Source organism: Paramormyrops kingsleyae, chromosome 15, assembly GCF_048594095.1.
Source record: "Paramormyrops kingsleyae isolate MSU_618 chromosome 15, PKINGS_0.4, whole genome shotgun sequence".
NCBI classification, from domain to species: domain Eukaryota; kingdom Metazoa; phylum Chordata; class Actinopteri; order Osteoglossiformes; family Mormyridae; genus Paramormyrops; species Paramormyrops kingsleyae.
The window spans coordinates 29821383-29965561 of record NC_132811.1 but is presented as its reverse complement, the minus strand read 5'-3'; the positions used below and the strand labels follow the sequence as shown (position 1 = coordinate 29965561).

Here is a 144179-nt window from a genome sequence, read left to right as displayed (position 1 = left end):
TGATGAATAAAGTGCTTGGTGACATCCCTCACTGCGAGGCTTATCTAGATGATGTTGTTATTTATTCGGACTCGTGGGAGCCGCATGTGAGATCACTTGAGCAAGTGTTTGTTCGGCTACAGAATGCTTCGCTAGTGCTAAACTTAGAAAAATGTGAATTTGGTAAGGGTACAGTTAGTTACAACAACAACAACAAACAAATTTATTTTTGTATAGCGCATTATCACAACATTACATTGTCCCAAAGCGCTTTACAGCATCCCCACCCAAAGCCCCCAGTGAGTAAGCCATAGGCGACAGTGGCAAGGAAAAACTCCCTAGAAGGAAGAAACCTTGGGAGGGACCAGACTCAAAGGGGGAGCCCATCCTCCAGGGGCCGGCAGGGAGAGTCAAATACAGTGTAGTCTGAAACACAAACGCAGAGTAGGGGGGAGATGACAAGCCGGTGCCAACACTTCCTCCAATCGCCAGGCAGCCAGAAGGCAGGGAGCGGGTCGTACAAGGAAGATGACACTGGCAGAACGGCGAGCTGGATGCACGGTCGTCATTGGCAGTGGCGACGTCACATGTTGCAGGGTGTGCTGGACATCTTGATAGATTGAAGGCTCCAGGTAGCACCACCCAGGAGAAGGTGGTGGAAATAAATGCAATTAGTCAAAGTAAGGGAGACTATAGGCAGTGCTAAAAGTTAGATGAGTGCAATATGAAGTGCAATGCTCCGGCAGATATGGCTATGGCAGCATAAGTAGGAGGGAGAGGCAGGTGGGAATGCAGGCATGGGGAGTCCCTGAAATGTCAGCACTCCAATCCCACAAGCAATTGTGAAGCTAGAGTGACAGCACTGTCAATTCAGTTTATCCAAAGCCAATGGCACCGATCCCCACCCAGCTCTACACCTCACACTATAGGTTTAACTGGGAGTGAGAAGCTAGCTAGAACTAGTGTCCCTATAAGCTAAACTAAAAAGGTGTGTTTTTAGTCTAGACTTGAACATTGAAAGTGAGCCTGAAACCCGCACATCCGGTGGAAGACCGTTCCACAGCTGAGGAGCTCTATAGGAGAAAGCTCTGCAGCCTGCCGTAGATCTTTCTACCCTAGGTACTAACAGATATCCCGCACCTTGAGATCGAAGCAAGCGTGGGGGATTGTATGTGGTCAGCAGATTATTAAGGTAGTCTGGTGCAAGGCCATTCAGTGCTTTATAGGTTAACAGCAGTATTTTATAGTCAATCCGAGACTTAACTGGTAACCAATGAAGGGAGGATAAGACTGGTGTGATGTGATCAAATTTTTTAGTGTTTGTGAGAACCCTGGCTGCTGCATTTTGTACCAGCTGAAGTTTATTTAAGGAACCAGACGGGCAACCAGAAAGGAGGGCATTACAGTAGTCTAGTCTGGTAGTTACGAAGGCATGTATTAATTTTTCTGCATCACGAAGTGAGAGCATCTTACGAAGCTTGGCTATGTTTCGTAGATGATAAAACGCAGTTCTAGTTATACTTCTTATGTGAGCATCAAAACATAGATCTGAATCTACTAGAAGACCAAGATTTCTAACCACTGTGTTAGGTTGTGTAGGAAGGCCACTAATGCTGAGGTGGTGAAACTTATTTCTTGCAGCCTTGGGACCAATCACCAGTACTTCTGTTTTTTCTGTGTTTAACATTAGAAAATTTTTTGCCATCCAGCACCGAATATCTAACAGACAATCTTCTAACCGAGATAGGAGTGATGTATCATCAGGGTTAACAGATATATATAACTGTGTATCATCTGCATAACAATGAAACCCAACACCATGTTTTCTAATAATGTTACCAAGCGGTAGCATGTATAGTGTAAACAGTAGTGGGCCCAGTACTGATCCCTGTGGGACACCGTATGTGACTTTGGTGGCCTTGGATGATTCGTTGTTCACATGTGCATACTGATAGCGATCAGTTAAATATGAGCGGAACCAAGAGAGTGCTGTCCCTGTAATGCCAACTACACCTTCTAACCGGTCCAAGAGGATATTATGGTCCACAGTATCAAATGCTGCAGTTAAATCTAGTAATACCAACAGCGATATCAAGCCACGGTCAGAAGCCATAAGTAAATCATTCATTACTTTGACTAGAGCAGTTTCTGTGCTATGGTTTGGTCTAAAGCCAGACTGATATAATTCATTAGTATTATTTTTTTTGTAGGAAAGTATACAACTGACGAACTACAACCTTTTCCATGATCTTTGAAATGAAAGGAAGATTTGAGATTGGTCTATAGTTTCCTAAAACACTAGGGTCAAGATTTGGTTTCTTTAGAACGGGTCTAATAACAGCCAATTTAAAAGGTTTAGGAACATATCCAAGCTTAAGAGAAGAGTTTAACACATTTAACAGGGTATTGCTAATCTGTGGTGCGATTTCCTTGAAAAATTTTGTAGGAATTGGGTCTATGAGGCTTGTAGAGGATTTACAGGAGGAAATTAAGCTCAGGAGTTCTGGGTGTTTTATAGGAATGAAAGATTCAAAAGTCTCATTATTGATAGGCATAAGACTAGCAGGAGTCTGGCAGTCATAGGTAGCTAAGGATGTGCACTGGATGGTCTGTCTAATCTTAGTTATTTTACCATTAAAGAATGTAATAAAGTCATTACTCTTAAGAGATTGTGGGACTTGCGAGTTTAATGGAGAATTCTGTGTTAACCTAGCCACGGATTCAAATAGGAATTTTGAATTGTTTTTGTTCCCGTCTATTAATCTGGAGAGATACACAGACCTAGCAGTCACTAGTGCTTGTCTGTATTTAGACAGGCTCTCTTTCCATGCAGATTTGAAAACTTCTAGTTTAGTTGAGCGCCATTTGCGCTCTAGCTTGCGTGATGCCTGTTTGAGTTCACGTGTATGATCAGAGTACCAGGGGGCAGGTTTCTTATCTCTATGGTTTATTTTCTTAAGTGGAGCTACAAGATCTAGTGTGCTACGAAGGGATTTATCCATGTTTGCAGTCGCCTGTTCAAGTTCATTTATACACGATACTTCAGATGTAAGGCTGAAGGACTGTGGAAGTTGTTTCATAAATGTTGTTGTAGTTAGTGAGGCAATGGAACGTCTGATTCTGTACTTTGGAGCTGCGGTCAACGGGAGGCTATACTGGATTTCAAACGTTAACAAGTAATGATCAGAGAGAAGGGGACTCTGAGGCATAATAGATACATGTTCCACCAAGATGCCATGACTAATAATCAAATCAAGGGTATGGTTACAGGCATGAGTAGGCCCGACTACATTCTGACATACACCTAGAGAGTCAAGAATAGCTGTAAACGCTATTTTTAAAGGATCACTATCTTGACTACGGCTTTCGCTTTTTCCCCTTCTCGGTACTGTCGCTTTGGTTTATTGATTTACTGGTTTTGATCTCTCGCCCGGCTCTCGACTATTCTCCTTTGCTCGCCCCCTCGGATACCGTGATTTCTTGTCCTTGTGTATTGGCTGTTTGTTTGTCTCATTTTGATTGCCTTTTGGTTTTGCGGATCGTGGTTATTGTGTGTTTTTGGTTAGGGAGTCAGGCGTAGTATTTGTCATTTGTTTACTTGTTTTCACTTAGGTATTAGCTTAGTTGGGACGTGTTCGTTTAGCTGTTTTTGTTTGTTGTTTTGGCATAGATCACTCCCGAAGTTCGTTGCACCTCGTGTTTGTGAACGTGTTTGTGAAAAATAAAAAAAAACATAAAAAAAGAACCTCTTGTGTCCCTTGTTCCCGTTCCCTTATTCCCTGGTTGTCTTGTCTTCCCCTTTCCCTATCCCTTACCTTTCTGGCGGTCCCTGACCCTAGACCGGGGATCGTAACAGTTGTACTCTTTAGATTTAAAGATGGTCTTTCAGCCCTTCAGTTTTTGACTGCCCTGCAGCAGCATTCTACTTTGCTGGCCCCTGTCCTGTGCCACTCTGAAAAGAAGCTCACTGCTGTTGAACTTGAGAGACTTTTGACTCGTTGAAGAGTTTATGCCTCTGCGGCCTGCAAGACAACTACCTCCACCTCCGGCAACTACCCTCCAACCTGCCTGCCCTTGGCTCAACACGATGCCTCGCCATCCATCCTGCGGCTGTGTGTCTATTAATCCTGCCATCGTGCATCAAGCACCACGTGCCTGCACCGGTCGGCCGCTGCATTGAGACATATATTTCAACCCCTGTATTAGCTTAGTCATTTCATCTTGTCTGTATTAGCTTAGTCATATCATCTTGTTTGTTTGACTCATCTGCCGGCCCCTGGAGGATGGGCTCCCCCTTTGGGTCTGGTTCCTCCCAAGGTTTCTTCCTCTTAGGGAGTTTTTCCTTGCCACCGTTGCCTTTGGCTTACTCAATGGGGGGTCCTTACGAGGCAGAAATGTAAAGCGCATTGAGACAATGTAATGTTGTGATAATGCGCTATATAAATAAAATTGAATTGAATTGAAAAAAACTTTTCAAACCTGACCTTAGTCCATCCGGGAGCAGCAGGAGACTTCGAGAAGGACAAACATTAAGCTATTGGGCAGACTATTTACTTGATTGTGAAGGTTTGTAGCAGAGATTGCATAATAAATTCCATTTAATAACTTGTTGGAAAAAAAGCAAGAAAATGCCAAGCTGTGCGTGAACAATTCTGTTTCCTTACAGAAGGCCAGGCTGCTGTGTGTGTGGAGGATGTTTTTATGTTTGCAACTGGGCTAACTTCACTTCCCCCAGCTGGATTGGAACCGCAGCCAAGGATTGAATTCCTGGACGATTCACCTTTCCCAATGGCAAACACATGTTCGAACACATTGAAATTACCATTCATAGATTCATACGATGTATTTCAATCACGTATGGATTTTGGAATTCAAAATTCACCAGGTTTTGGCTGTTTGTAAACCACGTATCACTGGGTCCATTATGGGTACCATTATGCCATGCATATACACACACTTATGCACCTTTATACACTCATTTTTGTAATAATGGCCAGACCCAAGCATAGATTTGAGATAACTACATGTTTAGTTTCTGTTGTTGATTTATTGTATGGAGATGTAACACACATTTGGACAGTTTCATTAAATTCTGAGATCTGAAAAAGGCATTTCATGAAAATAAAAACAATTCCAAAAGAGCACTTGAAATATAGCTTGTTTATTTTCCATACTTACATAGTGTTATTTTACACTACGCATTATTTTTACTCCATTTCACACTTCACCATCTCTGACAATTTAGGTCAGATATAGGAGTTTTTGCACAAACGCAAATTGTGAATTGCATTGTGAATATTCATTCTCGAGACAGTATTTCATTAAGGTAATGTGTACAATTTTAGATTTTTCAGTAATTGGAATAATTATAGCTGAGCAATTTCTTTAAGACGTATATAGAGTTCTGAGGCAGACTCACAGTTCTCTGGCTTCTGTAGTTGACTGTGCTCCATAACAAAGTCCAAGTACTCCTGGATGTTTGGGTCACCACATGGATTCATTGACTGGTTTAACTCAGGGAATGTGTCCAGTTCTGTGCATTCGATGGTAAATCCACAGTCTCTAGAGCCAAATCTAGATTAAAGAATTGATTTGTGTAATAGCATTTATTTACATTTAAATTATAAATAAAATTAAAATGGCTACAAGGAAGTAATTATATCACCCATCTATTACCTGTGTGGTAAGTAGTACAGTTCATTAGGCACTCCTCCAGGACATGATGCAGTTCTAGAAGTGCGAATCCTGTGACTGTTCCACAGCATGATACATTCATCCAGATCCTTCTGTATGACATCAGTGAAGCAAAATCTTAGCAAACACTGATGTTCATGACTTCCATTAAAGAGTCCTGCATCTCTGAGGTCAGCAAATAACTCCATCCAGAACTGAGACCTATAACAATAATTAGGTTAAAATGTTTATTTTAATGGTCTACAATGAGTTTAAACATACTTTACAACACTTAAGTGGTGTTTTCAAGTACTTAGCCAATGAATTTAGGAACTTAATGGTAATGTTCAAGCAGTCAATCTGTGATTAAAACTTTAACACTACAACGAGGTAAAACTACAGGGCAACATTAAGAAAACCAAAATAGTTCATTAAAGCCACTTACCTTCCCCTTCTGAATATAGACCACCACGACTCAATTCGTTGATTGTTTGTGGATGAGCCATACATGTGGCTAGACATTCCCGAGTAGTAGTCAGTATGATGGTGGCGTAGGGTACACTGAATTGCAGCCATAATGCCGTTCTCCGTGCCGCAATCGGTCCGCAGTCTCATGGGGACAACGCCAAGGTTTCTCAGGCAAGAGAGGAAATTGTGAGCAATCACTGATGGATTGTTATTTGTTGGTCCACATATGAGCCATAGTACTTTCCGTGAAAATCCATCTATGCATCCCGAAAGTGCCAAGCCAAATGGCTTTAGTTTGTCATAACCATCAGCATGCCACATATAATTCGGCCCCATTGAGTGGTAGGTTCTTCTTACAAATCTTCTGCGTGCTCTCCTCTCGCATCCTTGAGAATTGAGCTCCCGGAGAAACACCATAACATCATCTCTCTTTACTCGTAGATTGTACTTTTGTTTCAGTACTTGCCACATCGTTCGGTAGCCAAAGAGTTGTCCCTGTCCACGAAGCTCCAACCTGATAGCACTCCTGACAGTGTTTGTAGAGGAATAATCCTTTCTACGATACAGTCCGGCTTCTTTAAGTTTAGTTTTAACCCCCTGGGCCCTGAGGCCTTTTTTCCACTTTCGAGGTAGTCTGACATGCCTTGACATTTTAAAATATTTCACCTATCTAAAAAACATTTATCCCAAAGTGATACATTTGCTTTTATTCAGCACAAACTCAGCACCAATAATCTGAGACCTCTTAGAATGTTATTATTCTATTTTTTGTTAAAATCAACTTTAAACATATACTTTTCAAAAACCTATTTTCAGACATGCTGAGAAATTGTAAAAAATCACATTATAGACATTTCTAGGTAAGACTTTTGAGCTCTGAAGCTTATAGACACAGGGGTTGGCTACACATAGGTGAAAGTGACATTCAGAAATTTTATATGGTTTGATTACTAAAGTGTTAGAACTTTGGAGTGACACTCTTTTTCTCAAAGTCAGTGGTCTTCACAATGAATATTGATGAGATAGGTGTCCTCACACCTGTAGTAGTTTGCATACTGTCAATAGCCCATCAGTCTGGAATGTCACTGCACCCCACACCCATCACTTTGGAAAGGCAGTTTGAAACGCAAGAAAAGTAGCAACAATAAAATCCCTTTCACAGTTTATTGATAGATGGAATGAAAAATGAAAAACTGTGACTATATAAATATAGAAAGCGATAAATATGATGCAGTGACTATTATTGACGCTCTGGGGACGAGGGCATCATCGACCGCGTATCTTTCTCGTGTATTTCAGTTTATATCTCGCTGAAATCATTATGTAGAATCATGAAAAAAACACTGACTAAATCCGTTATCTGTCTTCTTTTCAAAACTTCCATTGTCAGAAGTATTAAAGTTTTTAAAATTAGGTTAAATAGGCAAAAAAGCAAATCGTGTCACCTTTCTTGGTTTTACTTGCGTCGGGAGCGTTTAGGACCGCTCTCAGCGGAAGATCGCTATTCACGTTCTAAATACGCTGCGTTTGAATCGGCGACCACGTGATTGCAGGCACACAGGCTTAGCCCACTGAGCTATGAACACAGGTATGAGCTTCGCTGCTGAAAGTGGCAACACTGGCGCAAAGCTTCAGCGGCAGAGAGGTATCCGTGTGCTATATTGTAGCCGATCAGTGTAAACACTACCCAGACATGTGCTCTTGTTTATTTCGGTCACAATGGGCGTATTCACATATTTCTTTACCCAATACTAACTGTCGGATTATCATGTTATTATCATGCGAATAGCGCGATTTGCAAGTGGGTGGGCGATCAGAGCCGCTTCGAGACGCAGACGCTTAAGTCAGTCACTCTTGTTCTTTCAATTCGTATCACGAAGCTGTAAAAATATATTTAGTTTCTACCTATATATATTTGAAAAGTAGACCGTCCAAGGTTTCTGAGAGTATTTTTAAAATGTGTATATGACAAAAACTCGCGGAGTTATTTAAACGGTTTTGCGAAATTTCTGTCAGATCCCGCCGGCGGGATCGCCGGTTCCAAGGGGTTAAGACACCGCAAACTAATGTTTACACCATGTAAAGAGTACATCATGTCAACGATTACGTCGTAAGAGTGGCCTGCATTGAAATACCCTATACAACAATGTAGCACATCTGGTTCATCTGTCTGATCCGTTTCACTTAAAAAGTCTAAACACTTCCCACAAGAACAACAAAAGCGAGCCAACTGGCTCGAATAATTTCCACAAAATGCACAAAACATTATCGTTTGATTTACAGCCGCAAACTTCGTCAACTTTCCCCTCGCGAAACCGCTTGATTGACACAAAAGGCAAGCAATAATTAGGCACTTCCTGTGCAGCGCGTACCTACCCTTTCCGTATGATTCTCCACTTGTAAATTTGTTTTGAGGACTGGTAAAAGTGTTTCTCATCTCGTAAATTTGTTTCGTCGCATGTATATTTATTTTGGAACTTGTAAATTTGTTTCCGCGCTTGTAAATTTGTTTGGGCACTTGTAAGTGTGTTCGTTTTTGCTTGGCTTTGTTAATTTGTCTTGACTTTTGTAATTTTGTTTTCTGAAAAGTTAATTTGATTTGCCCTTATCGGCCACCGTACTTGTTGGCTCAGGTTAGTGTATGCTACAACAAAAGAATTAACAACCATTCTGCTAATCACAGCTTTACAACATGGTACAATACAAATGGAAAAAACACAAAGAAAAATCAAACATATAATAACCATTATTGCAAGAAATTTGAGTAGTCCGAGCCAGCCCCCTTGAAATAGCCAATCAAACCAGGATGTGCTAGGGTGAAAGTCCGCGGCTAGGACTCTCCGCAGATCCCTGAGATAGTTCATGGCTTCAGTCATATTAGGGGAATGGACATTGTCTGGAATGTATGTACAACAAGTATTGTTCAATAAAACACAAACACCTCCTTGGGCCGCTGTTAACATATCGAGCACCATACGGTTTTGAACCACCATTTGCCTCGTGACATCCAATTGTGCATTTTGTTGTTCATTAATTACAATAGAATTATTAATAAAGAGCCCTAAGCGATACTCTATGGTTTCCAGTCGTAAAGTGTTCTTTGCTACTCCAACCCAGGGGAACAGTGCTAATAAAACCTTCTGGTCTGTGGACCAATGTTTGAACTCTGGGGGCACATCAGTTCCCCATACGCTGTCATGTGGCTGTAGTGCTGGTGCGGTAGAACGTTGTCTGCGAGTGGAACCTGAAACAGAACTGGTTGATACAATAAAGGTATGATCTGAAATGAAGATGGGCGCGCAAACCCCATACCAATTGGGTGGCAGCACAAAGTAGGCACGACTACCACATAACCAGGCTACACCTTGCACCCAATAGGACCCATTGCTGGGGCCTGACATGTTGACTGGTGCACCTTCACCTGAAACAGCAATTTGGTCACAGTTCGTGGTGTTACCTAAAGGACGTGTACCATACATCTGGTCATAACACATTGTATGGTTAAATGTTCCTGGGTCCTTGTTCATGAAAACAGAGAATGGAAATGAGGAAGTGGATTTAGTGACATTGAAGTCGATCCAGAACAGGAGATTGCAAGTACCATTAATAAGCCCTGGGGCATAGGGATTCGTATCATTAATGGTGATACCAAAATGCTGATATCCAACCCCTCCAAACGAAGAAGTACATTTAGCCTGGGATTCATTCATGGGCTTAGCAAATATTGCGGGACCTTCCGCATGTATGGGCATATGTGAGCATATGTAACAGTTAGAAACATTGGACTTCATAACTGTGTCGTGTACGTAGCGATACCAGTAATTTTGCATATAGGGATGTGAGTGGTCAGTTGTAAGAGGTCTCAGGTGGGAGCCATCGTGCGTCCACCTGGGGACGCGGCGAGTGTTATCCGATGCGGACCTCGTCCACAAAAGCAACCCGCCGACTACAGTCAGGAGGATCAGAAGCCATTGTATAAGAAACCGCTTACAGTCAGCCATTCTAAAAGTGAGTGCAGATCAGTTGGTTTCTTCACCGGGTTGAGACGTCGGCACCCTATTGGTTACCGCGCCTTTGTAGCGGACTTCCACTGCTACTCCGTCGGTTGTACTGGCTCCTGTAAGGGTTTAATGAGCTTGCAGTGACTCCTGTGAATCCACGATGGTCGCTCCGCTATCTTCACGGCTGTCGGGGTCGTGAGGAGCACTTGATATGGGCCGTCCCACCTGGGAGAGCTCCAGGTTTGAGGTTGTCCTGTAATACAGAAGCAGAATTTACTGGCAGACTACTGGGCCTTTGTACTTCTTGAGTGCGCAGCAGTTTGCTCATCCAGTCTGCGAGCGTTGTTTCCCTGTGCGCCTTTGTTATATCACTCATTTCTGTAGCTAGGGGAAAAGGCCTACCATGCACTATTTCAAACGGCGTAAGACCTGCTGGGGTTGGCGTAATTCTCATCCACAGTTTTACCAGAGATAAGCATTCCGGCCATGGTCTCCCTGTCTCTTCCACTGTTTTTCTTAGTCTAGTTTTTATGGTACCGTTGGTTCTTTCCACTAGTCCTGCACTCTGAGGATGGTATGCACAGTGATTCTTTAGTTTAAACCAGGGGTGCCCAAACATTTTCCCTTAGTGGGCCAAAATGAAAATCTATCGGAGGACCGCGGGCCAAATGTAATATTTTACACAAAATACAAACACTAATAGTAAAGTAAAGTAGGCTACTTTTATTTATCAAACAGTTATCTAACCTTCCTTTCTGTGTAAATAACATTAAACAAAATATGACAAATAAGTCATATACAGGCATTTAGAGCACGTCTAAACTTTTGTAATCACATGTAGTGCAAAATGTCAAAGAGTCCAACAGCAACACAACAACAGTAGCAACAATATAAGCAAAGACTCATGGGACTTTTTGTAAATTGTTAAAATATGACTATTTATGAAGTATGGAAATGTACATATGTGCACAGATATACTCTACATTACCCTTATAGTTGCTTGTATTTCAATTTTAGTCTTAGATATTTTAAATGTAATCAAAGCACCATGAGTGAGGACTGTATAATATACAGTCGAACCCACTTATCTCGACCTCAGCTAACCCGCCAACCCTATTAAGTCGACGTTTTTGAAGTGGAACCGCCAAATTCCCTTATTGCAATAGCATTTCTCATCGGTTATGTCGATTCTTTTATGTCGCCGAACCCTAATATCTCGAGCACGAAAGAGGGCCAAAATCGCCACTTAGTATCGGTTATCTCGATCCCCGTAACTAATCGCCGGCTTTTTAAAATGTATCACAAGTGCTAAACAGCGCGTATTCAAATCGCATTCGCATGGTAATTCGCTGAACAACGCAGGTGAAACGCGATCTAGGTAAATCCCCATCAAAATCAAAGCCAAGCATATCTGCATGCGGCAATGACAACGAAGATGAAGAAGATGCGGACGAAGATTTGGAACCAATTCCCTCTGCCGGTGAGGTGATAGAAATGCTACAAAAAATTTGACAGTATGGTTCTTTTGTAGGGGATGGACTGTTTTAGACAGCATAAATAATATCGAAGCATTTGTTTTCAAGCAGACTGTTAAAGGCAAAAAGCAACTAAGCATTTTAGACTTTGTAAAGAAACCATATTAACTGCGTGTACGATACATTTCAGAGCTGTCAGAGCGAAATGACTTGTGAATGTAATTTTGACACTGCAGATTTGCTTTTTGTAACAACGAATTACACCCCGCAGGTTTTTTTGTGATTTTGTGAGCGATCTTTGTGTTTGCAGTGTTGGATAATATAATTAAAGGTTTGTATCGAGAATCGACGGTGGTTTTTATTGTATACTGGTAAATCTCCGCTTTTAGTTGGTGCACATATGCCTTTTGTTGTTAGCCGACATGTATGTGCATTTTTATAGCATGCCGATCGCGTCATCAAACAAATCACGGCAACGCCAAAAACCCGTGCATGTACATTCTAATTTATTAACGCACATAAATACATTTCAAGCATATCTTAATACAGTATATTGCCGTCATATTGGTTTTCGGTTATCTCGATCATCGGTTATCTCGACGCTTTTTGGCAACCCCCTAGTCCGGCGACATAACCGGGTTCGACTGTATATTAGTTAGGCCAACGTACACTAAAAAGTAAACGCACCGATAGCTACATTGGGATTCTTGCTTTAAGAATTTTTGAAACAAATTTTAGTACAGTATAATTTAAAATTTTAGATATTCATTGGCGGGCCAATCTAAATAGTACGGCGGGCCAACCTTGGCCCGCGGGCCCCACTTTGGGCACCCCTGTTCTAGGGGATAGCCAAATCTAGCAAATATCTTAGTCAGTTCTGCAACTACAGTGGCTGAGGAAATGTCCGAAATAACGACAGCTTCTGGAAAAGAAGTATAATAGTCTATCACAGTTAGTACATACTGGTTTTGGATAGGACCTACCAGATCAATATCTATCTTAGTCCATGGTCTTGGTGGTAATTCGAGTGGTTGGAGGGCTTGACCGTTATGTAATGGCAGGTTGAGCACACAGGCGGAGCAGTTTCTGATCAGTCTCTCTACATCTAGGTCCATGTTGGGCCAGTAGAACTTGCTCCTCAGATATTGTTTCGTACGGACCACCCCTTGGTGAGTCTCGTGTCCGATCCTCAGTGCTCTTGGTAGCACTATCTTGTGTCCTCTCAGCACAAGTCCATCATATGTGCACAACTCTCCAGCGCATCTGTTGTAAGGCTGCAATTCCTCTGGGACTGGGTTCGGCCATTTTCTTGTCTCCACAATTGTTTTCATCTTTGGTCATTTTCTGTTGTATGTCCTCAAGGTTCATGGCTTGTACATCATGCATTGTCACTGATAGCACTCTGTCCACATACATTTCCACATATTCATTATACTCTGTCTCAGGTAAAGGAAGTCGTGAAAGTGAATCCGCTACATTGGACTTTCCGACTATATGTTCTATCCTGTAGTCATATGGTTGTAATCTCAAGCTAAGTCTCTATATTCGTGGTGGTGACAGCGTTGCTTTCTCTGGGTTGAACATGTAAATGAGGGGTTTGTGGTCTGTTTGCAGAGTAAACTTCGCCCCCCACAAGTACCTTCTAAAATGTTCCACAGCCCATACACATCCTAAAGCTTCACGTTCTATCTGAGAGTAGCGACGTTCTGTTGGGGTCAATGAACGGCTTGCATAGGCTACCGGCTTGTTCTGTCCATCTGATTGGGTCTGTAGCAAAACTGCACCTAGTCCTACTGGACTTGCATTGCTAATAACTATTGTTGGTGCATCTAGTTTAAAGTAGGCCAAGCATGGCTCATTCACCAGTGCTTCTTTCATTGCTTGGAATGATCTCTCTGTTTCACTTGTCCATTCCCATGCCTGTCCTTTCCTAGTCAGCTTCCGTAGTGGTTCTGATAAATTTGCATTGTTAGGTATGAATTTCATCAGAAATCCACAGGTGCCTAGGAATGAGCGGAGTAGCTGGACGTTCTCAGGTCTGGGTGCTTTGCAGACGGCTTTGACCTTTCTTTGTTGTAATCCAAAGATGCACTTGTCTCTGTTGAGAGTTAAACCTCTGTTCTCAAATCTCTGAAAAACTTGTCTAAGTCTCTGTTCAAGTTGCTCTTCGTTTTCTCCGAAGACTACTACATCATCCATGTAGCAGACGGTGCCAGGCATTCCACATAACATAGAGTCCATAGCCTTCTGATACTCTTCCGGTGCACTCGATAATCCAAAGGGGACTTTTCTAAAACGGTAGCATACTCTATGCGTGATGAATGTCGTCAGGGGTCTGGATTCAGGGGTCACACTGCCAAAACCCTTTCCGTGCATCCAGCTTAACAAACAATTTTGCTCCTTGCACTGCCTGTAAGATGCTATCTACTGTTGGCACTGGGTGTCTTTCCCTGATCACTGCTCTATTCACTTCCCTGAGGTCTACGCATAGCCTCACTTCTTTTGTGTCTTTCTTGGGTACTATCAGAATATTAGAAACCCATTCTGATCCTTTGTTCACTTCCTCTATTATATCTTGTTCAAGCATCTTGTCTAACTCCTGGTTTACAGCTTCTAACATAGGATAAGGCACTCTCCTTAAACCCTGTGCTACAGGCGGGACTATTTCATTGACTGTAACCTTATGGCTATAACCTTTGATCTGACCTAGTCCTTTGAAAACTAATGGGTACTCTTTAACAAGCTCGTTAAATCTCTCTGTCTGCTGTACTGTGTTCACTTTTTCTCCCATGTTAAGTATCTTTAATTCAAAGCTTGTTTTTCTACCTAGCAGTGCTTCTACATTTCCTTCTATGACATATATGTTATCTTTGACTACGCTGTCTTTCCATCTCATTTCTGCTTCAAAGTAACCTACACGTTTAAGTGGAGTAGTTTGAGCATAGGCATAGAATCTCTTCTTGGTTGGTTTCAGTTGTGTTCTAGCGGACATTGTTCTTTTATACAGGTCCTCTCCTATAAAGCTTCTACCACTTCCTGTATCTATGACCATTTTCAGCCATTGTCCATTTACCTTGACTGTCTCCGTACCTTCAGGATTTACAGCATGGACAAACTCATCTGAATTTGAATCAGAAGTATTCTGTATTACTGCTCTCACTGGTTTACCTGACTTCGTCTTTTCTTTCTCCTTATTTCTGTCTTTACTTTTGTCACTGTTCTTTTCTGCTTATGCTTTCTTTTTCTTCCTGAAACACATGCGCGCATAATGTCCCATTTTCTGACAGAATAGGCACGTCGCTGTCTTGGCTCCGCATTCATCTGCTGTGTGAGTGTCCATTCCACATCTGTAACACTGGGTGTCGCTGTTGGCTTGCTCTTGGCTGCATCTCGCTCCCCGCGCTGTTCCAGCTTTCCATCCGCGATCCACGCGCGCACCCCTCCCGGTGAATTGAACCCAGTTGTCTCCGGCTTTGAACCTTTGACTTCTGGTAAGTTTGCAAAAATCCTCTGCGTAGGTGCTCCTATACAATGCAACAGCGTGGCACGCCTCACCAAATCCGGTGCATTAATAGTGCCACTGGCAACTTCGAAAAAGCTGTAAGCGTCCTTCCACAGGTTATACTCTGTGAATAAATCAGACGCTCCGAGGTTCAGCGGGACCGGCGGGAGCGGGAGCGTAGCCGGGTCCTGCTGCAGCTCGCGCAGCTCCGTCATCATCCGACATAGCTCCGGTACTAGTAAGTTTCGTCTTTGTTGTTTTTTTTTCGGCACGGATGTAGAATCCCAGTCGCCTTGCCTTGGGTTCTTCGCAAAAACTGTCTCCTCGTCGCCAAATGTGTTCTCCAATAAACAGTCCTTTAATTTCAGTTTTATGCTTGCTTTATTAACACACGTTCACTTTTAGTTCTGGCTGCCATGTTTGTCTAATTCTCGTTGTTCTCGCGATAACTCGGTAACATCCACTATACTACACATAGAAACACGCTATTTAGTGGAGGCTACACACAACAAATCTTATCTTATCATAATGAGTAGAAATATAAATACATAGTCCTACCACTTGATGTTTTTATATTTCATCTTGACTTGCTGCCACGTACGCTTTCCACTACAATAGTGTGGTGAGTGCTGTGGAGAGTATTTGCTGTGTGATTGTTAATGGGTTGCACCTGGAGGGGGGGAGGGTTGCCCTTTTAACCCCCTGGGCCCTGAGGCCTTTTTTCCACTTTCGAGGTAGTCTGACATGCCTTGACATTTTAAAATATTTCACCTATCTAAAAAACATTTATCCCAAAGTGATACATTTACTTTTATTCAGCACAAACTCAGCACCAATAATCTGAGACCTCTTAGAATGTTGTTATTCTATTTTTTGTTAAAATCAACTTTAAACATATAATTTTCAAAAACCTATTTTCAGACATGCTGAGAAATTGTAAAACATCACATTATAGACATTTCTAGGTAAGACTTTTGAGCTCTGAAGCTTATAGACACAGGGGTTGGCTACAAATAGGTGAAAGTGACATTCAGAAATTTTATATGGTTTGATTACTAAAGTGTTAGAACTTTGGAGTGACACTCTTTTTCTCAAAGTCAGTGGTCTTCACAATGAATATTGATGAGATAGGTGTCCTCACACCTGTAGTAGTTTGCATACTGTCAATGGCCCATCAGTCTGGAATGTCACTGCACCCCACACCCATCACTTTGGAAAGGCAGTTTGAAACGCAAGAAAAGTAGCAACAATAAAATCCCTTTCACAGTTTATTGATAGATGGAATGAAAAATGAAAAACTGTGACTATATAAATATAGAAAGCGATAAATATGATGCAGTGACTATTATTGACGCTCTGGGGACGAGGGCATCATCGACCGCGTATCTTTCTCGTGTATTTCAGTTTATATCTCGCTGAAATCATTATGCAGAATCATGAAAAAAACACTGACTAAATCCGTTATCTGTCTTCTTTTCAAAACTTCCATTGTCAGAAGTATTAAAGTTTTTAAAATTAGGTTAAATAGGCAAAAAAGCAAATCGTGTCACCTTTCTTGGTTTTACTTGCGTCGGGAGCGTTTAGGACCGCTCTCAGCGGAAGATCGCTATTCACGTTCTAAATACGCTGCGTTTGAATCGGCGACCACGTGATTGCAGGCACACAGGCTTAGCCCACTGAGCTATGAACACAGGTATGAGCTTCGCTGCTGAAAGTGGCAACCCTGGCGCAAAGCTTCAGCGGCAGAGACGTATCCGTGTGCTATATTGTAGCCGATCAGTGTAAACACTACCCAGACATGTGCTCTTGTTTATTTCGGTCACAATGGGCGTATTCACATATTTCTTTACCCAATACTAACTGTCTGATTATCATGTTATTATCATGCGAATAGCGCGATTTGCAAGTGGGTGGGCGATCAGAGCCGCTTGGAGACGCAGACGCTTAAGTCAGTCACTCTTGTTCTTTCAATTCGTATCACGAAGCTGTAAAAATATATTTAGTTTCTACCTATATATATTTGAAAAGTAGACCGTCCAAGGTTTCTGAGAGTATTTTTAAAATGTGTATATGACAAAAACTCGCGGAGTTATTTAAACGGTTTTGCGAAATTTCTGTCAGATCCCGCCGGCGGGATCGCCGGTTCCAAGGGGTTAAAGGGGGTTGGAATAGATTGAGGTTTGTTGTTTCTTTCTTGGGTTGGTTTGGTGGAGAAAGGACCGATGTGGTTCGGGAGGGGGGGAATCCCTTGGCTGTCCGCGGTTAATGTTGGGGGAAATGTGGTGGGTCCGTCGCTGATATTAGATTGGCCGCGGACGAAGATTAGCAGGCAAGAGTGAGGTGGGGGGGTGAGTGTGTAGGGAAGTTAGTTATGCGGGGGCGATAGGGAGCCGCGGAGCAAAGTGAGTTTTGGGAGTGGAGCCTCTTCCTTCTTTGGGGGGGGATGGGGGGCTGTATTGCCTCTCTCCTGAGAAGTAACCGTCCTTTTAAAGGTTTTTCTGTCTTTCGTATGAATGTGTACGGTTGTGTGTCGATGACCCTCTCTTAGCCGGGGTTCGTAGTAGGGTTCGTTGAGGGTGGGGAAGGAGACTGACGGGGGTGATTTGGGTGATATACAGAGTACAGTGCTTTTTCCCTCACTAGATGTGTGTATTTATAATTATGGATTTTTTTGGACGTGACCTGCTGTTGTGGAGTTAACACGTGTGATGTATTGCCCCCTACTGTCCGGTGTTGCCCTCTGGAAAGGATTGTGATCCCCGGCTATTAACTAAATTAAATAAAGTGATATTCTATTTATACCCTTGGCTTTGGTGTCTGGACCTCCCCAGATAAATTATAAAAAATGGTGGTGGCAGCGGTTACCAGTGAACCCGTTTAAGTTGTAGCGGACATAGGAGTTTTAGTTCGCTACACTTATGACAATAGCATTTGAAATCGGATCAGTTATTGTTAACATTAGGTTTGCATTATGAGTAACATTACAGTAATGGAACTTCATGGAGCATTACGTACATCACTAAGCAGCATATAATATGTAACTTCTGAATTGTGTCACATCTGTTAGCCTCTGTAATTATTAACAATATTTCAATTCTTTCCAGAAAACACTTCATTGTGTAATACTCGGTCGTGAGATATTTTAGACCACGTTTTATGACCGTGAAAATGTACGTATGCATTTTCTCCGTTGTCCATACGTTGCCAACAAGCCTGCCTGCTTTTGCTGGCTGCAGTGGTATTGGACTTTCTTTACAGCGTTGATTTAAACTCCTCATAACCCTGCATAATTAGCATGCAGTCTTCCTCTGTGAAACATATGGAGATCGCGCTATGAGTCAAACGGTGCCTTGCGCTGCCGAACATGCTCCATTTATGTGAACGCGCACAAACTCCAATGCAGTTAACACCGATTTAACAAATCAACTTCTTAACTGGCGTCGTAGTACTGATTCATACTGATGTAGTCAACCTGATTTTGACAACCTCGCGTTCGCAAATTACCTCGGGGTTAAGTCTGATTTGGTTAAACCTCCTTCGTAGTATAGGCCACCGTTTGTGCATATTACCGGCTACTCGCCTGCTTCCCCGCTCGCCTGCTTGCCTATACGTAACACTAGCAGTGTTTATGGTAAATATTTTTTTAAATATTCATCTCGCCGATATGAGGCGGAAAACAGTATTAATTTTATGTGAGTATGGAATATTATTTTGCACTTCATAATGCATAGAGAATATAAATATAACCAATAAAATTATGTCCATGTAATGACATTTTTTTCCTTTCTTAAACACCTACATTACTAGTGTGTTTTGGTAATGAAAATTGCCTATTACTGATTACATAAAACATTACATTTTTCTGGAGAGAAAAAACACTGAGTATTAAATATTAAGCAAATGTGTTTACATCCGCGATACACTCAAAATGGCGAATACTATGCATCTGGTCTGCTGCATGTCTATAGTGCTCTCTGTGCATTGTGGTAATAACTGGGAGCATCAGTTGGACTGGAGTTTAATATGGCGATCTGTATAAGCAGTGCTCGAAGTGGAGAAATAAAAGTGTCACTACTGTATTGACCATAAGAACGGTGGCGGGGGCGTTGGGAACAACAGAAACACCTCAACAATACTGACGGTACTGCGCGCGGCGCCCCGCCACTCTCGCATGACGCTTGTCTCTGAGTAGCAGAGTCTTGGCAACTTGTGAGAAGTGGTGGTACGATAAAGATTAAAATATAGCAGTGCCGGTACTGCTTAATTTTTATTACATATATGATGACTGCATATATGATCCCGCATTTGCGCTTGCGACACCCCAGCACATGCCTCCTCTTTACCCCGACCTGCAGAACTGTCGTAAACGTGGAAATGAGTTGCCTTGTGAATCTGCGGTCGATTACTTTTCCTCAAGGACCCGGATGTGATTCACAATCGATTGAAATTGAATTTGCGAACTGAAAACTTTCGAGGTAGGATAAATGCTGTTTCAAGTTATTGGAATTCAGATTCAGTTTTTAACTGCAGATTCAAATATACAAAATTCATGACGAGCCTGTCGGCCGGAATGGGCTCCAAGTGAGCCGGAAGACGCGCCGAGGACCCACAGACGCGCAGGCGATTTAGCAGAGGACGAGCCAGAGGGACGGATGAGCGGGGGAATCTGAGATGCAAGCAGCCCGGTGGGCTAAGAGGGTGCAGCCATCGGAGAAAAGGCGGCCGGTGGGCGCTTAACGATGGCGATCCGTGTTCTCCGAGGAGGTGTAGTGCAACTTGCGGGATTCCCAAGCACGAGAGATCGGAATCAACAAGGACAGCCACCTTCTCCACAAAACCCTGGAATCGCCGATCAGATCGGCGTCGCATGTCCCGGTCTGGAGACAGCCGAGAACGACGCGTCTCTCGCCGCAAGGGACGTGGAGCGCCAAAACCTTCACCGAAAGCGGGTGAAGGATAGACGAAATCCCCAAGAGGAGGCGGCGCACCTGAGACAGACACAAGCCGGACACGATGGAGCCTAGAGAGCGGGAAAGGAACGAGGCGGGAGGACGAATAGCTGTAACGGCAAAGAAGTGGGTTAGATTTAATCTTTATATAAAACCTGGACCGCTGTGATTGGACACGCTGGCGTTCATTAGGTCTCCTTGTTTGAACTTTGGTATTCACTTCCATTTGTGTTCTTTTGTGTTGCACAGGATGCATTTCTGCTACTGATAAATTACAAATAAATTATAAAATATCACTCCGATGTTGTTTAACAGGGTTGAAAAAGTTTGCTCATATAAATTAATTAAATTGTATTTATTTTTGCAGAAAAACCCCAAAAAAAACTGGTAGCGAACCTCAGCCATCAACTTCATCATGTCAGGATCTTGTAAGTTCATTTAACGAAGGAAATAAAAAGGATTACAGATCACAGATTGCATAGTGGGTATGATAGGCGAGTGTCCTAACCACTAGGCCAACATTACATGTACACATAAACATTAAGAAATGTGTTACGCCCAGCTCGGCCGATCCTCGTGTGTGCCACGCCCCCCTCGTTACCTCGTGTTAATTCCCGATTGTGATCACCTGTGTCCTGTTATTTTTGGCTAGTCTGGTGTATATGAGTCCGCGTCTTCCTCTGTTTCCCAGATCAGTCATTGTATTGTTTGATGTTCGTCACCTGTCTGCCCTAAATAAACCCCGTATTCCTGGCCCTCTCACCTACTTCCCTGTTCGCCCGCATGCCGAACTATAACAGAATGACTGATCTCCTGAACGACTCACCGCAGCAGGAAGAAGACCCATGGCTCGTCCTGCTGCACGAGGTGATGCACTGGCGTGATCAGCCGGAGGTCCGAGAGGACCCCGGCTTATCTGATTTAGCCGATTAGAATTGGACCCTCCTGCAAGACGTCACTCTGCTCACGGGAGTGCATGCAATAGCGGAGGTGCATGCAAACCTTCAGTGGCTCGTCGGACGAGTGACAGAGAAGTGGCTCCAGCTACTCGCTTTCTCAGAGGCAACCCCGCCTCCACCGACCTGCCCCGGCCGAAGAAAAAGAAAGAAGCGCAAGGAAAAAGGAGGAGAAGAAGCCCACGACGATCTTCTTGGGGGCTTGCTCTCTCTCTGAAGCCTCTCTCCATGCTGAATGTCGGGAGGAACCCCTCCTGATACAGCAGCCCCCGGGGATCATCCCAGCCGTGCAGCCACCTTTGGAGGCTTATAATTTTCGGGCAGCACGCCTGGGCCAAGGAGGAATACGCACGGTAAGGGACACTATTCCCCGGGTCTCCAAGGCTCTTAAAGGGGCAACGCCTATTCCTGAGCTGCCCGGGGTACCTGAGCTGCCCAGCGAGGCTCCGTCTGCGGCCCTGCCTGCTTCTGCCGCTCTTGCCCGCAGGCTTGCCTTCTTCCGCCGCTCTGCCCGCAGCCCTACCTGAGGCTGCCGCTCTGCCCGTGGCACTGCCTGACCTGCCTGTGCCTGACCCGCCTGTGTCGGCGGCACCCCCTGCTGGCCGCGTGTCGGCGGCGCCCTCTGCTGGCCACATGCCCGAGGTGCCCGCTGCACCCCCTGCTGGCCACGTGGCTCCTGCTCTGGCTTTGCCTGCGCCTGATACCTCGGCCCGGTATCTGCCAATCCAGGTCCCTACTCCAGTCCCCCAAGCCCTGGGCCCAGTCCCCAAGGAGGTCCCAGACAGTCCGACCACCGCTCCTTCCTCCTTGGAGGAGGAGGAGCTCGAGTGGGACCCCTCGGGGACCTCCCATATGACTTATCTGCCCTTACCCCAGCGAGGCTGCCTTTCTGTGTCCCAAAAGGGGAGGGGACACAAGCGCAGGGCCGGAGCCCCGACCGCCCTGCCCCCTGGCTTGCCCTCGCTTGCCTTGGCTGGGGCTCGGGGTGCGCCTGCGAGTCCTGCGGCTCCAGGTCAGCTGTCGCCTGCGGGTGCCCCTTCAACGCCTCGTCGCCTGGCCTCGGTCCCGCCTCCGACTCCTTGTCGGTCGCCTGCGGGTCCCCCTGCTCCGGCGCGTCGTCGGATGGCTCCCCGGCTCTGGGTGCCCCGTTGCCTGCTCCAGCTTCCCCCTCCTCCTTGCCTTCGCTGGTGTCCCCTCCGACTCTCTCCTTGTCCCCTTCGTTTGTCCCTCGGCCTGTCTCCTTGCCCCCTGCTTGTTCCCCTCCTGCTCCTGCCTCCCTGTCGCCTGCGGCCCTTCCGGCCGCCGCCCGCCTTGGCTCCCTCGGGCTCCTCTTTGTCCCTCGTCCGTTCCTGTCTGGCCTCCCTTGTCTGCCCCTCGTCCCTTTGTCCCTCTTGTCTCTGCTCCTCGTCCTTAAACATTAAATATTTAGAAACTACAAATATATACTCACTTTGTTTGGGAACCTTTGAATTTACTTAAGATGTCTAATATAATGTCACATTTCTTGGATTTTACAGGCAACACTAAACAAACACATTCCTGAATGTGTCAATAAACACAATCATGATTCTTTATCAGTATGTATTTTTCTCTCAGTATAAATTATTAATATCCATGTTGCTTTACTCTTTCAGAAAAACATATTGGCAGAACTCAAGTAGATGCTTCACTGGAAATGACCCTGAACACACTGGATAACGATGAAAAGGACCTTTGTCACCAAAATAGTAGGAAAGTGGCTATTAGATCATTTAAAGTTTCAGAAGTTTCTCAAGACAGTATTTCTTTAAGTTCAGTAGAGAAATCAAGAGAATTTGTTTGTACAACTGACTTTCCAAGTTCTCCACTTTTGTTTGAGGATGACTGTTCAGAAGAAGGTGACATGGATGTTTTACTAAAAGGGCTCTTGAATCCAGTGAATGATTTAGAATATAGCACAGAGTTGACTGACTTATATATAATATGAATACTCAGTGTAGCCACGATCATGGATCAGAGAACATTAATTTGATGACGGAGTCATCACAAATTACCAGTGCATCTGATGTAGTGGGAGACATTTTCGAGTATTTTAACAATCTTGATAACAGCCAGGAATCAGATTTTTTTCTGGAAGGGAGTGAAACATCTTCTATGTACTCAGAAGCAGACAGTGTGGTATTTGCCAGTAAGCTAAGTGTTTCACAGGACAACAGTGAAGAGTGTCCCCCTGTGAGCAAATCTGTCCTTTATCCATCATCACAGATTACAAAGGATGAAAGCATCTTGCTCATATTGTCATTTGCACTACGACACAAATTAACTGGTGCAGCACTGTCTGACCTGTTGGATTTCATAAGTATTCACTGTCCAGAGCAAACCCTGTCAACTTCTAAGCATCTTTTTCTTAAAGCATTAAAGCCAATGCAAGATAGCATACAGTTTCATCTATACTGCTCTCTGTGTGAGCACTACATAGGTGAGGAGGGTGGTGAGGGGCAATGCGAGGTGTGTAGTACTTCTTGGAATAGAAATAATTCTAAAATATGGCAACTTCTTTATATACTTACCAATTAAATCCCAGCTATGAAACCTTCTACAACGAGAAGATATTGTAGAATTTCTGTCAGCAAATAAAAGTGGCATTGATAATCCTAACTGTTACAAAGACATGATTAGTGGAAAAATGTACCACAAGTTCAGAAAACATGAATTTTCATGGATATTCATTGACTCTTAACTGTGATGGTGTACCAGTGTTTAAGTCATCTACATATAGTATTTGGCCTTTACAGGGAATGATTAATGAGCTTCCATATCCAGTTCGTAAAAATAATGTTCTATTATTCAGTTTGTGGTTTGGAAACAGAAAACCAAATGTGAATACATATTTGAGACTTTTTACTTTGGAGTGTCAGAGGCTGTCAAGACATGGATTTACAATCAGAAATATGGGCTCTCCTGAACACTTCAGGGTGATTGCAGCTGTGATAATGTGTGACTCAGTGGCAAGGCCCATATTGCAAAATATGACCCAATTTAACGGTCAGTATGGGTGTAGCTTCTGTCTACCCCCTAGTGAAAAAGTTGTAAAGGGCAATGGAAAAATGTGGTCTTATCCTTACAAAGTTGTTACAAAGAGGGACCATGATTCAACTGTTATTAATGCGAGAGAAGCTCTAAAAAATTCAAAGCCTGTTTTTGGTCCACATGCATAGTGTGCATCTTGGTGTTGTGAGACAGATGGCAGGTCTATGGTTTGATAGTCAAAACCATGACAAACCATCCTACATTGGAAGCAGAATGGCTGAAATTGATCAGCAGCTTCTGGCAATCAAGCCTCCATGTAATGTAACTAGGGTACCAAGGTCTCTTTTGGAAGGCCAGTGAATGGCAAAATTGGCTTTTGTTTTACAGTGTTTTTGTGCTGAAAGGTGTTTTACCATAAGTTTGATCAGCATTGGTTAATCCTGGTCACATTCATGTTTTTGTTATGCAAAGACATTATCACTGAAGAAGTTAAAAGATGTGGGAAAAACTTGTGGTAGACTTTGTCAAAACATTTGAAACTTTATATGGCATAGAAAATGTTACATTTAATGTCCATTTATGTCTTCACCTACCAGATTCAGTGCACAATTGGGGACCTCTTTGGGCTCATTCAGGATACATATTTGAGTCATTTAATGGTGAAATACTAAAAATGTTCCATGGAACCCAGTGTGTCCCTTTTCAGATAATGAAAGAATTCAGTCTGACAGGCATTGCCACTTCTGAGTAAAGATACTTTGAGAAGGGCAACAAAAGAATGCAAAGAGTTGTTTGACAGATTAACTACTCAAAAGAAATTGAGGAGATTTAGAGAAATAACAGCTAAGGTTGCCGCTGTTGGGATGCATTATTCAAGAAAACCTACAAGGCAGGAGGAGCTTGCACTTAGAGAACATGCATCAGTTACACCAGACACAGTCGTTCAGATATTTAATAGAGTTCTTGTGAATGGGCAACTGTACTAGCCAGGAAAAGAAACAGTTTCACTGTTCTGTTACAAAGTGGAGACATAAAATACCTGTTTATTGAGGAACAAGGAAGCAAGGAGTGTTGTCATAGCGTATATGACAGAGCGCACAGCACTCTGTGATTTGCCACATGTTATATGTCTCAAAGGAGAAATAAGGGGAGGAAAGTTGGCTTTCAATGAGAAAGTTTTCAAAAGCAAATGCGTGCTTATTAACATACCACAGCATGCAAGTCTTTATGTGTGCATTCCACCAAGATATTTCTTTGAAGATTAAACTGCTCATGTCCATGCAATATTCATATATGAGTTAATGTCCTAACAATGATAGTGTTATTATTGATGACTCCACATGCTGTAATCGCAATCTAGAGCTTTTTGTGTGTTGCTCAACCAGCTGTTGTACAAGTTTATTGCTCTTTATTGTCATGGTGGAAAGACAAAAATGATAAAATTGTATTAGTTAATTTTAACCTGCTTAAATGCATTTGCACAATTGAAATAGGATGACTTTAGTTTTGGTCTGATTATTATGAATAATTTTTGTTGTATTTTTGTGTAATAATTTATTTATGAATATTTTCAAATTGTAAATTCATGGCCCACATAATATGTGATGCATTAATAGAGCAGTAATTGAATTAGATATGAGTATTACCCACTTATTTGTACTTAATATATTGTTTTTTATATTACATTTATACGTAAGTCATACATTTGAAAAAACATCATATATCTCACAAGTCACTTAATATATTACAATATACTGTTTAATATATTGCAGTACATTTTTCATACATTACAATATATTTTTGTTTCGTAAGGGCTGATATTTAATTGACAACTGGAAATAGTATATCTAAAGCCCTGAAGGTACTACCCCTATTACCATTAGCACACAGCATTTGAGATGCATTTTCAAATAATAACATAAGTTGCAAAGATCTTTTTCGCTGACAGCGGTGGTACCATAAGGCCCTCGTCGCTATCCGTAGCGGCTTTTCCGGTGGAGGAGGAGGAGGAGGAGGGTGGAGGAAGTCATTCTGCTTGATATCTATCGGACTATTCCGTGTCTATGTTTACTACCTAGAGCTTTTAACGCACTTCAGCGTACTGAAAACGTTTATCTAGTACCAGTACGAAAGCGACAGAAAGCTCCACCACACATCCGCTTTGATAATCAGTTCAGAAATCTGCGTCTTAAAGGTTGGTCGACATGGAAGATATTGATCAGACTAAACTGCCTGGGGTAAAAGAAGGTAAGTTTCCAGTAAGCGCCTTTCATTATTTTTTAAAGCCAGACTTCTCATTTTTCCTCCACCCTTCGGACCCTGAATGCGCGTCTCCATACCGTGCTTTTTACGCTGTAAACGTAACCATGTACCCTTCCACTTCCCGGCGATCGCACGGACGCCACGCTGCGTTTTGCTGCTATGAAGCGGCTCCCAGGCTCCTCTCTCCGCATTTGCTGGGAGCCGGCCGTACAGTCTGATGTGTGTTTTCAGAGCTTACCGGGTCCTCAGGTCCGATCTGGGGGAAGCTGTACACAAGCAGCCTCCAGACGCCTTTAACACCGAGCGAGCGACCGGGCACGGCTTTCGAGTCTGTGGTTTTAACGGTTTGCGGACAGTCGCCCCGCCTCGGCGGATGGCTCTTTCCAGAATCTTCACGTTTATAACCGTGAAATGTGGCTGGCTCGTTCTCCTCTTTCACTAACAGGCTGTAGAGACCCACCATCACGTCTGTATTTACGACTAAAGCGAATCACTTCGCCCTACACGTTGTCTTAATGCTGTTCTGTATATAGGCAGTCTATTATGTGTATTGGTACGTCTATTTTCTTCTTCTTCCTTGGTGTTAGTAAGGCAGAGGATCTGCAGATTGCCATGCAGTACCTAATGTCCAAGCAACTGGTTGTGGTCTCGATGCTCATGGCACATATGGGCCAGACACCATCCAGGAAATTTCAGTCTCTGATTGCTCTCAAAATATAACACCCCCCCCCCCCCCCCCCCCCCCGCTTGTTTATTTTTATGATATGCAGAAGATCCACAACCCCTCCCCAAATCCTCTATGCAGAGGGGCCTTGTAAACATCACATTAACACCACGGCAGTGATATCATAGGAACTAATGGTAGTATTACAATAAATATTAACAGCTGGCATGAAATGTGTACATAATTGTAGAAATACATAGGCATGTTTACAGAAAAGCATATATGTAAAATAACAGATATGCTACATTGTGTTGGATTTTCTGTGTGTTATTTGACAGCCTAATTGCCTGTGCCAGCAGACTGTTCATGGCTTTACATTTCATAAGTAATACAGCAATTTAATAGAGTGGGGAGGAGCTGTTTTGCTTAAGTTTTATCTCAGTAATATAAATGTTGGGCTTGGATTGCTAATGGGAGCAGAGCTTTACTTTTTTAGTATTTTTATAATACAACATCCAGTGTCTGTATTAATATTAATATCTGCTTAACACTAATGCTAATCAATCTACTAAAAATGTTTAACATATGATTTGACATCTGTCTATCCATCAATCTTCCAACCATTTATTCACTACAGGGCAGTGGTTAAGCAGCAGCCTACCCCTGTATGGGATGCCAGATATTTAAAGTTTCAGCTTTGTTTTTGTACCAACAGTTCAGATGTTATTTTTTTGCTACAAAGTAAAAGTTTGAATTTTCTTCAAATTTAAAGGCTGCTATGAATAAAGGAACAGGAATTCATATTCTTTATGGCCACATCATATAACCCTGCTATGTAATGCCTTTTGACATTCGTTGATTAATATCATTTGGTTGTTTCACAGATTTGGTGGTATATTGTATTAATTATGTAATATAATCAAGTGTAGATTTGACAACGTGCTATGCTTTTTTTAAGCAATGATGCTGCTGGTAAGACTGTTAAGACTTAATAAGTTTGTTGTAAATGGTTTTTGTGAGAGTGAAGATAAGGCATCTTCATCATATATTTGAAGCACAGCCAAACATTATGCTTGGTGTAAACTTAAGGCATTAGACAGGATAGGTTGGGATTAGTAAAGTTTTTATTCCATATCAGAAACACACAGGACAACTGAGATTTGCACCAGTTCTGTGCATCACTGATTAATGAATAACTAACGTTTAACAGTACTTCCACACCACTGTCAGACCCTGTCTAATGTTCACGTTAAGATATTATTAAAATCAGACTGAATTACTTTAGTGGTACACAAGGCGTAGCAGACTTGGGCATATTTAGGTGCAGAGAATACTATTTTTATTCTTTCAGCAGTAGACAATTGCCTCCATCAGGAAGTTGTTTCAGAGGTTCCATTAAAATACCATTTTGATATGCAAATTAAAGCTGAACAACCGAGACAACAGCTCTTTGTGCCCTCTTTGACCCCATCTGGCTCCATAGCCTCATTAATAGCCTTCAAATAGTGTGTTTCTTGTTTAGGTTAATGAGTCTAAACTAAGTTTTGTAGCATGAAGACCATGGATGAGCATGGCATTCTTGACTGGGCGCTGAAGACTTTCTTGGTCATTTGAATGCAATCGTCAACTTTATTTTAATGATTGTTTAGTATCTAAACTCTCATTTACATCTCCTTTAATATTAATATTTTTCTTCTAGGGTTTTTGATTTTTTTTTTACTCATTAACAGACCAAGGAAATGCAAGAATAAGTCAGGAAGCATATCTAAAATCTTTGGAGGGGACATCATAGTATCCCTGATATACTCTTATTAAATATAGAAAGTGCCTTTCACATCCAAATTCTGCTATAAGTCTCTCCAAAAAGCCAGGGCACTTCTCCACTTTGATCCCTCTGTGCCCCTTTTGCTCGTTTTTCCTGTTCATCTAGTATTTGTATTCTGCATAATCACATTGTTTATCCCTGTTTGCTTGTTGCTGTTCCTGTGTTTTTCTTCCTTGCTGTGTCTGTGTTTCTGAATATCAGAATCTAATTTATTGGCCAAGTATGTTTACAAGGAATTTGTCTCTGGTTTTTATGTTGCTCTCAGTATACTTAAACAGGGAAGACATAGGGCCTACAGCAAAAAATGGGACTACAAAATGAAATACAGTATGTACAGAAGTGACTTAAGCCAGGGGGGGCCATACTGCATATTGTCAGTCCTTGTGTTTTGAAAAGTGATTTTAAAATTTTTGTGTATTATCATTAGTACTGTGCGGTATAAACTGTATACAATATAAATTTGGCCAATAGGAGTGATTTTGATTATACCGCCCTACCGCAGAAATTTCTGCTCCTTGCCCGCAAAAATGACGTAATCAAGTCGCGTCAAGTAATTTTTTTTTATAAAAATTATTTATGATTATTGCTGCACCTGGCAGCAGAGTCCTGCACGGATCTGATTTTGACAAACCGCACCTGGCCGTACCCGTCTTACTTAAACCCGTTTCCAAACCGTTATCCGACAGAAATAAAATAAAACTCCGCACCCGATCCGACACACTCTAAATAAATACCGGCACCTGAATGAAAATCAGTGACATAGCCAAAATTAAAGAAAAAAGTTTATTGCCACAACAAACGACATGTGCAACATCAGTTGAAAAGGCATAACCAAATGAAAACGTTGCTTAATACCAGCCTAATAATCAAAACAAACGGTAGTAGTCTACTCAAATAACGTTTGATATTGCCATGCCTACACATAGCCTTACAAGCTTACAATCAAATGTGTTAATAAAACTAAAATTATATAATAATATGCAGTAGAGGTCGACCGATATGGGTTTTTCAATAGCCGATGCCGATGACGATATTTAGGAGTCAGGGTCAGCCGATGGCCGATATATGCTGCCAATATTTTTTGGCCGAAAACTGGACGTTTTCCGCTCTATTTGCATGATAAAATATCACATTAATAATAACAAGCGATACACAAAATTTCTCAACTTAGCATTTATTGAATACTGACTTGTGTAAATTTAAATATAAACTTAAATAACAAAAACACAATACAACTTATAAACAACTTAAACTTATAAACAATAAAGATAGCAGCATCAGAATCACCTTAGCAGCAAACTCATTCTTCAGCTCCCAAGCTCACCAGTCTGCTGCAGATATTGCACCTGGCTTTTCCTGGTGTTGGCTTTGTGAAATGCTGCCATACAGGATTAGATTTTTGTTCAGCCATCAGACAGCAATTACTAAAACATAAGAATAAATGCAAGGTTAGACTTTTTATTATAGTACCTTCATCTTCAATTCATTCTACAATTCCAGTATTCCATGCACATTAAAACAATTACACTCTAATACATTTTGAAGAAAAAAAAAACACTAAGTGCATCATGGTATGATGAGTAGTGTACACTAACATGTTGTTTCTGTTGTTAGCAGACAGATAGCTTAAAGCCAAATTCACAATCAGAATCTAGTGATCCCGGAAAATAAAATAAAATAACTGTCGTATTGCACAGCCTTGTATGCAAGGACAACATAAGCCCCTAGTGATTGTGACGTTGTCTACGTATAAGCCCGTATAAAGGATAGACATGTTTAATGAGGAAACTAACTGCGCAAAGTCATGCACTTTTTATCTAGACGTCTGACAAATTGTTTGAATCTCCGGTCTCAAATGAAAAAAAGTTGCACAGAAGGACCATTGTCAGCATCAGCTCAAGTAAACGGTAACCACGCTTTCGAACAAACACTTTTCTCCGCCATGCATTGTTCTTAGCAGCTCTGTGTTTCCGAGGACGGCGCTGTCTGTGATCAGGGCAGAGTAACGCAACTCTCACACACGCTGCAGTATTTGAGAGCTGCCCGCTCCGCCCCACACACTCACAGAGTGAAACTCTCCGACACAAGAAAAAAAACATAACTGATAACATCGGGCTGATATGGTAATAATTAAAATGTTAACAATTAAAATGATTTTTAACGATTAAAAAACGTCTGTGAGCCCACCAATAAGCGCACAAAACGAACTCTATTAGAATCAATGATCCTTAATGTTACCTGTAAGCTACAGTTGGTTGAAGGCTCATTATCATTACCCCAGTTCCCAATAGCGTAATTCGCGTTTTCTTTTAAAGCAACATTTCATAGCAAACTACTTAAATAAACAGGTCATTGAAAGATCAGAATTTAAGCCTTACCGTTTTATCCCAGGACTCTTCCAAAACTTCTGGCTGTGGTCCTGCACAAGGCAGCATGGGTCACGTGTTCCACAGCAACAATAACACTGGGCTGCCCGCAGACGTGCCTGTCTGAAAATCGGCGTAGTGCACTCGGATATCGGCCGATGCCGATACATTAAAAAGTGATAAATATCGGCCCGATATATCGGCCGGCCGATATATCGGTCGACCTCTAATATGCAGGCTACCCTGCATATTATTAGGTTTTATAGGCTACCTATGTGCACTGTCCATTTTCCTTTGATTACTCGATTGGAATTCCTACTTGAAGGCATAGACTAGTGTTTGATGTGGTGCTTTATATTACTGTGTAAAAAGGGATATCGTCCACAGTTGATGGCCTCAGCTGACTCCTTCGCTCCTGGATGACACATCCGGCACATAAGAGATCTCGTTCACTTGCGGTGCTGGATGCCGGGATGGTGAGAATATTGGGAAACAAACGCCCATGCTCTCTCCACCAAGACAAGATGTCAAAAGGGTTGTTTTCGTTATCCGAGAACTTCTCCCACACTTCGGACTTGATTTTAGTGGAGGTATTGGCCACAACTTGGTATGAGACGGAAATTAGAAACTGTAAACTGGACAGAGTTAAATAGCAAAACAGTTGAAGAGGCATGGGAATTTTTCAAAAGCACAATGTTGCAAGTGCAAGAGGACTTCATACCTGTTTCCAGCAAAACTAAATCTAGGAAACGACAACCAAGGTGGTTTACTAAGGAAATTAAGAATAAAGTCAGGAGGAAAAGGGCTCTGTTCCACAATTGGAAAATAACTAATGATTTAAAAATTAAGCAGGAGTATCTAAGTCTACAGGCAGAGTTAAAAAATGACATTAGGCCAGGGGTGTCAAACATACGGCCCGCGGGCCGAATACGGCCCACTATGGTGTCCAATACGGCCCGCGGGATGATTTGAACAATAGTATTAAATATCAAATCTTTTTTATTATCATTATTATTAGTAGTAGTAGTATTAAAATAAAGTCTATGTCCGGGTATTTGCTGCAGTATTGTGTTTGGTTTTATTAATTTGTTTATTTTATCATTGATCATTTAACTGCTCTTCTACTGCGCTTCTGCCGGAACCTCTAGCCGCGCTGTTAGTGTGGCAACGGATGGCGCTCCATCCATGGTCGGGAAAAAGGCAGGCGTTGTGACAAAATTAAAAGAGAAAATTCAAAAAGAGAACCCAACCCAAAAATTCTGGAATTTTCATTGTATTTTACACCAGGAAGCGTTGTGTAGCAAAACCCTAAAGATGGACAATATTATGAGTGTGGTAATAAAAACTGTTAATTTCATCAGAGCAAAGGGGCTCAACCATCGGCAATTTGAGGCCTTTTTATCTAACAAAAATATTCCCCACAGTCTACCTTACCACACCGAAGTTCGCTGGTTGAGCAGGGGAGCCGTGCTCAAACGTTTCTTTGAACTGCGCTCAGAAATCAGTCAGTTCATGAAAGATAAGGGAAAACCGGTGACTGAGCTGGATGACCCCGAGTGGGTTCGTGACCTTACTTTTATGGTGGACGTAACTGAGCACTTAAATGTGCTCAATGCTAAGATGCAAGGCTGCAACAAAATCGTAACTGAATATTACGATTGCATTCGCGCATTTGAGATGAAACTAGATCTGTGGGCGACACAGCTTTCCCAAGGTAACCCAGCTCATTTTCCCTTTTTAAAATCTGTGTACACCACTCACGGCAAAGACAACATGGACAAATACAAAGAAAAAATTGTTGGTCTGCAGAAGGAGTTTCAGAATCGGTTCCAGATCTTTAATGAACTTGAGAAGGAATTTGCTGTCTTCCGTTCACCGTTTACTGCGAGCGCAACGGATGTACCAGAGGAACTCCAAATGGAACTAATCGAACTGCAGTGCAACACAGCTTTGAAGGACAAATTCGCACTGTGGATTTATTTTACCAAAACCTCGGACCGACGTTCCCCAAAATGACAGGTTTTGCATCCAAAATCCTCAGCATGTTCGGGACGACATATCTCTGCGAGCAGGCATTTTCTGTAATGAACATTAACAAGTCCAACCTGCGCTCTCGACTCACACACAGACATCTAAATGACATTATGAGAGTGGCAACGGCTCAAAAACTGGTTGCTGACGTTGATGCACTGGTCGAAGAAAAGTGAAGTCAGGTGTCAGGAAGCTTTGTTAAAAGCATTATGCGTACCTGTGTATACTTGCGTATGTCACCTCATCTAGATTTTTATTTGTTAAAGGAAAGTTCTCATTTGTAGTGTATAGTTAATGTTCATATCTAAAGTGAATGATATTTTTTTTCATTTGCATTAACAATAAAGAATTTATTTTTGTATATGATTTTTTCTAAACTATTGAGTTGTTAAAGGCAGTTTTTTTAAATTGTAAAGTGTTTTTCTAGTTTGTAAATTAAATTGTAGCCATTAGCTTCATATTTAATGTAACTGTCTGTACACAGAGTCTGCAGCATTTTTTATTTATTATTTTATCATTACTAAAAAGTATCTGACAGGTAATATTCATGTTCAAAGGAAAGGATTTTGCTTTTTCCCCAAAAAGGAATAAGAGTGTTAATGAACAGTTTCTGAGGACTTGTTAAATGCAGTTTTACAGAATATAGTGTATTTGTTGTAATTTGATGCACTATGATTAAAAAAATAATAATAATAAATTCGGCCCGCACATGGTCACATTTCTTCTCATCCGGCCCTCACCCTAAAATGAGTTTGACACCCCTGCATTAGGCTATCCAAGAGGGATGTAGAAAGAAAAATTGCATTGGAGGCTAAGCATGACAGTAAAGGTTTCTTCCAATATTTTAACTCCAAGAGAGCACTAAAAGCTGAAATCACTAATTTGCAGGATAGTGAGGGACTTATAATTGATAATGAAATTGATATAGTAAATGAATTTAATGATTATTTTTCAAGGGTGTTCACAATGGAGAACACAAGTAACTTACCACCAATTAATACGAATACAGCATCGTCTATGACCAATATATGTATAACTGAGGTTGATGTGATACTAAGCCTAGCTAAACTCAAAATAAATAAATCGCAGGGGCCTGATGGCATCTTACCTATAGTTTTAAAAGAGATGAGGGATATTATTAGCCAACCTTTAACTTTAATATTCCAGAAATCGTTATCTGTGGGTGTGGTACCATCAGATTGGAAGCATGCTAATATAACACCCATATTCAAAAAAGGGGATAGAAGTAATCCAGCAAACTATAGGCCAATCAGTTTAACTAGCATTACTGGAAAAAGAATGGAAGCTATAATTCAAGTGAAAATGGTAGATTACCTAGATGCAAATAACATTATAAAGGATAGCCTTTGAGGAAGCTACAAGTGAAATTGATCACAAAAAGGCCTATGATGTGATTTACTTGGATTTCCAGAAGGCCTTTGATGTTGTCCCCCACAAACAGCTCATGCTAAAGCATAAAGCTTCAGGGATTTTAGGAACTGTGGCAGCTTGGATCAAAAACTGGCTAACTGACAGGAAGCAGCGAGTAGTTATTAGAGGCACTATGTCACAGTGGGCCTCCGTTCATAGTGGGGTACCGCAGGGTTCAATTTTAGGACCGCTATTGTTCCTAATTTACATTAATGATATTGACACAAATACATACAGTAAACTGGTTAAATTTGCAGACGACACCAAGGTGGGCGGTGTAGCAGATACTGATCTAGCAGCAGAGAGGCTTCAATGGTATCTGGATTTAATTAGCGAATGGGCTGATACTTGGCAGATGAAATTTAACACAGATAAATGTAAAGTAATCCATGCAGGGAGCAGAAATATAAAGTACAGATATTTTATGGGTTCCACTGAAATAAAGGTAGCTGATTACGAGAAAGATCTCGGTATGTATGTTGATACTTCCATGTCCCACTCTCGCCAGTGTGGGGAAGCAATAAAAAAGGCGAACAGAATGTTGGGTTATATCTCTAGGTGTGTGGAGTTTAAGTCAAGGGAGGTGATGTTACACTTATATAATTCCTTGGTAAGACCCCACCTAGAATACTGTGTGCAGGTTTGGTCACCATACCTCAAGAAGGACATTGTTGCCTTAGAAAAGGTGCAACGAAGAGCTACGAGAATGATTCCTGGTCTTAGAGGAATGTCTTATGAGGAGAGGTTAGCGGAACTGAAACTGTTTAGCCTTGAGCAAAGGAGACTAAGGGGGGATATGATTCAGGTCTATAAGATTCTAACGGGTCTGGATGCTGTTCAGCCAAATGACTATTTCAATATTAGTCTAAATACTAGAACTCGTGGCCATAAGTGGAAATTAGCGGGAGAACATTTTAAAACAAATTTGAGGAAGCACTTCTTTACACAGCGTGTAGTTAGAGTATGGAATAGTCTTCCTGCTAGTGTAGTGGAAGCTAAAACCATGGGTTCCTTTAAATCAGAGCTAGATAAGATTTTAACAACTCTGAGCTATTAAAGTTCTCCCCAAACGAGCTTGATGGGCCGAATGGCCTCCTCTCATTTGTAAATTTCTTATGTTCTTATGTTCTTATGTAACTTTAAACTCTCCACTTGCTAATTTTCTTTTCAACTCCTCAGCATCCATTTCGAACAGCTGCAGGAGATCGCATGCGTTTTTTGAAAATGAAAGTGGGAGAGATTTCCGGGAATGTGCGTGCAGGCATAAACTGATATAGATTTTCCGTTTTATCATCTTCAATGCAGGGATTTTTTTGTGTCATTAAAATATAGCCCTAGGGTATTTTTTGTTGGCACATGATTTTTTGAAAGACGCAATTTAGACCTGCGCTGTCCTGTGTCCGATCCAAACCCGTATCCGGCACAGCAGAATATTTTTTACCCGTTTCATCAAATTTGTGGGTCACCCGCTCGGGGACCCAAACCCGTGCATGACTCTGCCTGGCAGGACCTTTAAGGGAGAGATGGTCATTTTAATATAGGTGGAGTTATGACACTAGTCTAATTGTATTAGTTTTGTAGCTTTTGGTTCTGTCTTGTTTTCTGCTTACCTACAGTTTACAAAACCAACCTGTGTTTTTAGTACAAGATAAAACCAGGGAAGTTACTTGAAATGTTTTCATATTTTTTAAATATGAATTAAATATTCTACGTTCACGACTACTTTGAAATGTCTTAGTTTGTTATACAACTTCCTGCTGCAATGCCTTTGCAATGGACATATGTTACCCTTTCAAAAACATTTATATTGAAATTTACAGATCAAATTATATAGGCCTACCGCAATATATACCGTCTACCATCTATGGTTCAAATTATACTGCAATATGAGTTTTATGCCATATCGCACAGCCCTAATTATCATTTTTTTTGTGATATGATAACGCTTTCCATAACGTGTGACGCGACCTTGCAAAACAGCGCTTGGATTTTACTTCTGTTGCATGAATGAGTTAGTGTATGGAGGGAAATCCCGGACATTATTCAAAAGGAATTATTAACAGAAGTAAAATCCAAGCGCTGTTTTGCAAGGTCGCAAATTCGTGAGATCGGGTTGGGCATAAACAAGCAAATAAGCAATCAAATAAAATTTTAATTGTTGGTACTCATAACTGAAAAGCGAATCATTGCCATGAATAAATCTGTAGAATACATTTTTTGCAAAATATTTCTTTATTTGTTCATTCCTTTATTTTTGATTTCCAGATTTATTTATTTTTGGACTCCATCTGTATATTGATGTGAAGGATAGCACTAACCTTTTTCTAAAGCACTATTAGTCATGTGGATTGTGCTGATCTGTGCTCTATTTCCTTGGCCTTGCTTGGATGATAAATGGTAGAAAGTAGAGCTGGGCGATAAATTGATTTAATCGATTAATTCGAATTTAGAGTTCAGGATGATGTGTCTTCATGAAAATCGATTTTATTACTTTTTTTTACAAATGAGCGCCTAAAGCGGAACTAATGCGACGCACCATTCTTCACAGGTAAATTAGCGCGGCGCACCCAAACACTGTAGCAGATTCACTAACAACATGGCAATGACAGGGGAAAAGCTGGCGCTTGTGCCCAAGAAAGGTGTTGCTACATCTGTAATATGGAATTGCGAGGTCGGACACAGACCAAACAAGTCCTCGTTGCAAAGACTTTAAAAACTCTTGCAACCAAAGGAAGCAGCGCGACTAATTTATTCCAGCATGTAAAGCAGAGGCACGCAGCGGAGTGGGAGAAGTGCCGCTCCCAGCTAAATGAAAATAGCCGCAGCACCAGCACAACAAACAGTTAAGCAAGCAACCGTCCCTGACACATTTTCGAACTATGTGCCATATGATAAGAATCGGGCACGATGGAAGGTGATAGCAAACGCTGTCGTGATGTATAGTGCAAAAGACATGGTGCCCATACATACTGTGGAAAAGCTGGGATTCATTAACATGCTAAAAGTTTTAGACCCGAAGTACGTGCCTCATTTTTCTTAACACTGGCAATTTTTCAAAAGCTTTCTTTTGCACTATGTCAAGCCCAATGGCATAAAGTATTTACTTAATACCAAGCTGACATGATAAAATTGTGTTTTTTCTATTATTATTACAATATTACTTATTACTTTTATTTATAAGTTTGAGGGCGTATTGTGTTGTTGCCAGTTTGAAAATAAGCTGTAGAGAAAGCTTTCTAAAAGTTTTTACAAGTTTCTAAAAGTGTTTACAATGGCGTGATCTGCCATCTCACTTACAAGCATCTTTTATGGCTTGTGAGATTGCACTTTAACCCTAAAGTAAAAAAAAAGCTCAATAAAGTTAAAACTTGTTTTGAACCATTTTTGTCATCTGTAGTTTGATTTTGAGTAGGGGAGGTGAAGATCGATTAAAATGCAATTAGTTGACAAAAAAAAAAAAGCATGCAAATCGATTGCCTTAAAGTTTTAGTAAATGTACTTATTCAGCTCAAGTAATGTGAACTAGGATTTGTTTGTTATAATGACCAATATTTCCCAAGTTTACTACACCTCCACATGAGTTTAAGTAACTCAAATAAGTTCCGACAGTTCACATAATTAGCTTTTAGTATGGGCAACTCTGAATTACTATTCCAAGTCACATTATTTTGAAGTAAAGCAAACGGCAAATGTTTCAAACCACATATTTCTTCAAGTTGGACTAACTAAGGTAGTATTAACTATTACTCAGTATTTCTAGTTCATTTTACTCAAGCTGGAAATCAGATTTACTAGGTAAAACCATGTGAACCGACTGATTTAAAAAGACCAAGAAAACTTTTCTGGTGTGATTTCAGTACTACACAAAACAGATTTCATATTCCTACAAAAAACATGAACATGTTTTACCCTTAACCAAAAATTAAAACAGTGAGGCAGTTGCCAATAACTCCATTTATTTTTCCCTTACTGTTTTACATCCAACCACACGGCATCCAATTTAATAGAAAAAAAATACAATTTTAAATAAAGATGAGCAATATAATTTCCACTTTTCCTGATATTATTTATTAAATTTCAGTTGTTGTCTTCAGTATATTCTAGTATGCATGCACCAAATTAATTTCATGGACTTGTCACTGCAGGTTTGCGGTGGCTATCCTGTTAAACTCTACATATACCTACAACAAGGAAGACATAAAACACCATAATTAAATTTAAAACTGACAGACAAAATAACAATGAACTGGTATATAAAAGTCACATGCTTGCTTGTTTTTTTGTAAAAAGAGCTGGCCATCGCTCCATCTCTGGATTTCTTATAATACCCAATACACTGTAAATGCTATGTAAATAATTGGTATACTGTATTGTTTAGAGAATAACTACAAGAAAAATAAGTCTGTACATGTTTGGTAGAAAAATACATATAATAATACAGGATATTTCAAATACATTACATTTTCTATATGTCCTTGTACCAGTCTCTTGCAAATAGTGCTCAGTGCACAATAAATTTCAGTCTGGCTTTTTGGAATTTACTGGAATTAATTTTTTCCTCGAGTATATTTAGAGCAGCTTACCCTGTAGTCATCTCCCGATGCAGCCATTACGTGATGCACAAGTGAGCTAACGGACATGTTGAAGGCGGGAAGTTGAATGTGGCATTAACAGGTAGTTAATACAGTAACTTGTTTGAATAAAACTGATGAAAGCTAGCTGACTTACCTTTCATTGGTTATGAAAATGGTAGCTAAATCCACTAACTACCAACATAACTATTATTCTAATACAAATACATCGAATGGGTTAAACGCGACTTTTGTGCTAGGTAATGTTTGCGCACTAATTTCTCAGCAAACAAACAATGAAGTCCCAGAAACACGCTCAGATAAGGGGGTGGTGAGAAACAGATATAAATTCAAAGCAAAAAGAGTTGTTGCTTACCTTGCTTTTTGTACTCCGACAAAATGTATCGCTCATCAAAAAACATACTTAGAGGTCTTTCCTGTGTTAAACTTCTGCCGTTTTTCTGGTGCCTACACCCCAATGCACATGCTTATACCCCGGTTTCTTGTGGAAGGTTGAAACTTATGTCACACTGCCAGCCACACCGAGCAAAGGCTGTTAACTGCCTTTAGTTTCCCTTTGGTGCACAATACTTCGTATAACCTTTTCGTGCTTTTCTGTCACATTGCTCAAGGTCGGGTGTTCTGTTGCACATACAAGGATAAAATACATTGATCAGTAACACATCCAATTATGTGCGTTCACACTTACATTAACACTACAGTGCAGAGCAACATTATTTCTTAACGTTACCATTACATAATGAAAATAACGATAGACAGTATATTAACAATAAATGATGAATAACAAGCATGATATTTATACTTACCCCTGAATACAAGGAAATATTTCGTCCACACTCTCTGAGTACTCCTTGCATTAAGGGACAATGCACCAAGACGGCAGCATGAGGCGATTCCGCAATGCTTTTGAATCCCTCCTATACACAGGGTTGCCATCTCTCACGCATCTGGCGTGACACTAACGCTTTTAGACTCTCATGCTCACACAAGAAATGTTACCGTAAATCTATATTATTCTTATTATAAACCTAAAATTAGCTACCTCAAAAGCATTGGGGTAGTTTACAAACCCTACAGACCATTTACAGTGGAAACTCAAACTTAATCTGTTCAGAACTCCAGATTGAATCCTAAAAAGTTCGAGTTGTGATCAAATTTTCCCCATAAGAAATAATGGAAAACCAATTAATTGGTTCCCGGCCCCAAAAAATTACACCTAAATAGGTTTTTTTTTTTTTTTTTTAAGCATTTAAACACAAAATGTACCGGATAAAACAAGACCACTTTATTGGTGTCCATAAGAGACTTCTCAGTCAACACAAAAATGCTAAGGTTTGGTGTATTTAGCTCAGATTCATCCATACGTAAAGTAAAAGAAAGCAAACAAACACAATGCTGTCAAGAAAAGTGATTGCTAACCATAGCCAAAGCATTTACTAGTTGCTCAGCTGTGAAATGGAGAGCCACCTGTCTGCGTTGCACTGGAGGGAAACTTTGAGGGGGAAAATGTCGGCGGTGTTGGCGGGAAACCTGGATGAAGTTATATAGGCTTTTGAAACATTATAAAACAATGTAGATACTAGGGGTGGAGCCGAACCCGAATACGGTATTCGGAAAGGCACAAATAATGTGTTTTTTACGAATACTTATTTCGAACAAATACTTAAAAAAATATTTGTATTCGGGAACAAGAAAAACTTTATATCAAAAAGCTGCGTTTCCTCTTGAGACCACAGTGCATGCCCGGATGAGTGAGTGAGTTCAGGAGTCGGGGGGGGGGTTGTAAAAGAGGTGACTGACACAGGCTGCTCCACACAGTAACAGAGAAGGCTCGGCTGAGCGAAAAAAGACTTAACTGTATCACTATTTTTGTTGAATAGATTTTTGTACCTTAACTGGGTTCCGGAGGCAGTTTATAACTTTCGGGAAGCAGAGTTTGATCGGGAGATTATTCCATTATGCTGCATTATTGACGTCTGCAATCAGGTGCTCTCATGTTCGCTCTGTTTACGTAGCTCTGTTAGCTCGCTAATTTAGACAATAGGCTGTTGACAGAGTAACGTTAACGTTTGGTTAAAAAGGTCAAAACAATACTTGTGTAGTTGTGTCAAATTGTATGCACTTGTAGGAGTTATATGGTACGTTTAAGTTACTCTGTCTACTGCATATCCATAATTATTATAATGGATATAATTAAAGAATACTTACACTATAGCGTAAATTAGAAGTGCAACGCAAAAAAACTGGATTTTTACGCCTATTTAGAATTTTACTCGAATACGAATACAAATACAAATACTTTTCCCCCCTCAACAAATACAAATACAGATACAAATACCGGCTGCTTTGCACACCCCTAGTAGATACACATATGTAAGATACCAATTTAACGCTCGGGAAAACGTTGTGAAGAAAAATTTACAAATGTTCGCTGTTGTCAGTGATATACTGGATGGAAAACTTCAAGCTATTGTGATTCGATAAGGTTTAACCACCAGATATATTCAAAATTATTAAGGTAATGCACCGAAAATACTTTTAAAGTGTACATACATGCGTTATATTTTATACTTGCAAAAACAGTTAATTTAATAGTAATACACGTTAATTTACACGGTACAAAAATTTAGCAAATTAGTTTTTTTACAGTAATTTACACAATAAAATACAGTAAGATAATTTAAGGTTTTTTACTATAGGCTTTTTACATTCATTTACTGTTAAATTTACGGGCATATATACAGTCCAGGCAACTGCTGTTAAACTGAACATGGAACATTAAAAGAGAGCATGTTTGACTTTTTGTAATTCGCCATATTTCTTCTCCATCATGTTGGTGAAGTATGTTCTTTTAGGGAGATCGTAGTCAGGTTGGAATTAGAGCCCGACCGATAAAGGATTTTGAAGGCCGATACCGATACAAATATTTGTTGGTTTTAAAACCGATATTCCGATATATCGGCCGATATATATATATATATATATATATATATATATATATATATATATATATATATATATATATATATATATATATATATATATATAATTTATTTTTTTATTTCAGAAACACGCAACAAAACATTAACAGATTTCCCTAACATTAGTGATTTGTAGTTATTTATGAGTTTTAACTAACATAATATGATAATGCATTTTAAAAAGAAACTTGTTTCATTTATTGTCACAACAGAACAGAGGAACATCAAAATATATTAAAGTTCTGATAAATAAAATGTATAAAAATACAAACTTAAGATATGAAACGTAAAGTCCTTTGAACAAAAACACAAAAACAACAACAACCAAATCAAAGTTTTAAAAGACTTGGTAAGCTTCATAAATATAACTTTGAATAGCACAAGCAATAGAACTTTTATGCACAAGCTACGTTTGATACTTTTTCTCTATGTCTAAATGTTCACTCCTCGCCAGAGCATGTGAGCGGAGCGTGAGCGAGGAGCGGAGCGGGCGGAATTTGGTCAGAGCGCGGAGCGGGTTTTCTAATTAAGGCTGGAGTGGTCGCTTTGTCTCGCTCCAATTTCGCTCCGATACCGCTCACACTACAATTCTGAGGCATGCCCAAATCTACCCAGAATTCATCTGTACAATTATCAAGACTGTTGCACAAATTGGCCGAGATGGAATTCGCAAAGTATTTCACAAAGGAAATTGATAAATCATACAAGTGTTCTATTCTTATCAAACGTATAGATGACAAGAATGTACAGCAAGAACAACAATGTGGTGAAACTGTTTGTGAGTAAAGATTCACTTTGGAATCACTTTTCTCAGAAACATGAGTGTGCTACGCGAACAAACGGAAGCCAGAGCAAAACGCGTGCAAGTTTTATATGGTTGTAGCATATCAAGTCTATAAAGTAAAGTATAAATGCCTATAAAGTAAATATTGGTAATCAAATAAATTCATTTTGTCATTCAAAGTAGGTCTAATAAGATTTTATTTTTTATTTCACGTAACGTAAAATTTTATTTTAGAGACGTGCTGCATCAACAGAAAAAAATTGAGGAATTTAAAATGTGTCTGTATATTCTTTAGGCTATTAAACCCACTGATTCCTTTATTTTTAAGCCTATTTTTGTGTGGAATGCCATTTCCAAACCTGTCCGTTGTTGCCGATAGGTTGCTTAATAATAAATATTTTCTGTTCTGACTGGCAATGTTGCCGTTGCTCATATTTCTTTATGACATAAGGCTTCGGTTTAAGGTGACATTTGTTAGGCATGCAGATTATTTGTTCCTCTTTTAAATTGGAGCGAGCGTGGAGCGATTTGACTGGAGCGGGAGGACATTTTAGTGGAGCGAGGAGCGGTGTTGAGCGGAGCGGCTTAGTGCGAATTAGAGCGGAGGAGCGGGCGGAGCCAACAACCTCGTGAGCGAGGAGCGGAAATTCTCACCGCTCCGCTCACATGCTCTGCTCCTCGCAAATGTCTAACTTACATTTTACAATGCAGGGACTGTAACTAGAGATATGCTAGTTATAAATACAGTAATCATTACTTTATTTAGGCAGAATAAGTTCGTTGTGGTTTCCAAGCTCATCAATGTTAACATTAGCGGTCTTCCACTGATAGTGGCATTAGCTAGCTTTGTGGTTAGCTAGTCTATGATGAGCCATAATAGTACATGTAAGTTAGTGGTTTATTGTTAGTTACTGTAATGTTGCGCTGCTTTGTTTGGTTAATCGTCCAGTCTGTGAAGAAGGCAATCAAGTAAGAATTGCATTGTAGTATGACTCATTTCCTGGCGCGTACAATTTATATTAGGTCAGCGTTCACGGTTCGACTTCTGATATTCAGATCGAGTTCTAGGTCAAACTGATTTGTTCGACTTTCAAGAAATTCGAGTTCTAGTGAGTTCGAGAACTGAGGTACCACTGTATATCATTTAAGTTATTAAAATTTATCAATTTAAATATCAAAATGGACAGAAGGAAAATAATTAGATACAATAGGCTACGTCAAGGCTACACATTAACACACGCAGGCAAAGCATGAATCCTATGTAATCCCAGATTTTAGCCTTAATATTCCTCCGACATTTATTAACTGGAAAGGACGGCAGACAACTTTTATAACTATATAGAATGTATTTAGAAAGTGAAAGGACAATGACAGTGTATTTGCAAAGTTATTTCTACAAACGACTAGTTAATTTTTTTGACAAAAACACTTACGGGCAGTGGTGGAACAACTGCATATAAGGCCCCGGGGCAAAACACCAATCGGGCCCCCTCCCCCCCTCGCACACACACACATATGTGACAGCCCTGAAATGAATTTTAAAGTGTGGATGCAAGAACTCAAAAAAATTAACGAGAGAATTCGACTGTCCCTCACAAACACTATGAAGTTTTAGTGGCTAAATTACGTTTTCTACGCCTTTTCAGACAAGGGGAGATTTGTTTGGCTATGCCTAGAAAACAACGTTGTTATCAGTGTGGAGACCGTCAGAGTTTTACTAAGGACAAAAATTCCACCTCCGGCTGCCTGCCTATCTCATCCATTTCTGTTGCAAAAATTACAGCGTATTGTCTAAGTGAATAAGGTATAGGTTAATTAGTGTGCACGCACCGTCTTTATCATTCTCATAATGCGTCCATGCATCCGGGTATAGCCCATTCAAATGTCATGTACCCTAACTTTTTACACAATTTAGACAGCACAGAATCATTAACCTACTTTAACGCATTTATTTATACAACTACATATTTCCCACATTTTGACATCAGTGATGCAGTGAAGATACAGTCTCTATTTCTTGACACCAACCCTCCCCATTAATCCGGGCTTAGGACCGGTGTTCTGATGAGTTGAGATGGCTTGCTCCCTTAAGTGGCTGGGTTAGGCTAAACTATATACATATTTACAAAGACTACAATAAAACATCCTGAAATATGTAGTCTAACAAAACACAGTTTAAAGAAGGTAGCCTATCTGGTGAAATTGAAAACAAATTAAAAGGCCGACGGCATATAATCGGGCTATATCCAACAAAAGTAGTTTTTAAGAACGTAGCCTACGTGGCGAAATTGCAAACAAACAGAAGGCCTGTGGCATATAATAGCCTATTAGAACAGAACTTGCTCAAAGTTTTTTTTTTTTCTTTTTTCTTTAGATCCTACCCATCATGCATTGCAGTTTTTTTGCAAATATCTCAAACGGAAAACCATTAAATACAGGAACAGCTTAGTTTGACTTCAAAACATTACTATGTATTATGTTTTAAGTTTGTTGTAGGGATTTTACAGATTTTTTTTTTTATTAAAAGTTACACCATGCACCCATCATAATAAGAATGTATACCAAAAATGACAGATATATAAAATCGCAAGTCACAATTAAAATGTAAGTAATGTATTCTAGCTGTCAAGAGCTTAAGTGAAATTATATCAGTATAGCTTTTTGTGTATTTAGTATATGGGAGGGGCCTCATGGCTGGGGGGAGGGGCCTCATGGCTGGGGGGAGGGCCCTTTACGATCCAGGGGAGGGCCCATGCTTTCGATCCTTTCTGCTTTTTACGTGCAATTTTGCTCGAAATTAATCATGACTCTGCCCATGATACAGCCTCAATTTTGAACTGATCGCGGGGTTGCCAGATCCGTGATTGTTAAGGTCCAAATTATCCTACAATACACCACAACTGTCTGAGCTGTAAAGTACTGTTGTGGCTACTTACTGTAGCATACGTAAATGAGACATAGTGGAATCTGGCAACACTCAAGTTTTAAAATATTGACTATGATTGGCCATTTGCTTTGGTAGAAGATAATTTGTCACTGACCGCGGTTAAGTTAGCCTCATATTCGAAATTCAGTTTTATGGCATTAATAACTTTTAACGGAAGGTTGGGCGTTTTTAATGACAGAATCATGATGTGCAGTTCATAGACAACGATGCACACAGATTATTTTGTGATTTGTGCAAAATCGTGTTAATGGCTAATATTATATTATAATATGTTCTTTCAGCTGTAATGACATGGTGGTTTAGCATTTTGGGCTCATGGCGACTGTTGCACACCCCTTTGTTTCCCATATTGCTTTACGTACGAATTTTTATTTCTTAATGTTCGAATGTATCCGTATAATGTGCAATGGGACAATACATGAATGGGTTAGTAACTTTAAAACTAGACAAGACAGGAACATCTAGTGGAGTGTGCTTTGATCAGTGGACTACAGAGAACAATGCACACCCCTTGGATTTTCAGAATAACTTTCTCTCTAACAGTTATTAACACATTGTATGCATATTACATGCCATTCCTCCATTTCATCCATATTGACAGTTAATTGATAACACAAGCTAATCCATAAATAAGTTGTAAAGTGTGATTTAGGCAGTGCACCGTGGGACAAAGCAAATGTACCGCAGTTGAATTGCTTGATTACGTGTTTCATCCTATTTAAAGTGATCTTGAAAATCCAAGGGGTGTGCATTATCATTCAGAGTCCACTGATGAAAGCATACTCCGTAGGACATGGCTGTCCCATTTTGTTTTAGAGCTATTAACCCCTTAGTTTTTGCTCCATTGCACTTTAAGTGGATGCAATTTAATAAATAATAATCATTACAGACAAAAATAATCAGAAAATCCATATGAGGCTAACTTAACTTGTCACTGACCGCGGTTATCTTCATCTTCTACTAAAGCAAATTGCCAATCGTATTCAAAATTTTAAAAAACCAAAGGAGCAGAGATATTAGCCACTGTTCCCACCTTCAAAGTGTCAAAATTCATCCTGTCAAGCGAGCGAGTGCTGTGCAGACGCGAGCACGTAGATATGGTCCAGCGAACGCGAGCGCGTAGAGAGGATGGGTTTTCAGCTCGCGAGCGCATACGTGTGCGTGGTTTTTATGCGTGCGAGTTTTGGCACTAATTTAACGCCATATAAATCACACTCTACCTGGAATTGTGCGTATGTGAATCAGCCTGAATACAGATCCTCTTTTTGTCTGCTTTCTGCTGAAAGCTGTGGCTAATCATATCATTAGAGTCATGCCCGAATGCTGCCTTTAACTCTGTGCCCATAAATAGGTTTTATTATATTTCAATTCCTCTTTAGACTTGTGAAGGGAAATGGAGCCAAAACTTATTTTTATTTACTTTCCCCCCCCCCCCCCCGAGATATAAAGAAAAAATAAATAAATAAAGGAGTAAAACTAGTGTTTGGAGACAGTTTTGTTTTTAAACTCAATGGGCCCTATTTTGCACCAGGGGAAAGAGTGACACAAAGTGATTTTGCTAAATTCATACCCATGCATTGCTCATTTTGATGCCATGCGTGCACATTGTTTTTTAAATGAGGCATTGATATTGCAAGGCAATGAAATGACATTGTGCTGTTGACCAACAAAAACCACGTATAAAGTCAGTGGCGCATTATTATTATTCCTCCGACCTCTAGCATCAACAAGGCATTTTTGCCCACAGGACTGCCGCATACTGGATGTTTTTCCCTTTGCACACCATTCTTTGTAAAACCTAGAAATGGTTGTGCGTGAAAATCCCAGTAACTGAGCAGATTGTGAAATACTCAGACCGGCCCGTCTGGCACCAATAACCATGCCACGCTCAAAATTGCTTAAATCACCTTTCTTTCCCATTCTGACATTCAGTTTGGAGTTCAGGAGATTGTCTTGACCAGGACCACATCCCTAAATGTATTGAAGCAACTGCCATGTGATTGGTTGATTAGATAATTGCATTAATGAGAAATTGAACAGGTGTTCCTAATAATTCTTTAGGTGAGTGTATATACACACATATACATATTAGAGGTCGACCGATGTATCGGTTTTGCCGATTAATCGGCACCGATAGTTGATTCCCGGAACTATCGGTTATCGGCAAAAATCCACGCCGATAGTTTTTCCGGGTTGCGTCAGAGCTGAAACGGCTGAGAACGGTCCGTTGTCCTTATACAGTGCGAGAGCCAACATATATATCTATGGCAAGAGCCGCCTCTATAGGCGAAAATCGCTGTAAAGCACATGCTTTTGTTTTGACACGTGATACTGTTAGTTGCAAGGAGAGCGCAAGCTGCCTGGAGAGAGCGCGGTGCACGGACAACGCTGACACTTCAAATGCACGTTTAAAACACAGACAGCGAAAAGGTATGTATACAGTACACTACAGTACATGTTTTCATCTCAATATAAAGTAATTCATTTGTTGATTAGATTCTGCATTGGAGAAAGAACAGCAGTATGTTTGTCGACAAGGCTGAGAGGACGCTAACATTAGCAGTACATCAAGCGGTTAAAATAATGTGGCAAAAATACACGCAAGTCCGACCCAAATGTTTAATGTCATGATTGTTACCATCAGGAATGCATTCGATTTCAGTTCTTTTTATCTTCAGGCACAGGGTGCGATTTGCCGGGGGGATGGGGGGATCCGACTGGAGCGCTTCGAAACAGTGAATCTTTTTGCGACGCAGTGTTTTACTGATTCGGAGTTTCAAAAAGCTCTGTTGATACTTTGCTCACCTCTATATAATATATTTGTTGTTTGAAATGAAATCATTACTATTATAGGCCTAACTTACGATGTTTTTATTAAATTTGTTATCACGTAATACAGCTCCCTTCGTATTAAAACCATTTCATGACGTGACACTCATTATCTGGTTCTTGCCTAAAAAGACGGGTATATAATGAGCGTTGTTAACAGATTACACAAACAGTTTGGGCAACCTCTGCCAATGGAGAGAGAAAAAAGTTTTCAAAATAGAAGCAAATATAGTGGGAGACTACACATATAATATACATTTATATAATTCATATTATATATAATTATAATATTATATAATTATATAATTATTATTATAATTAATTTTGTATGTAACTTTTTTTTTTATTTATTTGAAGTGTTACTTTTTCTTTCAGTTTGAAAGCATGTCTTTAATTTACCTCAATATTTATTAATATATTCATATTTATTTCATATAGCACATTTTCATGATTCAGTACTGTTTTTTTGTTTGGTTTTTGTAATAAAGTTTAGTACTATTTTACATGTAGTGTTGTGTTTTAATTTAGTTTTTTTTTTTTTTAATCCAGTATCCATTTTAAAAACTATCGGTTAATTAATCGGTTATCGGCAAGTACGGACCAACCTAGCTATCGGTATCGGTAAAATTCAATATCGGTCGACCTCTAATACATATATACACATATACATATACATACATACATATATATATATATATATATATATATATATATATATATATATATATATATATATATATATATATATATATATATATATATACACACATATACACATATATATACACACATATACACATATATATACACACATATACACATATATATACATACATATACACATATATATATATATACATATATATACATACATTCAATATATATATATATATTATGGCGGTCCACGGCACTATGGAAAATTTTGAATTTCATTAAAACCCACCTCCACAAGTTTAAATATGTTCTATCAGATGTAGTAAAGATATGATGTAAATATGGAGCAAATGGAACTACATTTAGAGGTTGCTCAAGGTCCCACAAGTTTGTTGTGGACTCAGATTAAGACAATTTGCCAAAATTCCAGGGTAAAATCAAATGAAAAAATTATCATCTCTTTAATTGCAAGTACTGTCATTAAATGGGAAGATGAAGGCGCAAAATTTCTTGGCTAAGGACCCAAGAGAATGGAATGACGACCCTTCGTACCAGGAACTTCAAACAGCAGCGTCAAAAATGAAGGTCGTGAATGATTGTGCAGAGAGAGCCATTGCATTGATGCAGCAATACAATTCATCCCTGACCAAGAACGAGGAGCAGAAGCAGTATCTCCTACGTTTGGTTGAAAGACACAACCTTGAGGCGGATGGGCTACAACAGCAGAAGACCCCACCGGGTACCACTCATCTCCACTACAAATAGGAAAAAGAGGCTACAATTTGCACGAGCTCACCAAAATTGGACAGTTGAAGACTGGAAAAATGTTGCCTGGTCTGATGAGTCTCGATTTCTGTTGAGACATTCAAATGGTAGAGTTTGGCGTAAACAGAATGAGAACATGGATCCATCATGCCTTGTTACCACTGTGCAGGCTGGTGGTGGTGGTGTAATGGTGTGGGGGATGTTTTCTTGACACACTTTAGGCCCCTTAGTGCCAATTGGGCATCGTTTAAATGCCACGGCCTACCTGAGCATTGTTTCTGACCATGTCCATCCCTTTATGACCACCATGTACCCATCCTCTGATGGCTACTTCCAGCAGGATAATGCACCATGTCACAAAGCTCGAATCATTTCAAATTGGTTTCTTGACCATGACAATGAGTTCACTGTACTACAATGGCCCCCACAGTCACCAGATCTCAACCCAATAGAGCATCTTTGGGATGTGGCGGAACGGGAGCTTCGTGCCCTGGATGTGCATCCCACAAATCTACATCAATTGCAAGATGCTATCCTATCAATATGGGCCAACATTTCTAAAGAATGCTTTCAGCACCTTGTTGAATCAATGCCACGTAGAATTAAGGCAGTTCTGAAGACGAAAGGGGGTCAAACACCGTATTAGTATGGTGTTCCTAATAATTCTTTAGGTGAGTGTATATATATGTAGCGGGTTCATAAGCAATCAGAATTCTCAGGGCAGATGTGCTCTTATTCTGAAGGCTTGTTCAACTTCCGGTTGGTGTTTTTGGTTATCTTGGCGGCAACCGGATCTTGCTCTCTCTTGTTTGTTTGGTTGTTAATAAAAAATGCATCGTCCCTTTCACGGACTAAACATCTGCCTCCTGCCTTTTTCCTCTCGCCACATATATACACATATACACATATACATATATATACACATATACATATATATACACACATACACATATATATACACACATATACATACACTCACCTAAAGAATTATTAGGAACACCATACTAATACGGTGTTTGACCCCCTTTCGCCTTCAGAACTGCCTTAATTCTACGTGGCATTGATTCAACAAGGTGCTCAGTGAATAAGGAGTACTTCATCAAAATGCTGTACTCTTTTCTAAGGCTACTGTTGTCCCTCTTAAGTTATGTGTATAATGAAGAAACACCCAATGCACCCAATGGTCTGCATAGGGCTACAAATACACACATGTATACACATACAAGGGATAATGATTTATTATTATTATTATTGTTGTTGTTTTTTTTATTTTTTTATTTTATTAATGTTTTTTTGTGTATTATTATTTCTCGTTTTTTCCCTTTATGTTAAGTGTACCATCCTTTACCAAGCAATACACACTAACTGCATATACCACTACAGGGTTGGGCAGTCTTATTCAGAAAGGGCCGGTGTGTTTGCAGGTTTTTTTGTCGATCGGTCCTCTACGTTTTGCTCTAAGCACGGAGTTGCAGCAAAAAGCTTTGTGCCTAACGGCCCTTTCTGGATAAAATTAGCCACCCCTATGCTAATCAATACTTTGCAGTCTGAGATTTGTCCATATTGCTCACTAGACAGTTATGCTACGTTCACACTGCGAGTGGCGAGAGCGTCAAAGCGACCGGAAGTCATTCATTCTCTATGGGAGGGAGCGTCGAGAGGCGTCGAGGAGCGGCGCGTCGCGACCTGGGCGGCGGGAGCGTCAGACAGAAGTTGAATCCCAGTCAACTTTATGGTAATGAGCTGTGACGCGGTTGGGCGGCAACCAGTGGGAATGTAGAGATGCTCCACTAAAGATAGCGCCGCAGAACATAAGCTTGTAAACTTTTGTTCCGACCCAACCGTTCCTAGGCACAATGGAGGAGAGACTTATTATTGCTGTGGCCGGGTACCCAGTTATATATGATGTGTCTCTGTTTGCATACAGGGACATAAATAAAAAAAAATGAGGCATGGACCAGAGTGTCCGAAACAATCGGTGTTCCAGGTGAGATGGTGAAGTGCATAATATATTTTTTTGATCAGTAGTAATTTAGGCGCCATAGCAGAGAAAACAGTGCAAATTGTCGGTAATGTTATACCTATTTATAGCATTAGTGTTTGTCAAAACATAATTATGTGTTTTAGTAGAACTGTCGTGGTACATTTTAAGTACTATTTATGTTAACTAAAGAAACATAAAGCACAAGCAACTACTTGGCGATCATCCATTGTGAGAAGGTAAATTTGAAAAGAAGCGCTACACTATTTATAGGTAACATTTTCCCTCCAGAACGCTTGATTTTAAGCGGGAATGCAAATAACTGGCTCACAACAATATTTATTTGACAAATTATGTCCTATCAGGAGTCGGCGCAAAGATATAAGCTACACGTTTGTTTGTTTTGCGGCCCCTTTAAAAAGTTCTCAGAGCCTGGCATTCTGAGTGGCCTTGTCCCCGCCCACTCTATGACATCAGAGAACGTCTCCGGCGTTCTCCGGCGTTCAGGGCGGCGGGAGCGACGGCTGGCGTCTTTGACGCTCGCGGTGTGAACGTAGCATCACCGTACTTATGACCAGAGACCCACACAACAATTACGTTTCAAACTACATTTTCAAACAACTTAACATTATATGTGATCGTAAGGCTAAATTATTCTTTATTAGAATAAACTACACAACTTAACGACAGTGTTTACGAACGTTCGTTCGAACTATGGTTTCGGGAAACACCTGCGTCGTTTAACAATGCATCGTACTACGTAAGTCCGCAGTATCGTTACCTATGTAGTTTGAACTATGGTTTCGGGAAACACCTGCGTCGTACTTACATAGTTCGAATGACGGAAGTTGCTAACATAGTTAGCAACGATGGTTTCAAGAAACGCACCTCAGGTCGGCTAACAATTCTGATAACCATGACAACATCCCTGTCAACTTCGGATTATTAAACATCTGCTCACTTATGAGCAAGGGGCATCTCATCCAGGATCTCCTCATCGACCGTAAGTTAGATCTTGTATGTTTGACTGAGACTTGGCAACTACTCAAAGAGGCTACTCCTCCGGGGTTTGTTTACATCTCTCAACCTCGTGGCTCTGGCGTGGAGGAGGTCTCGTGATAATCTATCATGAGAAGTGGAAAGTCCAGCCTATGACTGTTCCTGCCTACAACTCCTTTGAATCAACTATGTGTGAAATTTCTGGACCTATTCCCACCATTATTGCCTCTGTCTACCGCCCCCCTAAATCCAACTCGGACTTTATAAATTACTTCACTGATTTTCTTGCGTACTTATCTTCTCTTTCACCCAATACAGTACTGCTGGGTGATTTTAATATACACATGGACAATGTCAATCATTCTCTCACTAAAGAATTTGCATCTGGTTGGAGAGTTTTGGTTTTCAGCAGCATATTAATTTTCCTACTCATGGAAAAGGTCACATTTTGGATTTAGTTTGTTGCTCCGGTCTTATCCCTTTCAATTGTACAGCTGATGTATTGTATTGTCTATAACTGATCATTTTTCCTTAATGTCATTTTTTAATGAGAAAATACATAAGATCCACCAGCATTTGGGCTCAAACAACTCCCCCAGTACCTCCTCTGATATCAACCCGTTACATTTTCTGCTTTCCAGCTTCCCAATGACTTGCTCATCTCAAACCTTATCTTTAAGTCAAAAACTTCTACCTGTCAGTTAGATCCCCTCCCTACTGTTCTGATTAAAGCCTGCCTCCCCTCTCTGCTTCCCCTCATCTCTGCTATTATTCACTCTTCACTTAACACTGGAATTGTTCCTATCTCTGTTAAAACCACTGCCATCACCCCAATTTTGAAAAAAACATGTCTTGATCCTAACAACTTTAATAATATCCGCTCTATTTCTAATTTACCTCTCCGAAATTTTTGAATAAATAGTTGCTTCACAAATCAACTCATACCTAACTCAAAATAACCTATGCAAACAATTCCAGTCTGGTTTCCGCCACCTACATAGCACTAAAACTGCCCTTATCAAAATCACCAATGTTCTCCTCATGGCAGCTGACTCCGGTTTACTTACCATTTCAATTCTACTTGATCTGAGTTCTGCCTTTGACACTATATCTCATTCCGTTCTTCTCAATAGATTAATTTCTAACTCACACTCCTTTAAACTGGTTTAAATCTTATCTCTCAGGCCGCACTCAATTTGTTCAACTTAAATAATTTACATCCCAGCCCTCTCCAGTTACCACTGGTGTGCCCCAGGGCTCTGTCCCCATCTTTCTAGTAAACCCAATTCCACCCTCCCACCCTCCTCCCTTATTGATTTCATTAATGAGTTAAAATCTTGGTTTTCTTCTAATTTCCTCAAACTTAACAGTGAAAAAACAGAATTTCTTCTAATTGGTACCAAATCAACAATTTCTTAAGCTGTCATTTTTTCAATCACAATCGATAACTCTTGTGTCTCCCCTCAGGTTAAGAGTCTGGATGTTGTCCTTGATTTCACATTATCCTTTACATCTCATATTAACAATATCACTCGGTCTGCATATTTCCATCTTGGCAATATTAATTGTCTCCATCCTTCCCTCACCCCCCATACCACTTCAAAACTGGACTACTGTAATTCCCTTCTGTTTGGTCTGACCAACAAATCCCTCCATAAGCTTCCATTACTTCAAAATTATGCTGCTTGTATTATTAATAAAACCCCCTTTATATATCATATCACCCCTGTCCTGCAGCAGCTGCACTGGCTCCCGATACATCTATGCATTCATTTCAAGATCCTCCGCATGTTGTGCTTCTCTGCATCCAGTTTGATAAGTTTTAATTTGCAGGCTTGACTGTCTCCAGTTTTTTCCTGTCCACATCATAGTTTAATTTTTAATGAGAAACAACTTGCCTTCCACCACATCATTTTTAGTTTTCTAGCTTTGCTGTGTTGATTGCACATGTGATGGTGTATACTCTGAAAAGTGAAACTAAAATAGCTTGGAACAGAGGGTGGGGGTATTTTTAGGCAGGGTGGGTTCTCAGGAATTTTCTGTCGAATTTGGAAGGCTGGTATTATGCCTTAGAAATTCTACACCATTCTTGTGGACAGGAGAAGCAGATGTTCCTGACCTGGAGCTTGGTGAAATTAAAATTCCTGAAATCCCAGTACTGTTGGATTTGGGCAGTTTGTATTGCCTTCATGTGTTTCCCATGGGCTGTTCTCCATAGTGGTTTGGTCAGAGTGGATGTTAAATGAGATACAGAGCATCAACAAAATAACATTATCATAGCAGAGAATTTTGTACATTGCTGCCACTGATTCAATTTCAATTACTCTATGACAGGGGTAGGCAACCCTGATCCTGAAGTGCCAATATTCTGACAGTTTTCTATCCTGGCAGGTTTTCTTTCTTGGCTGGTCTCTGATGAACCACACCTGATCTTGGGTAGATAGGAACTCATCAGGTAGGATAGACCACCTGCTGGATACTGGCACTCCAGGATGCTGTGTGATATGGGAGTCTGACAGCACAAACAAATGTAATTGGAGCTGTCACAATTACTGGATTTAAACTCGATTGCTCTTTTTTTTAAACGCCTTTGGCAATACAGCAAAAGGAAGATTGCTCATGGTGGATGCTTATTCAAATAAAAAGTAAAAGCCACAGCTGTATGGAAGTACTTCACATTAAAAGTAAATGAAAATGCAGTTGTTAGTAGGGGTGCTCCGATTGATCGGTCGCCGATCATAATCGGCCGATAATTGCTTTGGGAAGTTTGATCAGCAGTCTCTAAAATTGCCGATATAGAAAAGCCGATCAGATGATGCAAAACTCGCGAGACAATTTGTTTGCATGCTGCTAAAATGGCTTCACCGGTCTGGCAATTCTACGTGTTGTGTAAAAAAGACAACACATTAGCAATCTGCAACCTGTATACACAAGCCAATTCCACGAGGCGGGAAGCACCCAAAGCATTTTAACACCACGAACCTCATCAGACATTTGAAGGTTAGTCACGTAAAGGAACATGAGCAGTTTTCAAAGTTGGCTAGCACTAAGAGAGAGCGGGAGAGTTCAGCAACTCGCGCGCCACTCACTCAGCCGTCGGTAACAGAGACGTTTCAAAGACAGCAACCCTACTGCAAGGACAGTAAGAAGCATAAAGAAATATCAGATAAAATAATTCATATGCCTCTTGTTTTTTTGGCATAACAATAAAAGCTGCTTTCATTCTCTCGCACAAGCAGCAGGAATCTACCTCTGTGCCCCATGCACAGGTGTTGATAGTGAGCGACTTTTTAGCACAGCAGGAAATATTATAGATGAGAAGCGCTCAGGCAAAAAAGTGGAGATTTATTAAGAAAAATCTGCCCTTGATGCTTAAGAAGTAAACTACAAATCTTTATCCACCCTTTCTCATTCTCTAACTCACTCTTGCTCTCTGCCCCTCTCTCTACCTCTCTAAATACCCACAAAATCTGCCTGAGCTTCTCCGAAAAAAACTACTTCAGAATTTATCATTGATTCATGATAGTGCAGTTTTGGTTCTATTAGTTAACTGCCTTTCTTCTTGACATCCCAAGAGATGTGAACTTGCAATGGCCTGTTAGGCCTGCCCTGAGAAGTGAATTAAAGTTGCAGACGGATAGAAACAGATATAGAGATGTATATGAGGTATTTGTAGTTTTTTTATTATTATTTATTTTTGTTGTGCAACTTATTACCTGTGGTCCTTAAAGTAAATTAGAAAAACTGAGTGCTTACTTTGGAAAACTGACTTGAAACAAAATTTTGACTATAGCCTATTCTGTTGCAGTTTTTAGCCTAAAGTTAAACTACTCTAAAGCCAAAGTCAAAGACTCTGTTTGTTCTGTATGTTATTTTGTTAAATTTTATACAATCTACAGGAAAGTTGTATTTGTCAAGCTCTAAGCTGTTCCTAATTAGTAACCAAGCACAGGCTGCTATGTTTTAAGTTGACGTGTTGCACATGTTGCTTGCCAATATATACAGTTGTCAATTCATGATATTCCTCTTCTTGTAATTTCAATACTTAGTTTACATTGTTGTTAGATATAGTTTAATAAATAATGCTACATGATAAGGCTTCAAGTAGACCCTGTAATCGGTGATCGGTATTGGACGATACAGCTTCTAGTGATCGGTGATCGGCCCCAAAAATCCTGATCGGAGCACCCCTAGTTGTTAACATTGCAAAGCAGTGAGAAGACATTCAGGTTTGATATACATGATAAAGGACTAACAAAGCTGGTGTGCAGGTCCATTGGCCTAAGAATCCAAGTTGTGTACTTATAGTAAATGGATAAACTCAAAAAACTGAAGCTAAAGATATAGACACATGCAGGCAAAGAGAGTCCAAGCAGGGAGGAAAGTAAAATGAGTGTAAAGGTTTGATTGTGTGACTGCCATCCAAGGTGTCCTGGCCTCCTACCCTGTGCTTATTCAGATAGGTGCCGAATGGTAGAATAAGCCCCTAAGTAGAAAAAAATTACATGCTTTTGGGTTGTGCATATTCTCCTCTCGTCAGCGTGGTCACGCCAACCATGCAAGAGGTGTAATTAATTCATAAAGCAAGAATAGTGGTGTTACACCAGTGGTTCCCAAACTTTCTCTGCAGGGCCCCCCTTTTCTAGATAGGAACATTATTGAGCCCCCCCCCCCCCCCCATTCAAACTACATAGGTTCAGATTCAAACTTTATTTGAAATACAACTCCCTTTTCTAATTGAGCGAAACATATGCAATTACAAAATACAAATGGTGCTATTTCACCACTGTGGGAGAAAAAAGAGCAATCAATTAAAAATAACAGTCCAGCATAAGTTTGAAATTATGCAAATTCAGATTTATTCGGCTCCAGACAAAGTTCGGCTCAAAAGACCCCATATGATGGAAAAGATTTTGGAAACACGTTTTCCCTTGCCCGGACGCGGGTCACCGGGGCCCCCCCCTGGAGCCAGGCCTGGGGTTGGGGCTCGATGGCGAGCGCCTGGTGGCCAGGCCTATACCCATGGGGCCTGGTCGGGCACAGCCCGAACAAGGCACGTGGGTCCCCCTTCCAATGGGCTCACCACCCGTAGGAGGGGCCATAGGGGTCGGGTGCATTGTGAGCTGGGCAGTGGCCAAAGGCGGGGACCTTGGCGGTCCGATCCTCGGCTGCAGAAGCTAGCTCTTGGGACATGGAATGTCACCTCTCTGATGGGGAAGGAGCCTGAGCTGGTGCGCGAGGTTGTGAAATTCCGGCTAGATATAGTCGGGCTCACCTCGACGCACGGCTTGGGCTCTGGAACCAGTCTCCTTGAAGGGGGTTGGACCCTTTTCCACTCTGGAGTTGCCTGCGGGGAGAGGCGCCGAGCGGGGGTGGGCATACTTATTGCCCCCTGGCTGGGCGCCTGTACATTGGGGTTTACCGCGGTGGACAAGAGGGTAGCCTCCCTTCGCCTTCGGGTGGGGGGACGGGTTCTGACTGTTGTTTGCGCTTATGCGCCGAGCGGCAGTTCAGAGTACCCACCCTTTTTAGAGTCTCTGGAAGGGGTGTTGGAGAGCATTCCTTCTGGGGACTCTCTTGTTCTGCTAGGGGACTTCAATGCTCACGTGGGCAATGACAGTGAGACCTGGAGTGGCGTGATTGGGAGGAACGGCCCCCCCGATCTGAACCCGAGTGGTGTTCTGTTGTTGGACTTCTGCGCTCGCCACGGATTGTCCATAATGAACACCATGTTCAGGCATAAGGGTGTTCATATGTGCACTTGGCACCAGGACACCCTAGGCCGCAGTTCGATGATCGACTTTGTAGTCGTGTCGTCGGACTTGCGGCCGCATGTCTTGGACACTCGGGTGAAGAGAGGGGCGGAGCTGTCAACTGATCACTACCTGGTGGTGGGTTGGCTCCGCTGGTGGGGGAGGAAGCCGGCCAGGCCTGGCAGGCCCAAGCGTATAGTGAGGGTCTGCTGGGAACGTCTGGCTGAATCCCCTGTCAGGAGGAGTTTCAACTCCTACCTCCGGCAGAATTTTTCCCATGTCCCGGGGGAGGCGGGGGACATTGAGTCCGAATGGGCCATGTTCCGTGCCTCCATTGTGGAGGCGGCTGACCGGAGCTGTGGCCGTAAGGTAGTCGGTGCCTGTCGCGGCGGCAATCCGCGAACCCGCTGGTGGACACCAGTGGTGAGGGATGCCGTCAAGCTGAAGAAGGAGTCCTATCGGGCCTATTTAGCCTGTGGGACTCCAGAGGCAGCTGACGGGTACCGGCAGGCCAAGCGGGATGCGGCTTCGGCGGTCGCTGAGGCAAAAACTCGGGTTTGGGAGGAGTTTGGTGAGGCCATGGAAAACGACTTCCGGACGGCTTCGAGGCGATTCTGGTCCACCATCCGGCGGCTCCGGGTGGGAAAGCGGTGCAACATCAACACTGTTTATGGTGGGGATGGGGTGCTGCTGACCTCAACCCGGGACGTTTTGGGTCGGTGGAAGGAATACTTCGAAGACCTCCTCAATCCCACCGACACGCCTTCCGATGTGGAAGCAGAGTATGGGGACTTGGCTGTGGACTCCCCTATCTCGGGGGCGGAGGTCGCTGAGGTGGTTAAAAAGCTCCTCGGTGGCCGAGCCCCGGGGGTGGATGAGATCCGCCCAGAGTTCCTGAAGGCTCTGGATGCTGTAGGGCAGTCTTGGTTGACACGCATCTGCAGCATCGCGTGGACATCGGGGGCAGTGCCTCTGGACTGGCAGACCGGGGTGGTGGTCCCCCTCTTCAAGAAAGGGGACCAGAGGGTGTGCTCCAACTATAGGGGGATCACACTCCTCAGCCTCCCTGGTAAGGTCTATTCGGGGGTTCTGGAGAGGAGGGTCCGCCGGATTGTCGAACCTCGGATTCAGGAGGAGCAGTGTGGTTTTCGCCCCGGCCGTGGAACAGTGGACCAGCTCTATACTCTCCGCAGGGTTCTGGAGGGTTCATGGGAGTTTGCCCAACCAGTCTACATGTGTTTTGTGGACTTGGAGAAGGCATTCGACCGTGTCCCTCGGGCAGTCCTGTGGGGGGTGCTCCGGGAGTATGGGGTGCCGGGCTTCCTTTTAAGGGCTGTTCGGTCCCTGTATGACCGGTGCCAGAGTCTGGTCCGCATGAGCGGCAATAAGTCGGACTTGTTTCCGGTGAGGGTTGGACTCCGTCAGGGCTGTCCTTTGTCACCGATTCTGTTCATAACTTTTATGGACAGAATTTCTAGGCGCAGCCAGGGCGTTGAGGGTGTCAGGTTTGGTGACCTCAGGATTAGGTCTCTGCTTTTTGCAGATGATGTGGTCCTGTTGGCCTCATCAGACCGTGACCTTCGGCTCTCGCTGGGACAGTTCGCAGCCGAGTGTGAAGCGGCTGGGATGAGAATCAGCACCTCCAAATCCGAGACCATGGTCCTCAGCCGGAAAAGGGTAGAATGCTCTCTCCGGGTCGGGGATGGGATCCTTCCCCAAGTGGAGGAGTTTAAATATCTCGGGGTCTTGTTCACGAGTGGGGGGACGATGGAGCGGGAGGTCGACAGGCGGATCGGTGCGGCGTCCGCAGTGATGCGGGCGCTGCATCGGTCTGTCATGGTGAAGAAGGAGCTGAGCCAAAAGGCGAAGCTCTCGATTTACCAGTCGATCTACGTTCCTACCCTCACCTATGGTCACGAGCTGTGGGTAGTGACCGAAAGAACGAGATCGCGGGTGCAAGCGGCCGAAATGAGTTTCCTCCGCAGGGTGGCTGGGCTCTCCCTTAGAGATAGGGTGAGGAGCTCGGTCATTCGGGAGGGACTCAGAGTAGAGCCGCTGCTCCTCCGCATTGAGAGGAGTCAGATGAGGTGGCTCGGGCATCTGATTAGGATGCCTCCTGGGCGCCTCCCTGGTGAGGTGTTCCGGGCATGTCCCACTGGGAGGAGGCCCCGGGGAAGACCCAGGACACGCTGGAGGGACTATGTCTCTCGGCTGGCCTGGGAACGCCTCGGGATTCCCCCAGAGGAGCTGGAGGAAGTGGCCGGGGAGAGGGAAGTCTGGGTTTCCCTGCTGAGACTGCTGCCCCCGCGACCCGACCTCGGATAAGCGGGAGAAAATGGATGGATGGATGAAATTCAGATTTAACGTTCCTGTTAATATTCATTGGCGTACACAAATTAAAGTTTGTTTTACGATTACCGCATTTTGTTTTTAATGATAACCGCGGGTTTCAGCCTATACTATAGCACAAAACAACACTAACTCATACCCATTAATTGATAGTCTCCCTGCACTTCATGTAGAAAATTTTAAACCTCGTTTTTCATGATATGTTTAGATTTTTTTGTCCAGCGCTGCAAAACGTTGTCACGCGTCACCATGTCACATGGTACAAAAACCTTGCAAGAGCAAGACGACTTTAGACCTCTCAGCCGGCTGAACAAACTGGAACAGCCTCCGTGATGACACAACTTTGCCCTTATTGGCTGAAGAACGTGACGTTTGTATGATGCGTTATTTGCTATTTCTCTCGAATATCACGTAAAGCAGTGAGAACTGGTTTTCAGTTAATTTACATGGTAAAATAAAGTTTAAATAAATTACATAAATGCTCTAACAGTACACATAAGGTAGTGGTTTATATATTGTTAGTTACTGTAATGTTGTGCTGCTTTATTTGTTTAATCGTCCAGTCTGTGAAGAGATTATTTTGCCTCTGAGGCTATTCCATTGGTGTGGCCCTCGTGCAATACCTCTGCACCCCCTCAGGGGGCGCGCCCCCCAGTTTGGGAACCACTGGGTTACACCGTCAATGATTTTGGCAAAAATAAAACTTGATAAATGCCTCTTTAATTTACATTGTGAACTAGGGGTAGGAATTGGCAGTGACCACCCGAATCGTTGATATGCAAATATGTTTGTCAGTTCGATGAACATCGCAATTTTTAAATGGTAAATGGACTGCATTTATATAGCGCTTTTGTACTCTTACGAGTACTCAAAGCGCTTTACAATTTATGCCTCACATTCACCCATCCACACACACATCCACACGCCGGTGAGCACTTGGAGAGCACTTCTGGTCTGCAATTAGACAAAGGCTACAGTGGTATGTATTTGTTGTGTGTCTTTCAGTTTCAGTAGGGCTGAACGAATTATCGATTTCAAATAGAAATCAGGATTTGAGATGACGGCATTAGCAAATCACAAATGCTGCAATTTTAGGATATGCATTATACAACATGTCTGACTCGGGCAATAATAGTTTTACAATTTCATACCATACTTCTTGTATAATAGTCATTCTCACCAATCAGAAGTGTCGTGCTCCTCCCGTGCCAGTCATGCTCACCAATCAGGAGTGGCCCAAGGTGACTGCATACATGCCCACAAATGACACACATGAAACACATGAAACCTAAGGAAAGTGTTACACTTGCAGTGTGGAAAAATTATTCCACTCCTCAACTGTGTCAAAAGCAGCACTAAGGTCCAGAAGCATTAGTACAGTCGCTCTGTCATCAGTTGCCATTCTTATGTCGTTTACAACTTTAGTCAAGGCTGTGTGCTCTGGGGGGTTCACAGCCGAGTGCGAAGCGGCGGGGATGAGGATTAGCACCTCCAAGTCCAAGACCATGGTTCTCAGCCAAAAACGGGTGGATTGCCCTCTTCAGGTCAGGGAACAGGTACTGCCTCAACTGGAGGAGTTCAAGTATCTTGGAGTCTGAGGGAGTGACGGTAGGCGAGATTGGGAGCTGGACAGACAAATAGGAGCGGCGTCTACAGTTTTGCAGGTGCTTAACCGGTTTGTCCTGGCTAAGAAAGAACTGAGCCAGAAAGCAAAGCTCTCGATCTATTGGTCCATCTTCGTCCCTACCCTCACCTATGGTCATGAGCTATGGGTAATGGCCGAAAGAATGAGATTTTGAATACAGGCGGCCGAAATGACGTTTCTCCGCAGGGTGTCTGGGCTCTCCCTTAGGGATAGGGTGAGAAGTTCAGATATCCGGGAGAGTCTCAGAGTAGAACCGCTGCTTCTCCACGTCGAAAGGAGCCAGTTGAGGTGGTTTGGACATCTGGTGCGGATGCGGCTATCCAGAGAGGTGTTCCATGCATGTCCTACAGGGAGGAGGTCCAGGGGCAGACCCAGGACACGCTGGAGTGATTATATCTCTCGGCTGGCCTTGGAACGCCTCGGCATCCTCCCCGAGGAGCTGGTAGGGGTAGCTGGGAAGAGGGAAGTCTGGGTATCTCTACTGAAGCTACTACCCCCGCGACCCGAACCCTAGAGAAGCGGTAGTTAATGGATGGATGGATGGATGGATGTTTTAGTGCTGTGTCCTGGGTGGAAACCCAACTGGAAACAATCCAGTATGTTGTGTGTCTCCAAGTATGAGTAGCAACTATCTTCATCAGAACTTTTGACAAAAATGATACTTTAGAGATAGGTCTGTAATTTCTGAGCTCCTGTGGATCCAAACTTGGCTTCTTCAGTAGTGGCCTGATTACTGCTACTTTAAGTTGGTCAGGGACTTCGCCTGATAACAGGGACACATTCAGCTTTGTAATTATAGTTCTTGCCAGAACTCCCAAAGATTCTTTAAGAAGCTTAGTGGGGTTGGGTACAGTGGACAAGTGGTTGGTTTGATCTTAATTATATTTGTGTTTAGCTCTTGTTCATTAATTAAATTCAAAATCATTAAGAATGTGTTTACATTCCGTTTGCATTGAAGTTAATTGTGAGCCATTTGAACATATCTGTCAGGCCAAAGAAAGCGTGAAACACTGGGTGAGGTGAAATCCAATGAAGGAGTTTTAAAATGTGTAAATAGTTCAGTTTGTTTAGGAACTGCTCATAGTGTTCAGGAAAGAGGTATAGAGGTTTTCAGGTTGAGACTTTAAATTGATATGGTGCAGAAAAAGTCTCTGCACATGCTTACTCATTCATGATAGCACCATGCCAATCTCACACATCTCAGTCCTTTAACAAAATCAGGCTGTGTGCAACTGGGCAGATATATTAGCAGTACCGTACCAAATATGAACAACATAATTTCAGTAACTCATGTTTAAATTGTTTAGAAATTGATTTTTTAACTCTGAGAGATTTTAAAATTGCCACCTTGAAGAATCACAATTTGTAACACAATCTATCCCCCCACCCCTATTGTGTTACCACAGAAATCTGATAATTCTGAAAATGAAAGCATGGCAGTAATCCTGCTACACTTATTTGATCATTCTCATGAACATGAGCATCCTTCACGAAAAACAAAATGTTACTGTGAAATACAATGTTTCAGTTTTGTGCATGACAATTAAAAGTCCATTAACTTATTAAATATATTAAAATGTTATTAACTGATTTGATGATTCCTCAACCATTTCCCTCAAATAGACAATACCATTCCAGTTTTGAAATCAAAATATAATTACAAGCAGTGACTGAGGGGTCCAAAGTACCGGAATGTTATCCATGGCATAGAACCCATATATCAGTAGTGATGGAATGTGGAGAATTGTCTGTCACTGTTGGCCAATGTATTAAAAAGTCAGACAGTATTAAATGTTGCTGTGACAGGATAGAGATTTCCAGGTCTAAGCCTAATGGGTCAGGAGATGTAGGACGTAATGTAGTATGGTGTAGTTCGCCCCCCCCAGCCACCATTGAATGTCTGGTTTGGGTCAGATGGTATGAGTAGTGGGTAGGAATAGCCACCTTCCTACCTCCTGTGGTAGGTTTAGATCTTACAGGTTAAGCTTTGTTTATGCTAGCTGTGTAAACTTAGACTTTGTTGCATATTCAGAAGAACATTGCTCTGTTGGGGGTGCTCCATATAACAGCACTTATAAGTGAAATGTGAGTCAGCTATATCCAATGCTTTTTCTGCAAGTTCTTAAAGGTGCACGGCCAGGACCAGCAGATCTCATCCGTTATAGACGATATTCCATTATAAGCGAGTTCACTATAACGGGATTTTACTGTATACCATCCATAATAACACTGGTATACATTTTTGCAAGATGACAAAGTGTCATATCGCGATATCAGTGATAAAGCAACGCAATGCATTTATGGCTGCAACTGATGAATATTTTTCTATAGATTAATATGTCAACTATATTACCAGTGGTTTAATTAATCTAAATAATTTATGCTGTTCTCGTGGTGTGTACCAACACCAGTTTAACAGCCAGCTAAACCCCCTCCATTAAATGCAGAAGTGACAAGATCTTAGTTTTTTAGCTTTAATAAGATGCCAAGTTGCATTAATGAATTTGGAGTGAAACTCTAAAATAATACAATGAAATATATATCAATTCTAATTCCAAATACCATACATTACAATGTTATACTGAGGAAATTTAACAAAATGTAAATAGCAATCCAAATGTAAATAGTTCTCTTGTACATACTGAATAAACTCAAAATGTATACATTTTTATGAATAAAGTGCAACTTGTTTTACACGTAAGCCATCGCAAAATAAAAAAACAAGCCTTTTGTCTTTATAAGCATCCTAATGGCACTAGGGTAGCTGCTACACGGCAAAGGATAGGGCAACTAACCCCGGCATTAACATGCTAACATCGCTAAACATTAAGGCACTTAACAAGATTATAAAAGCGTCATCGTCACATACATTCTTTCATTTCTGTTATGTCAACAGTATATAAAGGTTACTTACAGACGATGCTTCACGCACAAAACCAATTACAGTGTAAGATTAGGCGACAACAGGTTTGCTACAGGAGACACGTGGTCAGTATGCCTCTTTCTTATTCAGATTGAAATCTCGCAAATGACGGACACCAACAGGATTTTTGGTGTTCATGTGTTTCTTTTCTTGACAACAGTCAATATAACAACTGAACTAAACATCAGAATATTTCTTTTTATGACAATTATCCAGAAAGTGTGCAGCTTTTGTCACTGCAGTGTATCTTTCTGGGCTTCTGGAAGAACATTTCTAGAGCCTTTTGATAAGACAAATCAGAAACGTCTAGCCCATTTATTTTGATCTGAATGCAGGCTGCAAGATGGTCTTGCAACCTATTGCGGATGTTTAACATTAACTATTAGGCTTTAACAGCTATTTAACATTTTACATTAACTATTAGGCTTTAACAGTGATAGCTGATAGCTTAAAATAGTGATAGTTTAAAGCAGAAAATCCCATTGTGAAACATATTTATTACTCTGTTCATGGTTGAGAAGTCCCTCTCACAGTTTACACAGTATAAAAAACACAAATATTTTTGTCTGTTTTTCAGGCGGTTGACACAACATATTTTCCGACGCGCGCTCTCTGTCCACACAAAAAAGACAAAAATGACAATCTGTTGTGTAAATAAGATAAATAACATAAGGGTATTTAGTTTGTTTAATAAAAGTACAATGTATACACCTGTTCTATAGGAAAGGAGATATTGTGGTTAAACATGGTAAAAATAAGATGGTGGTGTGGCGGTACCTTTTGATGTTTAAAGTCCAACGTTTTTTTGAGGTAAATAAAAATTAAAGCTATATTTCTTTATTTTCAATTATTTTGTATTTGTTTCAATTTTTGTTTACAGTAATAACACTGGTCCCAACAAGCCCAACGCACACAAACACATACACTTGTACCATCAATCACTGTAAGTTCAGATTCTAGCCTGAACATTTTCTGAAATACTTATTCAATGGAGATTCTGAGGTAGCAAGCACACGACTTTATGGTTTTAATGAGTGTATCTAGCAGCTATAAGGACAAAGCATATTAAAAAGTATACTTTATTAATGGCAATTTAATAAACATGAATAAACAACATTTAAGGTGGTTTTGCCTTTTCTGGCGGTCCATCATCAAGAATAGCGCCTATGCGTTCCTTCTTCAGGTGCCCATGCATAGCGCTAGTGCTGCTGTGGTATGCTGTCGAAACTTTGCACGGAGTATAAACAACTCTTTTTGGTTTGTGATAATTTGAAATTACTCGTAATTAACTAGCAGTATTGAAGGAAAACATTTGTTTTAAATCTGGTGTTCTTGACAAAGAATCTAAAGCTCTGACTGTGATGTCTGCCGCTTGGATGGCTAGTTAACTCTTAAAGGGCGCTTTTCCACCACAATAAGCACCGTACTTTTGGTACATTCGCTTTTCCATTGACTTCTGGTCGAGTTCCAGTACCAAAAATGCCAAACCAGCCTGGGTACTTCTTTGGTACATTTGGTACATTTCTTTGTCAATCAGTCATGCAAATAGCCTGCCTCTGAAACACAATATGAACACTGCCTTGAAAACTCAGAAAACAATGATGTACAAAGTAAATGTACAGTTGTGTTCAGAATAATAGTGTCTAAAAAAGTGAATAAAGCTGAAAATCCTTATAATAGTTTTTATTTCCATACAAGCAAATGCATCGGGAACACTACACATTCTATTCCAAATCAAAACAAGAAGAGAAATTAATCACATTTGTGTTATTCCTTTACAGAAAGTGAAGGAAAGGGAATATTCGGCTGTTCAAAAATAGCAGTGTCCACATTCTTCTTTACAAACTCAAAGATTCACTGTATGAACTGAAAAATGTTTTAAGATTTTGCTTTCCTTTGAATCATTGAACTAATATTTAATTGTATAACCACTGTTTCTGAGAAATGCTGCACATCTGTGTTGTATGGAGTCAACCAACTTCTGGCACCTGTGAACAGGTATTCCAGCCCAGGATGATTGGACTACATTTCTTGGTTTTGCCTCAGAAACAGCATTTTTGATGTCACCCCACAAGTTTTCTATTGGATTAAGGTCCGGGGATTGGACTGGCCACTCCATTATATCAATCTTGCTGGTCTAGAACCAAGAAGTTTCTCATTTACTGGTGTGTTTGGGGTCATTATCTTGTTGAAACACCCATTTCAAGGGCATTTCCTCTTCGGCATAAGACAACATAACCTCTTCAAGTATTTTGAGGTATTCAAACTGATCCATGATCCCTGGTATGTGATAAATAGGCCCTCCACCGTAGTATGAGAAACATCCCCGTATCATGATGCTTGCACCACCATGCTTCACTAACTTCACAGTGTACTGTGGCTTGAATTCAATGTTTGGGGGTCATTTGACAAACTCTCTGCGGCCACTAGACCCAAAAAGAACAATCTTGCTTCCATCAGTCCACAAAATGTTGCGGCATTTCTCTTTAGGCCAGTCAATGTGTTCTTTGGCAAATTGAAACCTTTTCAGCACGTCTTTTTTTCAACAATGGGATTTTGCGGGGGCTTCTTGCCAATAGCTTGGCTTCATATAGGCATCAACTGATTGTAACAGTACTCACAGGTAACTTTAGACCTTCTTTGATCTTCCTGGAGATGATCATTGGCTGAGTCTTTGCCATTTTGGCTATTCTTTGATCCATTCGAATGGTAGTTTTTCATTTTTTCCCCACGTCTTTTAGGTTTTGGTTGCCATTTTAAAGCATTCGCAATCATTTTAGCGGAGCAACCTATCATTTTCTGCACTTCTTGATATGTTTTCCCCTCTCCAATCAACTTTTTAATCAAAGTACGCTCTTCTTCTGAACAATGTCTGGAATGACCCATTTTACTACAGAAAGAAATGCACTATAACCAGCATGTACTACATTTGCTGCCTTCCTTACTTAAATAAGGCCCATAATTGGCACCTGGTTTTTCAGAGAATGAATGACCTCATTAATTGAACTTCACACTGCTATTACTTTGAACATGCCCCTTTCAAGTAATTATTCAATTACACATAATCAGCAGCATGCATGTCATCACTGTTGGGTCTGTTGGTTTTCCATTACTCCACTACACCTACTAGTAAATAATTTGCCATGTAGAAATATAATTTCTACTAAAAACGGTGATTGATCAGGTTTGTGATGTCGGACTGCTATTATTTTGAACACAGCTGTATATTGTGACCTGCTCAGAAGAACAGATACAACAAAGATCAGGACAGCATGACAAGAAATTTAAGAAGTATTTTGTTTAATATAAAGTATTAGTATAGCGTGATGTACTAGCACTGTGATTTAGTTGTCAATATAGAGATGTAATTTTGTTGTGATAAGTATAAAAGAACAAAATGTGTTAAATTTCTCACAAACCCATCTTCGAGTGGTTTAAACAGCAAGGATGAAAATGATTATAATTTTAAAATGTATATCAGATCATATATAGGTATCTATAGGTAAAGTGTCACGTGTGCGAGCGGCGAGCAGGCAAAGGAGGCGAGAGCAGCCAAGCTGACGGAAAACAGGGTTTATTACAGGCAAACAGACAGGACTGGTACTCACACATGGGATGGACGATGACAGATCTGGGGGAAACTAACCGAGACGTGGACTAAATACACAAGACAAACTGAGTTTTACGAGCAACAGGTGAGAACAATCAGGCAGAAACAGGAGGTAACGAGGTGGGCGTGGCACACACAAGGATCGGATGGAGCTGGACGTGACATAAAGAATAATAATATTTCAAAGCTTTTTCAAAAAAAATTTCTATGACAGAGTAAGAGAGTAAAAATAATATAATGAAATTTTAACCCCCTGCACTGTAATGTCCGTATACAGAATTGAAAGTAATAAAATGCTTTCTCTTAATCTAGCTTAGTAGCGATATAATAATTGGATGTGCATAACACATGATGTTGGTCTTAATATTGCACATCGTCCAGGTCTCCTACAGCCATTTTTAGAATTCAGTACAAAATACCCCAACTCAAGTTGTGATGTCATTTGGCACTGGTACCAGTTTTTACATCAGTGGAAAATAAATACCTCGAAGTAATGTACTTCTGGTATTTTCTCATTTCATGGTGTATCCATTTTATGTTTACATAAGAAATGAAAGTCAATGTGTGACTTCCAGCCTCTGCTGGATCATAAAGGGCCCCTCCTATATACTAAATACACACAAAGTTAAACTGATATAATTTCTTCCCTGCTCTTGACAGCTAGAAAGTATTATTTATGTTTTAGTTGTGACTTATGATTTTATATATCTGTCATTTTTGGTATACATTCTTATTATGGTGGGAGTATGGTGTAATTTTTAATTTAAAAAAAAATCTGTAAAGTTCCTACAACAAACAAAATATAATACATAATAATGTTTTGAAGTCAAACTAAGCTGTTCCTTTTGTATTTAATGGTTTTCTGTTTGAGGAATTTGCAAAAAAATGCAGTGCATGATGGGTAGTATCTAAAGGCTGCCTAACGTCCTCATCCGTCTGACGACATACATCAAGACTAGGAAGGTGCATGCCTGGTTACGTTACTTGGTCCAGAAAGTAGTTCAATTTCGCCATGTAGGCTACGTTCTTAAAAACTGCTTTTTGTTGGATATAGCCCGAATATATGACGTGGGCCTTTTAATTTGTTTGTTTGTAATTTCGCCAGGTAGGCTACCTTCTTTAAACTGCGTTTTGTTAGATTACATATTTCTGGATGTTTTATTGTAGTTTTTATAAATATATATATTAAAGTTTAGCCTAACCCAGCCACTTAAGGGAGCAAGCCAGCTCAACTAAGTGCCGGTCCCAAGCCCGGATTAATGGGGAGGGTTGGTGTCAAGAAATAGAGACTGTATCTTCACTGCATCACTGATGTCAAAATGTGGGAAATATGTGGTTGTATAAATAAATGCGTTAAAGTAGGTTAATGATTCTGTGCTGTCTAAATTGTATAAAAAGTTAGGCTACATGACATTTGAATGGGCTATACCCGGATGCATGGACACATTATGAGAATGATAAAGATGGTGCGTGCACACTAATTAACCTATACCCTATTCACTTAGACAATACACTGTAATTTTTGCAACAGAAATGGATGAGATGGGCAGGCAGCTGGAGGTGGAATTTTTGTCCTTAGTAAAACTCTGACGGTCTCCACACTGGTAACAACGTTGTTTTCTAGGCATAGCCAAACAAATCTCCTCCTTTCTGAAAAGGCATAGAAAACGCAATTTAGCCACTAAAACTTTACAGTTTTTGTGAGGGACAGTCGAATTCTCTGGTTAAGTTTTTTGTGTTCTTGCACCCACACTTTAAAACTCGTTTCAGCGCCACCGCATATACATATGCGTGTGTGTGCGCGTGCGGGGGGGCCCGATCGGTGTTTTGTGTGCAGTTGTTCCGCCACTGCTTCCAGCACTGATATTCTACCTCATTTGATGGCAATTAAAAAAAAAAAAATATGCATGGCAACAGTTTTGTCTAGAGATTCACCAATCCGTACGGTGGCCGAGAGAGCTGCAACTTCAGAAAACACATGCAAACAGAAAAAAACCATGCTGCAACTTCAGAAAACACATGCAAACATAAAAAAACCCACAACAAATTAAGAAAACGTCTCCATCAGTTTGACAACACAGGCGCTGCAAATACGGAAACGCACTGCAAACACACGAACGCGCTGCAAACACACAAACGTGCTGCAAACACACAAACGCGCTGCAAATAGCAGGGACCACAACAGAAATGTTTCAGGGGGACCTCAAAAAGTGACGAACCCATCTGGGAGCTGATTATTTGTTCAGTGGCTTTTGGTCAGAGCAGAGGTGTTGTCCGTGAACTAAAAGGTGAGTTTTTTTTTTGTTTATTTTAACATCCTGATCATACCATTAATTGGTCTATTGGACATCCAGCCTTAATTAAAAAACCGCTCCGCGCTCTGACCAAATTTCGCCCACTCCGCTCCTCGCTCACGCTCCGCTCCACTCCGCTCACATGCTCTGCCTGTGACGTCATATTTTTTCATTTTATTTTATATAGTGCATTTTCACTTTACATGTGTATACCCTTTGCAGTAGGAGTAGAACAACACATAAGTGGGTAACAATCAGGAAGTATGTTATGCTTGTGGGCTCGCTACAGCTTGTGATATAGGAAGGACAGCTATCGCAGCAAAATGTACCTGTCTGACTGCATTTTCGCTATTCTTAATCCAGAAGAAAGATCTCTCTTGCACTCTGCTGGAGGTGGATCGGGTAGTGCACTCGCTCTCCCTCTCACGTAGAGCAATGTGCAGAACACACATGGAGACTCTGCTTTTAGTGATGGTGGCGGAGAGAACTAAGCATTCAAATGTTTAATTACATTCCACTAGATTCAATGTTGACAATGCCCAAGTCTTTTGCATGTAAGGGTGGAAACACCAGCAATCTGTTGAAACAAGATCTAGCAAAAGTCCTTTACATGCAAATGGAGAAATGTACAATTTTCGACTGACTAGCTCATGTGTTATCTGTCGTTGCCCCACGTATATTATGTTTGTTAGTGGCCTGGAGCCCATAGTGACACATACAGCTTATTAAATAAACAATGGTATCGGACTGGTACTCGGGATCAGCCAATACCCAAAACTCAGGTACTGGTATCAGAACTGAAAAAGTTGGACCGGTGCATCCCTAGTGTTGATGGTCTTTTAAGTTTATTTTTAAAGTGAGTCAGTTTTCACATTTTGCTTGGATTGCTGCTGTTGGTTTACATTTGTGCTCAATATTTGAGGTCAGTTTTATTAGGTGAAAATGTTGTGCAGGCTTCTGAAGAGTTAGAAGGTTTAGTCACTTTAGATATTTTTAAACTATAGTGTTAAGCAGTTATATTATACTTAAGGTTTCCAAGGAAAACATGGCTAGGCTACTTTTGTGCAAGCTTACATTTGACTTGTGCTTTGTCGATGTATATCAGGGTTCTTCAACTCTGGACCTCGATTTCAAATCCAGGCCGTGTTTTCAATTCTCCCAGGTAGTTGTTTAATAATTACTGATTCTGATTGGTCAGAGGCTTCACACCTGACTGACAGGTAAAGGAAGGCTGGAAAGCCAGCAGTGCTCGGACCTCGAAGACCGTGAGTTGAATAACCCTGCTGTATATCATGCTGTGTCACTACTATTCCACTATATTGTTGCTGCTCTTGTTAGCACCTTGTGGCAGTAGATTCACACTTCGGTAGTCTGACATTAATGACAGTAGCTCATTGGGAAAAGACAGATGGAAAATGCCCTTCATTTTGTTTGTACTAATAAACGATGGTCACTGCAGGCTGAAATCACCAATAAAACATTGTTTAGTATTTTTTTCTATCATCATTAATATGATCCTTGAAATATTATGATATAATTTTGTGGCTGTATCACCCACCCCAAGTCATCACCCACTCTCCTTGCTGCAAAGACTCTGCTGCTGTAGCTGGGGGAAACTGCCTACCTATTGCGGACATATCCGGAGCCGCTAACACTGAAACTATAACACTCTCCTGAATCTCTGGCAAAGCCCAGATGCATCCCTCTGAGACAGCAGTCTTCTCTGTCAGCCTAGCAACTAACTGACACTTCTCAGTTAAACGTACTGCTAATGACAGGTGAAGAATAATTAAACATACTGCACTTTGAACATGGAACTAGCCATGGTGATGTACTGATTTGTGTATTTGCAAAATTCAACGTGGGCCAATCTGCTGTAATTTGCAAACTTTGCAAAGGTACTGTTTGGTTCTGTTGCCACCTGATGTACAATCTTTTCATACACTTGAACTGTTAGCACCCGAAATATGCATTGTCTGGCTATGCGTATTTGTGCAAGCACATCATCCTCAGCCGCAGCGTCTTCCACATATTCTGAGGTGACCAAAATGAAAGGCAAGCCTAAGGTTTCCTTTCCTGTTTGCAGATATATGCAGCTATAACTATTCAGAATGGACACATTCATTATCGCAAATAACTTCTAAAATTAATGACAAATAAATAGTCTATATCTGTGTTGCATGGAACCAATAAAGCTGCCTTGACATGAAACACTTTACTTTGTCTATCAACAGCATTTTTTCTATCAATTTATGAAATTGCTCTTAAAGGATTTTTCACATTTTTCAGATATGTTGTACAGCTATTTATCCATCTAGATACAGCTATGAGGATTGTATCGGTCCCTATGGGTCTGGAGACCGGGGTGGAAGTGGCTCCATGTTCCTAGACTTTGCAAAAGGTCAGGGGCTCCGGGTTGCTGGATCCTGGTTCTTTCATTGGACTTGGTACTCTAATACTGGTGGTGTGGTGAAGATCGATTGATCACACCCTGGTGGGCAGACACTGGAAGCCCCTGCAGAACTGTAGGGTCTACAGAAGTGCCCAGTTTGTGAATTCTGACCACAGACTTGTTGTTGCTACTCTGAAGATTCAGCTTAGATCCAGTAGGCTACCACCTACTAGGAGAATGAGGCTGAATTTAGCCAGACTTCAAGATCAAGCTGTTTCTGATGAGATGAAAGCATGCAGTTTGTGTGAGGAATTGCAGACTTGGGTGCGACTGCTGACTCTAATGTGATGTGGGAGACCTTCCATGATAAGACGCTGAAGGTTGCCGAGGGTTGTGTTTGTGTTGATGGTGTTCCCAGAAGGAGGTATTTCATCTTTCAGGGCACCCTGGTTATTTTTGAGAGGAGTCACAGCGCATGACTTGGTGGCAACTCCAGTCTGTACTGGGACCTGATAAGGAAGGCTGTGAGGGCTCTGAGGGGAGATGAGGCCTTTGTTAGACGAATCTGTGAGCGGGTGACCCGCCATCTGTGGTCTAGTGACCCACATCCTGCTTATAGAGGAATCGAGGTTTTACGCACATCTGAATCTGTTTCTCAGGTGATGGAACGGTCCTTACAGATGACACTGCAGTTGTGATCTGCTGGGCTGCCTACTTTTGAGCTGTTGTTTAAATGTGACCCTCCAGCTAGGATGTTGGTCATCTCTGGGTCCATGGTTCTCGAAGCGGAGTCTCTGATCAGCTGTGAACCACCCAATCTCGCTGGTGATAAGGCTGTCCTCCTGACATTGCAGGCAATCTTTGCTTCCCTTTGGGAGTCAGGCATCATCCCAACTGACTGGGAAAATGGGATTTGTGGTCCCTATCTGAAAAGGGAAAGGTGATCACCCAGATTGTGGCAACTACAGGGGGATAACACTGCTTTCGTGTCATTCCGACAGCATCTTTTATAGTTTGTTCAGACTTCACTGTATGATACTTATTGAAATGGGACAGTCATGCTGCCTTTGCAGAACTGAAAGGGCTCAGTCCCAGTTGTTAACAAATAAGTCATTTCTAATTGCATGAAGTACTAAACATAAACTTACACCTCATCTGCTCTTAATTATAACATTTTTAAGCAAATATTTTTACTGCAAATCAAAAATCACACATGGATGTGACCACTTTCTCTGTACAAGCACAATGTTGAATAAAAGAATCAAATTCATTCTTTCATTTGTTCAATGTTTATCAACCCTGGATTGATTGATTTTTTTTCTCCAATCTCACTATCATTTGTTGATGAAGCTTGCTGGGAGCACTTGGTTTGCTGCAATGGATCTTCCAACTAATTACAAATGGCAGAATTGTCAAGAGTGAAACTGCATAAGGGTATGAGTAGGCTTGGGCGGTAATATGGTATACCGCGGGATCTAAAAATAACAACGGTATCAGTTTCAATACCGTTATACCGTCATAAAAACAATGCACTTATATAGGAGACAAGGATTAAATATTAAATACAATTTATTTAATGCCTAAAAATGCGTATGCGTGGTTGTCATCACGTGACAGCGTGGATGAGAAATAGAGAGGTGGGGAAAGATGGCGAGTCGCGCACCAAGTGACCTGGTCTCGAAAAAGAACACAACTTCTGCAGTTTGGCAGTATTTCGGGTTTCGACCGAACGAGAAGGGAGAGGCGGTAAATACGGATTTATTTAATTGATTCAGGTATTTTTATTTGGTTTACGTTAAAAACAATATTGGAAATAAGACTGGAAAGAAGTTTTTGTTTAGGACTATTGCTTTGCAATACTTTTTATAATATGGATATGTTTATGTTAATTCAACTCTGGTTGACTGTTGTAGGTCTATTTGCACTTTTTTATAAGCTGCTCTTCTTTGTTATTAAAAGTTGTTCAGGCGGTGTGATTTAATTTGACTTGTGTGCGCGTCTCCGCGAAAACTGTTCTGGATGTTTATGTTAATTCTGTTTGACTGTTGTATTTGCACTTTTTTATAAACTGCTATTTGTTGCTAATAAAAGTTGTTAATATTGTTCTGCATATTATTTTGTTATTGTTTCAGTATTAGTGTTTGGTATTCAGTTTCTGAATGGTTTAGGCACAAGCCAACAGTTTGGTGACGCTGTCTGAGCCTTACGTCACAATTTGTTTATTATTCACGGTAATACCGTATAACGAGGTAAAAAAATAGGAGGGAGTTTTGACGGTATCAAAATTTGGATACCGCCCAAGCCTAGGTATGAGTACAATCTAAATGCAATAAGAGTGGAATCTAAAAATGATTATTCATGCAGCCCTAGCAGTATTGCACAGTGAGTTGTATAGTGAATGAATGAATGTGAAACAGGTAATATGTGGATAATAGCTAATTTTCATCTCTGGTAACCCTTAATAATGATGCTGTTTGAGGCAATATGTCTGGCAAGTACTGTTCTGAATTTATTTAAGCAAACGGTTCAGGGGTGTTTGTTGTCTAATAAAAGACTGGCCTGTCTGTATCCGTTTCAAGTATGTGCTTCATATTTTATTGCTGGTGTTAATTTTAAACTGAAACCGATTAATCATAATTCCTGTTAGATTTAGAATGAAATGGCTGCATGAAGTAGGGATGGGCGGTACACCGGTGTCATACCGGTGTGATTCACCGCCACGATATGGATTTACACTATACCGTTAACACCGCGAGAATTCAGCATTTTAATTATACAGCAGAATATTTATAAAAATAAAGAATTTTATTTTATTCAAAGCTTCATTTGTAATCTAAATCGTTAAATAGTACAGTAAAACCGGTCTAAGTCGACACTCGCGGGACCAGCTTAAAAGTGACGACTTAGAGAATTGACGAGATACACCTAAATCGACACTTTGGCGACTTATGTCTATTTCGCCGTTTTGTCGACTAATAAATATAACTCGCCGTTTTGCCGACATAAAATCGACACTTCGGCGACTTATGTCTATCTCGCCGTTTTGCCGACTAGTAAATAGAACACCATACCTCTACTACACCGCACTACACACGCGAGACTTAAGACCAGGGAGCGACTAGTGAGATAGGTGGGGATTCCCAGTTTCTACATTGCCGTGGTGACAAGCAGGCGGGGGGAATGCAGCGATTGGGGTGTCGACTTACAGGTAGGAAAATCCATTCATATGTGTTCTTCGGGACCGGGATTTAGGTGACGACTAAGGGAATTTGACGACTTACAAGCGGCGAGTTACACAAGGAATTTTAAAGGAAACAACATTAGGAAAAATCGGGACTTTTGCTTGAGCGTCGACATGGGCACATTGACGAGTTACAAGACGGCGACTTAGACCAGTTTTACTATATATGTAACCGTTTTGTCAATTTTCTATTAAACGCACTCAGACGAAGTGTTGCAATTTCAAATTAAATTTGAAAATAAACAGATTTTATGTAATTCTATACACAGTTAATTAAATAAGGCAAGGTGCGTGATAAAAGGCACAACTGCCCAATTCCCATACCAGTGAATGTGAGACTCCTTTCCCTCCGAGCAAGATGTAATTCGGATTATGCAGCCCTTTTGTTTGCGCTAATGTGTCATTAGTGTTAATAACATTGGCGATCTCTAACAAAAAGCCGTAATGTTCTCAAGAGAGCGGCTGCTCTGTCCTGAAATCCTACAGCTGAAAAGTTTTCAAACGCAGAATTTTATAAAATGCTGGATAAATGGACGTTGATAACTGGTGATTTCATGTCCGTCAAAGTTTCCTTTTTTTAAGTAATGTTATTTTATACAAATCAACTCGTGAAACAAAAACGTATGTTTTGCCACGCATTTGGAGTGACACTCAGGCTTTCAAACTCACACTTACGCTAGAAATCTTACGGCAAATATCTTATTCCAGTACAAACCTAAAATTGGCGACATCAAAAGCGTTGGGGTAGTTTGCAAGCCCTACAGACTATTTAGAAGGTAATAAAATGGTTACATACATGTAAATGCGTTTGTATCCGTGTGCAGAAAATCTCACTCCAGCCAGCTGACCGAAGTTGGCAACCCTGCGTTTTATTTGAAATGAACTGTGAAATGTATTGTTGCTCCAACAATTTTAAAACAAGTATGAGAAAACATTACCTATGACACATTTTATGTCTTTTCGAAATAAAACCGCTCATACCCATCTTAGTGTACTTAATATGTTATAAAATATTTTTAAAATTTACATAAAGGGACATGCTACTCTTCCCAAGACTTGCAAAAAAGTAGCCGTGATATAATACCATCACCGTCCAAAAAGTGAGAAATACTGTGATAATAATTTGAGGTCATATCGCCCACCCCTAGCATGAAGTATTGACCTTGAAGTGAATGAAGTATTAAGGGTGACAGCGGCAACATGCTGAGCAGGTCACGTCAGACTGCTTGTACAAATGATTTTTAATGTTTAGCTTGTTCTAATGCAAGTCATATAATTCATCCATGGTCTTCTTGGCCTATCCTGGGATCCTCCATCCACATGACTGGAATGAACTTTTTGGGAACTGACCGGGTGGAATCCATAGGATGGCCAAAGCAGTTCAGCTGACCCCCATTGATCTGAAGAACCACGGCTCTATATTCAGAACCTCGTCAGTGGCCTAAAACTGCAATCTCTGCCCCAGTTGCCAGAACAATTAGCCTGTGTTCCCTATTATCACCACTCATGCACAAGGTCCCATGGTACTTCAGTACTCATGCCAGACACCCCCCCCCCCACCACCACCACCACCACCAGAAAGGAGCACTCCTATGATTTTTGGGATATTACTGCAACTTTGGATTTAGAAATGCCAGTTGTCATTCCCACCCAGATTGAATACAAGAAGCACCCTTTCCAGTGGCAAACATCAACTCAAGGCAGCTTTTATTTTTTGCCAAGTTCACACACAGCTGTTCCTGAATTTATGCATTCATCTGAACACAGAGGAATTTCTTAATGTGCTGAATATACCCTCTGATCAGGAAGCAGTTCTGAAAAATTTACATCACTTCAGCAGGTGGTCTTACCAAGTAAGAACCTGGTAAGAAGTCGCTGTGAGGACAGTAATGTTTTATATCAGGGAAAAAGTAAAATAGCTTCAAACCTTGTGTGTACTTGAATGAGGAGTCATCTGAGTTGTCTTGGCAAAGGTGGTTAGAGTTTTGGTGGTCAGACATTTAAGTCATGCACACAGCATCCAGTCATGGAGCTAATCATGGTGACTGAAAACACTGAAGGATCTGTAAAGTGCTCCCCATGTCTTTTTACTGTAATCATAAACAGTTCTGGAAAACAATTAAGAGAGCACTCCATATTTTTTTAAGAATCTGCACTAGTAAATCCTGGTTTAATCTTGGTTCTGCTGGCAGAAAGCTACACTGAGTGGCAAGTTGTTTCCTGGCTCAAAATTCTTAAGACCGCAGTATGAAAGAACAATGAATTAGGAGACACTGGGAATGGCCAAAAACTAGCCAGGTAGAGAGGGCTGAAACGACTTTCTAATGCCAGAAATAACTGTTATCTTATCCAACAGCACCTCACGAATCAAAGAAGTGACCTTCAAAAAGAATGGGAAGCATTAAGTGGTGTGAACTGCACTGCTATGACAAGGTCATAACAGGCTCCTAGAAGCAGGACTGGAGTCCCATAAAGCAAGAAGCAGCCCTGCATCAATGAGAAAGATAAGAGCCAGGTTGGAATTTACACAAAAAAAAATGTAGCTTACACAGAAGCCTACCCATAAATTTATAAATGAAACTAAAAATTTCTTAATTTTTTCCAGAACCATAGAAAAAAAACCTTTAAGACTTCATAGAAAGTTACTTCCGCTGTTTCTGGTGTTTTCCTGCAAAAGCCAAACTGATTGATAGCATGAATTGTCAAACAATATTTTTTTGCTGAAATAACAATTACAATGAAGTAATTGGAAGGCAAACTGCGGGTGTCGCGTGAGCGGCGTTTTTCTGTCCGCGTTTAAACTCCGTAACAAACACCCGCAGGGCGATAATAACTAATAATATCTAACGTCGGTATCGCTACCCAGCGCCGGAAAAGGACAGTTGCTCCTGAGCTTTGCTCGGTCGCCAGTCGGGGCCGGGAGGACATTTTCCACTTTTTTCCCGCTCCGGCAGTAGCCTTCTAGAGGGGGTTTTTGTGGTTTTTCGACCTCCCAAGAGCAACTTCGATTTCGCCTTGTTTTTAGTTCATACTTGGTTCAGGCAGAAGTTCTTCTGGTAAGTAGTAGTAAATTTATCAGGTTTAAAATTTTAAATAAAATAATAATTAAGTTCCGTTTTAACACAAGTAATAACTTATTTCAGTGTACTCCGCACGTTACTGCATTTACTGTTACGCAAATTAATCTTCATAGTTAAATACACTATATAAATTTACTGGGCTGGGAGTACGGGGTCATAGTGAGTTAGTTAATTATGGGGCCGGCTCAGTGTTGCGTTTGCAAGATGTTTGCCCTTCTGGACGTTAGTGTCTAGTCAGACTTCATCTGCGAGCGATGTAAGCTAGTGGACTCTCATGGTCAAGGTTCGCGACCTTGAGGAGCAACTGGCTCGCATCCAATGTAGGGCTGGACAATAATTCGATATCAATATATATCGCGATAGAATTTTTTTCAATAACGGTGATACGATTTTTAAACACATTTCCGATATTTCGATATACATTTGAATATACCAAATGTATAGAGGGAACCGCCAAATTCCCCTTTGTCTTAGCATTTTCTCATCGGTTATGTCGATTCTTTTATGTCGCCGAACCCTAATATCTTGAGCACAAAAGAGGGCCAAAATCGCCACTTAACATCGGTTATCTCCATCCCCGTGACGATTTGCCGGCTTTTAAAAATGTATCACAAGTGCTAAACAGCGCGTATTCAAATCGCATTCGCATGGTAATTTGCTGAACAACGCAGCTGTGAAACGCGATCCAGGTAAAACTTTTTTAGACAGCATAAATAATATTGAAGCATTTGTTTTCAAGCAGACTGTTAAAGGCAAAAGCAACAAAGCATTTTAGACTTTGTAAAGAAACCATAGTAACCGCGTGTATGATACTTTTCAGAGCTGTGTCAGAGCGAAATGACTCGTGAATTTAATTTTGACACTGGTTAGCTTTTTGTAAAAACGAACTACAGTACACCCCGCAGGTTTTTGTGATTTTGTGAGCGATCTTTGTGTTTTCAATATAGAAGAATATATTTAATTATATTTCAAAGAATATAATTAAAGGTTTGTATCTAGAAACAACGGTGGTTTTTATTGTATACTGGTAAATCTCTGCTGTAAGCTGGTGCACATATGCCTTTTGTTAAGCAATATGTATGTCGGGGCCGGCTCTACACTGGGGCAAGAGGGGGCAACGCCCCCGTAAGCAAACGTCCTGCCCCCTTAAATCAAACTTTTAGAAGTTGAGGAAGAAAATAATAATTACCCACAAACTGAATATGGACAAGATTTACTACAGTAGCTGAAAAATCCATTGAAAAAGGCACAAACGAGATGATAAGTTTCACTTCTTGTTCGCTCTTTCCCTCCGCGTTCTGTTTGTGCACGGGCTCACACGGCACTCGGCAGAGATCCCCCACTCACCCTCCCCCCAGCTAAACATCCAATCACTGTTAGTATGCAAATAAGTCAGTTTCTCAGTAGGCAGGGCAGAGCGAAATGAGCTGCGCGATTGCGGGAGGTTTAGAGGAAGCAGCAATCTCTCTCGTCAAAATCATCATTTTGTCTATTTGGGGGGGGGTCTTGATCGTGGGATACTGTACCCCCCAGTACCCCCCGATCAAGCACCCCACAAATAGACAAAAATAGCAGTTGGGTTAAGGTCTTAACATTTTTCTTTTGTTTTTTTTTGTTTTTTTAAAGAAAGATAACCTAACCTTGTAGGAAAATTTTATGTAAAACGATTTCAGACACCCCTAGTGTGGACCGTACCATTTTAACCACCTCGGTGCTAGAAGCAGCTTAGCCAGTTGGTTACGTCATTCATTCTCATTGAGCGAGTTGTTCGTTGTGATTTCAAGATTCTTTATTCGTCACATACATAGTTATAACAAGTACAACATGTAGTGAAATGAACCCTGACCGATCCTATTTTTCAGTTTTATATTTCAAGACTCGGTGAATTGATTTTTTCTTTTTCATAACTTAGCCTACCCTTTTTAGTTTTGTTAATATTGGCAATAGTGAAAAGTGTTTTGTTGGGTTCAAATATGTTTGATATAGGCCATCCAATTAAGGTAAACATAATGTTTTTACTTGTTTTAATCTGATGAGGAATATTTTATTTTATTTTTTGTTTTACTTTTCAGTTTTCCCCCTGAGGGATTGCCACCTTACTGTGGTCAGGGGCTTTGCGTGCCTCAGTGACCCTAAGAGCTACACCAGCAGAAGCTTAGCCTTCAGGTGGGACACCCAAGTTGGACAGGTCTTAGGGTAGAGGCCTGACAAAGTGCAATCCAATTACATGACAAAAACAGTTATCCAGAGCACCACCCCACCCCTTTCCCGCCTTTGTCGCCACCATGTGCCCCCTTCACATTTCTGTCTGCCCCCTCATATATGCATGTCTAGAACCGGCCCTGATGTATGTACATATTTATAGCATGCCGATCACGTCAAACAAATTGCGGCAATGCCAAAAACACCAAAAACCCGTGCATGTACATCCTCAGTTATTAACGCACATAAATAAATTTCAAGCACATGTTAATATATTGCTGCCATATTGGTTTTCGGTTATCTCGATCATCGGTTATCTCGACGCTTTTTGGCAACACCCTAGGCTGGCGACATAACCGGGTTCGACTGTATATGAATAATGAGTCTGTTCTAGTTTAAATGGAAATATATTATTGTTAATAAGCTGAGTCTGAGAGTTTTATTTATCTGATAGTTTATTTCACATTTCTTGTTTGTAAAGGCTAAATACAAATAAAAAGTGAACCTTATTTTTTTTTGTACTGTTTTTATTTAAAAAAAAATGATATAATTTTAATAGGAGGAGCCTGGAGGTATTATAGACTTTGCAAATTCAGTTTGCAGACATCCATTGTGTGTGTCCTCGGCAGTTTTTTCCTGAGGCTTTTTAATATTGTCCATATCGATATCGGAATTATATCGTATCGACCAAAATTAAGAAATATATCGTGATATAAATTTTTGCCATATCGTCCAGTCCTAATCCAATGCAACAGTGAGTTAGATGAGCTAGTTAATACGCCGTTTAGGGAGATGGTGTGTACGCCACTAGCGGGGTGGAGGGAGAATGAAGAGCAGAGAGGTCGAGAGAGCTTGGTGACCGTAGGTCGTAGACGCAGGAAAAGGCTTACACACGTTACAGAGGCGGCATCACCTGAGGTGTCTGTGTCCAACAGGTTTCAGGTGCTTCCAGCTTTAGAGCCAGAAGGGACTGGGGAAGCAGGTGGGCCCTTGGGCACTGAGGAGCCCCCTCCCCCCAGAAAGAGGGAGGTTGTTGTAGTGGGGGATTCAATTATTAGGGGAGTAGACAGTTATGTGTGCACGCGTGATAGAGGGTCCCGTATGGTGTCTTGCCTGCCTGGTGCCCAGGTAGGAGACCTTCCAGATCGTGTGGACAAGCTTTGGCCCCAGCTGGGGTGGATCCAGTTGTCGTGGTGCATGTTGGCACCAACGACATAGGCAAGGGTAGAAGGGCTGTTCTGCAGGATAAATTTATAGAAGTCGCCAATAAGCTTAGAAGCAGAACGTCCATGGGGGTATTTTCTGAAATACTCCCCGTGCCACGCGCAAGTCAGGCTAAGTTAGCTGAGATAAGGAGATTAAATGCGTGGCTAAAAGGATGGTGTAGGAAAGAGGGGTTTAGGTTTATGGGGCACTGGAGGACCTTCTGGAACAGGTGGGACCTGTTCAAGCCGGATGGGTTGCATCTGAACCGGAGGGGAACCAGTGTACTGGGAAGGCGTATTTGTAGAGTAGTTGAGGAATGTTTAAACTAGGGACTGGGGGGGCAGGGAGGTTAGTTAAGTATGTAACTGGGGGGAAACGGAAAGCCCCAAAAAATCATATTATAAGTAGGCACTGTAATAGGCCTACCCTTTGTTGTCTGTATTTAAACGCCAAGAGTATTAGGAATAAAATTCATGATTTAGAGGCTCTTATCTCATCGGACTCATGATATTATAGCAATAACTGAAACGTGGTTGAGTGATAAGGATGGACAAGAATATAATATGGATGGTTACACATTGTTCCGTAAAGACCGTATAGGTAAGAAGGGAGGTGGTGTTGCAGTATATGTAAAGGAAAACTTGCAGGCAAGGGAGCTTACTGATATAAGTAAAAGTACGGAAGCTATATGGGTAAAATTAGATGCTACAAACTCAAATAGCCTAATTGTCAGTGTTTGTTACAGAGCACCCAATGTAGCTGCTGAGGAAAGCAGATTGTTATACAGTGATATTAGGATTATGAGCAATAAAAATGATGTGGTAGTTATGGGTGATTTTAATCTACCGGGGATGCAGTGGGACATTGTTGCTGGCTCTTCTGAAAATGAACTTGAGATGGTGGAATTAGTACAGGATTGTTTTTTAACTCAGTTTGTTAACACCCCTACCAGGGGAGATGCCATTCTTGATCTTCTTTTCTCTAATAACCAGGACAGGATTGGTAAATTAGACGTTTTAGAACCACTTGACAGTAGCGATCATAACATGGTTAAATTTGAGGTTAAGTTTAGTGCCCGAAGAGCAAAGTCCAAATCAAAAATATATAATGTTAGGAAGGCTAACTTCAATTGTATGAGATTAAAACTAGAAACTGTGAACTGGATGGAGTTAAATAACAAAACTGTAGAAGAGGCATGGGAATTTTTTAAAAGCACATTATTGCAAGTGCAAGAGGACTTCATACCTGTTTCCAGCATGAATAAATCTAGGAAATTGCAACCTAGGTGGTTTAATAGGGAAATAAAGTATAAAGTAAGGAGGAAAAGGGCTTTGTTCCAGAGATGGAAAATAACTGATGATGACATAATAAAGCAAGAGTATCTAAATCTACAGGCTGAATTAAAAAATGACATTAGACGAGCTAAAAGGAATGTCGAAAGGAAGATCGCATTGGAGGCTAAGGATGACGTTAAAAGTTTCTTCCAGTATTTTAACTCTAAAAGAGCTCTAAAAGCTGAAATTACTAATCTACAGCATAGTAAGGGTCTTATAATTGAAAACGACATTGACATAGTAAATGAGTTCAATGATAGTTTTGCACGGGTATTCACTGTCGAGGACACTAGTAACTTACCAGTTCTTATTACTAATCCAACATCGTCTATAACTAATATATATATAACTGAAGCTGATGTTTTGCAAAGCCTAGCTAAGCTCAAAATAAATAAATCACAGGGCCCTGATGGCATCTTACCTATAGTGTTAAAAGAGATGAGGGATATTATTTGCCGACCCTTAACATTACTGTTTCAAAAATCCTTATCTGAAGGTGTGGTACCTTCTGATTGGAAGCATGCCAACATAATGCCCATTTTCAAAAAAGGGGATAGAAGTAATTTGTCAAACTATAGGCCAATCAGTCTAACTTGTATAACTGGTAAAGTTATGGAGGCTATAATCAAAGAGAAAATGGTAGATTACCTGGACTCAAATAACATTTTGAGGGATAGCCAGCATGGATTTAGGAGAGGTAGATCCTGTTTAACAAATCTGTTGGAGTTCTTTGAGGAAGCTACTCAGGAAGTTGATGATAAGAAGGCCTATGATGTCGTCTACTTAGATTTCCAAAAGGCTTTTGATGTTGTTCCCCACAAGAGGCTCTCACTTAAACTCAAAGCGACAGGTATTTTAGGAACTGTAGCGACCTGGATTGATAACTGGTTAACAGATAGGAAGCAGCGAGTAGTTATAAGAGGCTCGATGTCACAGTGGGCCTGCGTTCATAGTGGGGTACCGCAGGGATCAATTTTAGGACCACTATTGTTCTTAATTTACATAAATGATATAGACAACAATATATACAGTAAACTGGTGAAATTTGCAGATGACACCAAGGTGGGTGGTGTACCAGATACTGAACTAGCGGCTCAGCAGCTACAGTGGGATCTTGATTTAATTAGTGACTGGGCCGATACCTGGCAGATGAAATTTAACATAGACAAATGTAAGGTACTCCATGTAGGGAGCAGAAATATAAAGTACAGGTATTTTATGGGACCTACTGAAATAAAGGTAGCTGATTATGAGAAAGACCTTGGTGTGTATGTTGATGCTTCCATGTCTCATTCTCGCCAGTGCGGGGAAGCAATAAAAAAGGCCAATAGGATGTTGGGGTATATCTCCAGGTGTGTGGAGTTTAAGTCAAGGGAGGTAATGCTAAGATTATACAATTCCTTGGTGAGACCTCACCTAGAATATTGTGTACAGGTTTGGTCACCATATCTTAAAAAGGACATAGCGGCCTTAGAAAAGGTGCAGCGTAGGGCCACAGGAATGATTCCTGGTCTTAGAGGAATGTCATACGAGGAAAGGTTAGTTGAGCTAAATCTGTTCAGCGTCAAGCAAAGGAGACTGAGGAGGGACATGATCCAGGTCTATAAGATTCTAACAGGTTTGGATGCTGTTCAACCGAATAGTTACTTCAGCATTAGTTCAAATACAAGAACTCGTGGCCATAGGTGGAAATTAGTGGGAGAACATTTCAAACTGGATTTAAGGAAGCACTTCTTTACACAGCGTGTAGTCAGAGTATGGAATAGTCTTCCTGATAATGTAGTGCAAGCTGAATCCTTGGGTTCCTTTAAATCAGAGCTAGATAAGATTTTAACAACTCTGAGCTATTAGTTAAGTTCTCCCCAAGCGAGCTCGATGGGCCGAATGGCCTCCTCTCGTTTGTATAGTTCTTATGTTCTTATGAACAAGTTTAAATACAACATTTAGATTCCAGTTTCACAGTAGTGAAACTGCCTCAACTATAGTTGTAAATGACATAACAATGGCAAAAGATTCTGATAATGCGATTGTGCACATGCTTTTGGACTTTAGTGCACTTGACCTATACTTTTGTACTGTATGTATCACCTTCCACTGTTTTACAGATGTAAAAATTTATCTGCCTTTAAGTCTAACTGCCTTTAAGTTTTTAAAATAATTCCATAAAAGGTATTACATTTCATAATGCATGTCTTCTACATATAGTCTTTAAATTGTATTTTGTAATAATGTGATTTTTATTTGATAGTCATTATTATAAACATTTCACATAATGCAAATGTGTTAAATTCAAACTATATTTCATAATAAAGTTCAACTTTTTATGTTGTAGACATGCATTTGTATACCATGTCAACACAGTACAAATGTACATTAAGGTCTTTCAGTACTAAGATATACCTAGGGCTGGCTAATACTTTTCTGTTAAAGGGCAAAAGATTCAGTCTGTAATGCATTATGTTGGTTGCCATATGATAATATTTCAGCTCAGTCCAATATAAAACTATATAAACAATCACAGTTGTATGTTTCTACTTACTGCATTTTCTAGACTACTGAACGCACATATTGTTACCTACACACTTAGTCTTAAGTCTATGTAATTTTTAAAATTTTAAAGCGTGGAGCAGCTTTGCCATAAATAAGGAATATTCATCAAAAGTGTTAATTAAATATGATCTATACAAATTCCAAAACATCTTTAACAAATCACTTCTTACACAATTTATTTTTCCCCAAATTTGCAGAGAATATTAATAATGTATGTTTCCATGTGGATGAATCGTGACAGTCCGATATTGAACCAGCTTCCCAGCAGATTCAGATAAATTTTTTGGTTTTGTAAGGAAAAAAGATGTGTAGCTATTCATAATGCAGTTTACTACACAGTGACCCATTCTTCACTGACAGATGTTCTGACATAAATCATATACTCACCTAAAGGATTATTAGGAACACCTGTTCAATTTCTCATTAATGCAATTATCTAATCAACCAATCACATGGCAGTTGCTTCAATGCATTTAGGGGTGTGGTCCTGGTCAAGACAATCTCCTGAACTCCAAACTGAATGTCAGAATGGGAAAGAAAGATGATTTAAGCAATTTTGAGCGTGGCATAGTTGTTGGTGCCAGACGGGCCGGTCTGAGTATTTCACAATCTGCTGCTCAGTTACTGGGATTTTCACGCACAACCATTTCTAGGGTTTGCAAAGAATAGTGTGCAAAGGGAAAAACATCCAGTATGCGGCAGTCCTGTGGGCGAAAATGCCTTGTTGATGCTAGAGGTCAGAGGAGAATGGGCCGACTGATTCAAGCTGATAGAAGAGCAACTTTGACTGAAATAACCACTCGTTACAACAGAGGTATGCAGCAAAGCATTTGTGAAGCCACAATACGCACAACCTTGAGGCGGATGGGCTACAACAGCAGAAGACCCCACCGGGTACCACTCATCTCCACTACAAATAGGAAAAAGAGGCTACAATTTGCACGAGCTCACCAAAATTGGACAGTTGAAGACTGGAAAAATGTTGCCTGGTCTGATGAGTCTCGATTTCTGTTGAGACATTCAAATGGTAGAGTCAGAATTTGGCGTAAACAGAATGAGAACATGGATCCATCATGCCTTGTTACCACTGTGCAGGCTGGTGGTAGTGGTGTAATGGTGTAGGGGATGTTTTCTTGGCACACTTTAGGCCCCTTAGTGCCAATTGGGCATCGTTTAAATGCCACAGCCTACCTGAGCATTGTCTCTGACCATGTCCATCCCTTTATGACCACCATGTACCCATCCTCTGATGGCTACTTCCAGCAGGATAATGCACCATGTCACAAAGCTTGAATCATTTCAAATTGGTTTCTTGAACATGACAATGAGTTCACTGTACTACGATGGCCCCCACAGTCACCAGATCTCAACCCAATACAGCATCTTTGGGATGTGGTGGAACGGGAGCTTCGTGCCCTTGATGTGCATCCCACAAATCTCCATCAACTGCAAGATGCTAACCTATCAATATGGGCCAACATTTCTAAAGATATATATATATCAAGGTCTGTGTTTTCACTTTTCAGTTATGCAGTCTTGGTGATCATGTGCCATGTGTAGACTTCTTAGCTGACAAGTACACCTTGGTGTGGTATTCAGCTGCCCATCCTCTTCAAGGTTCAAAAGCTGTCATTTTGCACATTCCCATTTGTATTTAACTGCTATTTTGCACATTTCTCCATTATTCTAGCTTTACAGAGCCAAGCCATTCTCCTCTGACCTTTCCAATTAAGTGTTCACAGAGAACTTCAGCTGACCAGATACTTCTTGTTTCTGTCCCATTGTGTTAAGCTCAATACACTGTAGAATGAGGGACAAAAATCTGAAGTGATGTGTGTATATGTATGTGTGTGTGTGTATATATATACAGAGAGAGACAGTTGCAGAAACATGGTTTGAACGAACAGGTTTACTGTGCAGTTACTGCGCAAGTTTACCTAATAAAGTGGCCACTGAAGTTACAGATGACACAATATTTAACTGAAAATATTGCTGTATGTGCAAAGGTTGTTTGAGCTGTTTCTCATGCTGCCTGCTCGATTGTCCTTTTCCTTTGCAGTGTGCCGGGATTTTGCAGTACTGGAGGACCACACACTGGCACACAGCCTCCAGGAGCAGGAAAGTGAGTGTCTCCACTCTGTCATGTATAAATGCTGTCTCTAAATGTTTTGTGTTATTTGCACATGACTTTATTAAATTTAAACCATGTTCAGTATCAGGCTTTTGTGTGAGTGAACTTCCTCTCTGGACAAAGTTTCTCTAGTACTAACTGCATTATGTGAATTAAAAGAAATGAACTCAACCCTGTGAACATTATCATCTGACATCTAGACTTTCATTTTGATTTTGTTGTTTTGTTAATTTGCTATATTGGATTCCAGGAAGTCACTGTAGACAGATATAAGAGAAAATGTTTACTCTGACAAATTTTGGTCTCTGCATAGAAACTGCATTAATTGAAAGTTAAGGTCATATGAGTTTACAGATGGCTATATTTTATTATACAAACATATAATATTCAAATTCAAGACTAGAATGTCTGTTCTGCTACGATAAATAGGATTATGTTTCATTCTCTCAAAACTGGATTGTTGCATCGTGTATAAATACCTTGCAGCCAAATTTCCTTAATTATGAAGCAAATTTTAAATATATATATAATCAAGGAGTACTTCTGACATTCTCACAATTTTTGCATTTCTACTGGCTGCTTATTGCATCCAGTAGTTTATCAGCTTCATTTCACAGTATGCTTCTGGGAAAAGAGTGAACATTTCTTCCTGGAATTTATTTGTTTTTGTCAGCAGATAGCCTGTAAGGCAGTATTACAGGAAGTTTGGTAGATTTGGAATCTTTACAGTGGTCACTTCCTGTTTTAGGCACTTGTGAGGCTTTGATGGCTCAGCAAGAATAGAGCTGACATATTAGTTAGTTTATGTTAATGTTGTAGCTCCAAATAGATATAGGACAAACAGGGATTTTGAAGCCTTGTAGCAGTCAATAAGTCAAGTCAAAGATATTTTGTCAGTTCACATTATATGTGTAAGACATACAGGAGAACCGAAATGCCGTTTCTCGCTCACTGGTGTGCATACCATCCAATTACAAAAATTATAGACATACTATACAAAAAGACAGATAAGTCACAGGACAAACTGACAAGGCCAGAGACAAATCGACAAGTGCAGATGGTACAAAGTGCAAATGGTAACAATATATGGTCAGTTGTGCTAATGATAGCAGTTTAAGAGGCAGTTGTGCAAATGGAAAGCGTAGAAGAAGCGATTGTACAAATGGTAATAATATTAAGGTAGTTGTGCAAATGGTAAACATAGATAAAGATATGATGCCAAAGGTGAACAATACAGTGCATACAGTAGCAATCATGCAAGTCAAATACAGCGGAAAGGTATATGAGTGTAAACAATACTGTGAATAAATAAATTAAATTACTGTCCAGGGACAGGAGGCACAGTGGGGAGGTAATGCACAGAGTTCCTCCGGAGGGTCCGGTACCTTCTCGCTAGATCTTGCTGGCTGTGTTCACTACCCGTTGCAGAGCCTTACGGCAGGAGGCAGAGCAGCTTCCGAACCACACAGCCAGTGATGATACTAGTCATAATAGTGCCTTTGTAAAACGAGAGCATGATGGGGGGTGGAACTTTCATCCTCCTTAGTTTGTGGAGGAAGTAGAGACGTGTTTGTGCCTTCCTGGTCAGTGATGTGGTGTTATTGGTCCAGGAGAAATCCTCAGAGATATGCACCCCCAGAAATTTGAAACGCCGTCGATGGTCAGTGAGGCATGCTGAGGAGGTCTTCTCCTGAAATCTATAACCATTTCTTTGGTCTTCCTCACATTGAGGAAGAGATTATCCGTCTTACACCATTGGACCAGGTGGCTCACCTCACTTCTATAGTTGGTTTCCTCGTTGTTGTTTATGAGGCCCACTACAGTTGTGTCATCCATGTACTTGACAAAGTGGTTCGTGCTGTAGGTTGGCACACAGTCATGTGTCAGTAGTGTAAAGAGTAGTGGGCTGAGCACACACCCCTGTGGAGCCCCTGTGCTGAGCATCCTGGTCCTGGAGGTGTTGCTGCCGACCCGTACTTTTTGTGTCCTCCCTGTTAGGAAGCCCAACACCCAGTTGCAGAGGGATGTTTTGAGTCCCAATTGTCCTGGCACATCATTATTGCTCTCCTGGACCACATTTCACACAACACTAGGGCCTTGAGGGGCAGTGGGGAGGTGTGCCGAGACACTGCCCCTCAATTTTTAGTTGCTTATTAGACACCACATGACACTAGGGCTGAGGAGGTGGGTTGAGGCAAGTAGGGCTCTGCCGTCTGCCAGCGGTGGGGTGCCCGTGCCTTGACTGCTCGCCCACTTTTTGCACTTTAGATATATACACAGTCCATATTACATTAGGGCCTTGGGGGTGCGGGGAGGGGGATGGGGTACTCTGCCATCTGCCAGTGGTGGGGCCCTCATACCCGAATTTTAATGCATTATAGACATCAACACACAACTCTCTCACACATATACATGCACACTTCATACCAACATGACACGGGGAGGCGATGGGGGCTGAGGGCCCCCCCCCTAACTCTCTGTCTCTGGCCCTGTGCGGGTGGGGTGGCCCGCCGGGTGGAAGGTCCATCATGGGGGGATGCAGGCGGCCCTGGCCGGTGTGGGCGGCCTCCTCTCGTGGGCCAGGTGGTCCTTGGCTGTACTACACCGTGATGGGTCCCTGGTGGCCAGTCTGGGTAATCTTGGGACGCTCTGGGCTCGCCACCCGTCCCCCCTCTGCAGGCCTCCCTGTATGGGGGTAGGGCGCCCCCTTAGTCCTTCATGGGCTAGCTCACGGGTTGGGCAGAGGGTTGTCTCGGGGACGCATGGCCATGTGCCCTTGTGGCGTGGGGGCCGCGGGGTGGCCTCGGTTTCCTGGTTTCCCCTGCCTTTACCTTGGGCCCGGGGGGGGGGGGGTGGGCCGCTGTCACGTCCCCTTTCGGCATCGAATGCCAGCACATCCAATGACAAATCAGGTCAGACCTACACTTGCACATACAAGAATGGGCGCATACGAGGTTGAGTGATCAATATCATTATTATTATTACTTTTTAGCGTATGTTATAGATATAGGAATTGAAATATACATGTATATGGGTAGGATCGCGTGTGTGTATGCTACATATATATAATATCTATTTGTAACATTATTATTATTATTGATATTGTTGTTGTTATAATTTTTGTTGTTTGATGTCCTTGTAATGAGTGTTATGTTTCTTATGGTTGTTTGTATTCTGTATTCCCCTTCACTTAATTTTCTCCATCCCACCTACATTATTATTATTTCTCTATACCCTTGTTTTCTTTTTTCGTTTTAATGTCTGTTATTGTTACGATTGTTGTTTCTGTATCCCCCCCCCCCCCCCTTTTTTTCTTTTCTTTTTTTCACAGTACTAGGACGGGTGAGTTCGGAGTGGCCACACTGGCTCTTTAATTTAATGTAAAATAAAGTTGTCCTCCGAAGAGTGGGGGTGGTGGTGGGGAATTAAAAAAAAAATAAAATCATTAAAGCTGGATGGGTGGGGCTTCTTTGGAATTGGTATTATTGTGGAGGCTTTGAAGCATGTGGGAACAGTTGCTTGGTTCAGGGAGATATTGAAGATGTCCGTGAGGACATCCTTGAGCTCCTCTGCACAGTCCTTTAGGACACGACCAGGTATGTTATCCGGTCCACTTGCCTTGCGTGGGTTTATTCTGGAGAGTGTCTTCCACACGCTGGCTGCAGACAGACACACAGCCTGCTCTCCCTGGGGGAGGGGTGGTCTCTGTGCTGGAGTGTTGTTCTGTGTTTCAAAGAGCCAAAAGTAGTCATTGAGACTGTTCAGCAAAGAGATGTCATTATCACAAGACTGGGGAGGTGGTTTGTAGTCCGTGAGGGTTGATTGCCCCGCCAGAGGCTCCATGTGTCTCTAGTGTTGCTGAAGTATCCAGATATTTTATTGCTATATTGCTGTTTTGCCATCTTGATTCCACGGGACAGGTTAGCTCGTACTGTAACTAGGCCTGCGGTGTGCATGTTGCTATATTGGCTTTGGAAAAAACAGACTTTGCGCCAGCGTAAGGTGCAAAATGGTTTTCCTAACTCTCTTAATTAGTCAGAGGTTTGTTTCGGGCATAACTTGCAATGAACCAATGAGGAAGGCACATCAACTCGCATTTAACAGGCAGTGCGCAATAAACATTCACCTTAGACTAAAACTGTCTTAGGTCTGTGTTTATCCAGTGGATGTCAGAAAATGAGGACACACTTGCTGATACCCTATACCTGCTTCACCTCGAAAGGCTTAGGTGGAACAGTAGTGCTCCCATAGATAATGTGCTAGTGCCTTATCACCTCGCGCACGAGCATGCCTGGCAAACACGCTATTGTAATAGAAATCCACTGTAGCTCATGTTATCATTTTTGTGCCTATATATGCTATGATTGGTAAAGTGAAATTTGAGAATGAAACTGAGAATAGTTGGCATTTTAGCCTCAAACAACAAACCAGCATTATATCACGTCATTGTGTTGACATGTAGGTGTTTGACATGAAACATACACATATAAGCCTTAGTAAATAAATATTATGAAAATATCAAGTAATTGTCTTTCTAATAAATAGAATGCTGTGTTTTGTGCAAGTTAATATTGGCATGACAAAAAAAATCAGTCTAAAGATTATTGCCTTTTGCAGGTGCTTTCTGAGACAATCATAATCATTCATGTCCTTGCTGTTGGACAGTGTGGCGCATTTTTGAGAAACAAAAATGAGTGAAAAGAAGACGCAAACAAGAACTTGTTTGATTTGTTGTGATTTGTTGGGACTGCGTGTGTCTGTTGGCACAACTCATGGCAGCACCACCAACTTATTTGACAGGCTCTGTTCGTACATATGTTTTATTTCGCTATGTAGTTAATTTTCAACTCCTAAATATCAAGTTAAACATTTTCCAATGTTGTTCAGTCCTAGCAAAAAATATAATTTGGTTATTTTTTTACTGTAGTATGTAAAATGATGCCGCAAAGCAACGGGTATAATCTTCTATGATTATTTTGATAAATCGTTTTGTTTAATTTACTTTCCAGTGTAATGATGTAAGTGATGACAAAGACGCAAATTTTATCATTAAAGAGGTTGGGGGGTGGCCTCTAGGGCTGGGGGTAAGCGATTATTTTTAAAATAATTATTCGGGCGATTATTTTATCGAATTATTCTAATGACTTATTAGATGATTTATCTAACTATTATTTTTCTGTTGCATGATAAAAAAAAACATAAAATCACTAATTGCCCCTAGATTAAATAGATTACTTTATTATACAAAAGTATCCAAAGCCAAACATCTTCTGCTTAAAACAAAATAACAGCAGTGTTATACAAAATGGTTTTGTTAAACAAAACTCTTTTACAGTACCAATAACTCAAGTTTAAAGGTTTTGAAAAAAAAGTTGTAGTGCAAAACAAAACACTGTGGAGTTCACAGTATGGATATCCCAGCTTGTTCAAGACAAAATAAAATTACTGTTTCACAGTTTTTAAGGAATAGCACTCGGTTTTACAGCCCGAGAATAAATCTCTTGTATAAAAGATTTTTTTTTTTAATGCAGTGCAAAAAGAAACACTGTGTAGTTCACAGTATGGACATTCCTGAGTTTTTAACGCAAAATAAAATGACTGTTTTACAGTTTTTAAGGAAGAACACTCTGTTTGAAAGCCTGAAAATAAATCTCTTGTATAAACAATCTCAAAAAAATGCAGTGCAAAAACAAACACTGTGCAGTTCACAGTACTAATTCCTTTGTGTTAGTTTAACAATTCCCTAATCCCAAAATAAAGTTTATTGCAAAATGAAATAGAACTTCTGTTACTGTGTGCAATATAGCACTGTTTATTTCTCCACTTTTTTCCTCCCTCATCACACTTCACTCCTCCTCTACATTACCTACTCTGAATTGCTGTGGAGGAATGTGAGCATGTCCACATGGTCTTTAGTGAGGCTTGCTCTTTTTTTGCTTACAATTGTCCCTGCTGCTGAGAACAAACGTTCAGAGGGTGTGGATGTAGCAGGTGCACCCATATAGGATTTTGCCACAGCAGGGAATCTCGTTTCATTTTCCTTCCACCACTGGAGCGGGTTTCTGTCCTTTGGAATGGGTTTCTCCCCAAAGTACACAAGCACCTCATTCCTGACTGTGGCTTCCCACTGGTCTCTGCCTGGGTCTTCATCTTCCTGTTCCTCGTCATCATCTGAGCCAAACAGCGTATCCAGGACAGACTTTGGCTTTTGCCTGGAGTCATCTTGCTTGTGGGAGACATCTTCAGGTTCTTCCCTCACTTGAACTGTTTTCACTTCAAGTGAAAGGCTCTGAAGTTTAATTTTTACCTTCAGGACATCGTCTGTGGATAAGAACTTGAGTTTTCGGAATCTTGGATCAAGGGCTGCAGCGAGGATGCTCACATTGTTCCCATTTTCATTGTACGAAGTCTCACTCTGCCATCTAAAAAAACAATGGATATGATTTTACACTTCCAGAAATTCAAAGTTCTTGGAGAAAAAGGGTAGAATCAGTAGCTCTACAGGATATAATACCAATGGGAAAACATTTAAAGATGCAAACTGGGAAAGCTTAATTTAAAATACATTAGGTTAGCTCAATACAAGAGATTTTAAGAACTGAATAATTAAACTGACCTTGAAGCAATCTGTGCAGCAGCTGCTGTTTGGAAGGTGGTAATGGGAGGAGATTCGAAGACTGTCTCTGTGGACTTCTGTAGGCCTTTCACCAGCGGAGGCAGGACAGATCCTGTGACATATGCTTCTCCACTCAGGAAGACCGTGGCTTGCTCGAATGGCTCCAGTGCTTTTTGTAATTCCTCCAGGAGGCTCCACTGGTCAGCTTTCATATCTAGGTAACGTTTTGATGCCTTGGTGACTTCTGGGTCTGAGAGGGTTGCAGTTACAGGCCACCGCTGCTCAAGGAGGCGCGTAATCATATAGTAGGAACTATTCCATCGCACTGCTACATCCTGGGTTAATTTGTGTTGAGGTGTGCCCATCTGTTCTTGTTTGGCCTTTAATTTAAGGAGGGCGACATCGCTACTGTGGAAGTAGCTGACAAGCTCCCTTGCTGCCCCAAGTGCCCTGCTGATCTGGGGATCTTTCAGAGCATGGTTGACTATCAACTGTGTTGTATGGCCAGCACACCGAAGTGAGGCAACACCATGCCTCTCTTCAAGGATCCGTAAGGCTTTCACCACATTGGCTGCATTGTCGTGGACAACTGCCTGGACGTCATTACGGAGAGAGAAATTGAATTTCTCAGCGACCTCTTCGATCCAGAGAGCGATGTTTTCTGCTGTGTGTCGATCTTCGAGGGGCTTTGTACACAGGACAAATGATCTCCCAGTTGTCGTTGATGTAATGGCAGGTCACTCCAAGGTAGGCCTCTGTAGCAATGCTTGTCCAGGCATCAGTGGTGAGTGTGATTTTCTATCTTTATGTCATCAACAGTATCTTCTAGGGATGCTCATTTCGATTAATTTTCCCAACCGACAACCGCCGTTCGTTAACCGAACATTAACCGTTAACTGATTAGATTAGAATATTAAATTCCTCTGGGGTCGGCGGTCCCGCCGGCGGGATCTGACAGAATTTTCGCCAAACCATTTAAATAACTCTGCGAGGTTTTATCATATACACATTTAAAAAACACCCTCAGAAACCTTGGACGGTCTACTTTTCAAATATATATATAGGTAGAAACTAGGGGTGTGCAAAGCAGCCGGTATTTGTATCTGTATTTGTATTTGTTGAGGGGGGAAAAGTATTTGTATTTGTATTCGTATTCGAGTAAAATTCAAAATAGGCGTAAAAATCCAGTTTTTTTGCGTTGCACTTCTAATTTACGTTATAGTGTAAGTATTCTTTAATTATAATTATGGATATGCAGTAGACAGAGTAACTTAAACGTACCATATACTGTAACTCCTACAAGTGCATACAATTCGACACAACTACACAAGCATTGTTTTAACCTTTTTAACCAAACGTTAACGTTACTCTGTCAACAGCCTATTGTCTAAATTACCGAGCTAACAGAGCTACGTAAACAGAGCGAACATGAGAGCACCTGACTGCAGACGTCAATAATGCAGCGTAATGGAATAATCTCCCGATCAAACTCCGCTTCCCGAAAGTTATAAACTGCCTCCGGAACCCAGTTAAGGTACAAAAATCTATTCAACAAAAATAGTGATACAGTTAAGTCTTTTTTCGCTCAGCCGAGCCTTCTCTGTTACTGTGTGGAGCAGCCTGTGTCAGTCACCTCTTTTACAACCCCCCCCCCCGACTCCTGAACTCACTCACTCATCCGGCCATGCACTGCGGTCTCAAGAGGAAACGCAGCTTTTTGATATAAAGTTTTTCTTGTTCCCAAATACAAATATTTTTTTAAGTATTTGTTCGAAATAAGTATTCGTAAAAAACACATTATTTGTGCCTTTCCGAATACCGTATTCGGGTTCGGCTCCACCCCTAGTAGAAACTAAATATATTTTTATAGCTTCGTGATACGAATAGAAAGAACAAGAGTGACTGACTTAAGCGTCTGCGTCTCGAAGCAGCTCTGATCGCCTTCCCACTTGCAAATTGCGCTATTCGCATGATAACAACATGATAATCCGACAGTTAGTATTGGATAAAGAAATATGTGAATACGCCCATTGTAACCAAAATAAAACAAGAGCACATGTCTGGGTAGTGTTTACACCGATCGGCTACAATATAGCACACGGATACGTCTCTGCCGCTGAAGCTTTGCGCCAATGTTTCCATTTTCAGCAGCAAAGCTCGTACCTGTGTTCATGGCTCAGTGGGCTAAGCCTGTGTGCCCGTAATCACAGTCGCCGATTCAAACCCAGTGTATTTAGAACGTGAAAAGCGATCTTCAGCTGAGATGCCACAAAACTTCACACTACTACTAATAATTAAAATATATATAAAAACATTTTAAACCGTTTAACTGATAGTAATATTCGGTCAAAATTAATTATTTCAGTTAACGGTTAAACGGTCAAAAGGAGCATCCCTAGTATCTTCATATGTCTTTTCCAACTGGTTTGTGAACCACCACCTGGATGGACATTTGAAGCCCGGGCAGGCGTATTCGACCATATCAATGAAGGCGTCACCTTCGACAAAGGCCTCATGTCTTTGACAATCACCTGTAAAATAAAGAAAATTAATATAAATAACATAGAACCTTTCATAGAGGCTTATGTTGCTTACAGTATATGCAACTTTAATTATTGGACAACTCTAACAAGCAGACAAACAAAAAAAGACAAGTTGACAAAAGGGGAAGTTTGGAATTTTACACACTGAACCCTATTTTCTCATCTGCTCTTATCTAAATGAGTGATGGTTTAGGGTGATTTTTTTTTTTAACATAGTTAGCAGTTTCCTCCTAAAAGACACTCAAAGCAAGCAACAGTGAGCTAATATTACTTATCCTCAAGATCCTTTTGTTCAGCTCAGCTGCCTTCTGTGGAGTGCATCTCTTTCCCCAGATAAGATGGTAATGTTCTTTGCTTTGCCCTGGATAACACAAAGGTAATGCGTATTAGAAGAAGAGCTAACAATGTGGGGTGTTTTAAATCTACTCTTAACCTCACTGCAGTGATATACCATGATTAATTTATTTGAATGCTGACATGGCAAACTTTTTAAAAGTAATGTTATGTCCAACAATGCATTTCATCATCGTCTAGCAGCTGTTCTTAGTAAATTGGAAAGGGGTGCACATCATTTTCAGGTTCTCACTAGAGCAACAGTATAACTTGGTTCTACTAATGTATTCATATTAATCTAGAGGTATTTATCTGCACTATAAAGTATTTCAAGTGATCATAAAAACACATTCATTCATGCAAATATTTGACTAATTGTGCAACAATTCATGGCAAAACTCAGTCTGATATTAAGTGACAAACATAACATTGAACAGATAAGTCTAACTTTCTACAATCTGCTAGGTATCGCAGCGAGCAGCTCGCCACTTTGGTGAGGCAAACTGGCCGTATGCCGACACTTGTGGCTAGATAGCGGTGTTCTGTTAGCTATAAGTTAGCCATCCTTACCAATAATTCCAGCAGTATATGCTATTTCTAACTAACGTTAGCTCAACACTATTTAGCCACTAGGTATTAGCAGAAATCAAACACAAACACCTTTAGCTCACATCAACGAAGTGCAGAGAGCTCAAGTACACGTTGCACAATACACTACTAACATTACACAAACATGCAATTAATTTAGTAAACATTGGCGAGAGTAACGTTACTTACTTCTGTTCTCCGGCGTCACGAGTAACAATGGGGCGCCTTCGCTTCAGATGCTCCCACATGGAAGTCGTGCTGGTGTGGTATGCTAGCTCCATCTTGCAAAGACTGCATATAACTATACCGTTACGTTTCTGGCTGTGTTTAAAATGTTCCCACACCTTTGAGGTAGGACGGCGAGTTGTTTTCTGATGATATGTATTGGGAGTGCAGGCTGCTGAACCTGAGAAGTGGACGGAGTTTCGTTATCCATGCTGCTTTGTTTTGGTCGCCCATGTGCTTCTGGTGAGTGGGCATGATGTGTCGACTACTGGATTTGACGTCGACGTTTTTTTAGAACCGAGTTGTCGACGTCATCGACACGTCGCTGCAGGCCTAGTGGCCTCCCTTATTTCTATTGAGCAAAACTGAGGAAAAATCATGAGATTCTGAAAAGGCAGATTGACTTTTGGGTCGACTGGTACTGCAATTTAGGGGCCACAATGGAAGTAACAGCAAAGGAAACTATACATAGATATACTGCCCTAGTACAATGATGTTCTGTTTTTTGTTTGTATGTTTGCTTTGCAATGTAATGTGGAGTGAAACAGTAATGTAAAGCCTTGTAGTCTAGTCATTAAAATAAATACAAAATTATTTTTAAAAATTTTATTGTTAAATATGTAAATTGTGACTAATTGACTGAAAAAGTGCAGTTTTTTGTCATTACACAAAAGTACAGGAGAATAAATCTGGAATGGGAGACATTTTATGCATTATTATAAAGATGGGTTCACAGATGTATGCATATATTTTTTTATTATCATACACAGTATTAAGAATTGGACAACCATAATGTTTAATTGTTAAGGTTCATGTCTAACAGAATGAGTCCAAGCTGAATTGGGTATTACAAACATATGAGTGAATAATTTACTACCATAAAACCTGTCATATTCATGCACTTCATTCCATCTTCTGGCTTTGTGTTCATGTTTTCTTTAGATAAGCAAAACATTTAATTTAATTACATTTAAAAAGTGAAAGCTTGAAATAGCTAATTGAGAGCACAAAAAATCCATTGGGCTATATTTTGACGATCTAACGCAAAGGTGCAACTGACATTTATAGGCGTAATCAAATCCATTTATCCATTTTGCTCTTTTGATGGCGGAAAAACTAGACTTTGCACCAGCGCAAGGTGCAAAAAGGTTGTCCTAACCCTTAATTAGGTGTGTTTTGCAACTTGCAATGAACCAGTGAGAATGACTTGTCACCTCACCTTTGAAAGGCAGTGGTATGTGAGCTATGGCGGATTTATATTACAATGGCGCATTTGCCTGACAAACCAGATTGGTTTTCGCCTGAGGAAACTGATGTGCTCCTGAGCATGGTAAAAACACGTGCACATCATCTATGGGAGCAGTGGCGGAACAACTGCACACAAGCAAAACACTGATTGGGCCTCCCCTGCGCACACACGCACGCACACATACGTATATGTGGCGGCGCTGAAACGAGTTTTAAAGTGTGGGTGCAAGAACACAAAAAAACTTAACGAGAGAATTCGACTGTCCCTCACAAAAACTGTAAAGTTTTAGTCACTAAATTGGGTTTTCTACATCTTTTCAGACAGGAGATTTGTTTGGCTATGCCTAGAAAACAACGTTATTTCCAGTGTGGAGACCGTCAGAGTTTTACCAAGAACAAAAATTCCACCTCCAGCTGCCTGCCCATCTCATCCATTTCTGTTGCAAAAATTACAGTGTATTGTCTAAGTGAATAGGGTATAGGTTAATTAGTGTGCATGCACCGTCTTTACCATTCTCATAATGCGTCCATGCATCCGGGTATAGCCCATTTAATGTCATGTAGCCTAACTTTTTATACAATTTAGAAAGCACAGAATCATTAACCTACTTTAACGCATTTATTTATACAACCACATATTTCCCACATTTTGACATCAGTGATGCAGTGAAGATACAGTAGGTATGTTACAAAAAAATCCAAACCCCCCATATAACAGAAAAATAACTGAATTTGATAGAGAACTAGATAACAAACAGAATGACACCAAAATCATTGAAATATCTTGAGAAAGAAGGAAGTTATAGCAATTATAGTGGTGGGAATAAGTGGTTATTTTTTCCTTTTGTTCTTAATGTATTTTACACTAATGAGTAAACAAAGGCTGTGATCTTAAGTTGAAGAGAAATTTAAAGAAATGTCTTTTTCTCCAAAACCTGAAAAGATATTTGGATGAAACTTTCAGGATATGATATCAGGCTTTGTATTTCATTATTTCCATAAAATAAAATTAATTAATTAATTAATTATGCTGACGGAAATTGTGAAAATGTCTCCTCTAGGTCCTTGAAACTGAACTATAATCAAATATCACTACACATATCATGAAAATGGAAATAGTAGACTCCATAATCCTTGAAATGTTCAGCTAAATACTGCCTGGCAATCGCTGGCTGCACCGTAACATTGACCTTCCTTTTCTTCTTAGGAGGCATAGCTTTAACAAGTCTGAAATTATAAAAGAGGGCATTTAAGAAAATAATGAAATTAAATTGTAAATTAGGCCTAGAAGGGGTAGGTAAAAAGTGTTCTACTTACTAAAATACTACTAAGTATTATATGTTTAATTTGATTACAGAAAGGATGAATAATTTATGAAAGAAACATTTTATGCACAAAGGTGACTGGCTGAATCAATTATGTGATCTTCAAAAAAATTAATCAATTTGTTTTATAAGCTGTTTTAGTGAAAAAGCCCTGCAGGAATGCACAAAATATCAGTGAAAGATCTCTCATAACAAACACACTTGGGGCCTGTACTACGAAGCGGGGTAACTTGATGACGTGTGGTGTAACTTTGCGATTAACCCGTACTACGAAAGGTGGGTATGTTTTAGTCGAGACATGTTGCTATGGCAATTTATGCTGTCTCAAAACTGCTCCAAGCAGTTTTTGTTCTTGGTTAGGTCGAGGTTTCCGCGTAAGCCAGCCCTATATGAGCACCGCCCCTCCCATTACAATTTCTCCAAAGACAATGCCGGTGTACTTGGATAATCCGTACGACATTGGCGCGCGAATCGTGAGGGGCTCTCTCTGTTAATATGTATGAAATGGAGCAGTGGCATATAATATGCATACAATGTATTAATTAATAACTGTTACAGAGAAAGTTATTCTGAAAACCCAAGGGGTGTTCATTTTTCCCTGTTGTCCACTGATTAAAGCACACTTTATTAGATGTGCCTGTCTTGTCTAGTTTTAAAGTTATTAACCCATTCATGTATTGTCGACTGCACAGTATACGGATACATTCGAACATTCAAAAATTAATTAAAATTCGTATGTAAAGCAATCTGGGAAACAAAGTAGTGTGCAACAGTCACCATGAGCCCAAAATACTAAACCACCATATATCATTACAGCTGAAAGGACCTATATTATATTAGCTATTAACGTGATTTGGCACAAATCACAAAATGTTTTGAAGCGGAAAAATAATCGGTGTGCATCGATGTCTGTGTACTGGACATCACAATTCTGTCATTAAAAACGCCCACCTTCCGTAAAGTTATTAAAGCCAGGAAACTGAATATGGAATATGAGGTATAACTTGACCGCGGTGACAGGTTCCTAGTCGTTTTCTCACTAAAATATGCTTCTGTTTTGTCCTGTTGTATCCCCAAATAAGGGAATTTGGCGGTTCCACTTCAAAAACGTCGACTTAATAGGGTTGGCGGGTTAGCTGAGGTCGAGATAAGTGGGTTCGACTGTATATTATACAGTCCTCACTCATGGTGCTTTGATTACATTTGAAATATCTAAGACTAAAATTGAAATACAAGCAACTATAAGGGTAATGTAGAGTATATCTGTGCACATATGTACATTTCCACACTTCATAAATAGTCATATTTTAACAATTTACAAAAAGTCCCATGAGTCTTTGCTTATATTGTTGCTACTGTTGTTGTGTTGCTGTTGGACATGCACTCTTTGACATTTTGCACTACATGTGATTACAAAAGTTTAGACGTGCTCTAAATGCCTATATATGACTTATTTGTCATATTTTGTTTAATGTTATTTACACAGAAAGGAAGGTTAGATAACTGTTTGATAAATAAAAGTAGCCTACTTTACTTTACTATTAGTGTTTGTATTTTGTGTAAAATATTACATTTGGCCCGCGGTCCTCCGATAGATTTTCATTTTGGCCCACTAAGGGAAAATGTTTGGGCACCCCTGGTATAAGTGAACGCGCACAAACTCCAATGCAGTTAACACCGATTTAACAAATCAACTTCTTAACTGGCGTCGTAGTACTGATTAGCCCCTATGGAGTCAACATGATTTTGTCACCCTCGCGTTCGCAAATTACCTCGGGTTAAGTCTGATTTGGTTAAACTCCCTTCGCAGTACAGGCCACGGGTCATCTACAATGTAAACAAACGCGCTTGACGAATCAGGTTGCAGTATAGCAGTCACGTGACCACATGAATAAAATCTGGGGCACCTAATTACCGTGACCGCTCGGTTGGGAATGCTTTTGTTCACAAGCAAAACCATTGACTTCGACACTAAGAATTGTCACGAAATTTCACACAGACATGGTTGAATAAATGATATATGAAATCTATAGGATTTTATAAAAAAATCTTACTTACCTCTAGTGATTTTGTAATTTTGCAACGGGAAAACGAAACACTTCTGACCGGTCATAAACAAAAATTCGAAAACGAGGTTGTGACGAAAAATGTGTACTACGTCATCAATAAGCGTGTGCTCCTGGAACTTAAAAATAAATCCACCGTTCAGCTTTTTCGAGAAGGGTCCAGCTGCAGACGCCTGTAGAGTGAAGCTCCACCGGAAATACATCACCTCCACAGGAAACACGTGACCTCAACTCTGTGTCACAGCGAATAAACCCTAACCTTAACCCTAACCCTAACCGGAGCTCCACTTTACGTCCTTAAAGTTCACGTGTTTCCTGTGGAGGTGACGTATTTCCGGTGGAGCTCCACTCTACAGGCGTTTGCTGCTAGACCCTCTTGGCTTTTTCCGCGGCTATGCTATAGACCTTTTTCATGAAAACAAGAAATATGTAATCGTAGGGTAAACTTAGTTCTGGTCAAGCGTCAATGCATTAGAAAACCAGAGAAAATTGAGCAGAGAATGTGTACAACCTCTCTAACAAATTTGCCCAAATTTACATTTGCGGATGTTGCTAAACTTGTGGAGGAAAACTCCGTCACGAGAAAGAGCAAACTTGATAAAGGCTACAAATTTTTCCACGTAGAATTTGTCCATAAGTATCAAGGTAACTGTTACTGAACTGCTCACCACGTAAATTTTTAAGTAAAGACATTAACGGCTTTTGTTAATGTTTAAAGGTAGAAAAACTTTAGATGTATTTGTTAATAGGCAAACAAAAATGTGTTTTATTTTAAATTAGTATACATATACAGTATATACCTTAACTTTAGACACAAAATGAATACCCTACACACCCACACAGAAAAGCCCAGACATGTGCACAAGCGCACAACCAAGATTGGGGCTTTAGAGTTTGATAATCAAACTCAATCAAAAAACAATAAACATATATAGTTTACGTTTTTCTTAAAATGTATAAGGATCGTTTTGTTGTAGCGAAATTTTTAAATAGTATGAGCGTGATGTAAATCATTTAGGCAACAAGCATCAAAAAACATTTTAGCTGTATTTTGTTAGTTCATTTTAAAGAAGTTGTCCCCGGTTTATTTAATTACATGTATTAGCTATAGGAACTAGTGCCCGGTATTTAGCGACATACATCAAAAACATTTTGAAACTTTGGTAGAATAACGCCTTAGTTATTTTAATAAACAGGCTTTTTCAGTAAATGTTTGTTCACGCTCATGCGAGCGCACGCCCACACACACAGCAAAACCCCGGACATGCACATTTAAAATAAACCCCTTAACCATAACGTTTTTTAAGTAATGAAGCACTTTTCGGCCAATATGTTGTTTAAAATAAAATACCCTAAGCACATCGACGGAACCCAGAGCCGCTATCGATGGATCTTCGCGTTTGGTGAAATACTTTTTCTATTTTACATTGAAATAAAACTGTTAAACTGATTACGGCTTTTATTCTTTTTAAAAAACTTGGGCTAAAATATTTGTGCTTGTTTCACATTTGCTCTTTTTGACAGTGTTTCGCTCGGGCATGCCTTGATTTTAACAAAAAATAGAATAATAACATTGTAAGAGGTCTCAGATTATTGGTGCTCAGTTTGTGCTGAATAAAAGCAAATGTAACACTTTGGGATAAATGTTTTTTAGATAGGTGAAAAATTTTGAAATGTCAAGGCATGTCAGACTATCCCGAAAGTGGAAAAGAAGCCTCAGACTCCAGGGGGTTAAAATACAGTGTTTGCTCTGTCTGAGGTGAAGTGTCTGCTGCAGACGTAAGTGCTCCCCTTTTTTTAACTGTGAAGTTTGGTCCTTCATCCCGCCGGATAGCCTGAATCCATTTACGTCGAACTTCACCATTAACAGGGAAGGAATGAAAAGATAGATGTGGCTGCTTTTGGGCATTACAAGAACAGCCCGGTACACTGCAAGAAGAAGAGGTCGTTGCTTGCACCATTTTTTTAAAACCGGCGGAAGTAAAGATACCCTACGATTACGTATTTCCGGTCAAAAATGCGGAAGTTGTGAAAAAGGTCTAAAATCCCCAAGAGCATCTGGCTGCAGACCTCCACCAGGAGGATCCCCACTACAGGGACGGAAACACGTGATCTCCACAAGTGAGTCCGGACATGACGTTATGCAAACTTACGCCATGGAGGCAGTACCAGATATCACATGATCTCCACGCGCAGCCTGGATTTGTCAGTGGGAGAGTGTTTAGCTTTGTCGAAAGAAAAAAGTGGGTAGAACAAGCAACAACGGTAGCATTCGACCGGTGATTTTTTTTCTCCAAATTTAGCTTTAAATTGGTTACTTATGCTAAGACTGACTGTCTACTGAAAAATAAAAAATATTTATAAAATTATAAATAAATTTATAAATATTTGTCTTGTGCGCACAAGTTATTATTTGGAAGGAATAGATTAGCTGCGTATAGGTTGCATTAAGGTCCCATGCATTTGCACAGTCACATTGTCAGCATTGTTTGCCATTGTTATGTCATTTACAACTTCATTTATGGCAGTTTCAGTGCCGTGTCTCGAGCGGAAGCCCAAGTGGAATCTATCCAGTATGTTGTATGTCTCCAAGTATGACTGAAGTTGAGCAGCAACCGTCTTCTCTAAACTTTGGACAAAAATTGTACTTTGGAAACAGGTCTGCAATTGCTGAGTTCCTGTGGATGTAAACTTTGTTTCTTCAATAGTGGTCTGATTACTGCTACTTTAGATTGGTTAAGCACATCACCTGAGGACAGGGACACATTCATTATGGCAGTTATAGGACTTGTCAGAACTGCCAGAGATTCTTTAAGAAATTGAGTGGGGATTGGGTCCAGTGGAAAAGTAGTTTTTAAACGTTTGTAATTTGTGAGCCATTTGAACAAGTTTGAAGCAGGGTTCTCTGCCGGGGGGTTGGTTGGCCCCCGGCTGCCTAGGGTCCTAGGGGCCCTGGCTTTGGATCATGTGGGAGCGGCCGTCCCCTTGCGGGGTCGGCTGCCTGTTGCCTCTAGTTCTCTGGGGCTCATGCCCTTTATCTGCGTCTGGGACCTTCACCCTCCTCCAGCTGTTACTGGGGCGTGGGGTCCCAGCTCATCCGTGTTCTTGGGGGGCTGCAGACGTCCTGGGTCTCCTGGGCCTGTCTCCGCCGGCCTCTGGCTCTTGTGGGGCGTGGTTCCAGCCTCCCATTCTCGCTATCAAGTACGATCCATGTTGAAAACACACGCACACATGCCCGCACACCTCCCCCACACAGATGAAGATGCATGCACATACACTTACGCGCCCATCCAAGCACATACAACCATGTTGTATGTTAGTATATCTGTTTTATTTTCTTTATTCTTTATTTTTGTCAGCATTTATGTATCTATTCATTTTTTTGTCTTTCAAATGCTGTTGAACTTTTGCCTTTTTTTTGTCAGTCCTTTTCAGATGCTGTAATTGGCGGCCTGTTATGTGCTTCCGACTTTACTTATATCTTTCTTACCTTATCTCTCTCACTTACTCCACCTTTTTTCCTCCTAATCTGTACCTTCTGTTCAGCTAGCTCAACCACTGCAATATTTTCTAAGTGCTAAAAATAAAATAAACAAATAAATGAAATTTACCAACATGAGGGCCCAATACAGAGTTTATAGTGCTCCTCATGGTAAAGCAAACATGTCTGGCACAGCAGTGCAGTCAGATCATGATTCTGCTTGCTAAAGCTGCTGGACAGGATAAGTTTAAAAAAAAAAAAAAAAAGAAATGTTTTTTTTCCAAGGTAATTTTGGAAAAAATTACTGGTATCCCCACTGTCACACCCTGCTTACCTCCTGTTCTGTGTTACTCTCCTGTCATTACTGCCTCATTGTTAACTCCCTCCAGCTGCCTCCTGTTTATTCCCTTGTTAACCCAGTATATAAATGTCTGCCAGTCTTTTCTTCTCCAGTTCTGTCAGTGCTGTTGCTGCTTGCTGTGTCGTTGCCTGAACCGATTCTCAGTGCTAGCTTTTGGTCTCCCTTGATCCCTTGTTTTCCTGTACCTGTGTTGTTGGTTTAATAAAGCCCCTTCATTTACACAAAAAAAAATACAAAAGAGAGGAGCCATTCAGCCCATCAAGCTCATTTGGGGAGAACTTAACTAATAGCTTAGGGTTCTTAACGAACCCATAGGTTTAACTTGCACTACACTAACAGGGAGACTATTCTATACTCTACATGCTGTGTAAAGAAGTGTTTTCTTAAATCCATTTTAAAATGTTCTCCTGCTAATTTCCACCTATGGCTACATGTTCTAGTATTTAAATTAATATTGAAGTAGCCATTTGGCTGAACAGCATCCAGACCTGTTAGAATCTTACATACCTGGATCATGTCCCCTTTTAGTCTACTTTGCTCGAGGCTGAACAGATTCAGTTCAGCTAAGCTCTCCTCATAAGACATTCCTGGAATCATTCTTTTAGCCCTACATTGCACCCTTTCCAAGGCAGCAATGTCCTTTTTAAGGTATGGTGACTAAACCTGCACGCAATATTCTAGGTGGGGTCTTACCAAGGAATGGTATAATCGTAGCATCACCTCCCTTGACTTAATCTCCACACACCTAGAGATGTAACCCAACATCTTATTGGTCTTTTTAATTGCTTCCCCACACTCACACTAGTGAGAGTGGGACATGGAAGCATCAATATACACATCAAGGTCTTTCTCATAATCAGCTACCTTTATTTCAGTGGAACCCATAAAATATCTGTACTTTATATTTCTGCTCCCTGCATGGATTACTTTACATTTATCTATGTTAAATTTCATATGCCAGGTATCTGCCCAGTCGCTAATTAAATCAAGATCCCATTATAGCCTCTGTGCTGCTAGTTCAGTGTCTGCTACACCATCCACCTTGGTGTCATCTGCAAATTTAACTAGTTTACTGTATGTATTGCTGTCAATATCATTAATGTAAATTAGGAGCAATAGCGATCCTAAAATTGATCAATAACTCTTGTAGCTTCCTCAAAGAAGTCAAGTAGATTAGTTAAACAGAACCTACCTCTCCTAAATCCATGTTGGCTATCCCTCAGAATGTTATTTGAATCCAGGTAATCTACCATTTTCATTTGGATTATAGCTTCCATTACTTTTCCAGTTAAGCTAGTTAAACGGATTGACCTATAGTTTGCTGGATTACTTCTATCCCCTTTTTTGAATATACGCGTTATATTAGCATGCTTCCAATCAGAATTCTGAATGATTTCTGAAATAGTAAAGTTAAAGGTTGGCTAATAATTTCCCTCATCTTTTTTAAAACTATAGGTAAGATGCCATCAGGGCCCTGCGATTTATTTATTTTGAGCTTAGCTAGGCTTTGTACCACATCAGCTTCAGTTATACATATATTGGTCGTAGACAACGCTGTATTTGTACAAAATGGTGGTAGGTTACTCGTGTTCTCTACTGTGAACACCCGTGTAAAATAATCATTATAATTATAATTAAGAACATAAGAAATTTACAAACGAGAGGAGGCCATTCGGCCCATCAAGCTCGTTTGGAGAGAACTTAGCTAATAGCTCAGAGTTGTTAAAATCTTATCTAGCTCTGATTTAAAGGAACCCATGGTTTTAGCTTCCACTACAATAGCAGGAAGACTATTCCATACTCTGACTACACGCTGTGTAAAGAAATGCTTCCTCAAATTTGTTTTAAAATGTTCTCCCGCTAATTTCCACTTATGGCCACGAGTTGTAGTATTTAGACTAATATTGAAATAGTCATTTGGCTGAACAGCATCCAGACCCGTTAGAATCTTATAGACCTGAATCATATCCCCCCTTAGTCTCCTTTGCTCAAGGCTGAACAGATTCAGTTCCGCTAACCTCTCCTCATAAGACATTCCTCTAAGACCAGGAATCATTCTCGTAGCTCTTCGTTGCACCTTTTCTAAGGCAGCAATGTCCTTCTTGAGGTATGGTGACCAAACCTGCACACAGTATTCTAGGTGGGGTCTTACCAAGGAATTATATAAGTGTAACATCACCTCCCTTGACTTAAACTCCACACATCTAGAGATATAACCCAACATTCTGTTCGCCTTTTTTATTGCTTCCCCACATTGGCGAGAGTGGGACATGGAAGCATCAACATACATACCGAGATCTTTCTCGTAATCAGCTACCTTTATTTCAGTGGAACCCATAAAATATCTGTACTGTATATTTCTGCTCCCTGCATGGATTACCTTACATTTATCTGTGTTAAATTTCATCTGCCAAGTATCAGCCCATTCGCTAATTAAATCCAGATCCCGTTGAAGTCTCTCTGCTGCTAGATTAGTATCTGCTATCCCGCCCACCTTAGTGTCGTCTGCAAATTTAACCAGTTTACTGTATGTATTCGTGTCAATATCATTAATGTAAATTAGGAACAATAGTGGTCCTAAAATTGAACCCTGCGGTACCCCACTATAAACCAAGAGTGTCCAGCTGCAGACGCCTGTAGAGTGGAGCTCCACCGGAAATACGTCACCTCCACAGGAAATACGTGATTTTAAGGGGCGTAAAGTGGAGCTCCACAAGAAACACGTGACATGGAATTATTTTTACATGCCTGTGTTGACCAGCGGGGCCTCCGGGTTAATGCTGTCTGTTATGAGAAAGATAAAATTACTGGCACTTGAGTGTGTTGATTGATTTTTAAAAAAAATTTAATTCTGTTTGTTGTTGCTGTCTAAATAAATTTAGCAGTTGATTGAATATAATTGTTACATGTTGATCATCATTTATACAACACATACAGGGCTGCATATAACTGGTACGCAAGTACGCATTCACCTCTAAAAGCGATACGTGCGGCAATCGATTGCTGTGACAGTGTAAATGCGTACGTATTTTATGTGCATTTGCGCTGATATGACAAGAAAATACCGTGCATTTCAACCTATATACCGCAAATGAAGTACGAATTAGCATATACAGGTTAAAATGCACAATAATTTCTTGTCATATCAGCGCAAATGCACATAAAATACGTACGCATTTGCGCTGTTCCAGCAATCGTATATAGTATATGTTTATAACAGTTAAGGCAAGACCAATATATATATTAGTAATGTGTATGGAAAGTAACATAATAGCAATTGCGTATGTATGGCATGTTTATAACTGCTCATCTTATGACCAATATATATATTCCACAAACTAGATCAGACCAGATATATATATATATATATTGTGTATGTGTGTATATATATATATATATATATATATATATATATATATATATATATATATATATATATATATATATATAATAATTTCTCTAGCGTATAAATGAACAAAAACATACTTTTTGAGAATTTTACAACTGAAATTCCGCTGTAACACACAGTTTGGTCACGTGTTTCCTGTGGAGCTCCACTTTACGCCCCTTAAAATCACGTATTTCCTGTGGAGGTGACGTATTTCCGGTGGAGCTCCACTCTACAGGTGTCTGCAGCTGGACCCTTCTCCTATAAACGGATGCCCACTGTGACATAGTGCCTCTAATAACTACTCGCTGCTTCCTATCAGTTAGCCAGTTTTTGATCCAAGCTGCCACAGTTCCTAAAATTCCTGCAGCTTTAAGCTTTAACAAGAGCCGTTTGTGGGGGACAACATCAAAGGCTTTCTGGAAATCTAAGTAAATCACATCATAGGCCTTTTTGTGATCAATTTCACTTGTAGCTTCCTCAAAGAACTCAAGCAGATTCGTTAAGCAGGATCTACCTCTCCTAAATCCATGTTGGCTATCCTTTATAATGTTATTTGCATCTAGGTAATCTACCATTTTCACTTGAATTATAGCTTCCATTATTTTTCCAGTAATGCTAGTTAAACTGATTGGCCTATAGTTTGCTGGATTACTTCTATACCCTTTTTTGAATATGGGTGTTATATTAGCATGCTTCCAATCTGATGGTACCACACCCGCAGATAACGATTTCTGGAATATTAAAGTCAAAGGTTGGCTAATAATATCCCTCATCTCTTTCAAGACTAAAGGTAAGATGCCATCAGGCCCCTGCGATTTATTTATTTTGAGTTTAGCTAGGCTTAGTATCACATCAACCTCAGTTATACATATATTGGTCATAGACGATGCTGTATTCGTATTAATTGGTGGTAAGTTACTTGTGTTCTCTATTGTGAACACCCTTGAAAAATAATCATTAAACTCGTTTACCATATCAATTTCGTTATCAATTATAAGGCCCTTACTATCCTGCAAAGTAGTGATTTCAGCTTTTAGTGCTCTCTTGGAGTTAAAATATTGGAAGAAACCTTTACTGTCATGCTTAGCCTCCAAGAAAGCACTTTTCCTCCTGACTTTATTCTTAATTTCCATAGTAAACCATCTTGGTTGCAGTTTCCTAGATTTAGTTTTGCTGGAAACAGGTATGAAGTCCTCTTGCACTTGCAGCAATGTGCTTTTAAAAAATTCCCATGCTTCTTTTTTTCCCATGCTTTTACTATTTAACTCCATCCAGTTTATAGTTTCAGTTTCATACCATTGAAGTTAGCCTGACATTGTATGCTTTTGTTTTGGACTTTGCTCTTCGGACACTAAAATTAACCTCAAATTTAACCATGTTATGATCACTACCGTACAGTGGTTGTAAAATCTATAATTTTCCAATTCTATCCTGGTTATTAGAGAAAACAAGATTAAGAAGGGCTTCTCCCATGGTAGGGACTATTTTTTGCTCGTACCACACACTATTCTCATTAGATGCTTTCCAATTCCTTTCCCACTTGTCTGTTTGCTTACTAATAATACCATTTCATGGCCGTTTTGTATTCGAAGGGGTGCCCATTCGGGTTGCCTATTGTCACCCCTCCTCTTCATTCTGTCTTTAGAGCCTTTGGCAGCTGTCATACGTTCCTCGGTTTCGTGCACCCCTATTGTGGCCTATAACACCAATTTCACTGTATGCCTGTGATGTTCTGCTGTATTTGAGGAATGTGTCATCTGACCTTCTGTACGTGCTAAGCTTATTTAATGAGTTTGAATGTATTTCCGGGTATAAAATTAATTGGGATAAGTCTGCTTTACTCCCCTTAAACTCTGCCTGCAGGTCCCTCCCGCTTCCCTTGTTTATTCCAGTCGTTGACCTCACGTGGGTAGCACGATTACGGCCTCCATTGCTAGCATCACTACACTGAATTTCAGCCATGTGCTTGTTGGCATTGAATGTTCAGTTCATAACTGGCAGTTTCAATTATTGTGGTTTCAGTCATGATTGACTGTGATCAAAATGATTGTTTTGTCCTGCTTAAATTTAACGTGCTATGCTCCCTTTGTCGCCCCCCTTCCTATTTTCTGAAATATGTGCGGTCAACGGTAATATCTTTTCTCTGAAACATCCATAAACCTTGCATAAAATACTCTTTTCTGACTTTTCTAGAGTTAATGGAATATGAATGGTACCATTGGTATTTTGTTCTCCGCTCAGTCTGGCACTGGCTTGAGCCCCCCTTATCACTGCCTAACTGGTTTTCGATTGAAGAGAATCTGGCATATCCACATCAGCAGCAATACCTTCCTTTTCTGTCCCTCAAATCTAACTCAGCTAATCCTGTGCTAGGTCCAATCCTGTCTTATGCTGTGCAGATCTTCCATCATGTTGAAAAGCACATAGGCTCTGTTCCATGCTAGCATTCCAGCACACCAATAGCACTCAACATTGGTGGTCAACCCACCATGAACTCCAGGTGGATTTCTTCAGGAGTGTGTACACTGGGTGATCTATTTGATGATTCTGTTCCAGGCTCTCAGCTCTAAATTTCCTATCCCTCCATCTTCCTTTTATTTCTATCTGCAACTGTGATCTGTCCTCAAAACATGTAGAATATCTTTCTCTACTCCCTTGGTTACTCACCCGCTTTGTAAATTTGCAGCTTCCTTGTCCAAGTCCAATAAACCAGTTTCCGCATTGTATGTGCTTTTGCATGACGCTGGACAGGCAATTTTGCTTGGTGTCCATAAATGGGATGAAGATATCTCTTCTTCCTCTCCATTGTGTTGACACACTATTTTTATAAATGTTACACGGACTTGTAGAAATCCCAATCATCAGCACGTTCAATTTAGGTTTGTGCACAGGATGTACTGTACTCCGCCATTATGTTTTGTTTGGCTCTTGATTCGGACCCCCTTTGTAAATTGTGCACATTTAAAACCCTTGGTACTTTTCTCCACACGTTCTGGGAATGCCCCCCTGTGGCCTCTTTTTGGCGTGCGGTCTCCTCCTTTCTTTCTGACCCGCTAGGTGTGACTGACCCCTGTTCTCCTCAATCACTGCTACTGTTGGATTTCTCTCTCCTTTCTTTTTCCCCTTCTCAGCAAAAGGTGATTTCTCTATCCTCTGTTGCTGCAAATCTGCTTTTGAAAGACCCAGTCTGGTTCACATTCATAGTTTGGAGGGCTTCCTTTTATAACCTGATCATGTTGGAGCTGTCTGCTGCATGAATGAAAGATGCCTCTGACAGCACTATAAATAACAGGGAGTACACTGCTTCACTTGTACAAAGGTACACATCGAGGGGAGCACAACGCCCACTGTGTTTGGTAAAATTTTGGTGTGTATGTGTATATATACAGTGGTACCTTGGTTTGCGAGCATAATTTGTTCCGGAAACGTGCTTGTAATCCAAAGCTCTCGTATATCAAGTTTGTGTTTTATAGTGTGTGTGTGTGTATTAGGGGTGTGCAAAGCAGCCGGTATTTGTATCTGTATTTGTATTTGTTGAGGGGGGAAAAGTATTTGTATTTGTATTCGTATTCGAGTAAAATTCAAAATAGGCGTAAAAATCCAGTTTTTTTGCGTTGCACTTCTAATTTACGCTATAGTGTAAGTATTCTTTAATTATATCCATTATAATAATTATGGATATGCAGTAGACAGAGTAACTTAAACGTACCATATAACTCCTACAAGTGCATACAATTCGACACAACTACACAAGCATTGTTTTAACCTTTTTAACCAAACGTTAACGTTACTCTGTCAACAGCCTATTGTCTAAATTAGCGAGCTAACAGAGCTACGTAATCAGAGCGAACATGAGAGCACCTGATTGCAGACGTCAATAATGCAGCGTAATGGAATAATCTCCCGATCAAACTCTGCTTCCCGAAAGTTATAAACTGCCTCCGGAACCCAGTTAAGGTACAAAAATCTATTCAACAAAAATAGTGATAGTTAAGTCTTTTTTCGCTCAGCCGAGCCTTCTCTGTTACTGTGTGGAGCAGCCTGTGTCAGTCACCTCTTTTACAACCCCCCCCCCCCGACTCCTGAACTCACTCACTCATCCGGGCATGCACTGCGGTCTCAAGAGGAAACGCAGCTTTTTGATATAAAGTTTTTCTTGTTCCCGAATACAAATATTTTTTTAAGTATTTGTTCGAAATAAGTATTCGTAAAAAACACATTATTTGTGCCTTTCCGAATACCGTATTCGGGTTCGGCTCCACCCCTAGTGTGTATGTATATATGTGTGTACACTCACCTAAAGGATTATTAGGAACACCATACTAATACAGTGTTTGACCCCCTTTTGCCTTCAGAACTGCCTTAATTCTGCGTGGCATTGATTCAACAAGGTGCTCAAAGCATTCTTTAGAAATGTTGGCCCATATTGATAGGATAGCATCTTGCAGTTGATGGAGATTTGTGGGATGCACATCCAGGGCACGAAGCTCCCGTTCCACCACATCCCAAAGATGCTGTATTGGGTTGAGATCTGGTGACTGTGGGGGCCATCGTAGTACAGTGAACTCATTGTCATGTTCAAGAAACCAATTTGAAATGATTTGAGCTTTGTGACATGGTGCATTATCCTGCTGGAAGTAGCCATCATAGGATGGGTACATGGTGGTCATAAAGGGATGGACATGGTCAGAAACAATGCTCAGGTAGGCCGTGGCATTTAAACGATGCCCAATTGGCACTAAGGGGCCTAAAGTGTGCCAAGAAAACATCCCCCACACCATTACACCACCACCACCAGCCTGCACAGTGGTAACAAGGCATGATGGATCCATGTTCTCATTCTGTTTACGCCAAATTCTGACTCTACCATTTGAATGTCTCAACAGAAATCGAGACTCATCAGACCAGGCAACATTTTTCCAGTCTTCAACTGTCCAATTTTGGTGAGCTCGTGCAAATTGTAGCCTCTTTTTCCTATTTGAATTGGAGATGAGTGGTACCCAGTGGGGTCTTCTGCTGTTGTAGCCCATCCGCCTCAAGGTTGTGCGTGTTGTGGCTTCACAAATGCTGCATACCTCGGTTGTAACGAGTGGTTATTTCAGTCAAAGTTGCTCTTCTATCAGCTTGAATCAGTCGGCCCATTCTCCTCTGACCTCTAGCATCAACAAGGCATTTTCGCCCACAGGACTGCCGCATACTGGATGTTTTTCCCTTTGCACACCATTCTTTGTAAACCCTAGAAATGGTTGTGCGTGAAAATCCCAGTAACTGAGCAGATTGTGAAATACTCAGACCGGCCCGTCTGGCACCATTAACCATGCCACGCTCAAAATTGCTTAAATCACCTTTCTTTCCCATTCTGACATTCAGTTTGGAGTTCAGGAGATTGTCTTGACCAGGACCACACCCCTAAATGCATTGAAGCAACTGCCATGTGATTGGTTAATTAGATAATTGCATTAATGAGAAATTGAACAGGTGTTCCTAATAATCCTTTAGGTGAGTGTATATGATAATGTATTTATAATGATCTGTTTCAATTTGTACTTTTGACAGTTTTATACAATTTTAACACCAGTCGGTCCAGGGACTACAGGTGTGAATTAGCAATAGTGCTATAACCTGGTACAAAGCATCTCTCCTTTTTTTGAGGTTAATGTATTTTGTACATTGTCCCTGTTCAAATAAATAAATAAACTAAACTAAACTATAGTGCAATCCATGTCATGGCACACAATCACACCGATAATGACTATGACACCAGTGTACCGCCGACCCCTTAATCATAATGAATTAAATGCCATCCAAATCTTTTGTTTTGTACTACCAAGTACCAAGTATGATTGCTTATCTGTACTGATAAACACCTCTATAGCCTCTGTAGTCTGAATTTCCTGGCAAAAGCACCAGACGACTTGCAGAGGTGGTTTCTGTCTAACTCTGGTCATATACACTCTTGGTTGATCATCTCAAATGAGTTGCCACCTTGCATGTGTGTGCAACAATACACAGCTAAGTGAGGTATATAATAGAACTGCAATTAGCTAAACATTTTCTTGTTGTTAAACATCTACTTGTGAATTTAAGTTACGTCCTTGTCAATAAAGTAAATGTATTCATTGTTTCATTGTGTGTTCCGAACCGAAAACATAAGTGAGTATAGAAAATAGAGGGTTGGAAGCATATAAAGAAATACAGCTAACCACCTAACTGCTGGGGAAAGTTGGTGCAAATTGGCATGTGCAATAAATTAATAGGTATAGTTTGAGAGTTGTGTATCTCAACTAGGACACAGAGCATTCAGATAAAAACACATTTATTGGCTTTCACTTTCAATTGATCCGTATGGTATCCTATTGCTGTGTTCCATTTACCTCAGAGGTCTGAAGTCGGAATGATGCCTCAACTAAGATTTTTTTTTATTAATCATATTAATTAATTTTTTTTATTTAATTTTTTTTTATGCCCAGCCGCCACCACCACCCTCTTCAGAGGACAACTTTATTTTTAATTAGTTGAGCAACAGATCAATACATTAAATGAAGCCACTCCAAATCAACTCACCCATGCCCACCCCTGCTCATCATCCATGTATCGTGATTCTTTTGTGCGGCGATTCATGTATTGCTACACTAACTCGATAATCGAATAGATTTTTTAATTAATTTATAATTTATATGTTTGGATTTGAGTTGGAGAAACATGGCTGTTCCTTTATAATCCTACAGCTGTAAACTATTCCCGCATTGACAGGCAGCACAACATCCTGTGTAGTAGGAGTCAATTGTTTTCTAACTTTGTTTAGCAATAACAATAATGGCGGATGATATAGCAAAGATTCGTGCTGCTCCTCCACAGTCTAAGTATGGAGGAACTTTGGCTTTCAAAATTTTAATGGTAAAAAGGAGTTGGACATGAGCCATGCTGTATGCAAACTTTGTTCTGTGAAAGTTAAGTGTTATATGACAAACATGCAGTGCGCATTGATAGACATCATCCTGAGATATTTAAAGCAGCGAAGAAGCATAAAACCTTGCTGTAGCTTATGGCATGACAGTAGCAAATGTAGCTTTTTGTTAATTTCTAGTTTTTAGTTAAAATTTATATGTTGTATTTGAAGTTGTTTTGCATTGTTTAAATGCTGCCTTTGGTTTTTTTGAGGAGGAAAATTATTTGAAGTATGCTGCATTTACTCAAGTTCAGTTCAGCTGTGCAGCTATTGAATAAAACTTTAGCGATATAACTCGCCTTTTTTTTTAAACAAATTTCAAGGTTTTAAAATTCTAGAAAAGAAAAAAAATGCAAAAAAATGTGGTATCAAATTGGGATATTCATAGAATCGCAATACGTATGAAATGGGCACCTACTGTAGATACCATGATAATATTGTATCAGTAGGTCATTGGTGATTCCCATCCCTATTGCAAATGTACATTTTATTACAGTTGCAATGCTTTACGTGTGATGTATGAGATCACATGTTAACACTACCTTATCTAGTTCATTGGAAACACAGCCTAGCTGCACTTGCTCCTAGGTGACTTCCTGATGACTGTATGCCTGTAATGTGCTATATTCCTCATTTGCACTTTGGACACAAATGTCTGCTAAATAAACAAATGTATTCAGCTTTTTTCAGCTTTTTCCATGCACAGGTCTCAAAGATATACAGTACAGGCCAAAAGTTTGGACACACCTTCTCATTCAATATGTTGTCTTTATTTTCATGACCATTGGTAGATTCTCACTGAAGGCATCAAAACTATGAATGAACACATGTGGAGTTATGTACTTAACAAAAAAAGGTGAAATAACTGAAAACATGTTTTATATTCTAGTTTCTTCAAAATAGCCACCCTTTCCTCTGATTACTGCTTTGCACACTCTTGGCATTCTCTCGATGAGCTTCAAGAGGTAGTCACCTGAAATGGTTTTCCAACAGTCTTGAAGGAGTTCCCAGAGGTGTTTAGCAAAGTAAAGCAGTAAGCATTTTTTCAGTTATTTCACCTTTTTTCTTTTGGTCATGAAAATAAAGACAACACATTGAATGAGAAGGTGTGTCCAAACTTTTGGCCTGTACTGTACATGGATACCTTCAGGGGGCACTTTATTAGATAAACCTGGTGGTTAACAGCAAATCATATAGCTACAACTGAATACATACAACACACAGACTAGGTCAGGAAGTTCACTTATTGTTTGACTCAGCATTAGAAAGGCAAAGATGGCTGATTTAAGTGATTTTCAGACTTTGTGGCATCTGCAACTCGGAAACTGCCACTTTCTTGGATTTTTTTTTACTCTATTGTCTAAAGAATGGTACGATTAAAAAGAAAAATAAATAAATTCAGTCCCGTTCTGTGGCTGAACACTTTCATGACAGATGTCACAGGACAGATTAATTAAAGCTAACAGGAAGACCACAAGTGCTAAAATACCAGCTGTGTACCACAGTGGTGTGCAGAAAGACTTATCTGAATGCATAACTCGTCTACACTTGAATTAGTTCTGGAAGCGAAAGTTACCAGTTAACACTTACCCAGTACTAACTTGCTGTGCATAATAACGTTTCCACCGAGTGTAAATATAAATAAAATACATTAAGCACGCTTTCTGCAATATCGGCTTTTTGACCCAAGAAAGTTTTAGCAAAATGTTGCAGATGTTTAATTTTAGTATACAGAAAAAGAGCCTTTACAAACTGGTGTTATGCCCTCCCCCGCCAGTTGAAAACCATTTAGCATCCAACATTCACAAGAGCCGCCTGGTCCAGCAGGATCTGCAGGTGGCCAGACGTCTCCAGGAAGAGGAGGACCTTCGGGCCAAGGCCCACATTCAGAAACAGCACCGAGAACTGTAGGTCATCCTTTCCTCAAACAGGCATCAAAACTGATGTGTGTGACATGAAACGAATAGTTGAGTTACCTACATACCTAGCTTTATAGCTCTTTATAGCAGCCACATGTGCCCCCCCATTTATGTTGCATGGGTGGGGTGTCACCTGTGAAAATGTTCGTTTGCCTACAACACTTTTGGTAGATGTTTGTGAACATGGCAGTTTTCATTTGGATGATCTATAAGGCCAGGCAGTAGCTGCATTTTAGAGAACTTTCCTTCACATTTAGCCAAATTATATGCCTGTTATGTCAGATGGTGTCAGTATGTGAGGTGTTCTGTGCTGTCCTGCATACCCCCAGAGAGCGCAATGACAATGAGATTGCCCAGGAAATCCAGGAGCAGCTGGTCCGGCAAGCTGAACTGCAGAGGCAGCAGGAGGAAAGTGATGCGGTGAGAGCTTTATAAGAGGCTTAATAATGAGGCCGCTTACTGTGGTTTGCTACATTCCACACCATAGTGCTGGCAGATTTTCACCATAATGATCTGTCAAAGTACCTTCCCCCTGCTCTTTTACCTGCTTACATAGCTACTGTGCTAACAAAGATATTTCCACCCTTTTAAACTAGTTTAAAAACCTTTCTAAATTAAGAAGTCTTTTGAATACTTTTGTCCATAAACATATGTTAGTTAAAGACTATAAAAGATCATGATTCTGTGTTCTTCGTTGTAAGTGTTCTGTGTAGTGAACTCCAGGCTGCAGAGTCTGTGGTAGCATAGTGTGCCCAGGGTAATCTCCTCATCGCTATGTTCTCCTAAGTACTGTGTTCTCCTCGCTTGCCACCATAGGCCATTGCCCGCAAGCTCCAGGAGAAGGAGATGAAGGAGGAAAGGCGACGGCAGAAACAGCTGGAAGCCAATTTTAAAGAAGAGTACTATGATGAGAAAGGAGGTGGGTTGACAATAGTGTCCCCGGTGTCTTCTGAGGCTGCAGGCAAAGGACATTCTACCGCATGTTCCATGGTTTACAGAATGCCATGTCAAGTGTTCTAGTAAATTCCAGCTCACATTTGGCACCTTGCACCTCAGCTTGCCACACTCAGGGTTTGATTTATGAAACCATTTCTGGGAATTGCCTTTGTTCTTTGGCCTTCAAAGTGAAAGTATAAGATGTGCGGAAGAGAGCTTGGGAGCTCCAAGTTGGTCAGTGTGGTATTGGGATGCCAGCCACCTTGCTCTCGTAGATGGACGTGTTGTTTGTCTCTCTTGTACCTGTTAGCCAGGCAGTCTGATTAGTTTCTTATCAGCTGTTTCTCTCAACTGAAAGCTTCCCTTTCAGATTCAATTATAGTCTCTTAAAAAAAAAATGTTCATATTGTCAAAAATGTGGTACGCTTGCTGTTTGCCTTTCACTGTTTCTCACAAACAGAGGGCTGTGTTGTCTGTGACTCTGTGCTGTTTCTGATTCTGCTCAAAAGTAGAGCTTATGTTGCTTGGAGGAATCAGCAGTGTGAAAAATACTCGGATTGTACGTAGCTCACAGAAAAGTTTCCAATTAGAAGGTGCATTTGCTGATATAAGGCTCTGTGCTGCCTGTTCCCAGTTCAGTCCCCCCCCCATTATGTTGTCTTCCTTCCATCTGAATCTACACAATGCTGTTTTCCTTTTGGCCTGTTTGTACTTCCTGCTGCAAGATATTGGTGGTTTAGCTGTTTTTTTTTTTTGTACTGTGCACCTGTGCTGTAGCATGAGCCCTGCTTCTATCTTGCATGCACTATGTACTGCATGTGCCTCACCATATACAGTGAGGGAAATAATTATTTGACCCCCTGCTGAATTCTTAAATTGACCTATTAATAAAGAAATCAGAAGTCTATAATTTCACTGGTAGGTTTATTTTAACAGGAAAAGATAGATAGATCAACAAAACATGCCAGAAAAATCATTATGTAACAGTTACAAACCAATTTGTCAATTATCTAGGGAAATAAGTATTTGATCCCTTGGAACACATGCTTTAGTACTTGGTGGAGTAACCATTGTTGGCAAGCACAACTGTCAGATGTTTCTTGTAGTTGGTCACCAGGTTTGTACACAGCTCAGCAGAAATTTTCATTCACTCCTCTTTGCTGACTGCTGCTCCTCTGTCTCCGCTCTACTACAATACTACAATTTTCGGTACGATAATAGCCAATCTGCTTACCTAATAAACACAGATGGTGGACAACTTTCGCCAATGTGCAAATAGCGTTCAATTACTAAGAAGATGAATCCCAATATTAAAATTATACATACCTTATGATTGGTAGAGGCAAACAGAGTCAAAAATGGGAAACTGTGATCAATAAAATTCAAATACGTGCAAATTAATACATAAAACCATAAAAACCAGAATAGCGAGCAAAAAAGCAGCGATCTCAAATACGTGAAATCTGCACGGAAACAGATGTTTACGAAGGTAGTTAACTATTGACCTCCGCTCATTTCTGTTAGCGTGTTGCGGAACGAAGTGGGAAACAAAAATGAACAAGGCTAGTTTCCAAAACTTTTCCATAACTTTTCCTCTCTATCCAAGAATTCCAAAACTTATCCAGGGCCTGGAAAAATTATTTCAAAATTCCAAAACTTTTCCAGGTTTTCCATGACCGCGGGTACCCTGATTGAAGATAATGACACAATTTTATGCAAGATTAACTGTGTACCAAGCAACAACAAAGCAACCGAAAGATCGATTTTTACGTCGTTATTTATTGAAGGGTTGCGGAAAATTGCACAAGCGACATCTCACACACATAAATACACACAAGTGTGCATGTATGCAAAACACACTAGTTGTCAAAACTGTAATATCTGATGTAACATCAGATCTGAGAACTCTATCAGATTTGAATGAACTTAGTAGAACTTAGGTCTATTTTAACTTAATTTTGTCTAAAATGAAGTAGAGCAGAGCATACTTAAACGTGATATTTCACCAAACTAGTAGCTTATCCTACAAATTGAAAACTATATATACGTCGACTGCATTTATACGCCGACCCCATTTACAACACGTTTTGATCGATAATGAAATGCCTTTTGTAACTTTTTGTCCCGCCCGCCTGCACCCACGATATTTTAAAAATATCTGCCCTAAAACCGTCACGGGTCGACCCGCGCATCACTAGTAGGGATGGTGTTCCTGGGGTTACAGTCAGCATTCTTTTCCCTCCAAACACAGTGAGTAGAGTTAATGCCAGACAGCTTGATTTTGATCTCATCTGACCACATCACATTCTTCCAAGCCTCATTGGAATTATTCTGGTGTTCACGGGCATATTTCAGATGGGTCTGAACTAGAGTTGGATGTCTCGAAACCGGTCTCGAGACCACTTTTGGTCTTGTCTTGGTCTTGCTGTCTCAGATCGACATAGTGGTCGGGAGACTTGGAGCGAAAAGTATCCATGACACACAACGTAACATTCGATAATGCAACATTATTATTATTTTGCCTTTCACGCCCGTCAAATGCAACCAATCAATCACATACATGCATTTTGTTGTGATTCAGACATTGGCGCTCATCCAATCAAAATACGCGTTATACGTGCAAAATAAGTGTAGCGCTAGTTAAACGTTAGTTAAATGTGTAATCACATGCCATTGCAGACATCAAGATGCCAGAATCTTTTAAGCACTTGTCCTTATTCTTATTAATGCACAATTTGATGTGCAGTTTGTATTGGTATATAGTATTTGTAGTTTACATTTGATTCATGTGATGTGTGCGCATGTCTTTATATTTTTTGATTAGAGTATTTTACTTAAAATGGTGTTGTTTGACTAAATAAATGTGACCATTGACTTTTTTTTTTAAGAATATTTTATTTTCAGCATTTTCAAACATACATAGAACACAGGACACAAACTTCAAACCCCTCCCCACCCCCCCCGGAAAAAAAAAAAAAAGAGAGAGAACCTTATTAGTCTGACATATATCACTGAAGCATATCCATATATAACAAATAAGACTGCCACATTTCTTCAAAAGTCTTATTGTCGTTTCTGAGCGTATATGTAATTTTTTCAAGTGGAGCACAGCTATTCATTTCTGAAATCCATCTTCCTAAGGGGAGACTGGAGTCCGACTTCCACGTAGCGGCAATGCACTTCCTGGCAACACATAATGCCAATGAGAGAAACTTCCTCTGAGCCCTGTTTAATTGTGCATCAATTTTTGTAGTATCTCCCAATAAACAAATCCGCGGATCCAATGGAAAATGCACTCCTAGGAGTCTTGTCATAACATCAGAGAAATCAAGCCAGAATGTGTTAAGTTTTGTGCATGACCAGGTGCAGTGGAGGAATGATCCTTCCTCCACACTACATCTAAAACACAAGCTGGATACCTCAGATTTGTAATTGTGCAGTTTCAAAGGTGTTATATATAATTGATGGAGAAAATTATAATATGTAAGCATATATCTGGAATTAACGGTGGCAGTCAAACTCTTCCGGCATAGTTCAGACCAGAGTTCCCTGGTCACTGTCACCCCCAAGTCGGACTCCCATCTCTCCCTCGATCTATGCAAACCCGGTTTCGAAGCAACCTCCATCAAAAAGGAATATACCTTTGAGACAAGACGAGGTGCATTCCCTTCATGAAGCAATTTTTCCAAATCACTAAACATGGGTAAAGTCATTGCTGGTCCCAAAGTCTCTTTAAGAAATGATCTCAACTGTAAATAACAGAAAAAACTTCTGCAGGGTAGATTGTACTTTCTCCTCAAGTCCTCAAAAGACATCAGGGACCCCCTCTCATAGCAGTCCTCCAGCCACCGGATTACTTTTTGATACCACATTTCCAGAATTTTGTTATCGACTGTCATGGGTATAAGTCCATTCTGCTTCAGCGGTGTTTTGGGTGAAACTATAATTTTATGTCCCGTATTCTTCCACACCCTATGCCATACTTTGATAATATGAATCAGGACAGGGTTATCAGTTCTTCTGGAGATGGTTGCGTCTGTCCATTTATAAATAAAATCAGCTGAAGTCTCTTCTTTAACAGCATGCATGCCAATTAAAACCCAGGATGGGACCTTTTCATTTTCAAAGAGGAAGGCAATCAGCCTCATTTGTGCAGCTAGGTAGTACTTTTCAAAATTTGGAAGTTGAAGACCCCCCAATTTATAATCCCATGTAACTTTTTCTAACGATACCCTTGGAATCTTGCCATTCCATATGAATTGTCTAATATGTTTATTGAGGTTCTTAAAAAAATTGGGTGGCACTGGGATCAGTAAGGATTGAAAGAGGTACTGTAGCCTCGGTAATACGTTCATTTTAATACAATTAATTCGGCCAATCAAAGTAATAGGTAAGTGTACCCATTTCTGTAAATCTTCTATTATTCGATTAACTAGTGGCATGTAGTTTAGTTTGTAAAGATTTTTGAGGTTGTTATCCACCCTAATTCCAAGGTAGTTTATCCCCTTTGGAGACCATTTGAATTGGGTTCCTTGCCGAGGTTCATCATAATCAAAATTTGACAGCGGAAGTATTTCACTTTTATCGTAATTTACTTTATATCCTGAAACAGAACTGAATGTATGCAAAATAGTTCTTAGTTTAGCCAGGGAGTCGTATGGATTAGTCAAATAAAGGATTACACTCACCTAAAGGATTATTAGGAACACCTGTTCAATTTCTCATTAATGCAATTATCTAATCAAGCAATCACATGGCAGTTGCTTCAATGCATTTAGGGGTGTGGTCCTGGTCAAGACAATCTCCTGAACTTCAAACTGAATGTCAGAATGGGAAAGAATGGTGATTTAAGCAATTTTGAGTGTGGCATGGTTGTTGGTGCCAGATGGGCTGGTCTGAGTATTTCACAATCTGCTCAGTTACTGGGATTTTCACGCACAACCATTTCTAGGGTTTACAAAGAATGGTGTGCAAAGGGAAAAACATCCAGTATGCGGCAGTCCTGTGGGCGAAAATGCCTTGTAGATGGGCCGACTGATTCAAGCTGATAGAAGAGCAACTTTGACTGAAATAACCACTCGTTACAACCGAGGTATGCAGCAAAGCATTTGTGAAGCCACAACACGCACAACCTTGAGGCGGATGGGCTACAACAGCAGAAGACCCCACCGGGTACCACTCATCTCCACTACAAATAGGAAAGAGAGGCTACAATTTGCACGAGCTCACCAAAATTGGACAGTTGAAGACTGGAAAAATGTTGCCTGGTCTGATGAGTCTCGATTTCTGTTGAGACATTCAAATGGTAGAGTCAGAATTTGGCGTTAACAGAATGAGAACATGGATCCATCATGTCTTGTTACCACTGTGCAGGCTGGTGGTGGTGTAATGGTGTGGGGGATGTTTTCTTGGCACACTTTAGGCCCCTTAGTGCCAATTGGGCATCGTTTAAATGCCACGGCCTACCTGAGCATTGTTTCTGACCATGTCCATCCCTTTATGACCACCATGTACCCATCCTATGATGGCTACTTCCAGCAGGATAATGCACCATGTCACAAAGCTCGAATCATTTCAAATTGGTTTCTTGAACATGACAATGAGTTCACTGTACTACAATGGCCCCCACAGTCACCAGATCTCAACCCAATAGAGCATCTTTGGGATGTGGTGGAACGGGAGCTTCGTGCCCTGGATGTGCATCCCACAAATCTCCATCAACTGCAAGATGCTATCCTATCAATATGGGCCAACATTTCTAAAGAATGCTTTCAGCACCTTGTTGAATCAATGCCACGTAGAATTAAGGCAGTTCTGAAGGCGAAAGGGGGTCAAACACCGTATTAGTATGGTGTTCCTAATAATCCTTTAGGTGAGTGTATATCGTCTGCCATGAGATTAATTTTATGCACCATCTGACCCACTCTCACCCCTTTTATTTCCAAATCTTGTCTAATAATCTCCACCAGGGGTTCGATTGCTATAACAAAGAGCCCAGGGGATAAGGGGCACCCCTGTCTAGCCGATCTACTCAGGGGAAAAGCAGTGGACGTTTGTCTATTGGTAATTATTTTGGCTTGCGGTTTATGATAAAGGGTTCTGATCCAATTGATAAAATAGGGGTTAAATCCAAATTTAGATAGGACCTTGAATAAGTATGGCCACTCAAGCCTATCAAAGGCCTTTTCCGCGTCCAGAGTAAACCATTGACTTTTAAATAACATCTGCATATCAGGTTGTGGTGACTTAACAGGCCTAATCCATTTCAGGGAAGTTGATATCATACAGTGTCATTTTGCTAGTACTACTACAATGGGACATGATGCAATTTCCAAGTTTATAATTGTGTATTTTCAAATTGATGTTACAATTTCATCTACAAATTAAGTATAATTGAAATCGGTTACATATTTGCCATCCTTTAGACAGTTGTTGGAGGTGTTAGCTGTTTTGTAAGATGACTTTGGGACCAGTCAGTACCCGTCATGTCAGTCTTTTTTTTTGGTCTCGGTCTTGGTCTCGTCTCGACTTTGTCTTGGTTTTGTCTTGGTCTCTATACCCTCTGGTCGTGGTAGTGTTTTGGTCTTGGTTTAGGCAGTCTTGACTACAAGTCTAGTCTGAACATGGGCCCTCATGAACAGGGGTACTTTGACCACTGCAGGATTTCAAACTATAACTGCATACTGTGTTATCAATGGTTTTCTTGGCAACCGAGGTCTCTGCTGCTTTGAGATCATTAACGAGCTCCTCCCGTGTAGTTCTGGGGTTAGCCCTCACTGTTCTTAAGATCATTGATGCCACAATCTTCCTTGGGGCCCGAGATCCAGGGTGATAGACAGTTATTCTGTCTTTCTTCCATTCGCAAATAATTCCACCAACAGTTGTCACTTTCTCACTAAGCTGCTTGCTGATGGTCATGTAGCCCATTCCACTTTTGTCAAGGTCAACAATCTTGTCTCTGACATCCTTAGACAGCTCTCTGGTGTCTCTCATGGTGATAAGATTGAAGATCTAGAAAGATTAGTGACCAAAGAATACTCTTTAAAGTAATGCCATTAAATGTGAATGCTGGCTTGGTATCTGTTAATACTTAATTAAGTACTACTTGTGTAGTGTTAATGTGTTAATTTCTTGCTGACTTGTGGGGGGTCAAATACTTATTTCCCTAAATAAATGACAAATTGATTTGTACCTGTTACATAATGATTTTTTCTTGTTTGTTTTGTCGAAAATCTTCTGATGTTGAAATAAACATACCATTGAAATTATAGACTTCTCATTTCTTTATAAATGGGTGAACTTAGGAATTCATTGGGGTCCAATAATTATTTCCCCCATTGTATGCATAGACTATACACTGTATGTACTGTGCTTGACAGAATGGGCAGTCAGAACCCTTGCAAATGTATGAGAGTATTATTTTCTGCATCCCTTGGTTGAGGGGCTGTTATTTGCCCCGAGATTCCTTCAGCAAATCTATTCCAGCCGAGAGAACCATGATGAATAGTTAAAAACTGTCAGAGGCTGTCAGTTATTTGCCAAACAGACTACTGATTAGGAGCCTAATGTTCTGTGACCTTTTCCTTCGGCGGCAGAAAACGTCTTGCTAGGGGGATGTGAAGCCAAACTCGGGCGTGCAGAATGCCAAAAAGCCTGCTTGTGGTGAAGGTTTCCTTACTAATTTTTGAGCACCTGCCTTAAAGTTAGGGCTAGATGATTTTCACATTGATATTTTATCGCATATACACAATAATTACCAGGACTTTAGATGATGCGTGAAACATTTGGCTGGATGCCAGCTTTTCGGTATTATATAGACATTTATTTACAGCCACAATTTCTTGGGCAGAATAGTAGTGCATATAAAATATTAACGAGGCATTTTATGATGCCCAAAAGGTAATCAATATAAATTTGGCATATCTTTATTTTTAATAAACTTGTCAGACTTTAAACTGCAAAAAGTACTACTACGCCACCAATTTTTTACCTTGTTTATCCACAAGATCGCCTCTTTTAAAAGATGTCGTGGCTGCTGAGCTGTTCCTTTCTTCACTGCCACTTCAGTGCATATCGCACTGAAGTATACCAAACCATAGTATACCAAAACAGAATTATGTGGTGAGCTCCTCTAACCAAATTTGATATACATGAAGATACGCAAAGTTTATACAGATTACCAACTTTTGAGTGTCACAAAGCATATCTCATTAGTATTTTAGGTGCACTACTAATCTGCTTAACAAATTGTGAGTGTAAATAAATGTCCAAATAGTACTGAAAAGCAGGCGTCTGGCCAAATGTTTCACCCATCATTGAAGCCCTATTGATTATTGAAAATGCATGATATAATATTGATGTGATATTGGTCAGACCTCTCTATAGTCGAGGTGGTGAAAAAGGAGTCGCCGTCTAAGAGTATCAAGAAAAATCTAATATAAAATTTAAACATGAGGGAAATTATTTCATTTATTGAAATAAATTAAAAGTAAGCATCTTGTTTAGACTTTAGAGCAGATCTTCAGAATTCAGAATTTTGGACTCAGACATTTCAGATTTTTTTGTGAATGTTTATTCACTTGAAGCATGTTCTAGACAACTAACCAATGTTTACTAATCCAACTCACCCCCTTCTCTACCCATTGCCCTCTCCTATACTTTCACCTTGCCTGCTCCCTCCCAGCCTCCCAGCTTCCCTCAGACACCAGGAAGGGCAAATGTTCTGAGTGGGATTCATCTGAGTGGAATGAACATGCTGAACACTGCCCCCCAGAGATCACCAGAGGCAGACACCCCAAGTGCAACTTGTCCGACTGTTACCAGGGCAAACACTGTGACCAGGGGCATGTCAGGCACATAAAGGGCAAACACCCTTCTGACTCCAACCCCATCAGACTCCACAAGCCTGAGTTGTCAGGGTATTGGAGGGAAGAGACTCATCATGGATATGATTTGATGGATACTCGCGAGGAGCATTCGCTTTTTATTAGAGCTAGTGGGGAGCTGAGTGACTCACAGGATTCACTGGAATTTGAGATGATGGTGAGACGGAAGGAGAGACCTGCTGAGTTGTCTATGACTCCATGGCCCCATGAAAGAGACAAAAGGAGGAAAAGAGAGAGAAACAGGGAGGGCTGTCGAGGGCAAAAGTGGAATAAAGAAGGTAACTGGGATAGGGATAGAATAGAGTGGGAGGGGAAGCATGCCAGAGACTGGGGGAGGGATGAAGTGTGGGAAAAGGACAAGAACAAAGAAAGGGACAGGAACAGGGAGCTGGATAGAGACAGGGGGTGGGAAAGAAATAAAGACAGGAATAGTATGTGGGAGAGTGAAAGTGACAGAGACAGGAGCAGAGAATGTGAGAGAGGCAAAGACAGAGGTGGGGAGTGGGAGAGGGACAGGAACCGGGAGAGAGACAGGGATAACAGCAGGGAGGGGGATAAAGGCAAAGACTGGGAAATGGAAAGAGAAGGAGATGGGGAGCGGGAGTGGGGCAGCGACAGGAACAGGGAGAGTGATAGATACAGGGACAACAACAGGGAGAGGGGGGGAGACAGATACTTGAAGAGGGACAGGGAGTGGGGCAGAGACAGGCAGTGGGAGAGAGAGCAAGATGAAGAGCAAGAGAGGGACAGGATCAGGGAGAGAGAGAGGGACAGAGACGGGGACATCAGCAGGGAGGGGGAGAAAGCCAGAGACAACGAGAGAGGCAGGGAGTGGGGGAGCGACAAAGACAGAGTTGGGGAGCAAGATGTGGATAGAAAGGGGGACAGAGACAGGAGGGTAAGGAACACGGAGGGAGAGAAGGACAGAGACATGAAGAGGAACAGGAACATGGCGTGGGAGAGAGACACAGACAAGAAGAGGAACAGGAACATGGAGGGGGAGAGGGACACAGACAAGAAGAGGCACAGGAACAGGGAGGGGATGAGGGACAGAAACAAAGATCTAGATAGGGTTAGGCACAAAGATTCACGTAATGGCAGAGATCCTGATGGAGAAGGACCTGGCCTGAGCCAGATTTGGTTGGAGGAAAAGTTTGCAGATCAGGAGCACAAGCTGGGTAGGCGGAGAGTGATTTCATGGGACGATGAATTTTTGTATAACTCATGCTTCAGAACTGAAAGGAGAGGGGAGAGGAGGGATCACTGGGACCCCCGTGAGGAGGTCCCAAGAGCACGCTCCTGTTCACATGAGGACACCTCCCAGTCTTTCTCCCCCAGGGGGCCAGGTATGATCAGGCCCCTGTGTGTGCTAGATCTGTTGCCAAGGGTGTTGCTGCTGCTTCTGGTGGTGGTGGTGGTGGATCTGGCCCTGACATCTTTATATTGCTCTGACCTTCCATCTTAGTGTGGGAATTTTTTTTTACTTCCTTATATTTCAAGTGAGCAAACAACACCTTTTGGGTTATGCCCATGGTCTCTATATCTTGCAAATATCAAGGATGTATTTGTGTGTTTTTTCATTTTTGTATTCACACTGCTTTTCTTTTGATTTCATGACCTTGGGATATGGGAAATTTTATTGCTTTGTCTTTTGCACTTGTTATTAAAAAGGACTTTTTCCTGTATGTGGTGCCCTCATCAGGCAGGATGGCACATAGCGAGTATGGGATGAGGGACGTTGTGCAGGGCCTCGGTCAGATGGACCTCCGAGAGCAGGAGATAAGGGACCTGGAGGTTGCCCGGAAACTGCAGGAAGAGGAGTTGAAGGTGGGTATCTTGCCATCTAATGTTAAATTGTAGTGGATACACGTATAATTCATTCTGTTGATCTGTGCATCCGTCTTCTAGCCACATATCTCATTCAGTGTCATGGGGGGCTGGGGCCTATTCCAGGCATCATAGGGCTGGGGTCCACCCTGCAATTGCAGTAAGCCATCACATTAGTGAAGCTTTAAGGAGAAAAATTTATTGCCTAGTAAATCAAATAGCCTGTCTCAAATTCCCTGTTTCTTTAGGCAAGTGAGATTGACAAGAGAGCTGCACAAGTTGCACAGGATGCAGTAAGTTTATGATCATCCAGTCCTCCTGATCTCCAAGCATGGGAGTTTTTGCTTTTCCTTCACTCAATCTCTTTTAAATGTTCTTGTACTTCAATATGGTAATGTGCAAAATACACATTGATAAAGAGGGTGACCTTTGTGCCATAACCTCAAAGGTGTGGCTTCCTTCTTACAGTGATGTTATCAAGCCAGAAACAAAAGGTAATAAATAAGCATAAATATGGATTGAATTCTTATCAGTTGACTTTCTGTTGACAGGAAATTGCCCGTTTATTAATGGAGGAAGACAAACGGGTTTATAAGAAGTCCAGGGATCGAGAAAAGCCTTGTATGGACCATAGAAGACCAGAGGGAGATGAAAAGGTAACCAGTCCGCCTGCCTGTTATTTCATGAAATATTAGGCAATTAATCAGTGTGTAGGTAATTTCATTCTGCTTTATAACTGCAGTACTATAATATTGGCTGATAAATCCTGCCTTCATAGGGGTTATTGTAAGAATAAAAAAACAGTAACAAGCTCGCTACACTAAACAGTATTACTGAAGTATTACAGCATAGTTTCCTGATCATATGGAAAATACAGTGAAATGACTGATCCATGACAGTGTACCTTCTGTGTTGATGTTCCAGCCTGGATTCGAAGAAGTGGTGAGGCCCAGATCACGGGAGGAATACCAGCAGAGATCCAGGAACCATAAGGCAGATAGGTATTATAAATGTTTGCTGCCCAGACAGCCCTCACACATCCTTCTAACTAACAGGAAGACACTTAGGAAGTCCTCATTACATGTAAGATTGCTCATGCTTAAGCTCATACCCCACCCCCCCAAAACACATCCATGTTAATATCTCAGTAAGTTTATCTTGAATCATCAGCCTTGTCAACTCTGACATGTTAGGAAAGAAATTAAACATTTTATACTGTGGTAAGACTGACCTGCTATTTCACTTGTCAGTTGTCAAATTTTTCAACTTCCTACTGCATCCTCTCTCTCTAAGACCGGCAGCTCGTTCCCATGACTACGAGAACATGGACTCCAGCTACCTGTATCCATCAGCCAACTATCCTGGCCGTGCTGCTCCTGGGCCAGAGACAACTTATAAAGGTGACATCATTCTCTGGAATACTGTCCCTTCTAGTACTGGTCCATCTCTGCATGTTCCTGGATTCTGTCATGGGTTATGTCATATTCATATCAAATTGATATCTAAGTACTTTGTTTTTTACCTGTCCATAGCTGACTGAATCTAAACTTTGCTTCCCTGACTCAAATAGACACAAGAAGCATGACTTCTCTGAGTCTCTAAAACATGACCTGAACTTTAAGCCATATCCCAAATTCAGGACTAGTGTGTACACAGTGAACTACTTTTGGTATGGTTGGAATTTTTCTTTTTATTGTCTTTATTTTTGGTCAGAATAGCTTGCTACTCAGTGCACTACATTTCCCCATGGCTTGGATGAAAGTGTTTCTAGCATTTTTTCCAAGCAAATATTCATTGTGTAGTTTCCTCTAACGGAATCAACCTAATAGTTGTACATAGTATTTATGTAAACATTATGAAAAGTATATAACCTTTTTATGTATATGCTGTATATCTGCTTCATCAGGACTCGTGACGTTAAACTTTTCAGTCAGTGATTTATTTCAGTTAGTTTGATGTGTTACCTGTTTTGGCCATTATGGCTTTAGCACATGCTCTACAAACAGGGTTGCCATCCCTCCTGGATTGGCCGGGAAACTCAAGGAATTAAATGAGGCTTCATGGACTTTCAAGGCTTCAATCTGGGACATTTTTCATGTAAAAACTGGGGCTGTCAAAGTTAATGTATATGTTACAAATCATAACATTTTATTTATCTGTTTGCATATGATGTTTTGATAGCTAAATGGAAGGATAGAATGAGCAGAGATTTTTAAGAGAGAAGGAAAAGTATCCTTTCCTTGTTATAACGGACACAAGAGCTTAAGTTGTGATGTTATACAGAATCCTAAAAGAAAATCAAAAACATACTTTTAGTGGCATATCATGGGGAAGCGGTGAAGAAAAGGAAACATTGCTACTTGGTTTATTTAATTTTTAAAAGTTGCCAGATGGCTCTGATGATAAACATTGTGGTTTTAATTTATTGAAGACTAATACCTTAAAATGAAGATATTTATTAGAAGCTTTCACATCAAAGTTCAGGTGCTTGTGGTCAACCAGTCAGTAAAGTTTATTGCTATAAACCCCACCCCAGTACTTCCTAATTACCTAAAGTACCTACCAAGGACTAGGGACTGAAAAAAGGTTCAGGGACTACCTCCCAGGAACTACAATTGGATTGAGGTCCTGTAGCAGGAACATGACAGAAATTCCTAGTTCCTGAAAAAAGTTCCTGCTGTCCTGTCTGAAATGGTCGTCTGTACCCATAATTACCCATGGAGTCAGCAGGAGTGCTCCCTTCCTCCATTTTGCAGTATCTATGAGGCAGCTGGGAGTCACGGTGTCTGATGATGCTAGTGTAGCCTCCCAGCTTCCCTTTCTTCAATGACAAAAATTGATCAGAATAGGGATCAAAAAGCGCCATAAACTCCCATGTGAATCTTCAATGTTTTTGCCCTCCCCCCAGCTGATCTAAGATTCTTTTTCTTACAGGTTCCTACAACCGCCAGTGACCCTGCCCCCCCACTCCTGCCATTCGTACATTATTTTCCTTTGTTTCATTACAGTTCCATTTTGGATTCATGACAAGCAGATGCCTGCTGGGACAACTGAGACTTGCAAGTAGACTTTTCCTGGAATTTTTGACACGGAACTTTAACAGAATGAATGCAGCCACCACACTACTGCTACTTATACTTTTTGTTTGAATTTGGGCTGGACAAAAAATGATATACGAAGGAGTTGATGGAGGTTGATTTGCTGTGCTCTTGAAGTCATGGCCATATTGCCAGAAGATATTCCTTTTTATTTTTGGATAGTTAAGGTCCCGCACTTTCATCACACCAGCCATCACTCGGTTGCGTGTTTCCTGGTGGCTGTCCTTCAGGTTACAGTTTTGCAACCTGTTCACAATATAAGCTTCCAGGAACAGGCCAATTTGGATTTGTCTGTGCTGTACTGTGGTGTCTTTGTTCTGTCCAATGGCTGCTGTTTGTCCTTGTCCATGTAGAAGATATAAGCGGCTTTGGGATCTCGATCTTTTCACTGAACCTAATCATGCAGCAGTGATCCAGCATGGGAATTTTCCCCTCTCCAACACATGGGAACCTCCACTCCATTTCCTGGACATGAGGCAGCAATCCCCATTCCATAGAGTTAAGCATCGTCAGCAAACTACTCCCATCAGGAGCTGAAGATACCATTACTAGGGGGAACTCACTGTCTTCATGTGTACTCTGCTGTTTACTTTGACATATTTATTCATGCGTCTTTGTTCCCATTTTGCCTTGACGGCAATAATCTGAATGAATCAAAAGTGATTTTTTTTTCTATAAAAATATTTATAATTTTTAGTTGCCAAGTACTGAGCTTATGCTACTGCTAGATGTGTTGCAAGTTTTGTAGACAGAAAATTATCAAATTTTAAGTACTCATACAGTTTTTTTGGTTGTCACTATACATTGATGGAAACCCAATTCCCTGGGGGGTGGGGCTCTCTGGTTTTCTAAGAGTAAACAAAGCAAAGAAGGGGATGCCATATTATATTAATCATACACATATAACTCAGTCTACCCTGTCAATACCTTTCCAAGTCCCTAGTAACAAGAAAGACATGGAGAACATTGACAGACCTGTATATTGTACTGTCTATAATCTTGACCATTTCAAGAAGGTTTTTTGATGGAAGTACGTTTTTTTTTTTGGGGAGCGAGTACATTTGTGATCATGGGAGGCCTTCATACTGTACACTGTTCCTGTAATGAATTTTAAACTTGTCAAGCTGTTACTGTATGCTCTTCTAGGATAGTGCTAAGAAGAAGCCTCCTGCAAAAATAACATAATTCTCCAATGAATGTTTTCCAAGAAATGGGGCAGATACGAACTGAGGATTAATATCAAATGCTTAGCAGGACATGTTGCTTTGAGGACCTGCATGCAAGGCTTCAAATCAGAGAAGACTTAAGGAACACTGAAAGTATAGATCTTCATATAAGATGGTGAAGGGAAAAAATTACAGCATACAGTTTTTCTTAAATTACTTTTCAATTCCACTTAGTTATGTTTTGATTCTGTTTTGTGTGATCGGATTCACATCTTTTTGGCTTAATTCACAATGACTTTTGACTTTCAGTCTTCAGTTCCCCCCCCCCAGTGGCACTGCAGAAAACACTGCATGGTTTAACTGCACTCCTCCACCCATTTCCTTCCACATTTAGTCTATTCTTGCCTCTGTGATGTTCCTGTATCTCTGTAAAGGTATCATTGTGTACACTACTCCACAAATCGTTGACTGCAGGTTACCAAAAAAAGCCTTAAGGAGAAAGAGTAAAGCTTGCTTTTCATAAGTGAGAAGCTTCATTAATTTATTCACTTGAAGGGAGCTAAATCTGTCTGTTTTAGTATCTCTCTAGAATTTAAAAGGTGCCTGAGGATGAAGAGAATGAAATGAATAACATAAGGTGGTTAGGATCAATATTAACCAGATTAGTAAGTGTGAGTACAATGCTATCCTAATGTTGAAGTATTGTGTACAATTTCAGGTCTTCTACAACATTATATATGCTAATTGTTATTTTTGAACAGTGTATGCTTAGGCAATTGCAGACAAAGGATTGGGTTAAGACTATGGAGTGGATTTTGTGCCACCTTGAAATGCAAAAACTACTTTGGCATGTGAGGGAAAACATTTGATGTGATGTATTGTTTTACAGTGCACAGCATGCAGACACAGTGCCATGTGAAAATGCATTGCAAAAGAGACATTGCTTTTCAGTGAGTGTCGAGAGGAGAAAGTAACACAATGAAAAGCAAAACCATTTCTTTGTTTTGCATCTTGTTCAAGTACCATTAAGAAAAACAAATTGAAGGGTTTACGTTACACACAATTTAACAATGAAATTGTGCCACACCGCACCGAAATGCGTCCAGAAATATCAACGCAGATGTTGCAACATAATGAAATACACAGCAACACTTGCATAGCAAGTGCAAAAAATACATCACCACAGCAGGAGATGCTATTTGTATTAATAGAATTGCAAGCTGTCAAGCTGCAAGGAATATGTTATAGAAAGAGATTAATTGTTCTCCTGCTGAGGAAAAAAGTAAGACTGTTTTACCAGCACCAGTCAAAACATTCCACTATCATAGGAGAACTATAAAGCAGGTTCTTCACCTTGGCGGAGATTCCTTTTGTTTCCTGTATGTAGTCAGCTGGTCTTCATTTGGGTTGCTGCAGTTAGCTAGTGCAGAAGTTAAAAATATGTTAAAGGGTGGAAATGGCTGTTTGGCAGTCCATTATGTAATGTGTTCCCATTCTCAGGGCTTTTGTGAAGTCACTTTCATGATAGTACCCAGTCCTAGTAATAAAACATGTCACAAACTGCAGTGGACTTTGTTAATGGCCAGACCTTGGTGGGCAGATTTACTAAATTAGAACAATTATCCCCGACAATGTTTGCAGTTCCACAGATGAACCACCAGGGGTACTTAATGAAAACATTCCACGGAACATTCATAGAGACACATTACTTCATATGTTTGAGTTTTCTCCATCTCCTACTTTACACTCTCTTTACACTTTACACATACAGCCCTTCAAGTACATTTACTGACCCTCCTTTAAGCCAGGTTGAAGCAAGGTCATCAGAGCTGCTACCAAGTATAAGCTCTAAAATCCTCCAATTAACTCTTCATAGTTTTACTGATTTTAACCTTAGTAAACAATGTCCTTGCTCATAAGTCACTTGTACATTTTACAAACAAGAATGAAAACTTCATTTATACTTACACTTGAAACCCTTTTTATCCATGTGGGATATTGCTCATAAAATACTGACAAATAAAAATGTAAAATGTGTTTTGTTACTTTAATATATATCGGTTGACTCGTGTTATTTATGTAATGTCACTCAATGTCCCCTTTTGCCTGTGGGGAAAATAGGAGGTGGAGTAGAACAACTCGTTGGTTGTAGCTGGTCCGACAACATGCCTTTAACTTAGGTTGTTAAACATATGTCTGTAAGATCGCTGATCTAGCCTCCATGCTCGTTTTAGCTCATTAGGTCAGAATTACAACGCCGCCAGGCACCATAAAAGTATTCCAGCGATCCATTCTCACCATTTCTGGGTTGCCAACTAACACATCTAGTGTGGCACTCACGTAAGAAATTTTAGAGCAAATCTATATTATTCGATTCAGAACTTAAAATTAGTTTAATCAAAAGCGTCAGAACCTACAGACTACAAGGTAATAAAACTCTTATATACATGAAAATGTGTGTGGATATGTGTGCAGGCTTGTCTCAAAAATTTTATGCCAGCCAGCTGATCAAACCACAATTTTTCTGTTGCTTCCAATTACACTCACCAGCAGAAACTGACTGAAACTGTGAAAGTCTACAACTTGCTCTTTGTAGAGCACACAGGCTTTGAAAAGCACACAGGCTTAGCCCACTGAGCTACATGCTGCCCCCAATCTTGCCATTTGCCTTACATTGTCATACACTGAAAAAAAATATTTCTGTCCAACGCAACAAAATTGAGTTTATTTTATGCATTTATTATAGTACATGATTGTACTAAATAATAAGTTATTTCAAAATATATTTACTGCGTTTTGACGAAGCTTATTTAATTTGATTAAAATCATGTAGAAAAAAATAAACTATGGCCATGACTGCGCATGCGTGCATAGTTAATACATCCATCCGTTTTTTGCCCGGGAACAGACTTTTCTGCTGGACAACGGACTCGTCATCTTTTTCTCCGCACTATCCAGCTAACGTGTTTTGTAAGTGAACTTTTGCAATATTGCAAACCATTTTATCAGTTGTTTTGTTCGGAAGCTATACGATCATACCGCAGTATTTATAAACAAATACCTAATTTCGTTATGGTGTGCATGCAGTAACCGGTGTATGTTCTGAATGAAAATAAAAGTGGTTATTCTATTCTATTCTATTTTATAGATGCATTCATATTAATGCACAGAGTAAATGTCATATCTTAACATATGATATGTATGCACTGTAGGCGCAGAAACAAAACGCTGTAAAACATTTTACTATAGAAGAAGGGAAACGGCATAAGAAAGTGCAGTGTGGTTAGAGAATGTCAGGTAGCCTTCTCTTTTAAATATAGAAGAGTTGAGCTCATATTTTATATTCTCCATAGGTCAGTACCAGCATGGATCGTTTGAAGCCTGGCATATTCAAAATCTTATATTCGGATTTGCCTCCCCTATATCTTTGAAACGACACCACCAAAAATCACAAAAGTCACACTCTGTTTCAGGAGAAAATTCAGATTGTACTACAACATTGTATAGTGAGTGATATGTTCATTAAAATTGTAGTGACGAGGCATTTTCTGCGAAACTAATAAGCCAGCGTTGGAAGCGCAGCTTTTTTGCTAGGGACTGTCTACAAAGTGCAAAGTGCATTCTGGAGAAACATAAGAACTATACAAATGAGAGGAGGCCATTCGGCCCATCGAGCTCGCTTGGGGAGAACTTAACTAATAGCTCAGAGTTGTTAAAATGTTATCTAGCTCTGATTTAAAGGAACCCAAGGATTCAGCTTGCACTACGTTATCAGGAATGTTATCCATACTCTGACAACATGCTGTGTAAAGAAGTGCTTCCTTAAATCCAGTTTGAAATGTTCTCCCGCTAATTTCCACCTATGGCCACGAGTTCTTGTATTTGAACTAATGCTGAAGTAACTATTCGGTTGAACAGCATCCAAACCTGAAGAATCTTATAGACCTGGATCATGTCCCCCCTCAGTCTCCTTTGCTTGAGGCTGAACAGATTTAGCTCAACTAACCTTTCCTCGTACACTCACCTAAAGGATTATTAGGAACACCTCTTCAATTTCTAATTAATGCAATTATCTAATCAACCAATCACATGGCAGTTGCTTCAATGCATTTAGGGGTGTGGTCCTGGTCAAGACAATCTCCTGAACTCCAAACTGAATGTCAGAATGGGAAAGAAAGGTGATTTAAGCAATTTTGAGCGTGGCATGGTTGTTGGTGCCAGACGGGCCGGTCTGAGTATTTCACAATCTGCTCAGTTACTGGGATTTTCACGCACAACCATTTCTAGGGTTTACAAAGAATGGTGTGCAAAGGGAAAAACATCCAGTATGCGGCAGTCCTGTGGGCGAAAATGCTTTGTTGATGCTAGAGGTCAGAGGAGAATGGGCCGACTGATTCAAGCTGATAGAAGAGCAACTTTGACTGAAATAATAATTTTAATAATAATAATTTACACTTTATTAATCCCCATGGGGGGATTCTTTTTTTTATGCCTCCCTCAACTTGCTCTTTGTAGAGCAAGCTGTCCGTGAAGGGCAGCCACCTGTAGTGGTGGCGCCCAGGGAGCTGGGGGTTGAGGGTCTTGCTCAAGGATCTGCAGACGTGCTGAGGCTGGGCTTGAACCAGCGACCTTGTGATTGTGACGCGGCTTAGCCCACTGAGCCACACGCTGCCCCCACTGAACCACTCGTTACATCCGAGGTATGCAGAAAAGCATTTGTGAAGCCACAACACGCAAAACCTTGAGGCGGATGGGCTACAACAGCAGAAGACCCCACCGGGTACCACTCATCTCCACTACAAATAAGAAAAAGAGGCTACAATTTGCACGAGCTCACCAAAATTGGACAGTTGAAGACTGGAAAAATGTTGCCTGGTCTGATGAGTCTCGATTTCTGTTGAGACATTCAAATGGTAGAGTCAGAATTTGGCGTAAACAGAATGAGAACATGGATCCATCAACTCTGGGCCTCGGTACTAATAACAATACAGTATATTCACATGTAATAATGTACCTGAGTGATTTTCAGACATTTCACATACCTCTTTGGTTTAATATTAGGGGAAACATTATTTCCTAATAGACAGGGGAAACATAGGGAAACCGAATTGCCCGGAACACCGGTGCAAAGCTGCGTGTCGACTCCGTATCCAAAAACCTTTAAATTGATTTAAATTATGTTAGACAGACTTTTGTGGATTGTTTAAGAATAAGAACAGTGTGACATTTGTTAGTTCAGCAAAAACACCAAAAGGGTTTGACGTGCATTGGTGTGGCTTAATTTAATTTGCGTTACTTAACATCGCACATCCTGCGATGTGACTATTGCACGTGCATACATCGCGATGACGATGCTGAAACGATATATCGTGCAGCCCTAGTTGGGTTACATCTCTAGGTGTGTGGATTTTAAGTCAAGGGAGGTGATGCTAATATTATACAATTCTAGACCCCACCTAGAATTTGGTCACCATACCTTAAAAAGGACACTGCTGCCTTCAACGTAGGGCTACAAGAATTATTCCTGGTCTTAGAGGAATGTTTTATGAGGAGAGGTTAGCTGAGCTCAATCTGTTCAGCCTCAAGCAAAGGAGATTAAGGGAGGACATGATCCAGGTATATAAGATTCTAACAGGTCTGGATGTTGTTCAGCCAAATGGCTATTTCAATACTGGTTTAAATACTAGAACTCGTGGCTGTAGGTGGAAATTAGTGGGAGAGCATTTCTTTACACAACGTGTAGTTAGAGTATGGACCCAGATAGCAAAAATCATTTGGCCCAGATCTGGCCCAGGTCCTTTGTAAGTTCTGGGCCAGATCCGCAAAACGGACTTGGGCCGGTGTCCTTTGGCACAACGGGCCAATACCGGCGTGGATCCGGTTTCCTTTATCTGGACCAGAACTGGGCCAGCTCCAGACCAGATGAGGATTCTTTTATAGTGATTTGGCCCAAATCTGGGCCAGATCGGGACCAGTTCTGTACTGAATCTGGTCCACATTTGGGACAGATTAGGGCAAGTCTGGCCCAGATCCGTATTGGATCTGGACCAGCTCATTTTGTGGATTTAAAAAATACTTAATATTACTAATAAATCAAGTAGTAGCATACATTTGTTGAACATCAAAATTATTTTCTTATGCTACTAATTCAAATGAGTAACAAACCCCTTCACCACAATAAAGTGGCAATTCTGGAAATTTAGCAACATGACAGCACCACCTAAAATAAAAATAGACTAGCATTTTTGGCATTATGAAATATGACTCAGGAAATTTAAACATTTGAAATTTATTAGAAACAAAACTATACAAAATTACATCGACAACCACAAGTACTGACTGGATATTTATAACTTCTTTATTTTTAACATACAAAAATACATTATGAAAAATTATGCACAAACATCATTTTGCTACTCAACATATAGTTTAATTCCCAAGAGGCATCTGCAAACAAAAAGACCAAGAAAAAAGCTGTTAGTTGAATATTAAAGATTATCTGTCATAATAATCAATGCATATAGCTTACCGTAACTTAAGGTATATAAGCAAATTAACTTACTGAACTTCATTAACGTTTAAACGTTTTTCCCCTAATTTGTATAATTATCAGACAACAGTTTTACACGGTGATATTTCTATTTTTTCCAGACAGCTAGAATTATAGAAGAATAAAAAACACTTACCCTTGAATATGTGGCCGAACCTAAAATGGAGACAGAATATGCTATTGAATGTCAAATGTTTCTGCACATTTTCTCGATTAATCTACTAAATTCACCTGAAGAATACAATTAATTAAAATAAAAACATATTTCAGGGTATTATAACTCTCATTATTGCCTTTTATTACCCGACCCACGCTTATTTTAGTACGAGCTATATAGCTAACACAGACTCAGTTGCCAGCTAGCAAACTAGTTATAAGTCCAAACATTTTAAGATTAACTTAACAATTAACAGCCCACCAAAATCAAAAAGGTACTAATTTACTTCTAGCACAGTTTGACCGCACTATGTGACTAAATTGCACGTACCTCAATAAAGCGGCTTCCTAGAACTTTATCTGCACGCTCCGGTGATCCTGTCAGAAAATGAAATTTCACGCGCTCGTCCCCCGGATCCGGCCCGTAGCTGCTTTGATTCTGCTGACATTATTGAGTTCCCGCCACGGAAGCCTGGGCCCGGGCCATGTCCGTATTGCAGCTGTAAAACGGATGTGACTGTAACGCGGATCTGCCGGACTAGAGGCGGATCCGGATCGGAGTCAGCTGCTATCTGGGGAATAGTCTTCCTGCTATTGTAGCGCAAGCTAAAACCCTGGGTTCCTTTAAATCAGAGCTAGATAAGATTTGAACAATTCTGAGCTATTAGTTGAGTTCTCCCCAA

The 144179-nt window shown here is 40.7% G+C and overlaps 1 protein-coding gene and 1 long non-coding RNA gene across 4 annotated transcripts; one reads left to right on the top strand and one right to left on the bottom strand.

The window, feature by feature from the left end:
• Positions 1-5195: 5195 nt before the first annotated feature.
• LOC111843432 (uncharacterized) lies at positions 5196-6312 on the bottom strand. The gene is made up of 3 exons (XR_002838160.2): positions 6098-6312; positions 5656-5874; positions 5196-5553 (listed from the first exon to the last, which is right to left on the bottom strand). It is a non-coding gene; the product is annotated as an uncharacterized lncRNA (long non-coding RNA).
• Positions 6313-25988: 19676 nt separating this feature from the next.
• LOC111842482 (uncharacterized) lies at positions 25989-138841 on the top strand. 3 transcript variants are annotated; one of them, XM_072700001.1, is made up of 12 exons: positions 25989-26259; positions 89762-89824; positions 120737-120866; positions 121208-121298; positions 121695-121797; positions 130498-132045; positions 132402-132526; positions 132775-132819; positions 133078-133182; positions 133451-133527; positions 133820-133926; positions 135535-138841. In XM_072700001.1, the coding sequence occupies exons 1-12, from the start codon at positions 26217-26219 to the stop codon at positions 135591-135593; spliced, it is 2496 nt and encodes an 831-aa protein (XP_072556102.1). In that variant the 5' UTR covers positions 25989-26216; the 3' UTR covers positions 135594-138841. The 3 variants fall into 3 exon arrangements, with proteins under 3 accessions (XP_072556102.1, XP_072556104.1, XP_072556103.1); XM_072700003.1 differs by having other exon boundaries at positions 135461-138841; XM_072700002.1 differs by lacking the exon at positions 25989-26259 and adding an exon at positions 77097-77297.
• Positions 138842-144179: the final 5338 nt, after the last annotated feature.

Bases quoted from the DNA above. Each gene is read 5' to 3' on its own strand.
- LOC111842482 (XM_072700001.1), top strand. From the start codon at position 26,217: ATGGAAGATATTGATCAGACTAAACTGCCTGGGGTAAAAGAAG. The intron at 89,825-120,736 runs GTGAGTGTCTCC...CTCCCCCGCCAG, and splicing joins CAGCCTCCAGGAGCAGGAAA to TTGAAAACCATTTAGCATCC. The intron at 133,528-133,819 runs GTATTATAAATG...TCTCTCTCTAAG, and splicing joins AGGAACCATAAGGCAGATAG to ACCGGCAGCTCGTTCCCATG.